Source organism: Pristis pectinata, chromosome 6 (genome assembly GCF_009764475.1).
Source record: "Pristis pectinata isolate sPriPec2 chromosome 6, sPriPec2.1.pri, whole genome shotgun sequence".
Lineage (NCBI taxonomy): Eukaryota > Metazoa > Chordata > Chondrichthyes > Rhinopristiformes > Pristidae > Pristis > Pristis pectinata.
Window position 1 is genome coordinate 40927013 of NC_067410.1, and position 144179 is coordinate 41071191.

Here is a 144179-nt window from a genome sequence, read left to right on the forward strand (position 1 = left end):
ACTAGTTTCATAATCTATCTTCCCTTTCTTTATTGCTTGCTTAGTGGTTCTCTGTTGCTTTTTAAAGTTTTCCCAATCTTCCAGTTTCCCACTAAACAGCCAGCAAAATCAAAGACCCCACCCACCTGGGTCATTCTCTCTTCTCTGCTCTCCCATCAGGCAGAAGATACAGGAGCCTGAAGGCATGTACCATCAGGCTCAAGGACAGCTTCTAGCCCATAGTGATAAGACTATTGAACAGTTCCCTTATATGATGTGATGGACTCTTGACCTCACAATCTACCTTGTTTGACCTTTGCCCCTTATTGTCTACCTGCAATGCACTTCCCTATAGCTGTGACACTTTACTCTGTTATTGTTTTTACCCTGTACTACCTCAATGCACTCTGTACTAACTCAATGTATCTGCACTGTGTAATGAATTGATCTGTACGAACAGTATGCAAGACAAGTTTTTCACTGTACCTCAGTACAAGTGACAATAATAAACCAATTCCAATACTCTTGGCGACATTGTATGCATGAGCTTTTAGCTTGATGCCTTCTTTTATTTCCTTAGTTATCCAAGACTGGCTCTCCCCACCCATACTGTCCTTGTTTTTGATTGGAATATACTTCTGTTGAGCACCATGAAAAATCTTGTTGAAAGACAACTGTCCCACCATACAGCCTGCATTCCCAGTCTACGCTAGCCAGTTCCTTCCTCGTCCCATTATAGACTCCCCTGTTTAGGGATAATATCATTAAACTGCACTCTCCATACATCTGTATAGTTTGATATTCCTTTGGGAAATTGTGGTAGATGGAAAGATACATTACACAATGGTAAGAACCTGAACAGAGATTACAGATCCAGGAATCTACAATGGAAACTAGAACTTCCTAAAAGCAAACCACCATTCCAGGAAGCAAATGCATCCAATCTTCTGATTAAATAACATTCATAACATTTGCTGAGACAAGTAAGAAAATAAATGGCAGAAGTCTGCTTCCAATTTGAAATGCTATTCAGCTTTACATTGTATTAAACATGGATATTTCATGGCAATAATGCATTATACAGATGCTCATAATTAGATGCTAATTATTTCTGATGCCGGAAGCCTGAAATAAAAATAGGAAATTCTGAAAGTAGAAGCTAACAAAAGGCCTGAAATGCTAATTTTGTTTTCCTTTCCATAGCAGTTCCACCACTAGTTGAGTATTTCCAACAGTTGCTGTTTGTATATGTAAGAACACAGCAAAACAGGAACAGAAGTAGGCCACCAGTCCCTTCAAGTCTGCCCCGCCCTTCAGTATGACCACGGCTGATCAATGCTGGCCTCAACTCCTTACGTGCCAATTCCCCATCATTCTTAATTCCTCAATCTTTCAAATATGTATCCACATCCATCTTAAATGCATCTAATGATCTGGCCTCCACCACCCTAGAGATTCACAAGCCTCTGGAACATAGAGCAGTATAGCACAGGAACAGGCCATTCAGCCCACCATGTCAGCGCTGATAATGCCAATTTTAAGTAAACCCATCTGCCTGCACATGGTCCATATCCCTCCATTCCCAGTCTGTTCATGTGCTTGTATAAATACTTCCTAATGTTACTATTGTATCTGCCTCCACCACCACCTCTGACAGCTTGTCCCAGGCACTTACCACTCTCTGCGTAAACAAAATCTTGCACTGTAAATCTTTGAACTTTTCCCCTCTCACCTTAAAGTTATGCCCTCTGGTATTTGACATTTCCACCCTGGGAAAAAGACTCTGATTGTGTATCCTATGTCTCCCATAATTTCATATACTTCTATCAGGTCATCCCTCAGCCTCGGACGCTTCAGAGACAACAATCCAAGTTTATCCAACCTCTCCTTATAGCTAGTACACTCTAATTCCAGGCAACATCCTGTTGAATCTCTTCTGCACCCTCTCCAAAGCCTCCACATCTTCCTGTAATGCAGCACACAATACTCGAAATGTGGTCTAACCAAAGTTTTATGCAGCTGCAACATAACTTCCCTTCTTTTATACTCAACACCCTGATTGATGAAGGAAAGTATGCTATATGCCTGCTTTACCACCCTATCTACTTGTTTTGCCACTTCCAGGGAAGAAAGAAATTTCTATGCACCTCAGTTTTAAGTAACCAACCCTTTATTTTGTAACTATGCCCCCTTTTTTCATGACTCTCCCACTAGTGACATCATCCCAAAATCTACCCTGTCAAGCCCCTTTAGGATCTTATATTTTTGAATAAGGTCACCCCTCATTCTTCCAAACTCCAAGGAATACAGACCCAAACTGACTAGCCTCTCTTGATGGGAGAACCCTTTTATCCGAAGTAGTAATCTGACCTGCTGAATTCCTCTAGCAACTTGTTCTTTTATTAGCCAGTGAATCTCCCTTGACCATAAGATATTGGAGCAGAATTAGGCCATTTGGCTTATCAACTCCACCTCCTACCTCCAATGCTACTATATCCTTTTTATTTTAAGAAAAGGGAAGACCACCAAAACAATCACAAGATCACAAGATCACAAGACAAGGTAGGCCATTTGGCCCAGAGTCTGCTCCAAAGAAAAGGGGAAAAAAAGAAAAAGAATGAGAAATGGGGGGGGGGAGGGAATGAAAAAAAAACTATTCTAACCCCCAATTTCCAGCCTTATCCCTAGATACCCTGACTAATTAGATATCTATCTGTCTCCAATGGCCTTAAACGCCTCCAATGATCTAGCCTCCACTGCTGTACGTGGCAAGGAATTCCATAAATTCACTACCCTTTGGCTAAAGAAATTTATCCTCATCTGTTTTAAACCTGTACCCTTTAATTCTAAGATTGTGCCCTCTGGTCCTAGACTCACCCACCAAGGGAAACAGCTTGGCCACATCTACACTGTGCATGCTTTCACGTGTTTCAGGTGTAGCCTCACCAACACCTTGCACAGCTGTAACAAAACCTTAGTTTTAAATTCCAACTGCTTTGCAAGAAAGACTATAATGCCTTTTACCTTGTTAACTACTTGTTGGACCTCAAGAAAGACTGGAGATGCTGGAATCTGGAGCAACACACAAAAATCGCTGGAGGAATTCAACATCTATAGAGTGAAATGAACAGTCAATGTTTTGGGCAGAGACCCTTCATCAGGACTGGAAAGAAAGATGGCAAAAGCCAGAATAAAAGGGTGGGGGGGGGGTGGGGAAAGAGGGGTGCATGAGCTGGCAGATGTTGGGTGAATTCAGGTGAGAGGGGGAAGATAGGTAGATTGGGGGGGGGGGAGGGTGATACTGGGAAAGACAGGTGGAAGAGGCAAAGTGTTGAACATGATGGAATCTGATAGGAGAGGTGATAGGACCATGGAATACAGGAAAGGAGGTGAGGAACCAGAGGGAGGAAGGTGTGAGCGATGGGCAGGTCGTGGTGAAGGGGAAAGAGGGTGTAATGGGTCCAGAGGGATAAGGGAAAAACAGGGGGGGGGGGGGTGGATGGAACAGAGGGGAGTGGTTACTGTAAGTTAGAGAAATCGATGTTGATGCTGTCAGGTTGGAGACCACCAAGATGGAATACGAGATGTTGTTCCTCTAATCTGCATCTAGTCTCAACTTGGCAGTAGAGAAGGCCATAGATAGACACATCAGTGTGGGAGTGGGAAGTAGAATTAAAATAGCAGGCCACAAAGCAAATAGTGCTATGATTAGTAACAGTTTAATATACTATTTAGTGGTATTAGGAGAGGTGACACAACCAGATATTGAGATATTTGAATGCTCTATTTTAAGACCTACATGGGAAATTTACAAATAATCAGCACATTAAAATAAAACAATGGCTTAATAAAACTCTGTATAGTTATTAGCAAATGTTATTCAATACAAACAAGATGCACCCTGAATGCAAAATAAAGAGGAATATGTACTCCAAGGATGAGCGAGAGGGTGAAAGACTGACTAGCCAAACATTATATCCAAATAAACCACCAAATTGATTATTAAATGCGTCTGCAAATCCTCATATACAAAAACTGTGCAGTACTCTGATTAGGTGAGACCATCACCATAACATAACATAACAGGTCTATCAACACTTTAGAATAATGTGAGTCAAGACCAATCCTTAGTGTTACAGTAATCAGGTGAGAGAAATGACTTGATAATCTTTGTTCTCCCTAATGAAAAAAAGAGATATGTCAGCTGTGATTTTATGGGAGTACAAAATAATTAACAAAGATGGAGAACAGAAAACTGGAACAATAGTTTCAGATACATTGAGACAGCAGAGACAGGCTTAGAGCAGCAAAGGGCCATTTTAAAACTACATTAGTTATCCTTCTTTCTGCAAAATATGATCATCAGCTACATTGCATGGCTGAATCCAGGGCATTGCTTCATTTGAGAGCTGAATGCTGTTAAGAGGAGAAATAAATTTGGAAGCATAATTTCTAATGGATTAAAATACGTACTTCTGAACTTCATGATGATAAACATTACGGATCAAGCATGATCTTATGAACAAGGGACTTTGCCTGGGGAGCCAAATGAACTGATCTTGCCTTTGTTTCTTGCTTGAGGAAATTTGTGGTCTACTCCTGGCCCCATATCTTGCCTGCAGAGCTGAAGAGTCTAATCTGCTCTCTGTTTCAAGCTCAGGGAGCTTCATGGCCTGATCCTGACTCTATTTCTTATGTTCAGAATATTATAAGAAAATTCAGCTCCAGAAAATAAACAGCCAATTGCGGACAAAGCACCACAGATGAAGCATTCATTTTCCATCAGGTGTTAATAAACTTGGCGATTCTTTTCTAATCTTAATTTTAAATCTCTATTAGCAAGACTATTTTATTGTATGAAACCTAACTATAACAAAGTATATTTTTACAGAAATTGGACACAGTGTTTGTAAACCCAAAGAGCACAATAATACTGGAGAAATAACAGCAGTTTCCATTTACCGAGTGCTTTTTACTTAGCATTACATAGCACTTCCTAGGTAACAACATTTTACATGAGGAGGTACGAGGACAAATGGCCAAAGATTGATTAAAGAGGTTTGTTTTGTGCACAGAAGGCAGATATCTTAAGGACAAGGGGAGATATCTTGGAGAGCTGAAAGGGTGGAGATAGAGGCATGAGAGATTTAAAAACAAGGAAAAGAATTTTTAAAAAATAAGGCCTTTCTCAGTCAAGAGCCATTACTTGTTAATAAGAAAAGTGGGGATGGATGTACAGGGCACGGTGCAAGCTAAGATACAGGTAGCCAGGTTCAAATGCTTTCCTGCACAATCCTGTTTCCCTTGGTCTTACTCACTTGAATATGCTGAATAATTAAATATTCTTAGTCCTCTGGGGTAGAAGACATCAAGGATTTGCATTGAAATTTCTCTTTATCACCCTCCTATAATCTTGAGACTATGGCTATAGTGTTACCAGCCAGGGTGAACATCTGTTCAGTCCAATCCCTTATGAATTTTCAATGTCTTAATAAGACCACCTCTCTTCTGAATTCTGGGAAATATAGGCCAAGTCTACTCATCCCAGGAGACAGTGAAGTGAACCACTGTTGCACTTTTACTTGGGCAAACATATCCTTCCAAAGTAAAGGAGACCAAAAGCAAGGTCTCTCATACTTAATTCCCCTTTGTAATAAAGGCCCACAGACTATTTTCTTTCCTGATTGATTTCTGTACCCATTTGTCAAGTTTGAGATATTTGTGCAAGAGCATCTAGATCCCTCAGAGTGCCAACATCATCTAGTCACTCACCATTTAAAAATGGATCTACATTTCCCACCAATGTGAATACTGGTATTGGTTTATTATTGTCACTTGTACTGAGATACAGTGAAAAACTTGTCTTGCAAACCGATCATACAGATCAATTCATCACAGTGCATTGAGATAGAACAGTGCATTGAAGTAGTACAGGGTAAAAACAATAACAGAATACAGTGTCACAGCTACAGGGAAGTGCATTGCAGGTAGACAATAAGGTGCAAGGTCAAACAAGGTAGATTGAGAGATCAAGAGTCCATCTTGTTGTATAAGGGAATCATTCAATAGTCTTATCACAGTGTCCTTGAGCCTGGTGGTACGTGCCCTCAGGCTCCTGTATCTTCTGCCCGATGGGAGAGGAAAGAAGAGAGAATAACCTGGGTGGGCGGGGTCTTTGATTCTGCTGGCTGCTTCACCACAGCAGCGAGAGGTATAGACAAAGTCCATGGAGGGGAAGCTCGTTTCCGTGACGCGTTGGCTCTCTGCAGTTTCTTGTGGTCCTGGGCAGAGCAGTTGCCGTACCAAGCCGTCATACATCCAGATAGGATGCTTTCTATGGTGCATCGGTAAAAGTTGGTGAGTGTCAAAGGGGTCATGCCAAATTTCTTTAGCCTCCTAAGGAAGTAGAGACACTGCTGAGCTTTCTTGGTCATTGCATCTACGTGGTTGGACCTGGACAGGCTATTGGTGATGTGCATTCCTAGGAATTTGAAGCTCTCAACCCTCTCGACCTCAGCAGCATTGATGTAGACCGGTGCATGTACACCACCCCCTTTCCTGAAGTCAATGACCAGCTCTTTTGTTTTGCTGACATTGAGGGAAGTGTTGTTGTCATGACACCATGTCACTAAACTCTCTCTCTTTCCTGTACTCCTACTCATCATTATTTGAGATACGGCCTACTACGGTGGTATCATCTGAAAGCTTGCAAGTGGAGTTAGAGCAGAACCTGGCCATGCAGTGATGAGTGTATAGGGAGTAGAGTAGAGGGCTGAGGACGCAGCCTTGTGGGGCACCAGTGTTGAGAATAATCGTGGTGGTGTTGCTGCCTATCCTCACTGATTGCGATTTGTTGGTCAAAGTCAAGGATCCAGTTGCAGAGGGAGGTGTTGAGTCCCAGGTCTCAGAGTTTGGAGATGAGTTTGCTTGGAATTATAGCATTGAAGTCGGAGCTGTAGTCAATAAACAATAGTCTAACGTAGGTGTCTTTACTGTCCAGATGCTCCAGAAATGAGTGTAGGGCCAGGGAGATGATGTCCAATGTAGACCTGTTTCAGCAGTAGGCGAATTGCAGTGTGTCAAGGTTGTCTGGGAGGCTGGAGTTGATGCGTGCCATGACCAGCCTCTCAAAGCACTTCATGATGGTGGATGTCAGAGCCACTGGTCGGTAGTCATTAAGGCATGTTACCTTGTTTTTCCTTAGGTACCAGGATGATAGTGGTCTTCTTAAACCAGGTGGGAACCTCAGATTGAAGCAGGGAGAGGTTAAATATGTCTGCAAATAACCCCTGCCAGCTGATCAGCACAAGATCTGAGCACACAGCCAGGGACACCATCCGGGCCAGATGCTTTCCTTGGGTTCACTCTCCGGAAGACTGATCTTACGTCCTCGACAGTGACCACAGGTTCAGTTGCATTGGAAGCTGTCAGGGTGGATGGTGACAATCCACTTCCCTTCTGTTCAAAATGCACAAAGAATGTGTTAAGCTCATCAGGAAGGGATGCGCTGTTGTTAACTATGCTGCCTGCCTTCATTTTGTAGCCTGTTATAGCACGTAAGCCCTGCCACAACTGACAGCTGGTCTGGGACTCTATTTTGAACTGATATTGTCTCTTGGTGTTCTCGATAGCTTTCTGCAAGTCATATCTCGATTTCTTGTAAAGGTCAGGGTCATCTGATTTGAATGCAGCAGTCCTGAACTTCAGGAAGGAGTGGATCACCTGGTTCATCCGTGGTTTCCAGTTTGGGAACACCCATATTGTCCTCTTTGGTACACAGTCCTCAACCTATCCTTTCATTCTTTGATAATACCACGGGATAATACTACGTAAAATGCCACGGGACTTTTTTTTTACAAAATTACATGCACTAAATAGGATGCATTGATCGGTGACAAAAGCAATACATTTTCTGAATTCTAAAATACTCCTAAAATTCAATTGTCAGCGATATAAATCTTAATCTAATATTCTTAACCATTATCAAGTATGAATTGTTGGATCACATTTTCATGGAGCTGACAAGATGTAAATTGCAAATTTCTTTAAATATCTACCATGATTTATTTCCTATCATGCACTTAACCAAGTTCTCAATTGTCTATATTCAATACAACTCCAAACTTATGTTTGTTTAATCTTTGTTTAGATTTCAGAACATCTAATAGATTTAAATAAATTACTTGATCTCATTAGGAATCTGGTTATAATCATCCTTTCCCAGAGGCCCTTTTAATATTAAGTTGTTAATTATCTGCTTACTTGCACAATGCCAGTTCTGAAGTAGTACGTTTCCATGTTGGTTCCTTGACATGAACGCCAAGGATAAGTAAGTTCACAAAATGCGAGCTATTGTAAATTTGCTCTGCCTAGTTGGAGAACTCAGGTCTTCGACTATGATATGACACATTAGTATTTTCCTGATTTATACTCCACCTGACATCACAGATACTGTTCGCAAGTCAAAATGTTTTTTTTTAGAAACACTGGTGCTTTCTGCCTATTTGTTTCCTGGTAGCACCGAAACTAATTCTACGAATAGTATTCTTCACCCCGCCCCCCCCCCCCCCCCCCCTCTCTACTGCCTTTGGCCAATCCTTTCTCAGGACAAAGTACTCCCAACCATTTCAACTTTGATTAATTCTTCTGGAAGTGTCTGGAATATACAGTTTCCATCTTTGACCATGCTGCAAATTCAAATCCATTTATCTCTACCTGTGCTATTAATCCATCCATTTTATTGTGAATATTTTGCACATTCTAATATTTCAACTTCTATCTTTCACTGACATCAATTTAATTAAGTGTGCTGAGCATATGATTAGATTTTATAGTTACTGTTATTTGACCACACTTAACTATAAGCCATTCACATTGCTGAAGAACAAAAATGACTATTTGGTGTTGGAAGAACACTTCAACAATTGAAGGATGAGCAATTAAACCACAACCCCTTCTAATCTTCTGGCTGGATACAAGAAGGGGAAAAAAGATTGGGAGTGGAGAAAGATGCCACAATCTCCCAGAAGAGCAGAAAAGCTCTCCCTAGTGTTCAAGCCAATATTTACCTGAAACAAAAATCATTGAAATCGGATCATCTAAGTTGTTATTACATTGAACTGAACTGAGCTGGATGCAGCTGGTGGTTACCAAGGGAACTGCCGGAAATTAACAGCTCTCAAGTAAGCAAGTTCTGAAATTGCATATAGTCCCTTGAGATTCCAGGATGTGCTGAGTGCCAGATTTTCCCCCCAAATTATACATTATTATATTTTTGAAAATTTACGAGTACAAAAAATTTGTCGCCATTCACAGTTCAAGACATACGATACTAATTGCTTCCAAGATTTAGATTACATCCTGCATTATGTGAATTTTTCTTCCACATAAATTCCCTGAGCAATAAGTCCAAGAGAGTTTCACACATATTCCTGCCCCTCAGTGTACAGTTCAAGGAGGGCCTTTTCCTGCACAGCCTTTGTGGAGGCTGTACCAAGCTTTCGTGCATCCCTCAGAATTCAGTCCTGGTCTTCAGAATGTGACAATCTGCTACATTCAGTTGTTGGTGACTCCATGCATTGAATGACCAGGATGTTTCAGGCAGATCAAAATGAGTATGTTGACCTTTCAGCAGCATTTGATGTTTGCCTCAGTGTGTCCTGGGAACATAATCTATAGCATACAGAGCCCTGCATTAAGTAAACTGTGGCAGATGAACCCTGATGGATGCACTATTCCTGCTGGGATTCTCCATCAAACACTCACAACTGTCCTGCTAATGTACCCTTCCAGCACACCCATTTGGGTGCACTGGAATTTTTAAGCATATATAATTTCAAACCCATTTTAGTGATCTTGGTTGTTCTGTCAATTGTCCTTGGAGTAAAGACCAGGTTGCTCCACTCTTTCAGAAAAATTTACCCCATTTAAAAAAAAAATAATTTGAAGAGCAGCACATCACTCAGGGGAACATTATAAGACCATATAACACCTACTTTAAGATTGCCATTTTGGACAGTCACTGTGTGATTGGCTACTTTCTCAGAAATGGATAGAGCAGGTTGGAGAAAAAAAGTTTCACAAATGGAACCACACTGCAAGAAGAAAGTCAAGGACAAGTGGAAAAAGGAGTATATGTAAAGCTGTCAAAAAGGCATATCAGTTGATATAAATGTGAATCACTCTAAATACGTTTGTAGATGAAAAAGCAGCAATTTGAGAGATCATAGATGTGCAATAATACAGTTCATTAAGACAATCTGCCTTAGACATGGCATTTTACCCACGTGTGGCATTTTACTCCAAGTGTGTGTGTGTGTGTGGCAAATTCCCAAACTCCAAGTCTAGGAATAGTTTTCAAAGTTCAGTTCAGCAAGTCATAAGGTAGAACGTGAGCAAAGGCTTTTGCAAAACCACCGTTGATGGGAGAGACTATGTAGAGAGAATGCAGAGAAAATTTACGAAATCCACATGTTCCACGATGGAACCCATACGACACCTCAATCACCGAAGATCTCCACTGCTTTGTTCCAAAGTATCTGCCACCCTGAAGGCATTTGCTACGCGGCCACCCACAGAAATACCTGTTTCCCAGTACAGGTTAACGACAAAGTGGACTCCACTTGATTGCTCCAAAAATCCATACATGGATTGTAGTGACAGACACAGCTATTGTTCTTCATCCATTGATACAGAGACCAGCAGTCAGTGTCTCTCTCTCTCTGACTCTCGGTGCAAATCAGCCAGCACGCTGGTATAGTCTTGCTGTCTTGGAGATTAACACCACACACACACACACACTATTACTCTACTATCCAGGTGGCTTAAAGGGACATTCACCAAATAGCAACCTGGCTCGTAACATACTTTACACATAGATGGAGATGCAAACTTTCCCAATTTATTATGAAACAATACACAGAGGTATACAAACATATACAAATTCGCTGACGAATCACAGGTGGTGATGAGTCAGAATACTGGAGCAAGATAGGACACCTGGTTGCATGGTGCTGCAAAACAACTTCACACTCAATGTCTTTAAAACTAAAGAGCTGATTGTCGAGTTCAGAAAGAGGAAGGAGGGTGAACGTGCGACAGTCGCTTTGGGGAAATCGCCGGTGGAGAGGGAGCAGCTTTAGATTCCTGGGCATTAACCTATCAGATGACCGGTCCTGGGCCCAGCACATAGATGCAATCAGAAGGAAGGCACACCAGTGTCTTTAATTTCTTATAAGATTAAGGAGTTTTGGCATGTCAGCGAACAATAACAAACTTCGACAGATGTACTGTTGAAAGTATCCTGACTGTTTGCATCATTGTCTAGTATGGCAATTTGAATGTGCAGGAATGCAAGAAGCTACAGAGAGTAGTGAACTCAACCCAATACATCACAGGCACATCCCTCCCCACCATCAATAATATCTACAGGAGGCACACCCCAAGGCGGCAACATCCCCACCATCTGGACCATGCCATCTTCTCACAGCTACCATCAGGCAGGAAGGACAGAAGCCTGAAGTCCCACACCACCAGGTTCAAGAACAGCTACTTCCCTTTAACCATTCGCTTCTTAGACCAACCTGCACAACCTTAATCACTCCCTCAGTTTTGCAACACTATGATCATTTTGCACTACAATGGACTTTGTTTTGTGTTCTTTCTTGCAAAAATTGTGTAAAATTTGTTTTTCTTATGAATGCCATTTATCTGATGCTATGTGCCTGTGATGCTGCTGCAAGTAAGTTTTTCATTGCACCTGTGCATACATGTACTTGTGCATATGACAATAAACTCGACTTTGACTATCTTTCCAAATTACAACTTGCTTTGAAGACCAAAATTTGCACAATCGTTATTAGAAAATGGTGGGAACAAACAGGCAGCAGGTCAGGAAGCAGCTGTGGAAGGAGAAACAGTTAAAGTTTCAGGCTGAAAACCCTTTGTTAGAACCAGAATCTTATTCTTCATACAAGAAAAAGATGCTGGGGATGGAATTATCTTTGGATTTTCGGTGAATCAATGCACACAACACCTTCAGAAAAATCTTTCACAGAAGACACATTTTTCCATCAATCTAAATATGTCAAAGCAACCGTTTGTCATTTAAAAATATTGAAACATTCAATTCCTTGTTGCAATGCACAATCTACTCTTTGATTAGATATACAAAAGTAGCAGATGAAAGTACCAGATTAGAAACCAAAGAAAATGATTTTAAATTTGCATTACAAGTTGTATAATTAAATCAAGTACCTAGGTAAATAAAATCCAATAACCATTTAAACTAATCAGGTTTCATAATATCCTTCAAAGGAACTTGTCACACCGATGTGGTCTGGCCAAATTGCAATTCCAGTCCATATCATAAAAATTAGCTCAATGAAGCCCACAAGCCATTCAAAATGTACAAAACATTCACTGAAAGCACTTTCTCAGAACTATGAGCACAATCTTGTCAGCAAAGCCCTTTGCCATAGGACAATTGTTTTCCTGGATTATGGGCCCAGTTAACCTTCCAAAGTCCTTTATTTACTACTTTTCCACTTCAGTGACAAATCAAGCAAAAACTAGCATTTTAAACAAGTTTGCCTCTTTTAGCACAATACCTTCATGGTGCCCAGCAATCAGGATCTATCACGGTGTGCAAAATAACTTCCGTTCAGTCCTTCTATTAACTGCTCAATTACATTCAGTGCTCAAGTAAATAGTAATTTTAACAAGACTCTTTTTCAGATACCACTTGCACCTTAACGTCACAAAGTACCCAGCATCCTGGCTCATCCGCAAGAAAGTGCAATTTCCACATTGGCCTAAGTCACCTCAGAACCCACAAAATTACAGTGCAAGCAAGTCATACTTGATCCCAAGGAACTGCCCGAGGAGAAGATAATCTTCAATAGTGAAAGCACAAGACATATTAATTGTTATCCCATTGATGAGGCAATGCTGTTCTTAAACTGGACTTCAGATAAATGAGATAAATCATTGCCATTGAATTGCATACAAATGCTCATTTTAATTTTTTTTTAGTATTTCTAATACTGACATTGATTATAATTCTTACAGCTTTTTTATCCTTCATTATTTGCTATATATCAAGATTACTTACTCTCCACCTCAATGTAAAACTCCCCATTTAATTAAATATTTCACTTTTTAATAAGGAATAATGAGTTCTCCCATCCAAGAACATACATTTAAATATAGTCTGTCTGTTCTTCAGTATCAATTCTTTTATAGTCAACAGCAGACACACTTGTGAATCTTAGTTGACGTTTTATTGAAATGCTCACATCAAGTTGACAAAATCCTTAGGAAGTGAAAAATCTGCATGACTAGTGAAATATAAAACTGTGTGTAACTATGCAAGGCTTTACTACAACCCTACTTTGGAGTATTGTGTCCAATTTTGGTTCCCATCTACAACATAATGATGCGAAGAGCAGCAAATAAAGATGACCCAATTTTAATGCTCTATAAGACCAAGGAATCAGGGCTATTTTCATGAGAGAATTAGATAGACTCTGAGGCAATTAACTGAGACTGCTAAAATGATGCGGATATGCGTATTATAAGGAGCTGGATTTGTTATAGAAATTAAATGTCAGTTGGAAGATATGATCAGAAGTATTAAAATATGTTGATAGATACCACTTCTCTTAGATTTTAAGTCCACAATGTACAAGATGCACATTGTTCTACTAGTTTAAAAGCAGTTTATAATACAGTGAAAGTATGATAAATATGAAATTCAAGAACCAATTTCCTCCCACATCCCAAAGATATGCAGGTTAGTAGGTTGAGTGGCCACTGTAAATTACCCCTAGTGCATTGGCACATTGTGGAATCTTGGAGGGTGGTGGTGGTGGTGGGGTAGGGGAGGAGGAAAGAGTTGGTGGGAATGTGGGGAAAAAAAATAAAGGACATGCTTGATATCCAACATGGACTAAGTGGGCCAAAGGATCGGCTTCTATGCAGTATGATGCTCTGACTTAAATTCCTCAATGCTATGCATAATGTATTCTATTTGATATCGATATAGAAGTTCACAGATTATATTATTGGAATGGAGATACTGAGAAAGTGCTGAAATTAAATCATAAGAATTTTAAACAAAATAGTTGCCATTTAAACCAAACTGGTTTGGTAATGTCCTTGAACTCAATTTACTGTCCAACTGGTTTGGCCAACATGCAACTACATTCAACACTTTAAATGACCAAGCAAACCATTCAGTTATGCACAAAGGCTCACTCAAAAAGGACCATAACTGCATTGGTTCAAACCTTTTTTTTTGGAACAGATTAGCAGATCATGCATTCCCTGCACAACTCTTGAAAATAAATGAAGCAGAATAAAGTCCTGAGGAAGAATATTCCCAGTTTCAGATATTAGTTTTCAAAACAGCTGCAAACAGGGGGAGGAGGGAGGAGGGAGGAGGGCTTCATATTTTCTTGATTTCCTAAGGCTTGAATTGTTTTTATTTATGTGCCTAAGAGTGGGTGGTGATGTGTTTCAATGACTACCATCAGGTAGCACTTACATACACCATAATAAAGTGCTTCAAGAGGCTGGTTATGGTGCAAATCAACTCCAGCCTCAGAAATGATCTAGATCTCCTTCCATTTGCCTATTGCCACAACAGTCCAACAGCGGATGTTATTTCACTGGCTCTCCCCTTCTGGACCATCTGGCCAACAGTAATGCATATGTCAGGCTGCTGTTCATCGACTATAGCCCAGCATTCAACACAACCATCCCCTCCAAAGTTATCACCAAGCTCCAAGACCTGAGTGTCTGGGCCTCCCTTTGCAACTTGTTCCTTGACATCTTCATCAGTAGACCTCGATCAGTATGGATTGGTAACAATATCTTCTCTTCACTGCCCATCAACATGGGTGCTCCTGAAGAATCCATGCTTAGCCCCCTGCTCTACTCTCTAATATCTTTACATCGACGACTGTGTAGCTCAGTACAGCTCCAATAACATTCGCAAATTTCCCTATGACACCACAGTTGTTGGTCGAATCACGAGTGGAGATGAGTGAGATGGAACATCTGGTTGAGTGGTACCAAAATAACAACCTCACACTCGATGTCAGAAAAACCAAGGAGCTAATCATTGACTTCAGAAAAGGGGAGTCAGGAAATCACAAGCCAGTTCTCATTGATAGGTCAGAGGAGGTGGTAAGCAGTTTGAGCATAAACATTTCAGAATACCTGTCCTGGGCCCAGCATATAGATGCAATCACGAAGAAGATACACCAAGCCTCTACTTTCTTAGAAGCTTAAGGAGATTTGGTGTGTCACTAAATACTCTAACAAAGTTTTACAAACACACTGTTGAAAGTACCCTGACTGGTTCTATTATGGTACATCAATTCCAGCACACAGGAATGCAAGAGGCTGAAGAGAATTGTGGGCACAGCCCTCCCCACCATTGAAAGCATCTATAGGAGGTACTCTCTCAAGAATGCGGCATTTATCATCAAGGATCCACACCATCCAGGTTATGCACTCTTCTTGCTGCTACCATTAGGCAGGAGGTAAAGCAACTTGAAGTTCCACACAGCCAGGTTCAGGAACAGCTACTTTCCTACAACCATCAGGTACTTGAACCAACCTGCACAACCTTAATTCCATCTCAGCAACAGAATACCACAAACCACTTCAACTATTATAGACTTGTCTCTGATTGTGATTTTCTTTTTCACTAATGTTTTGTTTTGCACAGTCCTGTATAATTTATGCTTTGTGTTGAATGAACTTGTGTGCCAGTGATGCTACAAGTTTTTCCATTGTACCTATACCCCATCATACTGATGCACATGACAATAAATTCAAATTGACTTGACAGACTCTCTATATTTTCCAAAAATGGTATATTTTTCTCCTTGTGTCTTTATGCATGTTGTGTGAATAAGCAGGTAGATATAGTCCATGGTTACACATTGACTGGATAGGACAGACACTATGGACCAGATAGCATCTTCTGCCCTCTTTCTCAAAAATATTATACAGAAAGTAGTCAAAATGAAGATGCTGACAAGGCCATTTGGTTTATAAAGGCAACTAATCTAAAAAAATTGATCCCAGTGCCCTGGATGCATTTAGTCCCAGCTTCTGATAGTCTCATTTATAAAACAAAAGAGAAATGGACATGTACAAAAAAAAAAGTTGAAGGCAAGTGAAACACACAGTCAGATATTTTTGTGAGCTTTACAGAATCGTTATTGTTAACCCTTGGTTGCAGTTTCTTTGCTGGAGCTCAGCCACAACCAGTTAAAATTAGATAGCAACATGTTAATGACCAATCTATGAGCAAAGAAAAGTTTCAAAATTCTGTTCTAAACAGGCTTCCCTACATAATCCAGGTGATAGCATGCCCATTATAAGATTACTGTTATTTTCGATCATATAGACAAACATTCACTATAAGCTGTAATCAACACTGCTGCTGTGAAATGAGCCTCAGCAGTCATAAGCCTCATTTCAGATTTCCAGAGTGTTTCAGAGTTTCAGAGTCCTTTCAGATGCTTGAATTTCCATTTCTTACAGGTGTAAGAAGTCTGCTGGCCCTCTCCCAGCCCCACAAATTCTCTCAGGATTTGTCTTCATTCACACTTCCCATGGCATTCCTACTGCATATTATATAGTAGCACAACACCAAGGTATTCACAAGTATTTGCTCTTTCCAAATTGTGAAAATTCCCATTACTTACCAACTTCACCCAGCATTAAATCTACTTATTATTCCTTATGTAAAAAAAACAGATCACAAGCAAAATCAAATGAAATTCTAATTCCTCTCATGGATTGCAACTTGCCAGCAACATTGAATCAAGTTAATTCGGTCCATTTAGGGTTTTTACAGCAATAAGCAAAAATTACAAAAACTAGTTTTTATTCTTTTGCAAAGTACTCTACATCCTTTCAACTTTATTTTAATCTAAGAATTTTGCAGCTTATCTTGAACAATGCTTCCTGAATTTATTAAATAATTTCTTCAATCCAATGTCCATGCAATTTCTTGGTGATTTTATTAAGGAGATTACCATATACACTTTGGTGCTTTGACAGGAAACTATAGAATTTATTGTGCACCCTTAACTCAATGATAATACAATTGATACTTTGTTTTCCAAATGCCAAATGGAACATCATTGATTTTATTACATTTCTTTGTTGAGTCCATTTGAACGTCATGACCAAGTGTTAGGAAGAATGCCCACCCTAGATCAACCTTTTGCTCAAAATAACAGAAAGAAATTCACCTGCAAGGAGAGGTGATGGGTAGAGTGTGGAACTGAGAGGGAAATCAATTTTCAATGGGTACCACCTCTTTTCAGGAAAACCCCTCTGAAGCTACAAAATGTACCAGTGCTTGCTGAAAAGATGTGGCAAATTCATGGGCCACCACAACCAACAAATCTGCACAAATCAATGAGAACAGAACAGATCAGTCGTCATTCCGGTCAAAGTTGTGAACATGCACATGTACGGAATAGAGCAGGTTCAGCCTCACCCCTTTCTTCTATATTCCAGCATTGGGGCAAAATAGCAAAAAGGACTGCAGAGGCACAAGCATCTTCATCATATTGTGAATAATAATCATAAATCTGTTTTTCAGGTATAACCACATCATAAAAAAATTGACTGTATGAATAGGCAGATTACCGAGATGCATCTTTTAAAATCATCAATCCAAAAATCTCTTAAGCTAAGCATTTATTGTACAGAATATTGTGAAAGAGGACAAAATACTATCAAAGTATAAACCATTTACAAATTGTACATACATTGGTCTTATTCATTATTTATCTACAAATACAGAACACAATCTGTTGAAGAGTGCATGAATTGTGCATGAAGGTAAAGTATAATGTAAATTTACATAGGGAAAACTAAAGTTGAATCTCCGCTTTGAAATCCAAATTTAGATTTGAAAACTTTTCTATTCCATGGATAGTAAGAGAGATGTTGCACAGATACCAAAAGAATATTAGTTTGTCAATCATAATAGTACATTCAGTATCATGAACTCATAACCAGAGGTATATTAAAGAGTCTTAAGAGTAAAAATGGATTGAATATTCCTACTCATACACAAAAACAAACACCAGATACCCACTGTACATTAAAATATCAGGTATTAATTCTACATTTTTAAACCACATGCTTTGAAAAAAGCTAGTTCTTGCAAGAAATGTGTGTCCATACAAGAAAGCATTTGTCAAATGCTGACAACCTCCCTTCCAGACACCACTCCCCAATTTGGACACAACATACAAATAGTCAATTTTTCTTGTCTGCTTACAAGGCATCAAAAAAAAATAGCAACAGCCATTCTGAAAAGTTTACAGATTTTCAGCTAGTGGGATGTGGCAGATTAATCGTACTTTGACAATCATTGTCAGGAGACCCACAGTATGCTGCATTCTACTGTTTAAACTCAACCATACGCCATCACGACTCACTGTATGAGAAGGCAGCATTCTACTGACGGTGCAGTCACTATCTTCGACTAATTTATCCCTTTTTTAATTCAAACAAAAAAGATTTGCAAATGAATGTACTAATCCCACAGAGATATCAGGAAGTTTGCCACTGCTTACATCCACTTTGTGCACTCATTGAATTAATGGAGCCAGTCTTTTCAGTGGAAATTATACCGATTTTTTTTAATAAACCGATGTTTAGAGAAGGAACCACATTCTCCATACTGAGTCAAATCTTTGACTTAGATGGGCTGTCACTTCCAATCATTCACAGAAGCAGAAGGAGTCTTATCACCAGCTGTGAAATCCACAGCTCAATTGCTGCATTGTATTGATTTTGTAATTTAATTATAAAAGGGGATCTATTTCAAAAAACTAAAATAGAGGTAGCATCTGAATGTGCTCGAAAGAAAACTTAGACGACAATACAACACTAGCACAGTTCTAGGATGCCATGGATTACCATATTTGGTGTATTTTCTCATCTTCGAACACGCATACACATCAATGAAGAATATTCAGCTTTTGATTTTCTTCTTTTAAGGTCACAAATTCCTTTATTAATTCTTCTCTGACCACCAAGTGCTTAAGTATAACTTCACCAATTGCGACCTAAAAATAAGAAAATGGTACTCTGCATTATTAAAATGGGTGCTCAATGATTCAGAGACTCCCCACTCACTTCAACGTTGTTGAGTTATCGTGACTGGTGGCATAAGTTGTCACAGTAGCTCACAGCACAAATGTCATTCCCAAAAATGGCCATTATTTTTAAATAATAGACCTGAAATGGCAGAAAAATAAATAGAAACTGGGAATTTTACATTAATGTCAGCCTTCTCTATGAGAGGTCATTATCAAGCTTCAATACAGTTCATGATCAGAAAATTTTCCAGAAGTTGGCAAATGGAATTTAATCCTGAAAAGTGCAATGCAATACATTTTGGGTATTCAAATAAGGGGTAGGTATATAAACAGTAAATGGGAGTGGAGGGGGGGTAAAGGAATGTTGATGAACAGGAGGGACCTTGCAAGTTCAATCCATAGTTCCTTGAAAGTAGAAACACAGCGAGTTAGGGTGAAGAAGGGATATGGCATGCTTGCCTCCATAGGTTGGGCATGGAATATAAACATTAGTACACTAGCAGGGAATAGCAAAATACTCTGTAGAACTGCAGTAGAGAGCAGAAGGATGGTCTTGTAGCAGAGAGATAAAAGGGGACTGCAGGGTTGGTACAATACAGGGGTAGCTGGAACTGGTTCAAACTGACCTAAGCCACAAGTTACAGGCTAAAGTGAATGATAGTAAACCGATGCCTGGTTACCAGCCTAGCAACTATCCCAAAAAACTCCAGAGCAGAAGCTTGCCATTGTACATAACAAGATAAAGACAGAACCACACACAGCTCATGTCGCAGAGTCGCTGAAGCTTGACACTGCAAAAGGCTTACCTCACCATGCATGCAAAGCACTTACAAGGTAGAGATAAAAGGTGGTAAAAGTAGATAAGAAATCGCATAAGAATAATGGTAACTTTGGATTGGGGAGCATTTGTTCCAAGACAATGACTCCCCTGTTGGCACCAGCTTGTAAAAAAGAGAAAGTTTGTTCTGAAGGTAAACTCCAGACTCTGAATTCTTTCCATCTACAGGACATCATGTTGCACCTTTACAAAACACCATTTAGACCACACTTGGAGTATTGTGTGCAGTTCTAGTCACCACACCATAGGAAGGATGTGCGAGAGGGAGAGAGAGAGTGAAGAGATTCACCAGAATGCTGTCTGGATTGAAGGGCTTTAGTTATGGAGAGACTGGATAGGCTGGGTTTGTTTTCCCTGGTGGTTGAGAGGTGACCTCAACAGAAGAGGCAAAAAATAAGGTAGATAGTCAAAATTCACCCCCCCCCCCCCCATGTTAAGGGTATCAAAAACAAGAGGGCCTAGGTTTAAGATTGAGGGGATTTTTTTTTAATTTTTTAAAAACAGTGTGGTTGATATCTGGAACTCAATGCTAGATGTAGTAATGGAGTCAGATACAATCACTATGTTTAAGAGACATTTAAATAGGCAAGGCATAGAAGGATATGACCCCACGTGAGCAAATGGGATTAGTGTAGATGAGCAAAATAGTCAGCATGGATGTGGTGGGCCAAAGGGCTCCATTTCAGTGCTGTACAACTCTATGACACCATTTCTAATGAACTTTATGCATCTTTAGATTCCTTTAATAGAAAATTTAGCAAATGCATCAGCAAGACTTGCAGCAGGTTGTTGGTGGCACTAATCTGTGAGTGGAAACTTATTTGACTCAACAGTGACAATCACACAGTCAGAGCATGGAAATAGGCCTTCTGGCCAATCAAGTCTGTGCTGACCGTCAAGCACTCATCTCCATGAATCCCATTTTTATTTTATTCCTTCCCTACATTCCCATCAATTTACCCCCCCCCCCCAAAAGACTCCGTGATTTGCCTACATGCTCAGGCCAATTTACAGCAGCCAATTAACCTCCCAACAGAAATGTCTTTGGAGAGTGGGAGGAAAGCAGAGCAGGCAGCAGAAAAACCAAGCAGTTACAGAGAACATGAAATCTTCACAGAAACAGCACCCAAGGTCAGGATTGAACTCAATTAACTAGAGCTGTGAAGCAGTAGCTCTACTGGTTACATCATTGTGCCAGAAGTGTGAAAATAAGTGGTGTGAAACACACAAACCTAAGTTTGAGAGTTCTTTTGCAATGAAATTATATCAGTGACAACCAAGAGCATCCAAACTTTTGTTTTTAAAAACATGACCAGATACATGTAGTATGCTATGTTGACATCAGTGAAATTGCTGTCTTGGTCCAACATTATGTCAGTCATTTACAATGTGATTATTCCCACATGCAATATCTTTGTTAAATCATATTCACAGGAAATAGCCGTGGTGAAACTGCAGAAACTGTTTGCATCCACATCAAATTCTCAGAATTCAAAAGTACATTATCCGGAGCTACCCTCAGTAGTACATAAAGGAACATATTGAGAAGCAAGCCATTTAGCCTCAAGCCTATTCAGCCATTCCATTAAATAAAAAGTTGATCTGGACATAAAAGTTTATTTACCCGTCTTTGTGTTCAACATCCCTTGATAATTCAAATAAAGCCACATGGTTTCAAAGATGTAAGGTGACCCTCAAAGAGCATTTTGTGGGACAAGTTCTAAAATTCCATTTTTGGACAAAATATTAACAAATCCCATCATTATCATATGTCCATTAGATTGCCCAAGATCCACTAAACTCACATTACTCCAAATTTAAACACTAACATAATTCTGATGAGGTTGCACTGTAGTCCTTACAAGGTTAATGGACCAGATTTTTATTTATGCAGTGATGGAATAATGTTCATCATTCACTTTGAGGACATGCATTGCCATATGTCCATCTGATTCAGTCTAGTGCCCCTTCATGGTATTTATGCAAGTACAATCTCTGATTAAAAAAAATAACAAGGATTATTCTAACAAGGTATGAAGAAAATCTGTGGAATGGACACCAGGAAGTGAAGACAATAAATGAAATTCAAAATCATAGATGAAGAAAATAAAAGTGAAATTGTAAATTGAAAAGAATCGAAGTTGCAAAAAGATTTTTTTTGCATTGTTTGTCCAGTTCTTTTATATCTCCGTTTCAATGTTAATTAATTCTGTAGGAAGTGAAACTCAACATTAAAATTCAGTTTGCAGGGCCAGCAGATTATTTCACTGTGACTTTAAGATCACACTATTAAAATATTAGTTCTGAATGTACCAGCTCTAGATTTTTTATTGCCTTTTGGGAGAAACAAGTGGGCAAATACCCACAAGTTTATGCCACATGCAAACACTGGGACAACAGTAAATAGAACCATAGAACAATACAGCACAATACAGGCCCTTCAGCCCACCATGTTGTGCCGACCTTCAAACCACACCCAAGACTATCTAACCCCTTCCTCCCACATATCCCTCTAAAATTCCTCCATATGCTTATCTAACAATCTCTTGAACTTGACCAACGTATCAGGTTGTCAGGATCCTGATCGAGTCCACAGGATTCTGTGTAGTACAAGGAGTACAAGGTCAGGACTGAACCCATGTCTCTGGCTCTGAGAGGCAGCATTTCTATTAGCTGCACTAATGTGATGCCCCTTTTTCCCTTTTATTTTTCAAAAAGCTGACTTAGCTGGGAATCTAAATCACTTCTCCCTTCCCAAATCTACTTAGTGATACATGCCTGATCAAGAAACAAAGTCACTAATGAATTCTTGCAATCAGGTTTATAAAGTTTTTTGACAACTAGGTACGATCTTTTGACTGAGAACCCAAATGGAACTGGTTGAAGCTAAAATCAAGCTTTTCCTCATACTAATATTGACATTTCACCAAAGTATTAATGCTCATAACTTCACCCTTATCCATTGGCACGGATTTTGCAGAATTCATCTTTGGTACAGAGCTTTGAACAACACTGGAGCTTTTGCATGAAAACACATTTAATGACAAAACCTTGATTTATAACTTTGCCAGATACTTTGAGGAACTTAGTTCCCTTCAAAGATATCCCTTAAAACATCCACTTACCAAGAAAAGGCTGCCAAGAGCTTTAGCAAACCTGGTTCTGCTGTAAACACAATCTCACTTCACGTGAAGCTGGACAATTCCAACCAGTCAATGAGGATAAACTGATCAGCCCTGAACAGTTGGCAAGCTGCCTGCAACACTTCCAAATTCACTGACCATTTTAAAATTGAAAGAATTACTATCACAAAAATTAAGATCATTCAGCAATAATCTGATAGAGACTAATTTTGACTGTGCAATGTATCCTTTACTCAGGTTTTGATGCAAAATTGCCCCAAGATACAATTCTATACATTGCATGCCTAATGAAAAGATATGAAAGCACCACGAGACAGGACTAAGCTCTGATGCATTATCCTTTTCCACTTATTCTATGGCTAAATCCAATGATTATGTAGCATGGTTATATGATCTGAATAGTGATAATGGAATGCAGCTAACGTTCCCCATCTGTGATATCAGACAAGAAATGCAAACCTGTAAAATAGGTCTCAATGTGTTGTCTGTTGTTAGGATACTACACCTATGCACACACACATACTGTACATACATAGGTATATAGACACACTATGCCTTGCTTTTGCTGCACATTAGGTTCACTGGATTGAATCCCTTCACCATATCAGACAAAGAAATACTGAACACGTTTCTGGGTATCCAACCAAGTAATGGTAGTAAATTATCACCACAATAGCATTTCAAAGAACAAGAATTGTAGACATACCTGTTGATTTTGAAACTCCTGGATCATGGTCAGCTGAAGTCCAACAACTTCTCTATGCTGCATCTCACTGATTACATGCAAGAAATAACCAGAGTGTGAACTTAATGGAAATTCTTAAATGGGTAACTGATCCAGGTTCTAATAGAGGATAAAAGTCACACATGATTAACTGTGGAAAACAACAACTCAGAATTTGCATTTCCAAAGTCTATTGGTTCTTTAGTCTTATACTTATTAGGCAAATAACAGGGATGTAGAGCTGTCAGCATACAAACTTTATTGAAGGCAGTGCTTAGAACTAACAGTATCTTGTACAAGGTGGTGGGAAAAGTCCCACCACTTGCAGTTACACTGTTTTCCCTTCAAGTAAATCAATAAATCCATACTACACAACTATTTACACAATTTAAGTTCACTCAGTCTTTGGATCTTCTAATCCACTCAGTTTCCTTTTCCTCTTTCCTGCTGTTCCTTTTCAATTCACAGGAGTCATCTCCTCTGACACTGCATTTCTGGATCATCTCCATGCCTTTCAACTCTGACTTGATGGTTTACAATTCACCTTGGCACTCTGAAGATCCTATGTCACATCAGGCAACATCAACCCAATACAGCACAGTCAGAGCTTTTGAACTACGTCCACATTACAAAGCAGTCCTCTCTTAACACATCCAAATCAATCTGCTTGATTCAGACTGTTCAGCAACTCTAAACAAAAATCTGGTAGATACCAATCCCTTCCCTAGATTTTGTGCTGACTCAACTTGCCCACCAGGATTCTCTATACCAGACTTGATGGATACTTCAACACCCTATGCTGCTCACTTAATTTGTGCATTTACCTGGAAAACTCCTGCAAACTGGTTCTCCCATGCTGTTCTAACAGATTGCAGACATTTCTTCTGAACTGCTAGAAGATTCACATTATTCTGAGAAAGTCAGATCACAGTCTAAGTGAGGCCTTCCATTTAATCTATTCATAACAGACTTATTGGCCCCAGATGTAATGTCCCGCCCCCCAGGACATAAATCTTATCCATTTTTCTGGTGAGCTTGTTATTTTGTTTTCTATTCTACAATCTCACTGCCACCCTGCTTCATTTGTTGACCTGCAGCAAAACAGATGTGTCCCCAGACTTCAGTTAGCATGACAAATCTGTGACTCCTGAAAATCACCCACAATATTCTCTTGATATCATGCAAGGTATATCCTTCATTAATATTGTCAATTCTTATTTCAAAGCTTTTCTGGAGATATCACATTCCCATCCAAGAACACACAGCTTGAGCACAGACCTTGACTTCAGAATTGTATCACCTTTTCTCAATCTTCTTAGCTCAAAACATTGGCACACCTCAGCCAAGTTGTCGGCTTGCCTCATCTCAGGAAGGTCTTGCATTTAACTATTTAACTCTCCTTTTACCCTATGCATTATGTCTCATCAGATGGTCTGCCAAGAAATCCCATTTGCAAAAATTCTTATGTATCATTATTTAAATCTTGTTCACCACACCTAACCTCTTGGAGAAGGGTTAGGTTGCGAGTTAGCGGGCAGTGGGAAAATTATCCCTCGTGTTCATTGATCTCGTTACTGGAGATTCATTCTCACTGTACCCTGCCACTTTGATTGGCTCACAGGTTCATGATCTTGATCTGGTTCCACTCGCCTTTATTGCGATCTGTGCCTTATTCCAGAATCCATATCTTAATAGGGTGGGAAATTGTGCTTCTGGAGGGTTTTGCCTAGTGGGAGTGTTGGTAAGGGTTAGTCGGGCTGTTGGCTTGGGTTAGTCGGGGTGTTGGCTAGGCTTGTGTAATATTAGGTTAAGGGGAAAGGGCTTAGGGAGGTGGTGGTGAATTTGGGACCCGGTTGTAAGTGTTTGGGGGGAACGTACGTGAGCGTATGTGGGATCGGGAGGGGTGCCCGTTAGCTGGTCTGTGTGAGGAAGCTGTCTGTGATCTGTATATCGGGATGCATGTCGTGAGTGTGTGTGTGGTCAGAAGGGGTGAGTGTTGCCTGGTCTGTGTTGGGGGACAAAAGTTGTCTTAGACCCTAACTTAAGTGTATCGGGAGGTGTGTGGGATGAGGGGGTGGTACATGTGAGCTGGTCTATTGGGGGTGGGTTCTGTCTGGGTCAGGGTGTGGGAGTGTATGTCAGGTGAGGGGGAAGATTTTTTTTTGGGATTGAGTCCCCAGTCAGAGTCAAATTCATCAGGAACATGTGACCCTAATCTTTTTAAGCCTAATTTACTAGGCCCGATTCTGAATTTTTTTTTAAAGTTTTTTTTTGTTTTAGTTATTTTTTTTACTGATTTTTTTTTAGACTTGGTTTAGACCGTTTGGGGAGTGGGTTTGTAATAAGTCAATCCATTTCTTCTCTTCTCTTTCTCTGGGAGGTTGACCAGTTCAGGTTCATTTCCAGGCCCAGGATCTCTAAAGACTGGATCCCGTGCTGCTGGAAATGCCTGCTTACAGGGTTAGGGTTAGGTTGAGAGTTAGCAGGCAGTGGGAAAAGGGTTAGGGTTAGGCCCATACCTGGAACACTCTTACCCTAGCCTATACCTTCTCTCACTTTCCTAGAGAGTTCTACGGTAGTCATTGAACTGTCAGTTTCCATTGCTCTTTTGTTGTTGCAGGATTTCCAGTACCTGCAAGCAAATCACACCTTAGTGCCTCTCAAAGCCATCTGCCCAGTACAGTACAAAGTGGAAGTGTCTCATATCTACACTGCCCAATGCAATGAACCTTTCAGTAAAAGACTCCTTCAATCCAAGGCATTTAATCCAATTTATCTAATTATAAATCCTTAATTTGTGCGCGCACTACACATGATTAACAAACCTGAACTCCTCCAGGGCATCTTTTAATATGTTTTCCAGTAACCGCACTATAACCAAAGGAGTTGTATGTTCTTCTTTCCCCTCTTCAAGTAAGGTAGAAGTATGACTCAGGGGTTTGGCTACAGTCCTGGAATTGGTTTCTTGTTCTGTAGCAAACAAAGAAAAAATAGATTTTGATTGATAGCCATCTGAGAATATCATCTGCATTGAGTGACATCAGGAACATTAGAGATCATGATTGACCAAACATGACTCATTTAGAAAACCACTTTATTCTATTTTACTGCCAAGCTGGTAAACAAGAAAACCATTAATTCTTTGAAAGATTAAAAAACTGCAGCTGCTGAAAATCTGGAAAAAAACAGAACAGGTTAGAAACATTCAACAGGTCAGGCAGCATCAGCAGAAAGAGAAACAATTAATGTTTCATGTCCAGGTCCCTTCATCAAAACTGGGGCTTATTTCTTTTTATAATTCCCAACAGAAACATTCATAAACCAGAAAATACAAAGCATGGTTCATAAGCTTTGATCCAACTTCTCTGGCTTCATGTCTGATCTAAAATAAAAAAATTAAATATTGAAAGCAAGTACTAACTTTGGCAGTGTACAATTTCATCAAGGCATGCCTGCAGTTTGAAGACATTCTGACTCACAGAAGGCATTTCACAACTGAGGAAAAAAAAACCACCCACTAACTGTACCATCACAGGAAAGTTACATTACAGTATAATATTAGCAGACATCTGGCAGTGTTGCTTCTAGATTGTCTAAGACTCAGTGTGCAGATCTCTTGTGTGATTAAAAGTACTTGCATTAGTGATTTGCTAAGTGACTATCTTCCTTTGTTCTGCATTCCTAGTTGGCCTTCCTTCAAATCAGAAATACTACACTAATTCACCATCAGTATTTTGTTCCCTTTCATAATAAAAAAATCCTTCAACACTATAAACATTATCAATGTCTGTGAATGATTTTTTTAATCAGGAGACCACAACTTCATATTACTAGATCACCACACATCTTCGTGGTTTGAGCTTAGTTGCGAGTAGAGAGAAAAATGTTATTGTGACTGAATTTGAGTGGTGTGCCATAAAGAGCAGCAAATATCATGGAAACATTGCGGTTCCCCAAACACAGATCACAAAAAAGGCAAAAGAAAAAAAGCAACAGGGAGCTATACAGAATTTTCATGTCACAAGAGGTTTTGATCTACAAAACAAAATGAGAGAAATCAGTACCATGCAAGACTGCTACAAGCTTTGGAAAACAGGAGAATTAAGTTTTATGTTTTCACTACTATCATTATTGTAACTTGTCTTTTTACTTTAGGTTGCAGTGACCCAAGATTTCTGATAAAAATACTCAAATTATATACATGCTATTTTTCACTAGGGCTCAAGTTGAGAAAACATTTTGACAACTAGAAAAATACATCATTAGGATATATCATTTGTTGCTTTCTGTGTGAGAAAAATCTGTGTCAATGGGCAAATTTAGCAACTTGCACATGATAATTATTTTGCTAATTATTCCAAAAAATATTTTGGGAAGACCAAAGCTATGTCTTCGGTATCCTTAAACCTCACTTCACAGCCTCCAACTCATTCCCTTTCTCTGCCAATGGCAACTTCGGTGTTATTTAACTCAAAAAGAAGCTTTGAGTAACTTCGACATCTTCACCTAGGCTTGTCTTTTTCCACTTCCATTACATATCACCCATGCCTCAACTGCTGCATTCCTCATCCACACCTTTGTCATCTCTAGATTCTACTGCTGGCCAGTCTCCTCCTTTCCACACTCCATAACCTTGAGTTCACCCAAAAGCTATTCACTACTGTGCTTAAAGACCTATACTAACTTAATTTTAAAACTAATTTCAAATCCCTCCATGGCCTTATTCCTATCCATATATCTATTCCCTTATCATTGGAGAAATCTGTACTCCTCCAATTCTGCCACATGAGCATCCCTGTAATTAATCACTCTATCACAGGTACATGCGCCTTCATCTGCCTTGTCCTTGAGCTCAGGAATTACCCAAAAATCTTTGTTTCATGAAATCTCTTTGACGAACCATGTTGTCATCTATTCCAATATCCTCATGATGCTAGAGGTCAGAATTTCATTGATAGTCCTCCTGTGTCCACCTGGAAACGTTCTGCAAAATTGCTCTGTATAAATACACACATAGGGCCCAAGTACTCATTGTATGCTCTATTAAGACTGTTAAACTACAAGATATAATACTGTCTGTACACATTTTCCTCAACTTGCCAACTTTACCAACATAACCAACTAATATAATCTGAAATAATATGAATTATTTGAATACATGTTTTCAAATGAATTTGCAGTTTTACAGGGTATTCCAACATCTTGATTGCAAATATATATAATAAAAGATTTTTGCTGTCTTTGCTAAGGACAGAATGCACCAACTGTACTCAACATTTACATCCCAGTGGGAGTTGCAGAGTAGACTGTTTTAATCTTCATCATTAAGTTGAATAGACATCTCAGATTTCAGGCAGACACTAATAAACAGTGGGATCCCAAAGTGGTTGCAAAATAAAAATCAGTCTTTTGGAAAAGTTAGAAGGACAATAACATTGACTGGAGTACACAAGTTCTGCTTTAAATGACTGTGTTGTATAAACCATCTCTTGACAGACGTGTCTTTGTTGTGATTTTGATTAACAGTTCAGCAGACAAAAGTAGTATTTGAAAGTATCTCAAAGATGAGTGCATGCAGGTTGCTGCAACATAGCAGGGTTCCAAAAGATAGTTTCTTTTTAAAAAAACACTTCCATTATTTGCACTCAATAATAATGATAAAAGCATGTTTTTAAAATCATAGGGAGCATTAGGTCTACTAATTTATCCTTGCTTATTTAACTTGCTAATTAAAAATGCATGTTATTATTTCACCTTGTCTAAATGCCTGACTAAATGGCTTATTATAATAATCTGTACACAGAAGGAAGGCTGAAGTATTCTGACACATGCACTAAAGGTTCTTTGTCATATCATTTGATTTTTACGTAAAGGAAAATTTTACACTGAAGAGCATCCTGGCCTGTGGAGGCTATTTTTTTCCCCCATTGATCCAAGTATTAAGAATATTGAATATTAACAAGAGTACTAAATATTCTTGTGTACACTTTCAACACAACAAACTAAATGACAGAACAGTTTTCTAAAAATGTAAATAATGTTGTCTTATATTCACCAAGTATATAACCCTTTGACAGATGAGTGATTTGCCACGCACAGCAGTGGAGGCCAGATCAGTGGGGGTATTCAAGGAGGAGATAGACAGATATCTAAATAGTCAGGGTATCAAGGGATATGGGGATAAGGCTGGCAAATGGGATTAGAATAGTTTTTTTTTTCTCTCTCTTTTTTTCCCACCCCATTTCTTTTTCCCTTTTCCTTGGAGCAGACTCGATGGGCCGAATGGCCTGCTTCTGCTCCCTTATCTTGTGATCTTGTGAATTAGAAGCTTCTGCCGTTCCTGTTGCATGCACATTGATTATGCTCCAGCATCAGTGCAGTCAAAGTAAAGCCAATTGCAGGTTAAAGCACAACCTACCAATCAATTCCTGTGCTGAAGTACAGTAGTGTAGATTCTGTGCTTGGTCAAATTTCTTTGCTGTTAAACAGGTAGCTTCACGGAACTGGAAGAGATATTATAAATTAGTTGAAAAGTACTTAAGTACCTCACCATCCCCTTAAGAAATACCAAGCTTGCCTCCAGGAAACCACAATAGGGAAAGATTTCTCTGGCTACCAAATCAATAATAATGAGCTACAAATTTAGGAATGGAAAAACATAGTACAAAAAAGGTAGAATTTAAGACAAGATGTTTCTTTCATTCCATAATTAAAATATGAAAGACAGTACTGCAAGTAACCATTGCAGTCAAATCAATTATAGCATTTAAGCACAAATAAAAGAGAAAACTATGAAATGAAATGAAGAGAGCAAATACATACAATTAGAGTTGAGAGTTCCGATGAGGAGATTGTAATTGATTAGGGATGATGGGTTAAATGGCCTAACTGTTCTGACATTTCTAATTCTTTTTGACAATTTCTGATGTATACCTTTTCCAGGATTTCCAGGGCTGCCCCCAGAACACGTCACACAAAAAAAAATGTATTTCACTGTGTGTTTCGATGTACATGTGACTAATAAAGAAGTCTTATTTTATTCTCAAAATTTTGAGATTTGGTCAATGCTAACAAGACCATGGCCTTTTTGTTAATACTCTACAAAAGGTGGTTGTGAGCTTTCCCCTTGAACCACACTGCCTTTGTGGTAATGATACTCCTAGGATGGTATTAGATAGCAAATTCCAGGAAATAGAGAGTGGACATTGAATATTGACACAGACTTACCCACTGAATTAAATGTGGCTGCAAGAACTAATTCAATGGCATATGCTCATCGGGGTCAACAAGGCCTCTCTTCATAAGAGTTTGGAAGAATGAGAAGGGATCTCACTGAAGCAAACAATTCTGACAAGACTTGACAGGCTGGATGCCAGGATAATGGAGAATGTTTCCACTGACTTTGGGGTGGGGAGGTGGGGTGGGGAGCAGGAAGGATACAGGAGCCAGTCACTGAATATATTTATATGACCAATAGATTAGGAGGCACAAAAAAAGGACCAAGACAATTGGGAGAAGTTAGGAATACAGTATTGAGACAGAGGATCAGCCATGATTATGTTGAATGGCAGAGCAAGTTTGATGGGCTGAATAACTAACTCCAGCTTCAATTCTTCTGTGTTTCTATCTCACATACTAAAACACTCCAGTGCACCTCATTATGGAAAGAGGTTATGGAAGCACAAACATACTTGGCTTGATGATGAACAGTCTTTTGCCCTTCAATGTGAATACAAGTCCTCCTAGATTGGTGTGGGGGAAGTGGGTTTGAATTCGTGGGACATTGGACCAGTATTGGGGAAAGAGGGAGTTGTTCTGATGGGATGGGTTCCACATCAACCATGATGGGACCAGGGTCCTGGTAAACTGCATGACTAGGGCTGCAGATAGGGCTGTAAACTAAATACTAGGGGGTAGGTTCAACAGATTGGAAAAGTATGGATAAAGTAAAAAGGAAGGAGATGGCAGGAGAGGTTAGTGACGTCTCCAGAATAAAGAACAAGACAAAGTTTAGAAAGGGATAAGAAACTTCAGACAACATGGAGACAAATTTGAGATAAAAGGGTGGTGAATACAGGACTGAAAAAAAATGTTACATTTGAATGCATGCAGTATACAAAATAAGGTAGATGAGCTCATAGCGCAGTTAGAAATTAGCAGATATGATATTGTGGGCATCACAGAACCATGGTTGAAAGAAGGTCACAGCTGGGAGCTAATCATCCAAGGATACACATCTTGTCGAAAAGAGAGGCAGGTGGGCAGAGGGGGTGCAGTGGCTCTGTTGGTAAAAAAAAATGAAATCAAATCCTTAGAAAGAAGTGACATGGGATCAGAAGATGCAAAATCCTTGTAGGTAGAGTTAAGAAATTGCAAGGCTAAAAAGACCCTGATGGGAGTTAGATACATGCCTCAGAATATTAGCTAGGAGGTGGGGTACAAATTACAAAAGGAGATAGAAAAGGCATGTAAAAAGGGCAATGTTATGGTGGTCATAGGGGATTTCAATATGCAGGTAGATTGGGAAAAAATTGGGTAGGTACTGGATTCCAAGAGAAGAAATTTGTAGTATGCCTACGAGATGGCTTTTTAGAGCAGCTCATGGTCAAGTCCAATAGGGAAAAGGCAATTCTGGATTTGGTGTTGTGCAATGAACCAGATTTGATTAGGGAGCTTAAGGTAAAGGAACCCTTAGGAGGCAGTGATCATAATACAATAGAATTCACTTTGCAGTTTGAGAGGGAGAAGCTAAAATCAAATATATCCATACTGCTGCTGAGTAAAGGTAACTACAGAGGCATAAGAAAGGAGCTGGCCAAAGTTGATTGGAAGGGGATCCTTGCAGGGATCACAGCAGAGCAGCAATGGCAGGAGTTTCTGGAAGTAATTCAGAAGACACAGGTTCAGTTCATCCCAAAGCAGCAGCAGCATTCTAAAAGGGAAGATGAGGAAACTGTGGATGATAAGGAAAGTCAGGGACAGTATAAAAGCAGAAGGAAGGGCCTACAATATGGCAAAAATTAGTGGGAAGCTAGAGGATTGAGAAGCTTTGAAAAACCAATGGAAGGCAACTAAAAAAGCAATAAGGGGAGAAAAGATGAAATATGAAGGTAAGCTAGTTAATAATATAAAAGAGGACACGAAAACCTTTTTCAGATATACAAAGAGTAAAAGAGGCAAGAGTGGACATTAGACCACTGGAAGATGACACTGGAGAGGTTGTAATGGGGAACAAAGAAATGGCGGACAAACTGAATATGTATTTTGCATCATTCTTCACTGTGGAAGACACCAGCAATGTGCCAGAAATTCGACAGTTGGGGGGGCAGAAGTGAGTGTAGTCACTATTACCAAGGACAAGGTGCTTGGGAAGCTGAAAGGCCTTAAGGTAGATAAGTCACCTGGACTGAATGAACCACACCCCAGGGTTCTGAAAGAGGTAGCTGAAGAGATTAAGGAGACATTAGTAGTGATCTTTCAAGAATCACTGGATTCAGGAATAGTTCCTGAGGACTGGAAGTGTCACTCACTCTTTAAGGGAGGGAGGCAAAAATACAGGAAATTATAGGCCAGTTAGCCTGACTTCAGTGGTTAAGATTTTAAGAGTCCATTATTAAGGATGAGGTTTCAGGGTACTTGAAAGCACTTGATAAAATCGGCTGAAGTCAGCATGGTTTCCTGAAGGGGAGATCTTGCCTGACAAATCTGTTGGAATTGTTTGAGGAAGTAACAGGCAGGATAGACAAAGGAGAGTCAGTGGATGTTGTTTACTTGGATTTTCAGAAAGCCTTTGACAAGATGCTGCACATGGGGCTGCTGAACAAGATGGAAGCCCACGGTATTACAGGAAAGGTATGAGCATGGATAGAAGATTGGCTGACTAGCAGATGAAAAGAATGGGAATAAAGGGGGCCTTTTCTGATTGGCTGCTGGTGACTAGTGGTGTTCCACAGGGGTCAGTGTTGGGTCCGCTGTCTTTCACATTATATGTTAATGATCTAGATGACTGAATTGATGGCTTTGTGGCCAAGTTTGCAGATGATATAAAGATAGGTGGAGGGCAGGTAGTGTTGAGGAAGCAGGGAGTCTGCAGAGGGACTTGAACAGGTTGGGAGAATGGGCAAAGAAGTGGCAGATAGAATACAGTGTAGGGAAGTGCAAGGTCATGCACTTTGTAGAAGGAATAAAAGGCATAGACTATTTTCTGAACAGGGATCGAATTCAGAAGTGCAAAGGGATTTGGGAGTCCTAGTGTAGCATTCTCTGAAGGTTAACTTGCAGGTCAAATCTGTTGTAAGGAAGGCAAATGCCACATCAGCGTTCATTTCAAGAAGACGAGAATATGAAAGCAAGGATGTAATGCGGAGGCTTTATAAGACATTGGTCAGATCACATTTGGAGTATTATGAGCAGTTCTGGGCCCCATATCTAAGGAAGGATGTGCTGGTATTGGAGACGGTCCAGAGGAGGTTTACTAGAATGATCCCAGGGGTGAAAGGGCTAATGTACAAGGACCATTTGATGGGTCTGGGCCTGTACTTGCTGGAGTTTAGAAGGATAAAGGGGGATCTCATTGAAACCTACTGAATATTGAACGGCCTGAATAGAGTGGACATGGAGAGGATGTTTTCAGTAGTGGGAGAGTCTAGGACCAGAAGGCACAGTCTCAGTATAAAAGGATGTCCCTTTAGAACAGAGATGAGGAGGAATCTCTTTAGCCAGAGGCTGGTGAAACTATAGAATTCATTGCCACAGATGGCTGTGGAGGCCAAGTCATTGGGTATATTTAAAGCGGAGGTTGTTAGGTTCTTGATTAGTATGGGCGTCAAAGGTTGTGGGGAGAAGGCAGGAGAATGGGGTTGAGAGGGAAAAATAAATCAGCCATGATCAAATGGTGGGGCAGACTCAATGGGCTGAATGGCCTAATTCTGCTCCTACAACTTATGGAGTTACAAGCTGGGCATTCGTGAGCTGGGGAGGACCTGTTTGGCTGTGACAGCAGCTTGCCTTTGTATTGCATCTTTCATCTTTAACAGTGTCTAGAGGTGCTATCAAACAAAATTTAACACAAGGAAAGATTGAGAAGATTGACCCAAACCTTGGTCAAATCAAAGATACCGGGTTTATAGACAGTGAGAATAAGAATGAAGTTTACAGAATCAGAAGGTCATCAGGACTAAAGGGTTTGATTGCCCTCTTTTGAAGAGCAATTTAGCTATTCCTTTCACTTACTTCTTAACCCCAGGACCTCTGCAATTCTTTTTCCTTCTGTATTTTGAATGAAACTGTTCAATTTATTTCCACCATCTCCTCTGGCATTACATTCCAAATCCTAGCCATTCAGAAAAATTTTGCTTATCACATCTAGTTCTTTCACTAGTCATTTTAAATCCACGATTGACTCTTTAACCTTTGAAAACCAATTTTTCCTCTCCATTTACTCTAATCTCTTCACTCTTTTAAAGTCCTCAATCAAACCTCATTGGCTTTGATAGTTCAAAGTTATAAACTTCTCCAATCTACCCACACAACTGTAATTCAGAACAATTCAAGTTTCCACCCCCCCCCCCCCCCACCCCGTATCCTTTCCATTGTCTTCATGCACTACCTTGGAAATGCATGCAAAATTCCGATCTTGGGCCAATTTATCATTGTATATGTTTCAGCACAACTTTCTAGCTTTTGTATTCTGTGACTCAATTTATCATGCCCAAGAATGAATATACTTCATTAACAGTTTTGTTAATCTGCCCTCCACACAAGATATTTACAGAAATATCTGCAAATGTCTTGTGTTCTGTGTTCTTATCTATGCAATAAATTTGTAACACTTAGGTTGTTTAGCTGTAAGGATATGTGAACCAAAACATCAACTCGAATTCTCTTCCCACAGGTGCAGCCTGACCTGAGTATTTTCCATTTTTATTTTAGATTTCCAGCATTAGCAGCTTTGTTTTATTTTTCAGCTTATATATGCTTTATTTCTCTCCTCCAATCTTCCCATTAAAATGCATCACCTCATTCATTTTTTTGTGTTGAATTTTTTTGCCATGTACTTAAGGGAGGAATTGAAATTTGGTTATTGTCAGTTGTAATGAGATACAGTGAAAAACTTGTCTTGCAATCTTTTCATACAGATCAATTCATTACAATAGAACAAGATAAAACAATACAGAATGCAGAATAAAATGTTACAGTTAGAGAAAGTGCAGTGCAGGTAGACAATAAGGTGAAAGGTCATAACAAGGTAGATTGTGAGGTCAAAACTCCATATTGTACTAGGGAACCGTTCAATAGTTTTATATCAGCAGGATAGAAGCTGTTCCTGAGACCAGTTATACGTGCTTTCAGGCTTTTGTATCTTCTGCCTGATGGGAGAGGCAAGAAGAGAGAATGTCCCAGGTGGGTGGGGTTTTTGATTATGCTGGCAGCTTTACCGAGGCAGCGAGAAGCATAGAGAGAGTCCTAGGAGGGAAGGCTGGTTTCCATGATGTGCTGAGCTGTGTCCACAACTCTGCAGTTTCTTGCAGTCCTGGGCAGAGCAATTACCATACCAAGTTGTGATGCATCTAGTTAGAATGCTTCCTATGGGGCATCAATAAAAAAGTTGGTGAGTATCAAGGGAGACATGCCACATTTCTTCAGCCTCCTGAGGAAGTAGAGGCACTGGTGAGCTTCTTGGCCATGGATTTATGTGGTCGGACTAGGACAAGCTATTAGTGATCTCCACTCCTAGGAACTTGAAGCTCTTAACCCTCTCAACCTCAGCACCATTGATGTCGCAGGTGCATGTGCAACGCCCCGCTTCCTGAAGTCAATGACCAGCTCTTTTGTTCTGCTGACATTGAGGGTAAGGTTATTATCATGACACTATGTCACTAAGCTCTCTATCTCCTTCCTATACACCAACTCATCGTTATTTGAGATAAGGCCTCCTACGGTGGTATCATCTGCAAACTTGCAGATGGTGTTAGAGCAGAATCTGACCATACAGTATGAGTGTATTGGGAGTAGAGTAGGGGGCTGTGGACATAGTCTTGTGAGGCACGGATGTCAAGAATAATCATGCCAGAGGTGTTGATGCCTATCCTTTCTGATTGCGGTCTGTTGGTCAGGAAATCAAGGATCCAGTTGCAGAGGGAAGTGCTGAGTCCCAGGTCTTGGAGTTTGGTGATGAGTTTGCTTAGAATAATAGTATCGAAGACAAAGCTGTGGTCAATAAACAATAGTCTAACGTAGGTGCCTTTATTGTCTAGATGCTCCAGAGATGAGCGTAGGGCCAGGAGACGGCCTGCATCGCAGACCTGTTTCAACAGTAGGCAAATTGCAGTTGGTTGAGGTTTCCTGAGAGGCTGGAGTTAATGCATGCCATGACCAGCCTCTAAAAGTACTTCATGATGGTGGAAGTCAGAGCCATTGGTCAGTAGTCATTAAGGCATGTTACCTTGTTTTTCCTTAGGTACCAGGATGATAGTGGTCTTCTTAAACCAGATGGGAACCTCAGATTGAAGCAGGGAGGGGTTAAATATGTCTGCAAAACCCCTGCCAGCTGATCTGCACAGGATCTGAGGACACAGCCAGGGACATCATTCAGTCCAGATGCTTTCCACAGGTTCACTCTTCAGAAGACTGATCTGATGTCCTCAACAGTAGCCATGGGTTCAGGTTCACTGGAGGCTGTCGGAGTGGATGGTGATATACCAAACTCCTTCCGTTCAAAACGTGCATAGAATGCGTTAAGCTCATCAGGAAGGGATGCGCTATTAGCTGTGCTGCCCAACTTCTGGATTTTTCAAATCCAGATCTTTAGGAACTGGCCAGCTGAAGGCATGGTCAGAAGATCATCTACTTGTTACTACACTACAGCAGAAAATACAAGTCCAAAACTGACCCTCACAGCAATACATAGGAGCATTTCCACTGAACTTGCGCAAAATTTTACCGAGTAAGATTCCTGGTCAATAGCCACCTCAAACATCAGCATTCCTTTCTCACCTCACATTGTGGTAAGAATTCATCCTTTGGAATGCAAAAATCACAACTTCAAAATTAGCGCCATGGCAGTTTTAAGTGTTCCAATTTGACATCACAGAAATGAACCTCACCAGCTCCAGTGTTTCAGTTGCAGGCCTCACAGCTAATGTTGAGTGATCTCCAAGCGTCATAATATTCGATTCACTTTCAGGAAGAGGAGAGCAGCTCAAGGCATGGCAGGCAGAGGTCCAGGAGAACTCATCGATGGTTGAAATATTAGTATAGCTCACATCTGAGCAGAAAAAGAGGCAAAACAAATTTATAAGCACAACTGCTGAAAGAAAAATATAAAAGTTCCGAAGCTGAGAGTTTTTTTTTAAAAAACACTTGGTTACCAATGGAAGTAAGTAATCTAGCATGTTAAAATATCCTACACAATGGAATAGTTCAACATTGATCAATGCATATGCATTTTGTTTTTCATAAGCTGAATATGTCTTTGACACTTTCAATCACAGGTGTGGCTGATATGTTTGTAAAAGTTGCAGTGAGCTAGCAACCTCAAGCTTATGGCCAATAAAAAAAACATACCAGATTCGTAAATAGCTTCTCACTCTCACTATTATGATTGCTGCTCACTCTCATGATCAATGCCTTCACTGAGAGATGATGGAACTCCCCAACTGAAAGTGAATGTAGCTGAAATGCCTGCAGGTAGACAATCTATCAAAGGGTTTCTGAAAGCTACAGATCAAATAAGATGGCAAGGAAAGAGCTGGTTACAAATACACGTTTAACCTTTTTGTTCATTAAAATCAGTCCCAAGAATCTCCAGCAAATCTTCCAAGATCAAAAGGTATAAACCTGAGCTGCAACAGCAACTGAAACATAACTGCAGATGCTAGAAATCTGAAACAAAAAGAAAACAAAAAAGGGGAAATGTCAGAAAGTGTCAATGGGTCAGGCAGCATCTGTGAAGAAAGAAACAGAGTTGACACTTTAGGTCAAGGACACTATCAGAATTTAAAGGGAGAAATAGTTCTGATGTGAGGTCAACCTCTAACCCTTACTAGCTTTTCTCCCCACAGATGCTGCCTGATCTGCTGATTATTTCAGGTCACCGTTGTGCTTTGCATCTCGCAGCCCAAGCACCTTTTGTTTCTTTTCAGCACTGAAAGCAATTAAGTTACGAGGACTTACATATACATTCCCTCTTCACACTCATTTACTCACATTTCCAGTTCTGATGAAGAGTTATGGACCTGGAATATTAACTCTTCTCTTCACAAATGCTGCCCAACCTGCTGTGGTTTTTTTTTCGCCCTCAGCATTTTCTGTTTATCTTTTGGGCTGCAACTGCTCTTGGTTCATTTGATATTTCATGATCATAATTCTCAGTCTGAAGATTTCTAAACTTTTACCATCACTGGTTTGAATCCAATCTTGAAGAAAAACTCAAATAATTCACCAGAACGGTTAGTGCAATTTTGGAATCTCCTCCAAATGCCACCAGTTTCATGAAAGTAACTAAGAATTCTGTGCCCTCACATTAAGCCCATGTTGATAGCCTTCCTTATTCACTCAAGTTTGAGAGCCACCCTCATTATCGCAGTACTTGATCTGTTCCCACAACAGTCCTCTGCTTGAAACTATGGTACCGTTAACATGCTTGTTTTAAAAGCTAAGATTCAAACTCCGTCTTGACTCATTCATTTTAAATAACAGAGAATGGCCAGTAAATAAAATGAAGTGCTTTTTACTGACTAAAAGAGCTTAGCAAGCCCAGAAAACGTTTCTATCATGCTCCAACAGAGAGAGAACTTCTGGCAAGTCCTAGATTAAGCAATGTAACAGAGAGCACTTGGTCACATACAACAGTTCTTAAAGTAGCACCAATTATTATCATATGTTACCTCCCTTTAATAATGAAGGGGTAGCAAGAAAAAAGTCACATCTAAAATAACCATCTACTCTTTTTGTGCCAGCACTGAAGCAGGCCTCTCAGCTCAGTGTCCATTCCAACCATCAAACACACATTTTACAATAATCCCATTCTACTGTCTGTATATTCCCCTTTGTCCTTTACTTTAGCATATTCTTGGACTGATGGACAATCCTTTTGGATCAAATCATAACTGCATGTGTTCTCACTTTGCAGGGTTAGTGATGCATCCTCCAGTATCTCCCCATCTACTTCAATTAAGAAAGCCTAGTGGCCTTCGAGATGGCACCTGTTCTGATATACAAGCCCTCCACAATAACACCATATGCCATATCTGGCATCAGTCTGATGTGGGCTTCATCCTCACTTTCTCCGATCCTTAGTGATATCTTTCACATCTCTAGTAGTAGTTATCCTACCTTCCCCTTTTTGCCTCCAGTTGTCCTTTGTTTTGGCCCTTCTGCTTCTTGCAATCTTTCTAATGTTGGGAGTAAAGTTCTGATTCATCCATTCACGGGCCCATGCATTAGACTGCTCGTTATCCCTCAGCATGGGTAAAGAGGAAAGGTAGGATGCTCAAATAAGTGATCCACTTGATCACATTGCCCTCTTCAGCAGTTCCCTGGCCACCTTCATCATGGTGCTTGCAGAAATGATTTTCCAATTCACATGATGCACACATTTCCTCTCAGATACAAGGCATTTCAGCCATTCATGTTGCCATCCACAATACTGCAAACTTGGCTGTATTTTCACAGTTCTACCTTTTGTCATGTGCTGTTTGCTGCTGGCCACCCAAAATCCATAGCCTAGCTTTGGACAGCTTTGCAGCTTTGTCTGCCTGCATGCACTTTTCTAGAATTAATAATGTCTCACATTATAACTATTGTTTCAGACTGGACTCCCAATTCTGCATATATTCTAATTATCGAGGCAAGAGCTCTTCAAATCTGCTAATCTATAGTTATCTGTTAACCACCCCAGTTCCAATAAGAAAAAAAATCAAAAGGATTTTCCTGTACCTGATTTTATTAACAGCAACTCTCATTTCTTGGCGACTTGTAATATGCCTGTAATACATTCTCGAAGGACCTCCTTTCTACATAGGATTTTACAATTCTCCCCCCCCTTAAGGTCAATTACTTTGGTCCAGTTGAGTTTATTTGCCACAACCATTTTATCATGGACTGTAGACTCTTCCCTCCACGCTTTATACAGGAGGCTCAGGCTTCTTTATTTGCTCCATTGTGCACTCTCTCAACTGAAATGACAGAGCTTAGTATCTCCAAGTGCATGTCCATATGTTGTCTCAACTAGGAGGAATCATGTTCAGCATTTCATGTTACACAAGTTCAGGCAATGAGCCTAAGTTTTACAGTTTTGTCAACCAGCACTTCTGACCATCACATCTCAGTATCTTTTCTTGTTCACACACTAAGATACCGAGGACACCCATTAATTTAAACTAACAGAAGGTTATTTTATTAAATAAAAGAACTTGCACTGCATCTTACTCCCTCGCAGGCATGCACCTTCTGGCATATCCTACACTAAAAAACATAACACAGCACCATCACAGGCTACAACTCTTAATAATGTTAATGACTAATATTACATGTTTCACAAACCAAGATAACTAATAAAGAAACCCCATGCAATTATCCAAGGCGTTTTTCTTTTGCAACAAGCCACAGTAAACACTAGCGTCATGAAACAACCATTTAAAATCACTTGTGTGTTAAGAAAGTTTAGACCAAAATGTGGCAAGTTGTGTCTTCTGTTATTCAGAATGACGCATCCAGCTGAAGGTAAACATTGTTGTCCCGACATCCACAATGGGGCCAGGTAAGCATTAGTACACCTGAGTGACCAACTCAACTGGCACTGCCAAAGTAAGAAAGAAACTAACACTGCAATACTAGTTATTCATGCTACTTACCTGATCTGATGGGTGAAAAGATTTCCCCAAAGCTGTTTGTTGCAAGAAACATCACTTTTCTATACTGCGAAGGTTTGCTTGCAGTGAAACTGCTAACCTGCAAAGAATCTGAAAAAGAAGAGCCAACAAGGGATTTATAACTTCATCCATCAATGCATTATAATAGAGATCAATACAAATTTAAGGGCCTTAACAGGAAACTAAATTAAGTTGGGAATAGAAAGTGACTGGAATAATTAAAACCAATGTCTCTAACAAGTTTAGATGCCCTTAGACCATGGAAAGGATTATAACAGAGAGGAAAGGAGGAAATCTTATGCTATCAATGACCAACTTTGGTGAAATAGTCTAGTGTCAATTCTCATGAACAATGTTTCATTCTGATTTGCTTTGTCTGCCTCGCTCATTGAATATTCATTCTGAACAAGCAAAGATAGTCCACCACCCTAGTGGGAATGATATCAGGAACATTAAAACTAGCATCCTCAAAATAGTTTCAAAACACTGCTTTTCAAAAGGGATTACCATGGTCTCTACCAGGATGATCTCAGTTGGCTGGAAGTCATTTGATCATGGTGTTGACAAGGCCAAACGGTTTCAAAGGATACAAAATAAAAGAGGCAAGCTTGGTTTATGAAGCCTCAACTTTATGAAGGGAATATGAAAGACCATAATTTTAGTAACTCTCAAATGCCAATAATGAGCACATCCAAGTAGATACACCAACAAATGGAATGAATATCATTTTCAGAGCAGTTTGCAGAATGTAAAAGTACCAAAGAAGACAATTAAGTATTAAACATTAGATCAGCCAGCTTCCTTGAAACTGCCTCTCAAACAGACTTAATATTGTTCAATGACTATTATTTTTGTTTTATACAGCTAAATACAATTGCAGTCTTAATCCAGCATCTCAAATATGTTTGAGAGCAAAATTTTGCTCCAGGTCCTTTCCCATCTCCAACCTCCCTCCACTGTTCCCCACTCCATCTCGCCAGCACAAGTCTATCATTACTGTGTTGAACTGATCATCATTAGAATTGCCACAAAGTTTGGAGCAAGGTACCTCATCAATCACTTGCAGAATGGCATCAAAAAGGTCGGATCGGTGGTAAAGAAAGCGAATGCTATGTTGGCATTCATTTCGAGAGGTATAGTGTATAAAAGTAAGGAAGTGTTGATGAGGCTTTACGGGGCACTAGTGAGGCCTCATTTGGAATATTGTGCGCTGTTTTGGGCCCCACATCTTAGGAAGGATGTGTTGACGTTGGAAAGGGTTCAGAGGAGATTTACGAGGATGATTCCAGGAATGAAAGGGCTTACGTATTAGGAGCGTTTGTCGGCTCTTGGACTGTACTCGCTGGAGTACAGAAGAATGAGAGGGGACCTCATAGCGACATTTAAAATATTGATAGGAAAGGACAGAGTAAATGTGGCTAGGCTGTTTCCCTTGGTGGGTGAGTCCAGGACCAGAGGGCACAATCTTAGAATTAGAGGGTACAGTTTCAAAACAGAGATGAGGAAAAATTTCTTTAGCCAGAGGGTGGTGAATTTGTGGAACTCCTTGCCACGTACAGCAGTGGAGGCCAGATCAGTGGGGGCGTTCAACGAAGAGATAGATAGATATCTAAATAGTCAGGATATCAAGGGATGTGGGGATAAGGCCGGTAATTGGGATTAGAATAGTTTTTTTTTCTCTTCTTCTTCTTCCTCCCCCATTCCCCATTTCTCATTTCTATTTCCCTTTCCTTGGAGCAGACTCGATGGGCCGAATGGCCTGCTTCTGCTCCCTTGTCCTGTGATCTTGTGATAAATGAAAAATAACAAATTAGGGTGACAGGAAAGAAACTGAGTGCAAAACAAAAAAAAACTTACATGAGTCTCTAGGGTCTGAAGTGACACTTTTGCTACTAACATCAGTTGCCACAGATACACTGTAGGCTTCTTCTTTCCTATTATTCCAAGCAGTGGGCCAAGCAGCCTGTTTCTTTTTTTTTGGGGGGGGGGGGTGGGGAAGGAAGAATAAACATTGTAATGTAAATGCTTTGAGAAATTTTAATGTTTAGCCTTATTTGGTGCAGAGCTCACACAGCTTAAAGAACAGTAAGAAAAATAACAAGGCTACTGCAGATGCAACCATGGCATTCTTTGCATTTCTGAAGTTGATTTAAACAATTAGCAATAACTAACATATTGTTTCTTGTTTTCAAGTGAAAACAATTGCAAACCAATCAAATCAGAAATACTGCAGATGTTGAAAATCTGAAAATATAATTTGCATGTATATTTAATACCTACTCCCAAGACTATCTGGAAAAAGGTCATCAACCTGAAAAAAATAATTCTGTTTCTCTTTACAGATGCTGCCAAGTTGTACATTTCCAGCATTTTTTGTTTTTATTGCAAACCTCATGGGTTTGAAGAGTCAAATAACATTGAACACTTTTTTTTGACAAGATGATATCTTTAAAATAAAGATCCTTTCTTTGCTTGAAGCAGAGTAACAGTCAATATTAGCCAAACACACTAATGGAATTTTTAGTGATTCAACAAACCACTGGTATGATTAAAAGTTAACAATTTTGATAACCAAATTGCCCACTTATGTTCCAACAAACTTGAAAAATTGATCTGTGAAAATCAATACGATTCAAAATTTATATTGCCAGACATGCATTTGGGAAGTCAAAAAGAGGCTGGCTTCTTTTGGAAGAGATATTGCACAGATAAAAAAAGTTGGATTATTATCTTCTACAAGTCACAATGGAAAAACATACTGTACTGGCAGACTCCTATTGAAGTGGCTACCATTAAAAAAAGCTAAACATGCAAGATACAATTACAATTGTGCTTTGTTCCAAATATAATCTTCAGGAATAAGACTGAAAATTTATATAGCAATCAAACTCAAATCACTTTACAGCCACTTAAGTGCATTTGATGTGCTGTAGAATCTGAAATAAAAGAAATTACAGCAGCACATTGCAAGAATTATCAATAAGTAACAATGGTCAGATAATCCATTTTAAATGTTGACTATGATATAAATGTTAAGTGATCTTGTGTATCAAAAAGTCAGATCTTTTCTTCTCTTTCATCACCCCATCTCCTACACTTCTCAGAACGAAATGTTGAACTTACAGCAACAAAGGCATAAAAGGAGACAATATGGGCATACTCATGGTATCCCTTACTGTGATGGGATACTGCCCAAGATTATATCCATTACCCATACCTCTCAGACTTAAGAGCTAGTGTCTCTTAATTTTGGCTGAATTGCTAGTTTCATAATTTGTGTAGAAATAATTTTCTATCTGAACACAAAGAATAATAAACAATTCCACCAGGTGGTTTGATATCAGGAACAGAAATGAATTCACATTCTATTTTCATCCTTTGAAGGATTAAACTGTGGTAATAACACAGCAGTGGCTTCCACTGTTCTGAATGGCAACTAAAGGCATTGGACTCAAGGGATTTTTTTTGTTGTAGTATCTTCAGATATAATGCAGCTCCTGTTGGCACATGAAGGAAAAATGCCAAGGCCAATTCTGAAGGTCACATAATCAATCTCAGTGCAAAGGGCCAGTTTTCACATTGAAAGATGAGCACATTATCCCCTTCCATCTTTATTTATGGTATTCAGTGAAAGATTGTGACAAATAAAAAAAAAATGTTCAGCCTTTTCAATGCAGGTCAAGAAGAAAAAGATGCATTTCAAAACAAGCAAATCTTTAAACCAATCGCTATCTTGGCTATCTTCAATCTGAAATGCTCACAAATCCCATGGAAGGTTAATTATACCAGAAGTATATATTTAAATAAAATCCTGTTTTATGTGTTAAGAGTTAAGCAATTGACCAGAGCACTTCACCATGGAAATATTTGCCCATCAATAGGATCTCAGCACTTAAAAAAAACTGAGATGCATCAAAACTGAAACACATCAGGAATGTTTTCAAGCTCATTACTTCCCATAAAGTGAACTTTTCATGCATGGCTTTTCCCCTTTCAAATCATGGGCACCCTGAGAATGGAATGTTTTGTCTTCGTTGAGTTTAGTTAGCACTGTAAATATCATCTGAAGTAATGGTTGAATGCAAGGAGACCCAGCTGCACTTTCCTGAACTCCATTACTCTGCCTGACAAACTGAAACAGTGGGCTTTTGCTTAAGATTTGTTTTCAGCAATTAACTTCTCCAGGACACTCCCAATTTAAGTACAGACTCAACACATTGTAGAAGTTCGCCCTCGTTTCCCATGGCTAGAACACAATAGATTTCAAAGGCCAACTGCAGACAGCTGGCAACATCAAGGTATCCATGACAGACATGCCCATTAGAAAGATCAGCACTGGAAAGGGGCAGATGTCATCAGTCTTTTTCCAAAAACTTATGAGATGTGGACACTGCTGGTGAAGTTAGTATTCATTGCCCCTCCCTAACTGCCCTCAACAAGGCTGTTTGAGCTTCCTTCTTAAATGTCTGTAGTCTGTTTTTAAGGTGCTCCCACAATGCTGCTTGCTAGGTTGTTCCAATATTTAGTTCCAGCATCAATGAAGGAATAATGACAAGGTTTTCAGGATAGGGGAAATATTCAGTCTGGAGGGGCAATTGAAGTTAATGGTGTTCCCATGAACCCACTGCTCTTGTCCTACTAAATGGTGGTGATAATTTTGCAAGGTGCTGTTGAAGAAATCCTGGTGTGTTGCTGGAGTACATTTTGTAAATGATGCACACTGCTGGAGGATATAAAAGTTTAGGCTGTTAGATAAGGTTCTGTTGTAACTGGATCATCAGCAGTTGCATACAATTGAACTTCAATTAGTTGTGGCCAGAAAATGAGGGGTGGAATAGCAAGATTTCCATGGTGCCCACTCTACTAACCCATGTTAATAAACTCATGGGATTACCATTCATGGCTGGGATTCCCCAACCCACCTACTCAAAAGATCCCACTTTTATAAAAATGATGACAGTCAAGATATAGGACCTACAGGTTATCAGTTTCAGGAAGCAAAGACAGAATGAGATGACTTTTATATACATCATGCATCAACAATTGGAATTGCCTCCTGGAAAGCCTCAAACCCAATCCTATGTTATAGCAATAGTACAACTGAACAAACTCCGTTGCTAATCTCCCTTGAACTACATACCTCAATGCAGTTTTTTCAGGCCACTCCATCTTTGCTTCTATTTTCAGAGTGAAGCTTGGAAAACACATGCAAATTTCTTGGCTTCTTCTCATCACCCATTATCATAGCAGCAACAGTCATCAAACCAGACTTGCATCATCCAAATGAATTTGCCAAGAGTATGCCAATTATGGTACAAAACAGCAACAATGCAAATACCTCTAAATAACTAAATGCTCTCTTCTATCCAGGCTGCATGCAAGATAGAAAGTTTAAAGTGCAAGTCATATCACCAGATGAGCATAGTGATGACGATGACAACTTCAACTAATGCAGAACCTCTAATCTAACAAACATCCAGGCACTTCACAGGAATACAAGCAAAATTTGAAAACAAGGATATGTTAGAATAGTTGATTAAAAGCTTGGTCAAAAAGCTTTAAGAGAATGATACAATGGAGAGGTTTAGGTGACAATGCTCTGGCTTGAGCATAGCTGCCAATCATGAATCAATTAAAAATTAGGATACACAAGAGACCTTATTTGAAGAAACACAGACATTTTGTTTTAAAACATAAAAGGAGTTTTGTCGGGCTAAAACAAATTGATGGAGAGAATTGAGACTGCATGGATATCTGAAAATAACGATTAGAGTTTATGGAATGGATTGGTTAACCAAGTGCCAGTATTGATCACCGAGGGTAATGGACAAACTGGATGGGAAAAGCTGCAACAATGGCAGCAGGGTACAGGATGTCCTCAAATTTGTTGTGGGTAGAACAAAGGCTATGGTTACCCCCCCCCCCCCCCCCCCAAGGTCAAGGAAGACTTGCTTCCACACAAATTCTGCATGTTCCAAGGCTGCTGAAGCATCTCCTGCAGGACCTAGAGACTCTGCTGAAAGTCAGGTAGATCCTCAGGAAAAAAAAAGGGGCAGGTATGTTAAGGATCTTTTATGTGCCTACTATGGTTTGTGGATGGCCTCTGCATCTTCCCATCACAAACACTGAAGCTATTTACCATCTTGCTGAATACTCCTTCTACATTTTAAGCGATCACAGCCAAAGAATTCCCATGGATCAGCAAGGATTTCTGCCCCCCCCCATCAAGTAGACTCAGAATATTCTCAAAGCATTTTCTCCTGTCCTGCAGGTAATCCCTTGCTGTGACAGAACTTAGTAAAGAGTGCCCATCATGGGAGTCTGGACCATTCAGCCCACCCAACACAGCTGGCAGAGTATAATCAGTGTCTCAGTCCTGGGAGCAGACTCTGATGTAGGTTCACCCATCCTAGTTATGGGCTTGAGGATTTTGTGGAGACAGCATTGATGATTCCCCCTCCAGCACTTTACTGTAGATAGTCAAAGTTGCCAAAGCATACAGCTGCCTGGTAGAGTACGAGGTTGACACCAGGTTTGAACTCTCGATCTTCCAGCACTCTTTTTTCCCCTGCCACCAAAGGCTGTGCTGCAGCACTGAAGGCTTTGGTCAATTTTGACATTGATATCCACCTTGGTTGAGAGATGGCTCCTGAGATATGCCAAGTTTTCATGATCTCATCATAGCTCATGATTCTCAGTGAGGGGGTTTTCTGTTGTGCAGTGGGGGCAGTTTGTTAGAGGAGCTGGTCTTTTAGATGTTTAGTGTGAGGAACATCCCCTCAAAATCTGTGTAGGAGTCAATGGTAACCTGGAGCTTGGCCTACAAATGTCCACATACACAGTCATCAGAGTATTGCAAATCATTCACCGATCTTAATTCTGGAGGGACCTGAAAGTTTCATGGTTGCCAGATCATCCTGAAGACTACCTGCACTCCGGCAGGGAGCTTGTTGGAAGTGCAACATTTCATTGTAGTTTGGGAAGGGGATTGGTGTGACGACAGCCTTGCTTGACTCCAGACTGCACTGGAATTGGGACTGTGGTAAAACCATTCATCAACACCACCCAAAGTCATTCCCCCCCACCTCAAGATTGTTGGAATCGTCAAGCCTTGAAGTAACAAAAATGTATAGGTGAGGATTTTAAAAAAAAAATCCATAAATGATTTAACTTGGGAACAGAAGAAATATTACAAAATCAGAAACGTTTTTTGTCGTAATTGTGCTGAACCAACAGTCACAAGTAATAAACTAAGTTTGGCCAGTAAAAGGAGAAAGTGAAGAGAGCTTCAATTATTCACAAAATACATCATGTCCCAGGGATCTGGGAACTTGTAAGAAGATGCAATATTTTCTTTCCCTGCAGTATAATCACCAAACCTTTCTCTTGGTCTCAAATTAGTAAGGCTGTTTAAATTTGGGAAGGAAGAATATTCAATGTGTACAAGGTGATTGGCAACAGGGAGTAGAGGGGGGAGGGGTTGGCAGTGATATTGATAAATCAAACAAGTTGACAGATCCCTGGGATATCTATTCATCAATAATATCACAATCTGACATTACTTGATCAAAACTCAAGTCAAACCTACTGGCAAAAATAAGCCAGGGTCAATTTATTTTGTAAAGTATAGACACTGAGGAAGATGTGATTTTAAATTGCTCAGGCCGTTTACTATTCACTGAAGTACAATGTAATAATGATGTTAAGACTCTTGACTGGCAGACATACAATAGTGAAAAACTAAACAACAGTAATTATTCCAACAATCAGCTTTGAAAGGTACATAAAAAGTCCAGCATCAGCACATCAATATCAGCTTATAAACAAGAATCCATAACTATAGGACCAATGATTGGATGAAAATCTGCAGCTAAGTCACAAAACAGCCTTAATCACAACTTCACTACAGTATCAGTATAAAGAAAAATTAAAAGAATAAATGTATGGCATCATATATGATTATACTATTCCTTTTGGAGGACCATTAGACCATGAGTGGAGATAATTATAATGAAACATGGGAGCTGCAGATGATAAATTTACAGCAGGCAATGAAATATTAATCCTATTATACTTATAGAAACCATGCGGCATAGTCCTCTTCCAGGCAAAGACCATATAATATATTAAAGAGGGGGGTGTGGCATGCAAAATGGTGTAATTTAAGCACTCAAGTAGAAACTAAGGAGCAGATAACAGAGAGCAAATCCAATTGGAACTGCTAACGAGATTAAAACATCTCTTAACAAGGACATTTTGATGGAACAAATAGGCTATGCCCATCTTTAATGCAGTTGTAGGTTTTAATCCCACCCACATCCTCCTTCCCTCTGGTCTTCTTACTGTGACAGTTCTACAGGCATATACATAAAGACAAGCATCTTATATCTATAATGCTTACAACTGTTCATGTTAGAACCTAGACGGCAAGTTTTATCAGCCATTAAATTGGTTAAATATAGCAAACAAGGGGAAACCTAATGATAACTGTTGAACTGGATTGAATACATTACTAAAATACAGAAATATTTAAGGTGCAACGTCAAGGGAGTCCACATATTCACTTATTATTGGATTATGGGAGGTAGGTGAGAAGTTAACAGACAAATGGTCTTACTTCATACTAAGCTTATCCTGACCAGAATTTGCACATTTTTCAATATTCTTTGTTCAATAGTGATCAAGTATTGGATTATCATCAACATATGCAAATGCACTTTCAAGGAAATTAGCACACTAATCTGCTAAATCACCAGAATTTGCAAATATGACAGAGCAAAATATTCAGGGCCATGCACCACAGGGCACAGTCTGTACTCTTATGCAGGGCCTGGCTCTCAAACTCCAGTAGTTCACAATATTTCTCCCCATTAATCCTTCATCTCAATCCCATGACCATTAACTCCTTCAGTGTCATGCTGAGGCATCCATTTAATTTGCATGCTTAGACTGCTGAACCCAATATTGTTCATTATGTGCCTATCGTTTAAAAGTCCCCTTAGATTGTAATCAGAGTAGAAAAGAACACACCTACATTTCCTTTTCTCTAAGGATACACAAACACACACACAGGTGGGGGTGGAAAATGCTTTAGATATTCTAAGGCATTGTGCAGACTATGAGCACGGTTAAATGATGTTCCACAGAGCCTCTGGATTGAACTGGTTCAACTTCACACAGATCCTTGGGGATAAATGGCATCTCTGCACCTTGGTTCACCATCAGCAGCTCAAATTGGATTGAATCTTCCTGAATCTTAGTTACAAAATAGTCTTTTTAAAATTGTGATCTTTGGTACACCTAAACATTAGTCACAATTAAATTTCATTGAAAGTTAAATAAAATTTAAGGATAAAAGAAAACAAATGGTTCAAAATGAAGTCAATTTTGATTAAAACAGTTTTTCTGCCTGAAAAGGCACTTTTGGCTCAACATGCTTGAGACCCAATTACTGACTCCCACTGACAGCAACATCTAGATCCATTCTTTAGAATCATAACTAAAACAAAAAAAAAATCACTTGACAGGCAGAATGATAGAATGATGATGATTGTTGAAAGCTTCAAACTCCTAGCTGCAAACATAAACTATGTGTCTTAGGCCAGCCATATAGATGTAAGAGAGCACATCAGTGCCCCAAATTCCTTAGGAGGATAATAAAATTTGGTATGTCCCCAATGAGAGTCACTAATTTTTTTTAAATATATGCACCGTAGAAAGCATCCTGTCCAAAAGCACCACAGTTTGGTATGGCAACTACTCTACCAAAGATCGCAAGAGATTGTAGGGAGTTATGTACACAGCCCAGTTGATCTTGAAAAGCAGGCTCAAGGATAGCTTCCATCCATCCATTCAAGGATAGCTTGAATGGCCCTCTTATACGAGAGATAAACTCAATCTCTGAATCTACCTTGCTTTGGCCCTTGCACTTTTCTATCTGCACTGCACTTTCTCTAATTATAACACTATTCATACAGAAGGAGGGGAAAAATGCAATAATCTGTCTGGATGGCATGCAAACCAAAGCTTTTCACTGTATTTCAGTACGTGACAATAATAAATCAATTACATAAAAGAAATTTTAAATAAACTTTCTCGTAAACCTTGCTGCAGATGTAGTTACTCAGTGGGTTAGAGTCAGCTGCACATGGAATAGTCCAAAATACTTTCCTGTCTACAATGGCACAGAAGGGGGCCAGTGCACTGGTAAAAGAAGTGTAATCACTGTTGCAGCATTGGAAACACAGCAACCAGTCTGCACTCAGCAATGTGGCAGTGACTCAAAAATCAACTTTGATGTTGAGAGATAAATATTGGCTAGGGTACAAGAAAAACCTCCCCAGTGCTTCTTTAAAATAATTCTAACCAGCACACCAAGAAATGCATGTTCCACTGAATCTATGGGAATCCGTTACTGTGTTTTGCACAGATCCTTTCCTGAAGTCAACTATCAGCTGCAGCTGTTCCAGTGTGGAAGAAAGAGGATCCTACAAGTCACATGTTTTAGGAGAGGGTAATTAAGGGAAGGCTGCTCAAAAATAGCCAACAAACCTGACCCAATTCAGGACCGAGGAAAAAAATGTCTTCTTGCCCGTTAGGTGTCCTTTCCTCTCGCACTAGCCAAGCAGAACTTAGATTGGAAACCATATACTGTTACAAATAGGAATTAAACTCCTCAAATCAAACCCTACAAAATATTCAAGAGGTACAAGGAGCAAACAATTTGCAGCTTTGAAAATTGAAGTGACACAACGATACAGGTTCTGAGGCTTTACAGGATGTGGCAACAGTGTACATTCACTACTTAACATTCATAACATGATGACGACAACTCTTTTACTGACAAAAAAAATGAAGCTACTCCTTTGGCAGATGAGAATTGCAATTGAAGATAAAGGATAGTAACCTGTAGCTTTCCCTTCATTGTCTGAAGTTTAATACACCGTACAGCACTCCTGTGTGCCTTTGAAGATTTTACAGGAAATTCCATGTTTCTGAAGTCGTATAGGCTGACCTTTCCTTGAGAAGATCCAATCATCAGTGTGGTCCCATCTGGCAGTAGCTCAACTGCAGTTAGTGGAGATTCTGCTCGAATGCTGTGCAATATTCTGTAAAAAATAATACAATTTAATGAAGGTTAAAAAAATGCTAGCAACAATACAAACACGGATTGCAATAAGTAGTGAACAATTTAGAAAGTGAAATAGTATGTAACAAGTTCACGAAAATCTTGATTTTGATACTTCAGAAGGGCAATTGATCTGTCAGGTTTCAAAGTTGGAACTTTCAGAACCCCAATGAAGATTCTCCACAGCTCTGCTCAGGAACATCATTTTGCTTATATGTCCACATTGAGGTAGGAGGGACTTTGAAAGGCAATGGGGCTGTGGGAAGAGGGGATACTTGCAAATCAAGCAAGTTGCCAGGTTCCTGGGACAACTATTTATCACAAGAGTAGGCCAGTGTTTGGAAAAAAAGTGGGAATGTTTAAAATTGTATGAATAACAAACATTTAGAAGGTTGGATTAAAAGACAAACAGGATAAAAGGGTACGAAATACATTTGAATGTCATTTATTATGGAATAACAGAAAACAAATGCACAAGAAACTTGATGCATTAATACAAGAGTCAAATAGATGCTGGTGCCAGTACATAAGAGGCCTTCAAGAGTACAATAAGGTTTTCAAAGTAACTATTTAAATGCAAGACCTCACAAAAGTGGATAATTACCAAAAGAAATGGAATTCATAAAACTAACCTATACACTATCACTGAAGCAGATAAAAAAAAAAGCTTAATTGCCAAATTGCTTAAGTGATCAAGGTTTGTAAGGTTAATACATTCTCACAGAACTGCAGCTGGACTCAAAGCATTGGCTGCTACAGCTATCACTCCCTACTGCCCATTGAGCTTCTCCCATGGAACCAAAACATTGATCCAATGGGGGTTAAATTACATTGGTGATTTACAGTTAGAGAGGAGCAATAGATCATGCGGCATGGAAACAGGTCCTTTGGCCGATCAAGTCCATGCTGACCATTAAGCACCCATTTTGCAATAATGCTACACTAAATTTCATTCTCTCTATATTCCCATCAACACCCCTCAGATTCTACCATTCACCTACACACTGACAGGAAATTACAGTAGCCAATTGTGCTACTCTTTAGGAAGTGCAAGGAAGTAGGGGAACTTAGGAGAAACCCATGCAGTAATGAGGACAGCCTGCAAATTCCACACAGATGTCAATCATTGAGGATTGGTCACATCATCTCCTCACTGACCATCAACACAGGTGCATGTCAAGGCTGTGCACTTGGTCCCCTATACACATGACTGTGTAATGAAGCACTGCCCCTATGCCATATATAAAGTCACCGACGACATCAATGTTCTTCAATCGATGAATCAGTGTAGAGGAGCAAGATGGGACACCTGGTCAGGGGTGGGGGGGCGGTTCTACGACTTCAATGTCAATAAAACTAAAGAACTGATCATTAGCTTCAGGAAAGGGAAGGAGGGCAACCATGTGCCAGTCTACATTGGTTGATCAGCAGTGGAGAGGGTCAGCAGCTTTAAATTCCTGGGTGTTAACGTGCCAGATGACCTGTCCTAGGCCCAGCACATAGATGCAATAAGGAAAGCACACCAGCATCTCTGCTTTCCTAGAAGGTTAGAGGTTCAGCATGTCACCAAACACTCAAACTTCTACAGTTGAAAGTATCCTGACTGATTGCATCATAGTCTGGTACAGCAACTTAAATGTGCAGGAACGCAAGCAGCTACAGAGAGTAGCAGACTCACCACAATACATCACGAGTACATCCCCCCCACCACTGAAAATATCCACACAAGGTATTGCCTCAAGAAGGCAACATCTATCAAAGATCTGCACCACCCGGGCCTAACCATCTTCTCACAGCTACCATCAGGCCTGAAATCTCATACCACCAGGTTCAAGAACAGCTACTTCCCTTCAACCATTTGATTCTTGAACCAACCTGCACAACCCTAATTACTACCTCACTATAGCAACACTTTGACCACTTTGCACTACAATGGACTTTTTTTTGTTCTAATTGTGTTCTTTCTTATACAACTTAGTTTAATTTTTGTTCTTCCCGTGAAAATGTCTCTCTAATGCTATTCTATGACATCTCTATTTATTCTCCTGTGAGAACCAGTGGCCTGGATTCAGGATTTAGTTTTCATTATGTCACTGTATTTCTGTAATATGCTTGATGTTGGAGATCACTACAACAATCTAGATGTTTGTTTCTTCAATATTAGTTGTACTTAGTTGGTCTTTGGGTTACAAAGATTAATATCAGCACCTCATTGTAATCTTCCTACAAAATGAAATGGCACAAACATAAAGAAAACATTCATGTTTTCATACAGCATGATGCCTGCTCATCTACTCTAAGGAAAAGCAAATTTGGGTTACTCACAGCAAATTTCCAAAATGGGGGAGATACCAGCTGACTGCAAGAGGCATTGTGTTCGAGGCTCAAACTGTATTGGACACTTATGGTTACTTCAAGAATCAGCAATACTCCACCCATCAACCCCACCCAAAATAAAGACAAGTACAAAGGCACTTGAATTTCCAAGCTACCTTGCTACCCAACAATGTTAAATTACTTTCTTGTGAATAACAAAGATGTATGCTATACTATAGACATAAGAGACAGCAGATACTGGACTCTGGAGCACAAACTGTTGGAGGAACTCAGTGGGTCAGGTAGCATCTGTGGAGGGAGATGGACAATCAATATTTCGGGTTGAGATTCTTCATCTGAATCAATCCATTTCCCTCCACAGATGCTGCCAGACCTGATGAGCTCCCCCAGTAGTTTGTTTTTCGCTATCTGCTACATTAGTGAGCACACTTTCTTCCCCATATTTAAGATTTGCTTGAAACAAAATAAAGGATTTGGAGCCCCTCAAACCAGGCAAGTGTGGCTCTGCTGTCTAAAAAGTAGCCATCATCAGACTCAGCTTATAAATTCAGAGGTTGACTTGAGGCAAATTTTGTCCTGCAGATATTTAATACAAGATTCAGAAAATCCAAAACTGCAGGAAAGTCAACAGTACAATGTTTATTTCATCTTTAGGGCAGCTTCTTCCTTGCAATTATGAATGGTTCAATGCAAAATTAGCTTAAAGAATTGAAAGCAGATTAAATATTGTAGACAGCATCCAGTAATATTAGTGTTACAGCAGCCAGAGCTGTTGTGTTTATTAGGTTTCATGCTAGTAAGACAATAAATATGTATCTATAAAAATAACTAGGGTCTAGCAATAGTGTTGGCAAAGTACAAATAAGCATAATAAATACAAAAAAACTTGATGATACAGCTTGCCACACATATTGGCGATGTTAATATTACTTCAGTTGAAGCAGAGATCTTGTGTTTGTTTGGTCCAGTTATAGATTTATTTACAGCCCATGAAATAATACTAGTTTCATGAAGTTCATTTAGCAAACCAATTCACAATGGAAGATTCGGGATAGGAGTCAGAGACAAGAAGCCTATTTTACTTTATGCAGAATCATGGAGTATGGAAACAGGCCCTTTAGCCCAACTCGTCCATGCCAACCAGGGTGCCTTCCTGAGCAAGTCCCAATTGCCTGCATTTGGCCCATCTCTCTCTAAACCATCCCTATCCATGTACCTGTCTAAATGTCTTCTTAGATGTTGTAATTGTATCTGCTTCTACCACTTCCTCTGGCAGTTAGTTCCATATACCCACCACTCTCGGTCTGAAGTTGCACCTCAGGTCCACTAATTCTTTCATCCATGCCCTCCAATTTTAAGATTCCCCTACCTTGGGAAAAAGACTGACTATTCACTTTATCTGTGCCCCTCATGATTTTACCTTTCTTCATAAGGTCATCCCTCAGACTCCTACATTCCAGGGAAAACAGTCCCAGCCTATCCAGTCTCTCCTCATAACTCAAGTCCTCCAGTCCTGGCAACATACTTGTGAATTGTTTCTGCATCCTCTCTAGCTTAATCACATTCTTTCTATAGTTAAAAAAAAGGTTAAAAATAAATAAATCACATGCAGATTCTAGTCCGAAGAACCATCAATACCAATAAAAGCTACCAGGATGCATTCCATTTCTGAACCCACACTGAACTTTTTACAACTATATTTGAGTCAAGTTGTAAATTAATCAGTCTTATTCCCTTTATAGCTTTTGAAAGCTGAGAATCTAGGAATGGTTTAAATGCAATACTGAGCTAAAAAGGAATACATTGGCTCAATCAACACAGAGCTTTCAAAAGATGACGCAACCCAAGTGTTCCTAATGAGACTGACCACACAGAAGTATTGATTATCAGAGATTCAGCCACTAACATGAAGTTCAGGCAAGGAGCTGCCAGAAGTAAAAAAGAAAATGAGACCTCAGAAGTGTATGTTTAAATGAAATTTTTAAAATATATCAAGCCAATGGTTCACTCAGGGCAAATGCAGATTTATTGCTGGAAGATTAAAACTTACAATTTGCAACGAGTATCGATGGCTGAAATTCGCTTATCCAGACCAACTGTAACAATTAAAGACTCGATCACTGGCGAGAAACACAGTGCTGTTGCAGGGGCTTTGTGGACACTCTTGAAGCTGTGCTGCAGTTGCAGAGAGTTCAGATCCCATAATACAACTGTGCCATCATTTCCAACACTTCCCAGAAGAGACTTTTGGAGGCTAGAAACCTGCAGATCCCGGAGAGGCTGAAATAAAGAATCAATTTTGCAAATGAATCCCATCTTCATTATTCAGACCAGATGCCAAGATTAACCTCAATTTATCAAGTCAATCTCATTCATGGTAACGATCTCAGCTCTTGGCGAGATTTCTTTTTCCTTCAGTCTTAGTTATCAAGTGACATGTACCTATCAACTTATCACTGAAAAAATGCATTATCCACAGAAATGCAAGAAATTAAGTCTGTTTTGCTGAGAGAGAATGCATGAGAGAGTCTATAATATTTTAGAGACAAGAGACTGCGGATGCTGGAATCTGGAGCAAAAAGAACAAACTGCTGGAGAAACTCACTGGGTCAGGCCGCATCCATAGAGGGAAATGGACGGTCGATGTTTTGGGTCAAGATTCTTCATCGGGCCTGAATGAAGAGTCTTGGACCAAAGTCTCAACTGTCCATTTCCCTCCACAGATGCTGCCTGGCCTGGAGTTCCTCCAGCAGTTTGGTTTTTGCTCCTTAATATTTTATCCATCTTTACAGCACACCACATCCACCTGGAATTTCTACAATAGTTTTTGATCTGCTGAAGCTGCTACTATGGAAATCCCTGAGAAATAACTTTTACTGCTAAACTCAAGACTGAGGGAACAAAAGGAAGCCGATGGAGTTTTCAAATGCATATACATAAATACATGACTGCATTTTAAATGTACTCCTTATACTACCTCAGTGCTCTGATGTGATGAATTGATCTGTATGGACAGCATGCAAAATAAAGTTTTTCCACTGTACCTCAATACCTGTGACAATAATAAACCAAGTTTACTAATTATCTAATTTACCCACAGCCTAGTTGGTAGTGTGCTTGACTCAGCACAAAGGTCACGGCTTCAAGTTCCTATTCAGAAGCTTGAGTGCAATAACCTCAGCCCATATTCCAGTGGATTGGAAGGGTACTGCACTGTTGGAGGTGATGTCTGTCAGATAAGATCGTAAACAGAGGGGCTGCCTGCTGTCTTAAGTGGATGCAAAGTATCCCACATCACTGTTTTGAAGAGTAATACAGTACAATTTCCTGGCCTGGCCAATCAACATCACAAAGAATTTTATTGGATCATCAATATGGCCATTAGTGAGCTACTAATGCACACACTAGCTGTTGCATTTATTGTGTTACAAATTCAGAAGTAATTTAGTAGTATTTGGTGCTTTGGGACATCCTGAAAGTGCTGTGAAAAGTCATACAAAAGCTACCTTTACTACTACTTCAATCTCTTTTCTAGGTAAACCAACTTCCCCCCTCCTTAAATACCTTTCACATTTTCACTGACTTTCTCATGACATGGACTAACAAGTAGACTGATAAGAAAATACAAGTTCCAACCCACAGATAATGGTTTGTCATCTGAACTTGTGGGCAATTTTTATTGTAATTACCATTACTATATTTTAGCACCTTTAAATATATATCTAGTTTTCTTGACTTTTTGCTCCACTGCTCTCCTGAAAGCAACAAATTCATACAAGCCACGACTCAACAATTCATCAGAAGCTCTTCACCATCTCATTCAAGCAGCTAATTTTCATTTAAGAGCTTGGACAGCAAGTGTCAGCTGACTGCTCAACCGATAGGGTGAAGTGGTGTTAAACCATGGCCAGAAATAGACTTGGCTATTGAATGCTCACAATCACAGACCAACACAATTTTCAGTGAGGATTATTGGCAAATATTGCACCCTCAGGTGAATTTCTTAACGTGAAGCACAGAAAGCTTGTGGAATATTGGGTTGTCACATCAGTGGCAATTGCTTATTGCCAATGAATAATATACATTGGAGGCACATCTGCACAAAAGCTGTTTCTAGGGATTGCTGTCTCAAAATGGAAAAAAAACAAAATGGGCATTTTCCTTCTTACCCTTCATGTTTGTTAATTAGAAATTATATCCATGTTCTTATTTTCCTTTTTGTTCTGAAGTTGGGCCTGCAAGTCCCCAGCATGTCATGCAGAACACAATTTTTATGAATATATATAATTTTAAAATGCCTCTAAAATAGATCTGTCATGTCTGTCAACAAAACTAAACTGCCCCCAGTCCAAGATAAGGTGAAAGTACACCATGACATGTGTTCAAGAACCCATTCCATGTCATCAGCAGCTCAATATTTGAATCTGAAGTTGGCTGCATTGGAGTCCACTGATGTGACAACCCAATATTCCACAAGCTTTCTGTGTTCCATGTTAAGAAATTCACCTGAGGGTGCAATATTTGCCTATAATCCTCACTGGAAATTGTGTTGGTCTGTGATCGTGCGCATTCAATAGCCAAGTCTATTTCTGGCCATGGTTTAACACCCCTTCACTATCGGTTGAGCAGTCACCTGACACTTGCTGTCCAAACTCTTAGATGAAAATTAGCTGCATTGTTTACTATAATTTGATATCAGGTACAGATCTATTAGTAACACATTTTCCATCTACATTATCTTCTAACTGCCTCATTGCCCCATTTGACCAGAGGACTCTAACAACTCATCCCCATGGCAACCCTGGCCTCCTCATATCATAGATATTAAATCTGTCCTAGCTATACTTCCCGCCACCTTCTCTGCAAATTAAACTCACTTTCCCACCTTCTCTTTCCCAGTTCGGACAAAGGGTCTTTGATCTGAAACATTAATTCTGTTTCTCTTTCCACAGATGATGCGCAACCTGCTGAGTCTTTCCAACATTTTCTGCTTATAATCACAGATCTAACTTGGTCCAACTCATCCAGAGCATACGAGGATTATAGCTTCCTTGATTAAAACATTCCTAACTTCATAACATTCGTATTACTTTAGGGAACTAACCATCTGCAGCAGAGTACAAGCTGTTTCGTTAAAGTATTAGCTGGTGCCATCAAAATAAACAAGATTCAAACCACATCCATTCCAAGTGTCAGAGCTCCTTCTTGTGGAGACTGTGTGCACTTTACCTGCTGACTTTGACAACAAAGCTTCATGGCAGCCTCATCTGTATGCATGCTGTGAAGAACAATCTCGCCACTCCGAGACCCTGAGAGAATCCATTGGTCATCACAATCATTGGTGAGACAAGTCACAATATCCTTGTGACCCTGAACAGAAAAAGAAATGAAGCATCCAGCAATTCTTTGACACCAAAACACCACTGCCCATGATTAGATTGCTCACATTAATTCTCAACACTAAAACTAATGCTTCTTGCCCATTTCATTATCTCTATTCACAACCCACACCCCAAAAGAGAACTCATTTACCAGTTATAAATAATAATTTGAGTGAAAATTGCAACCACTTTAATTAGACAGTTAGCAAATGTTGACATTGGTTATATGGAGGACGGAGAAGAAAGGCCAAATAAAAGCATACATGATTATGCTGCAAATGGTCAAGGCAAAAAAATTAAACAACCAGATTTTAACCACTTTCACCCAAGTTCAGATTCATAAACAACCCCCAATATTCAAAAACCTTTGGGTGGCTTTAAATATAGAAACAAAGTCCTTGAGAAAGACCCAACTTTAGATTCATCCACTACAGGCATTTTGACTCCCTTATTAACCAAAGCCCTCCCCAAAATTCCCAACAAGTTTTCGCATCCATACACCTTCTTGAAATGTGTTAGTTTTCTTTAAGACCTTCCAAATTCTCCCTCCTATGGCCTACAGTATCCACTGCATTATATTCAAGAGCCAAACATGCCTCCTTCATACCATACTTAAGGCACACAAAAATAACATTCAGTTTAAATTAAATTTTGTTTTAATAATTGTGTAGAAAATAATTAGGAATGACCTGGATGCAGCCACAAAAAACATGAAAGCCCAAGGACACTGCAATTAGTCGCAAGTGTGTGATGTATGATTCAAGTCATTTTGGAAAGGTGGAGCTGAGGTGACCAACGATGACAATTATCTTTTGCATACCAAGTTCATGGAAATGAATAAATATCAATTGTTTTTTTTATTTTCACAGCAAAGTTGGCATTTAGGCCAAGGCATCAGAAATGCCTATTCTTCCTGGAATATCCTAGGACTTTCTTAGCATCTCATTCAAAAGAGAACACTTATGAGCACCTGACTTCATCTCCGAATACATGCACAACATCATAGGGCTTCAAATTTCAAATTTGCAATCGAAGGGTGAAAACTGGTGACAGAACCAAGCTCACAACAATCCAAGTTTGGGAAGGGAATGAAAATAATGCAATCTACCATTTCTTTGTCACCATATTAAGTGCTCAAGGAAGTCCCAAGCAGGAAGAAAGATATCCTTGAATAAAATATCTATAGTTGTTTGTCAACTAACCCATTGCAATAACTTTACAAGGACAGTGAACTTCATTCTGCAATTAGAAATGTAGTAAGCCTCATTTCTTCAAAGCAAGAACAGACTGAGCAATTTCTAATGTACTAACTCAATATCAATATTGTCAGGAGTCTTTTCAGAATCTTTCAAAAAACCAAAATCACACTACAGGAGGTAGCAAAGCCAATTTTGAAGTAAACACATCATAGTATTAATTATAACACAGAACTTTTCTTCATTTGCAATACTGGGGCATAATGGAAAATGGGGAAGAGAAAGGCAAGTGGAGGTCTTGTTAAGATCAGATCAGCCACTGTCCTTTGTTGAATTGAAAAGTAGTCTGGAGAGAACCTGTCCTACTTCCTACTCCTATTTCATAAGCAAGAAAAGCCAACAATTATACTGATACTTAATCCACTGCATTCCACCATGAAAAGGATAATAAACTAACGTTCATTCCCAAATTGCATTCATGAATATACCAAGTTCCTCAGGCTACATACCTCGTAAGATTTCTGCAGTTTACTGGTCTTTAAGTCCCACATATTAACAGCACAATCTGTTCCTCCACTCAGAATCAAATTCGAAGTTGAGTTCAGCGAGACACATGTCTGTCCACTCTTCACAGAATAAAACAAACTTAACTGTCAGAGGCAATTGTTAACATCCATGTATCTAATTATCTGGATATTTAGTCTGGCATGACTGTTCAGATTCTTTTGGCAGACTTCCCCAATTAATCCAAATCCTTTGCCCTTCCTGTTTAGCCCTGTATTTCTGCTTCCACCCCTCACCCCCACCCTTGCCAAGGAGAAGAAATGCATCTACAAGACTGAGGAATCCACTAACAGAGTTAGCAATTGAGGTAGCTAACAGATCAACATTAAAAATAGAAAGGTGAGTGGAGGAAAAATGAAATAAAGCAAAATGGGTGGAGAAGCACTTGGGATTTTGATGATCACTCATATGGAGGTTAAACATAGACATGGCCTGAGTGAGGGAAATGGCTTGTGTCTTTGGTATAATTCAAGGTATTTCTCTCAAGGCTCGCAAAAGTCAGTGAACAATATTCTTCCTGGGTCAGCATTAAGCACGTCATGTCTACAGAACATGCTGAAGGTTTATGTGATAGAACGCAAGAAAATAACTCCAACTTCTTTAAACATATCACCTTGTTTCTAAGATGTCACCGCCTCTCTTGACATCCAAGGTTCTTTTGTAAGATGTGGGATGTCAGGGAACTTTTCAGTCTCCTTGATGACTACATCTGCAGGAAGTGCACCCAGCTGCAGCTCCTTACTGACCAGGTTAAGAAAACTGAGCTGGAGTTGGATGTACTCAGGACCATCCAGGAAGCTGAAAACCTCAGAGATGAGACTTTTACTAAGGTGATCACACCAAGGGAACAGGCTTCGGATAGATGGGAGACCACCAGGAGAAGCAAGGGGAGTAAGCAGTCAGTGCAGGGTTCCCCTGTGGCCATACCACTCAGCAACAAGTATATCCCTTTGGATACTGCTGGGGCAAGCAGATGACCTGTCAGGGCACAGCAGCAGCAGCCGCCAGGTCGGTGGCACTGTGGCCAGCTCTGCAGCTCAGCAGGGAAGGGTAAAGTCAGGCAGAGCAATAATGATAGGAGACTCAATGATTAGGGGAACAGACAGGAGATTCTGCTGCAGTGAAAGAGACACCAGGATGGTGTGTTGCCTCCCAGGTGCTAGGGTCAAGGATGTCTCAGAGCAGCTACACAATTTTCTCAAGGGGGAGGGTGAGCAGCCAGATGTCATGGTGCACATTGGCACCAATGACATAGGTAGAAAGGGGAAAAGAGGTCCTGCACAGTGAGTATAGGGAGTTAGGAAAGAGGCTGAAGAGCAGGACCTCCTAGTCAGGGCAGGAATAGGATGATAGAACAGATGAATGAGTGGCTGAGGAACTGGTGATATTGTCTAATACCAGAGGGCATGCACTTAAGGTGATGGACGGCAAGTTCAAAGCAGATGAGTGGGGCAAGTTTTATTTTTTAAAAAGCACAGTGTGGGTGTCTGGAATGCACTGCCTGGAGTGGTGACAGAGGCAAGTAAAATAAGGGCATTCAAGAAGCTCTTAGATAGGCACATGAATGTGAGGGAAATGGTAGGATATGGACATTGTGTAGGCAGAAGAGATTAGTTGGGTATTTTATTATTAATGTAATTGGTTTGGCCCAATGTTGTGGGCTGAAGGGCCTGTTCCTGTGATGTACTGTTCCATGTTCTATCAATAACTGAAATGCAAATTACTTTCACGTAGAGCCTCACAGTGTAGTTTTCCTTAAGTGAAGATTTGTTTGAAGTGTTTGGCCTACCAGTGAATTCCTTATTTGCCAATATCACCAAGAGAAACAAGAACTCCTTTGGAGATTAAGGCATTTAATGAACTTGGTCTTATTTTGGCAGGCATAGAAATATTTCTGATTCCTTTGAATCCTCATCAGAAAATTAGATGAGAAATGATATTAATGTCAAAAAAAAATGCCCAGCATCCAAATTAAGCAAAAAACATTAAAAGACACTTTGAAGGAAAGAATAACAATGTGCATGTAGAAGTATGGATTAGCAGGAGATTATGGATTTGTAGAACAGAGGTCATATCAAACAGCTTCTTGGGAAGCAGCATCTTAATGATGATGAATGATCCAGCAAGAAACCAGAATCTATTCAGCACATTTAGATTTAAGTAGACTTTTCATAAATGGAGAGGGGTTAGGTCCTAAAGTTTCAAGGTCAATAACTGCTCAGTGAAGAGTTAACAATTAAAAGGGGGTGCCTGGAAGGTGAGAATTTAAAATGTGTTTTAGAGAAGTTGTAAATTTTAAATCTCATGGGTGCAATGCAGATTACAGCAACCAAGTCTCCAATAGCTTAGAGTATGAAGTCCATCCTGGAGAATGCCAGAGTAACGGCAATGACTTGTTCACTGAGAAAACTGATTTAGTTCTCAGCAAGAGTAAGATTTTGCATTAAAAGGCATGCACAGAGGTATGCCTCAGCAATCAGATAAATGCAGAATTTGAAGTTCATCTATATTGAGAGAGCCTGATCACATGACCATGCAGGTGACAGAAACAGTGGCAAAGTAGAACTTAGAGCGAAAAAAAAGGTTTAGTCTTCCCAATGTTGAACTGTACAAGATTTCAACTGAAACAAATTTATACAAGAAGGTGACTGTGAAATGGAGAGATGTGTTGAAGAGAATGCTGGTTGTCTACATATCGAAACTAGGCACTTCCAGCCAACTTTCTGCCAAGGTGTAGAATGAAGATGAAAAGCTGGGCAAGCCCAACTCAGATCCTTGTGGGATTGATTGGGACAGTGAAATAAGGGCAGGAATAAATGCTTTTGCAAGAGATGTGCAGGATGGGCTTGAACAGACATGTGCTACGTGGATCAAGACAAAACAGAGCTAGGCAATGGAGAGGACAATGTGGTCAACCTATACTGAATGTTAGACATCAAGGACAAAAAAAATACAAGGTAAAATGCCAGTATCACATCTATATTGCAAATGAAAATAAAAGGATTTTGAACAGGGAGTGCCAGAAATGAAGAATAAGTTGAATTCAATTGCCCAAGACCAAAAATAAGTATGTGGGAGGCTGTTTGGAGAGATAGTTGATGGTCATTGCAAATTTAAGAGGCAACAGAGCAAAACCCAAATAAAAAAGAATGTGTTTTACAAAAAATTGAGGCAGGTCAGAGGATTTGTCAGTCTTAATCCCTCTCCCCCATTCAATGCATCCTATTGGTTCTTATAATACTAAGCACATAAAAAGGATAGATTGAAGCAAAACATGAATATCAATTCAAAGTTGTTGATATCTTCAGATAGTTGGCCTGGAAAAGTTAGTAACTCTTTGACTATTACAAGCTCAAAGTCACCCAAAATATATGTAAAAAGTGACATTTTAAAATAGTTTAAAATTGATTAAAATTGTTCATCCTTTCCCCACTATTCATCTGCATTTATATTTTTACATACAATATACTCCATTTCACTTAATCTTCCCACTTCCCTCCAAATTGACAAAGTAGCAAGCAAAAGTTACAATCTAAATGCAAACTTTACAAAGTCATAGTTACTTTAAACAATAATCAGAAGACCTGTTATGCAGCCACACATCTAATTAAAATGCAGACCCTTCTAACTGTAACAGAGTCATTGCCCAAAAAGGGAGTGTAAAAGACAAGTATTTTTACTTTTGTCCTATCCACAAATAGTGAAAAAATTGGCACATAAGTAATGGTCTATTAAAAGTGTAGTCACTGTACCTGTTCCGCAAGACTGCAAAGTTGTACTGGCTTGGTTTTGCAGGTGGACACACAAATTTTATCTCCTTCACTGGTAGCACTCACAAAAAACTGATGTCTTATTGGTTAGAGAATAATTGTCACTGTGACAACTCAATTCTAGCAGTGATCTACATTCCAAATAAAATCATACATGTCATATTTTGTTTGAAGTGGAAATAGGAAATCAAGCTGCTTTCCATTTGGCAGAATATATTGGTGTCATAATTTGCCTTTCTCCCAACAATTTTGCAAAGATTTCACACAAGAGAATTTTCCAATTAAAGTTGTTCCTTCAATGCATTGTTGAGAGGAGCAACGTGCCACAGTGCATCTCCAGAGGAACCATTCAGCACACTATGTTCTAACCTAAAAATCATTAGTGCTACTTTCAAGTTTATTTACAAACAAAGAGCATAACAAGTTTAAGTTAAGTGAAAATAGTAGCTTTTGACAATTTAAGAACACAGCCAGCGTGTGGCCTTAGATAAAAGCAGAAAATGCTGGAAACACTCTACAGGTCAGGCAGCCTCTCTGGAAAGAAACATCAGTAACATCTACGGTCAAAGTCCCTTCATTTTTGACCTGAAACATTAACTCTTTACACCAATGCTTCCTGAGATGTTGAATGCTTACAGCATTTTCTCTTTACATTTCAAATTTCCAGCAACTGCAGTATTTTTGACTTTCTCTCCATGGCCCTGACTGGTATATAGAGCGTAAACCAGAAAAGCATACAACCAAATATTATTTGGGTAATATAACCAAATAATACATTGGGTAATCTCATTTAATGCAAATCATAGTCAGTTTGCTTTTGAAATATATTGGGATTCAAACCACTTGGTACTAACAAAATGAAAATCTGGAGTCAGTGTGCAATGATGCTCTTGATAATTCACCCATTTGAACTACAAGTTGATCTAAAACTACAAATATTCCAACTATGGTAATTTGGTAACATGGTTTATTATTGTCACATGTACCAAGGTACAGTCAAAAACTTAACTTGCATAACATATGCAGATCATTCCATTACAACAGTGCATTGAGGTAGTACAAAAATTGGTGAAGGTCAAAGGGGACGTCAAATTTTTTTTAGCCTCCTGAGGAAGTTAGAGGTGCTGGTGAACTTTCTTGGCTGTGGCATCTACATGGTTGAACCAGGACAAGCTATTGGTGATATTCACTCCTAGGAACTTGAAGCTCTCAAGAAACTGAAACCACACTTTGAACCACACTAGTGAATAGGTGCTGAGAGTTCAGTGGATAGAAAAGGGCTCATCTCCTTCACTAAATGCACACATATAGCATCTTCACACTGTACTCCAGTTCTGAAATTCACTTCAATAAAACCAAATTTCCGAAGCAGAATTGCAACATGCTTGAACATTTAAGTGATTGAGGCTAATTCCTACCACTATTTATAAAAGCCCCTGTTCTGAATATTAACTCTGCCTGAACTACTTAGTATTTCCAGCAATTTTCTATTTTCATTTCAAATTTCCAGCAGCTAGAATCTTTGGGATTGTTTAATTATTTTTATGTTGGACATCAGTAATGCAATTCAATTGCACTCTACTTGATATATGGCATCCAGTTTTAACACTGATGTGTGGAAGCTTAGAGTAACTACATTCTCAGTTGCCTCCAGCTGAGATGGTTTGTGTAGACCAGACACCTCAAAGAATCAGACAGCTGCTCCACATCTGCAATGCATGACAGAACCTCTTCCAAATCTTGATCCTGCTAACTAAATTCCCTTATGTTCCCCAATCCATTGTTAATAATCTCATTGACAGATGCATTGAGGAGGGGGGAGTGGAGAGGCAGGGTGGAGGAGGTTGACTAAACATACCATTTGGGTAACACTCAATCCATTACCATAATTTGTCCCTTACTTCACACATTAACAGCAGTGACCAAATTAAAGTCTCTAGTATTTCACTCCAGCACAACTTATTCAGAGGTGCACAATCCTTAACCATACTGCTGGGCTCTCTTTTTGGACAGTTGCATCAATCAAAGCATTAAAATTTGACAGAAGCCTTAGAGCAATCAGAGCAGTGCTATCACCTTCCAGTCACAGTGAGAGAATCTATTTACTGCATCTTTGATTGAAACTTCCATTTTTCCAGGATTCTTTTCAATCTTTCACCAGCATTCATTCCATTGGGAAATAAAGCAAATTCATATCAATGATATTGGTGAGTACTATGAAAGTTGCTTTGTGGTCAAAATTAAACAAGGAGAAAAAGGATACAAGGATAGAATTTCTATGACACAGGAGGTCCCCATTTGGCCCACTGCATCTAATTCAGCTCCCAATAGAGCAATGCTTTTGTTCCCAATAAATTATTGCACTCTATAGAGAATAATTTGCCTGGCTAAGAGGATAATGTGCCTGCTTAATTCTTTCCAAAAGCCCTGATTGATGCTGTTTCCACCTTTCCTGTGGGCATTGAATTCCAGATCAATCACCTGGAGTAAAAAAAGTTTTGTTTTTCCTTGCATCCCTTTTGCTTAAAAATTTTAATCTGTGTCTATTGGCCCTTGAAGATCCAGTATCACAAATAGCTTCCTTCTATTGACTTAGGCAAACCTTATGATCTTTTATACCTCCATTAAACTTTATCCCAACATCCTTTGCTCAGGGAAGAATGACCCCAGCTTTTCCAGACACATCTTTCAGAGACTTCAGACAGTTCTTTGGTGGTGGTGGTGGGTGGGTGGGGGATTGGAATACTTCCAATTAAATCCATAATACATGAAAATTAGAGATTCTATCATTTCCGACTTATCTACCTCACAGCAAGCAAGCAAGCAATAAATATAACTGGCCCTGTTTCAGAATCAAGCACTCTTGACATTCCATACCATCCTAGTCATGATCATCCAACTGGTTTCATCCATCACCCTCCTGGTCAATTTAGTTCTCCATTATTTTTTCCTTCAGAAATTTATTGTTGTATAATAATGACTAAAGAACAATCTACTTCACATGATTGAAATTTATCACTCACTGCCTGTTATTCTTCACAAACAGCACAACATTGCAGTTCTTGGTCCCTGCACAGCTAAATGCATCAGTGAAGCACAATATTCTTTTGTGTAGAAGATAACACTAGTACCATCCCCTGGCAAGAGCAGTGTATTACAGCAACAAAATATGCCCAATACATTCATACTGGTGTGGACTCACGCACATTTCAAATGCATGTTTATAGCTCTGATTCAAAGAAAATAGTAAGAATTGCAGAGCTTTGGACTGCCGCAGAGTTCACAATTGAAGTTCACTTCACCGAGTTACCAAACACACACACAAAATAAAGCTGCAAATAGCAACATTACTCATAACATTACACTGTAGAAGAGAACGTAACAGAGAGGAACGAAGAATGGAGACTTTCCATTGGAGCAGAGGAGACTTATTGTAGAGTTAATAGCAGATTGAAAAATATGTAACTTTGATAAGCAGCAGAATTTTTGGCTCATCTTATGACCTTGAAATTCCATCACAATTGAATACTCAGAGTTGAAGGACTTCTAGATTTTTGATCCAAGGCTCGACACTGACACCAGAGGTCACTGTGTGTGTGCATTAGTGTCAAATGCATTCAACAAATGTCATAGCATCCAACGGAAAAGTTCTAATGTGCATTAGTCCACAAAAACTGAAGCAACATCCTCCCAAAGAACTATTAACTATCTTTACCTAGTCCAGGACGAATTATCAGAGTCATCATACAGTAGAGAGAATGACTATCCTAAACTGTTGCTGTTATGTAATTAACTTAAAAAGTTGATCAATAAATCATTATTTCTATCCAAACTACTTCAGGCCCAACTGAACTACATGAAAACATCTAGTTTGGCCCTATTTTCTCTGCACTTGACATAATTTCACCTTCCCTCACCCCCATCCCCCCAAGAAAAAAAATTGCACTGCAAGTCAGTTTAATTCTGCACTGGATAGAGTAACAAAATCAGTATGCAATGATGCATAACTTTTTGCTTGTAATACATTTCCTTCCTTCCTCCTCTCTGCAAAGCACCTCCCTTCTCCTATGGCTCCTCTAGGAATCCAGTTTAGTGGATCAACAGCCTCAATTGTCAACTTTCACGTGCAAATTTGAGTAGCAAGTGTCACTGCATTACTCATCTGTGAAGGGCACAACACAGCTTATTTATAGTGAAGTACTCAGTGGTTCTATTTGATCACAATGAATTTTTCAATGCCACTCCTAGATTCTCATTATATCTACTCCAAGGGAAAGTCTCACGTTATATTCAATTCAATTTTCCTGCAAATTTTTAATGCTAGTTCAAGAAAACTGCACCCACATAACTCATCTCAGGAAGAAATAGTCATCATTGAAACTTTCTGTTAATAGCACTGATTTGCATGCATTGATGCAGCCCTACTATTTCAGCTGGATCTGTTTTAATTCAAGGACAATAACAGAACTGTTTTAAAAAGGGTTTGTCATTTAACTTTCTTTAGCAAAATTGAAATTGGCCTCTTTACCAAATAGAAGTAGGGATATCCAAATACATGGGTGGATGGCACATGATACAATCACAATAGGCAATGAGGTGAAGCTGAAACTTTGAAAGTGGCCCCTCTGGTGGAAACTCTATTCTTGCTTTTAATCCAAATTTTCAACTGAATACTCTTTACTAACTGCAACTCCTGCATAAATCTGCAATTTGGCATTTTTGTGCATCTCATTTACTGTTAAGATATTCCACTACACCAATTCAGATTGCAGTATACCCTCAAACATTTCCTTAACTAAATGTTCAAAGAATGAAAATTTGTTTTTTTTAAATCCCGTTTGTCATGCAACTCTTTAAAAAAAATCCTAGAAATCTCAGTGAAAATTAGATTATGAAGACTGTTTATTCTTGTGCTGAAAGCAAATTTTAGTCTATTTTAACAGTCCACATGTTCACCTGTATCTTATTGGCATAAACATGTTGATACTTAAGTTGAAGGATATTATTGGAGCTCCAGCAGACAGAAGACACTTCATACTCAGATTCATGAGGATTGAAATAAGTCTCCGGAGAGAAGAGGAGCAAATTCCAGATCTGGATGCAATCGCCAGCTGACACCAATTTCAGTGTTTCCTCCATAATCCTATATGAATATTACAAATTCATTAAACAAGTCTTTAAACCCATCATATAGCAAACACTTCTGGAAGAAGCTTTCCACTTCCAGACCATGATGATCTAGGAATTATACTACTCTTGTTTCTATTACTTATGGAGTCTATTTCAACTGTGCAAATTTTAGGTGAACAAACAAATTAGTAGTCCACTCTGAATGCAATCCCAATTTTGTATTCTCATCTATCCATGGTAACCTTTCACCTCTAGGTTATCAAGTATCTATCTACCACTGCCTGAAAAATACTCAGTCTGCCTCCATTACCCTTTAAAGAAAACAGCTCCAAAGACTCACAACCCTCCAGAAAAAAAAGTGCACCATCTCAGTCTGAGATTGTTAGATAATTTTAGTTAAACAAAGCTACTAAGGGTTATGGAAGCACATTAAGTAAATGAGAGTGAGGCTACAAATGAACTACAAAGCAAATGACTAATGAAGAGAATTAAGCAGCTGACAGGTCTACTCCTGTTCCTATGTCCGTTTGCTTCTACAATACCTGAGTAAAGAGGTAATTATGGGTGTTGGCAAAGGGAGGGGGGGGGGTAGTAGTGGGAAATCAGCCAACACTCAAGGAAACTGAAAGGGATGCAGAATTGGATTCTATGCCATTTCATAAAAGGAAAAAAAAACAAAAGCACATTTTCAAATTCAGGACATTCAGGATTCTTCAACTGAAGAGTTCAAAAACCAACATACGTCCTCAGCAGTAAAAAACCCAAATATAACAAGTTTTTTTATATTTCAGGCTTCAGAAATTTTATAACTCCTTTTCCAAGCTGCATTTAATCAATGGAACATAAAACATTAATAAATTGACCCCAAATCCATCAAATAATACTATTCTGACTTTTAAGTCCTAGGAACAACAGACTCTGAACTATTAATTTCCCACAGGAAGTCTTAAAAGCCATCCAAAAGTCAACAGTACTTACAGAATAAAAACAGAAATGCTGGAAATACTCAGCAGGCCAAGCTGCAAGTATGAAGAGAGAAAGATTCAATTATCTTTCTTCAGAATTTGGAAAAATTAGATAAAGGAGGATCGTAAAGGCTGGTGCAGTGGAAGGCAGGGTGCAAGCAGTGTTTTCAGTACAAGGACGTGAGAGATGAAGTTCAGGAAAAGGAACAGACACACTTGAGAGCCCCATCAACTATGGGGAACCATGGATGAGGAAAAAGAAAAATATATCAAAAGCACTGGGATAGAGGTTAGCACTGTCAAGATATGAAGAAGCCAGAACTGGGAGAATGTAATGGAGTCTTCCCAGAAAGTGGATGGAAGGAAGTATAACCAAGGCAGCTATGAGAGTCAATGGGCTTGTAGTGATCGGGTGTTTTCCTCAAAAACTATTTTGTTCTTCTCTTATCTACTCAAACATATTTTTATCTTATTCACTTCCACCATCTTTTGACCAACAACACGAGTTGTTCAAACACTTCTGGTCTCAACCCCTTCACAGACTTTTCTTTTAGTTTTCCCTGCCCCTTCTTTCTTCCTCTTTGACTTGAATCTTATCTCCAACTTCTCCCAGTTCCAATGAAAGGTCATCAACTTGAAACATTAACCCTGTTCTCTCTCCACAGGTGTTGCCTGATTCAAATATTTTCAGCATTTCAGGTTTTCAGTTTAGATTTCCAACAGCTGCAGTATTTTCTTTTGGATACTTGCAATATCCATTTTTCACCAATTGGTTTTCATGATGTCATTCCTTGGACTCAAAGGATCATCTCCAAAATTGTGTTGTTACCTTGTCAGTTTCACTTTTAAGCAAACAGTTGGCCATATTTTGAATAGTTTCGACAGAATAAATTCATTATCAATATATAGATTGCTTCATTGTATTTAGTCCCAAGTTTTGCATCATCAGCTATGACAGTGAAGGAATACCTGAAAGCTCTTAAATTTTAAAGGCAAAGTTTATTCTTCCACTCTTAGTTGCTATTCTAACCAGGTCCTTTCCCACCATGTCGTTCGTTAATTGGACGTTAAAAGTCCACCCCCTTAACTTGCAACCATGTATTCCTTACTGGTGTGTCATTCCACTGGTTATAGCCAGCAGCCCAAACACCCACACGTTCTCTATAACCAAAAACGCTGATTCAAAAGAACGTTGTTCTTCATTCCCCCACAAATTAACCAACAACGTAAAACGTTTCAGGACAGATTTTAGAAATAACTCTCATCAAAGCAGGTCCACGGTTTCAAAATAAAAAAAACAAACTTGTACAAGTTATTAGCGTCAATAATCTGCGCACCAAGAGGTAATTTCCCAGTTCCTTTTCGAGTAGTACAGGAGAAACCTTAAAAACTGGAACAAATGAAACAAGACGGTATCCCAAAATGATGTGTAGAAATTTCCTACGCGGATTTGGAAGGACTGGAGACGCCACTGGGAGGGAAGCCACAGGCCACCGCTGTGCTGACGCAGTGATGAGACGGGGATTGACCACTCACCGAAGGAGACGACACAGCGCCCACAAACTATACGCCCTCCAATTACATTGAGACATCAAGGGTCATACCTTTGAGAAGAAACGATGAGGTAAGTTGATCAATGAAACGGGGCTGGCTCATTTAATTGGTCAATGAAAGAGGGAGATGTTTTCGTTTGACCCAACTTGGTGAAGTGGGCCAGTGGGAGAGTTGGGAACTGTGTAGGAACCTCCGAAGCACTCAGGCGTGGAGCACGATTTGGGAGGTGGTGGAATCATCGGTAATGAATCTTTTTTTCCCCACATCTTATTTCAACTCAACAGTATTGAGAACGGGAATTGTTTGATTGGGTGGGATAAATCGAGGTTACAGGTAACGTGACAAGTGTCTTTCGCGTCACCTTGCCCAGCCGTGGGGTCGGGGAAATACTTGAGAAGGTGGTGTAGGAGGTGTTTGAGGATCACAGATTTTCGGCGTTTAAGGGGGAATCACGCTAAGGAAGAAGTTGGAAGGTACTATTGTTGGGATCTGTCTTGGTCTTCCTTAACTGCTCTCTCCCAGTGGCCGAGGAACTCCTTCCTGAATTGCAGTGTGGATTCTGTCAATTTAAATTGATAAACTGGTTTATTATTGTCACATGTACCGAGGCACAGTGATAAAACTGTAGAGAAAGTGAAAGTGAAGCCATAACAAGGTAGTTTATGAGGTCAAAAGTCCAGTTTATAGTACTAGAGGACTGTTCAATACTCTTACGACAGTGGGATAGATGTCCTCGAGCCTGGTGATACGTGCTTTCAGGCTTTTGTATCTTCTGCCTGATGGGAATGGGGAGAAGAGAGAATGTTTGGGGTGGATAGAGTCTTTAATTATTTTGGTTACTTTACCAAGGCAGCAGGAAGTGTAGACACAGTTCATGGGGGGGGGGGGGGACCTGGTTTCTGTGATGTGCTGAGCTATGTTCACAACTCTGCAGTTTCTAGCAGTCTCAGGCAGAACAGTTACCATACCAAGCCATAATGCATCTGGATAGGCTGCTTTCTATGGTGCAATTATAGAAATAAGTGAGGGTCAAAGGGGACAAGCCAAATTTCTTTAGCCTCCTGAGGAAGTAGAGGCACTGGTGAGTTTTATTAGCCGTGGTGTCTACGTACTTGGACCAGGACAGGTAATGTTCACTCCAAGGAACTTGGTTGAGTGATGCCACAGAAGCAACCTCTCGCTCAGCATCAACAAAACTAAAGAGCTGATTGTTGACTTAAGGAAGGGGCAGGAGGGCAAACATGTGACAGTCTATGTTGTGGGATCGGCAGTGGAAAGAGTCAGCAGCTTTAAATTCCTGGGCGTTAACATGTCGGATGACCTGTCCTGGGTCTAGCACATAGGAAAACATGCCAGCATCCTTACTTTCTTAGGAGGTTAAGGAGATTTGGCTTGGCATTGAACACTGTAACAAACTTCTACAGATGTACTGTTGAAAGTATCCTGACTGGTTGCGTCATGGTCTGGTATGGCAATTCAAATGCACAGGAACATGAGAGGCTGCAGAGAGTAATGGACGCTGCCCAATACATCATGGGTATATCCCTCTCCACTGTTGGAAGTATCTACAGGATGTGCTGCCTCAAGAAGGCAACATCTATCATCAAAGATCTCCACCATCTGGGTCATGCCATCTTTTTGCAGCTACCATTGGGCAGGAGGTACAGAAGCCTGAAGTCCCACATCACCAGGTTCAAGAACAGCTACTTCCCTTCAACCATTCAGTTCTTGAACCACCCAGCAGAACCCTAATCACGAGAGTTTAGTGTCACGAACCAGCAACAAAAGAAACACACTGAGCATGATTCAGTGTTAAAAACTATTTTATTAATCACTACTTATGATAATACGTAAAATAAAAGTAAAAATGTTAGTATGTTAGAATTCAAAAATGTTAAACCTCGAACGTTAACCCCAAAACTAAACTCGTCGTGTGTGTGTGTGACAAAGTCCAAAACTCCCAGTTCCGGAATGGTTCTTAAAGTTCAGTTCCGCAAGCCATAAGGTGAAACATGAGCAAGGGCTTCTTCAACAACCACCGTTGTCTGAAGATAAGACGTAGACGTAGAGAAACATAGAGAGAGTAAATACGAAATCCAAATGTTCCACGATGGAACCCAAACGACACTTCAGTGTTTACTCGGTAGTGACTTCCTCACCCCGAAAAGCATCCGAACCGTGGTCGTCCACACATAAATACCTGTTTCCTTCTACAGGTCAGCAACAAAGTGAACTCCACCAGATTACTTCCAACTTCCATACATGGATTTCTATGGCAAACACAGTTATAGTTTCTCATCCATCGATAGAGAAAACAAGCAGGCTGGTGTCTCTCTCCCTTCTCTCTCTCTCTCTCTCCTTTCTTCTTCTTCTGACCTCTTCAACAACGTCATTACGTCCTTTATCTTCTATTGATGTAAGCACGCCCCACACACACATACACACACACACTCTATCTTAAAGGGACTTTCACTGAGTCCGTAACATTAGCAACACTATGACCACTTTGCACTAAAATGGACTTTGTTTTTCTGTCCTAATTGTGTTTTCTTGAAAAAATTGTGTATAATTTATGCTTGATTGAAGTTTTGCATGTGGATGCTGCTTATATGATGCTTTTTCATTGCACCTGTGTATACATGTACTTGTGCATATGACAATAAACTTGACTTTAACTTTGAAGTTCTCAATCCTCTCGACCTCATTGCCATTGATTTAAACAGGAGTGTGTGCACCACCCCACTTCCTGAAGTCAATGACCGGCTCTTTTGTTTTGCTGACAATGAGGGAAAGGTTGTTCTCATGACACCATGCCGCTAGGCTCTCTAATCTCCTTCCTGTATTCTAACTCACCATTATTTAAGATTCTGCCCACTATAGTGGTGTTACCTGCAAACCTGCAGATGGAGTTGGAGCAGAACCTAGCCACACAGTCATGAATGTATAGCAAGTAAAGTAGGGGGCTGAGGAGCAGCCTTGTGGGGCACCAGTGTTGAGGATAATCATGGCAAAGCTGTTGCTTCCTGTGCTTGCTGATTATGGCCTGTTGGTCAGGAAATCAAGGATACATTTGCAAAGGGAGGTGTTAAGTCCAGGTCCAGGAGTTTGGAGATGAGTTTGCTTGGAATTATAGTATTGAAGGTGGAACTATAGTCAATAAACAATAGTCTAACGCAGGTGTCTTTGCTGCCCAGATACTCCAGAGATGAGTGTAGGGCCAGGGAGATGGCATCCACAAAGTGAATAATCTTCTTTATACAGCAACATCCAGAGAAATGCAGGGAGCAGCATCCATCACTGGAGGAATGTAAGGAAATAGGAGCAGGAGTAGGCCAATTCAGCCCTTCAATATGATCATGGCTGATCTGCCCCAGGCATCATCACCCCAGTTCCCCATAGCTTTCAATTCCCCAATTTTTCAAAAAAATTACCCATCCCTTTAAATACCCCTGTCAGATCCAGTTATTTTCGAATCCACAGGTTCTTTCAGGAGTCCAGAAGTGAGTTGAAAACAACTTGGTGTTTCACAAAGTTTTATTGGAAAAGTTTAAAACAAAGAAACAGTCACAGAGCACATAGCACTGGCTTTGATGAGCCGAGACAAAAGGAACAAAAGATGAGGTCAGGCCAGAGGAGAGAAAGAGCAAGAAAAAAATTAACAAAAAGTGACACCTTTTATACCTGAGATAAGAGATACTCTTTAGCTAACAATAGTCCAATCAGGAAACCTATTAGATACTTGTGGCCAAACCAACCAATGAAAAAAAACACATTGACCTGATGGACGAACCAATAAGCTAGTAAGCGGCCATTCCTTGTGCAGCCACTTGAGGTGTATTAAACACTATACATGTTAAAAAGCTAATTTAAATAGTCGAATCCAACACCCCCAATGATCCAGTCTCCACAACCTCCAGAACTGAGAATTCCATAGATTCACTATCCTATGCCAGTAGGAGTTCCAATGCACCTTGATCTTAAATGACCACCCACTAATCTTGTAACTACATCCCCTTGATATCAAGCACTTTATTTTTTTTACTCTAACAAATATTATGCATGCTTTAATGTGCATGTTCTTGCACACATTACCCTATCTAAATAGTTAAGATCATAATAGCAGTTTATCTGCATAATTTATTCTGTATAATCTATAACCCAGTTCTTCTGTGTATCTCATGAGCCCTCTTAATCAGGTAATCAGCAAATCCAATATTACTACAACGAATCATTATGAAGTTTAGTTAACAACAGGGATCTGACAGCAGTTTTCAAAAGAGAGTTATTCATCAATATTTACCTATGAAACATTTTCCACTTACAAACGCACAAATTAGGAGCTGGAGTAGGCCACTCAGCCCCTCATTTCCTGCTGTACCTTTAATAAGATCATGGTTGTTCCATTTGTAACCACATTCCCGTCATTCATGGTAACTTTTCATCCTCCCCCCGCCCCCCACCGCAGCTTATTGCTTCTCACACATACTATGTCTCCCCATTTGATTCTTTTGCCATTTGCCTACATTGAGGGATAATTTATAGAACTCTATTAACCAATCAGCAAACTTTTCAGATGCAGAAAGAAACAGGAGCATTGGGGGAAACATGCAATCACTGGGAGATTGTGCAAAGTTGACATAAGTTCTCTGAAGCCAAGAGACCGCATCGCCAACTACTGCACCATTCTATTGCCCTCAATCTACCCACTCCTGCACTCTTATCGCTGGTGTTTCCCCAGGATTTCTCCTAAGCTGTGTTCCATTTCATATCTACCCCTTCAGCAATATCATCGAAAAAAACGTGGCATCACCCAGCACAAAGTCAATGCCATCTTTCTTTATCCCTCCACTCTAAAATCTTTGATGTTGCATTTGAACACAAGGTGAGCTTCAAGCTTCAGATCAATGCCATCACTGAGATCAACCTTCATAACACTGCCTGACTCTGTCTTCCCATATCTGAACTAGACTGGACTAGGTTCCTAGACTATTCCAATGAACTCTAGGCCAGCATACTTACTTTAGCTATTCATAAACTTGAGGTCATCAAGGCTCTGCTCACCATGTCCAATGCTTTGTTAACTTCACTGCCTCTTTGATAAGAAGCAATTTGTTATTATTCTCAGACTTGTTTCCAAATCTTTGCATAATCTCACCCATTCATATCTCTCCAGTGTTGCTTCAATCAAAGTCAAGTATTTGTCCAATGCACAAGTGCAATTTAAAAACTTACTTGCAGCAACATCACAGGCACATAGCATTAGAAACACAATATCCACAAGAAAAACATAAATAATACAAGAAAGAACATAATTAGAACAAAACAAAGTCCATTGTAGTGCAATATGGTGATCGTGTTACTATACTGAAGAAGTGATTAGGGTTGTGCAGATTGGTTCGAGAACCGAATAGTTGGAGGGAAGTAGCTGTTCTTGAACCTGGTGGTGTGGGACTTCAGGGTTCTGTACCTCCTGCCCGATGATAGTTGCAAGGAGATGGCATGGCGCAGATGGTGGGCATATTTGATGATAGATGTTGCCTTCTTGAGGCAGCGCCTCATGTAGATACTTTCGATGGTGGGGAGAGATGTCCATTATTCGAGATTTAATAGTTGTCCCACTCTGACACTATTTCTCTTTCCACCTTTGATGAGCTTCTTTAACCTATCTCTATTATGAAGTTTTGGCCATCTGCCCTCATAGCTACTTATGCAGCCTGGCATCAATTTTTGCAAGGTGGTTTATAAATTGATGATTTGTGGTGTTGTCCATGTGGCTCCTCACTACAGGTATCTGTAAGGAATAATTCTCAAAAATTTGTAATTTATTTACAAAAATAAATAGTGCTGATGCTGGAAATCTGAATCAAAAGTAGAAAATGGTTAAAAATTATGCAGCAAGTCAGGCAGCATCTTTGAAGAGAGAAATTGAATTCATGTTTCAGGTCAATAATCTTACATTAGGACCTCACCATTGTTATACATTTAAATATTTAGAGGGTGAAGAGGAGGGTTTATACTTGTTAAATGTTGATTTGAGGTACAAGGCACCCTGAGCATTTTACAAACTAGACTTAATTCAGAAGGGATAATTCCCAACTTCTTGGTATGGTGTAGATTACTTGGATTTTATCTTCTTTTAAAACTATAGAACAATACAGCACAATACAGGCCCTTCGGCCCACCATGTTGTGCTGACCTTTAAACCATGCCTAAGACTAACTACCCCTTCCTCCCACATATCCCCCTATTTTAAATTCCTCCATATGCTTGTCTAACAATCTCTTGAACTTGACCAACGTATCAGCCTCCACCACCACCCCAGGCAGCGCATTCCATGCACCAACCACTCTCTGGGTGAAAAACCTCCCTCTGACATCTCCCTTGAACTTCCCACCCATTACTTTAAAGCCATGCCCTCTTGTATTGAGCATTGGTGCCCTGGGAAAGAGCCACTGGCTGTCCACTCTATCTATTCCTCATAATATTTTGTATACCTCTATCATGTCTCCCCTCATCCTCCTTCTCTCCAATGAGTAAAGCCCTAGCTCCCTTAGTCTCTCCTCATAATCCATACTCTCCAATCCAGGCAGCATCCTGGTAAATCTCCTCTGCACCCTTTCCAATGCTTCCACATCCTTCCTATAATGAGGCGACCGGAATTGGACACAGTACTCCAAGTGTGGTCTAACCAGAGTTTTGTAGAGCTGCATCATTACCTCGCGGCTCTTAAACTCGATCCCACGACTTATAAAAGCTAACATCCCATAAGCTTTCTTAACTACCCTATCCACCTATGAGGTAACTTTCAGTGATCTGTGGATATGAACCCCCAGATCCCTCTGCTCCTCTACACTCCCCAGAATCCTGCCATTTACCTTGTATTCCGCCTTGAAGTTAGTCCTTCCAAAGTGTACTACCTCACACTTCTCTGGATTGAACTCCACCTGCCACTTGTCAGCCCAGCTCTGAATCCTGTCAATATCCCTCCGTAAGCTTCGACAGGCCTCCACACTATCCACAACACCACCGACCTTTGTGTCGTCTGCAAACTTGCTAACCCACCCTTCCACCCCCTCATCCAAGTCATTAATAAATATCACGAAAAGTAGAGGTCCCAGAACTGATCCTTGGGGGACACCACTATTCACAGCTCTCCAATCTGAATGCACTCCCTCCACCACAACCCTCTGCTTTCTACAGACAAGCCCATTCTGAATCCACACGACCAAGCCTCCCTGGATCCCTTGCCCTTTGACCTTCTGAAGAAGCCTACTATGTGGAACCTTGTCAAACGCCTTACTAAAATCCATGTAGACCACAGCTACTGCACTACCCTCATCAATCTTCCTGGTCACCTCCTCAAAGGACCCTATCAGGCTTGTGAGGCAAGATCTTCCCTTCACAAAGCCATGCTGGTTGTCCCTAATTAGTCCATGATTCTCTAAATGTTCATAGATCCTATCTCGTAGAATCCTTTCTAACAGCTTGCTCACCACAGACGTAAGGCTCACCGGTCTGTAATTCCCTGGACTATCCCTACTACCTTTTTTGAATAAGGGGACAACATTTGCCACCCTCCAATCCTCTGGTACCATCCCCGTTGACAACGAGGACTCAAAGGTCCTAGCCAACGATTCAGCAATCGCCTCCCTCACCTTACGAAGCAGCCTGGGGAATATTCCATCAGGCCCCGGGGACTTATCTGTCCTAATATTTTCTAACAGCTCCAACACATCCTCTCTCTTGATATCTACATGCTCTAGAACATTAACCTTACCAACACTGTCCTCAGCGTCATCAAGACCCCTCTCCTTGGTGGATACTGAAGAGAAGTATTCATTGAGAACCTCACCCACTTCCACAGCTTCCAGGAACATCTTCCCACCTTTGTCTCTAATCGGACCTACCTTTACTCTAGCCATCCTTCTGCTCTTCACGTACGAGAAAAAAGCCTTGGGATTCTCCTTAACCTTACTCGCCGAGGCCTTTTCATGTCCCCTTCTCGCTCTCCTCAGCCCTTTCTTAAGTTCCTTCCTTATTATTCTATATTCCTCACGAGCCCTGTCTGATCCTTGCTGCTTACACCTTATGTATGCTGCCTTCTTCTTCCTAACTAGTTGTTCCACCTCTCTCGTCACCCACGGTTCCTTCACCCTGCCATTCTTTCTCTGCCTCACCAGGACAAATTTATCCCTAATATCCTGCAAAAGATCCCTGAACAATGACCACATCTCCATAGTATATTTCCCTTCAAAAATGTCATCCCAATTTACACTCTCAAGTTCTAGCCTTATAACCTCATAATTTGCCTTTCCCCAATTAAATATCTTCCCATCCTCTTTGCTCCTATCCTTGTCCATGACAATGCTAAAGGTTATGGAGCAGTGATCGCTGTCCCCCAAATGCTCACCCACCAAGAGATCTGTCACCTGACCGGGTTCATTACCTAAAACTAGATCTAATATGGCATTCCCTCTAGTCGGTCTGTCAACATATTGTGACAGGAATCCGTCCTGGACACACTTAACAAACTCTGCCCCGTCTGAACCTTTGGCACTAAGCAGGTGCCAATCAATATTTGGGAAGTTGAAGTCGCCCATGATAACAACCCTGTTATTCTTGCATCTTTCCAAAATCTGCCTCCCAATCTGCTCCTCAGTATCCCTGCTGCTACTGGGGGGCCTATAGAATACTCCCAGTAGAGTAACTGTTCCTTTCTTGTTCCTAACTTCCACCCATACTGACTCTAGAGAGGATCTTTCTACATTATCCACCCTTTCTGCTGGTCTGCTCTGCCAATTAAAAGCTTGGTGACAATGCTGAAAATTACTGCCATGTGCTTTCAAATTTATATAATCCAAGGCTTTCTTTTGGTCCCACCTCAATCCCTCCAGGACCGGGCCTTACTTTAGGTTTTTAATCCTTGTAATCATTTTGCATAAATGTACCTTTAATATTTTTGTCATATTATTGATTTGACCCATAACTTCAAAAACTATGATGACTTTTCAGATGTTTATTATAAGACTGCCTTCAGACACTCTACCCCTTTGTGAACATTGGTCTAACAAATCAATGAAGGCAGATTAATGTTTCCAAATGAAAATTCGCAACTTTGCATTCAGTTTCCTCATTAACCCTGACGCTTCCTCTCTTTGTAAGCTTCTTCATCCCTGTAACCCTTCATGCTTTAACTCTGGATTTTGTCTATTCTGCACTGCTTTATGGTACTGTTGGCAATCATATTTTCAGTCAGCCAGCTCTCCTTCAGCATAACAGCATATCTTGCCTGCTGCATCACTAACCTGCTCAAGGCATCACCCTTATCACTCAGTTACCAGCTATCAAGAATTATATGCTTCACTTCACCCTCAACAATGTCACCCAATTTTACATTCGCAGCCACCAGTTCAAATGGCCACTGTGCTTAATTCGGAATATGGTATAGAAGAGCAACTCACACATGGTTAGACTCGAGGCCAGAGTGTGCTACATTCCGAGTTAGAGTAAGGATAACCCAGGGTGGGCCTCCATGGAAGGCTAGCTCATGCATCAGTTGTGTGGCATTTCACTGACCCCTTTGATAGGGTATCAAATTCTTGTTGCTTCCAAAGTCTGCCAAAAAACTATGAACAATATAAAGGCGTGAAAGTTGATCCGTGCTGTAATAAAGCAAACACAAACAGAACCAAGGAGCGTACGACAAGCTCTTTATTTTTCTTTCGCTAGTGAGAGTGAGGGATACAGGGAAAGAGTAAACAGTGTAACCCGAGCTCTGTACTGATCCCCACTCAAAGATTCACATGCCAGGGTCCCTCCTTTTATACTTAAAACAAAGAAGCCTACATGCTAAGTTTCACATATCAAGCCATCTATAATGATTTATTCTTTTGCTTCATTATAATGATTTGCTTTTTGCTTCATTATTCATTACTTCCTTATCTTTGAGCACTCTGTAACTCAGCAGCAGTTCATCATGCTACAGTTTGAAGTCACAGACAGCTCCAGGATCCAAGGCTAACCGCTTATCCCAAACAGCTAGCAAAGACAGGATACTCCCTAACTAACTACTTCTTTGATTTACACAAGGCCCCTGGACATCTCAACTATAGTCACGCCATGGTTAGGCCACAGCAGCTGACTAACATTAACCCTTACATTTCCAGTCATTAACCCCTACATTTCCAGTTACCTTTTACATTCCCTCCTTTTATCATTCCATGATAACCACTTATAGCGAAGTTAACATAAGAAAGGAATGTTGCACCTACATTAAGGATCAAGGTAGATACATAATAATGTAGATAAATATTGTCATGCCGTTCCCATCTAGCTACATGGTTTGAACTCTTTCCCTTCTGCACAAGTGTATTCATTACAAGGATGCCCAAAACAGATCCCAAAATACTTATAGATACTATAATTGTCCATTTTCGCCACTTATAAGTCTCATCAGAGGTCTTGCTTGTTCTCCTTCACATTATGCTGTCCATTCCCAGGGCCAATCCTCTTACAGTCAGAGTGATGTATCCACCGTGGTTGTCCTTCAACTTTTACCGCCATGGGTGTTGTCCTCCTCTTTTCTCTGAGTGTTACGTACCTGCGAATGTAGTCTCAAGAACTTTAGTTAGTTTTTGTACATGACTAATCATTCTCTCACTAAGGGCATGTAGGTCAAGACACAGTTCTATGTTTTTATCTGCTGCCCAGGGTGTACGCAGCGGTTTTCCAAATAATATCTATGCTGGAGTTAGTCCTGTGCTAGTGTACGGAGTAATCCTCATTTCAAAGAGGGCCAGGGGGAGTACCTTCAACCAATTCAGCCCTGTCTCCTCAGTTAATTTGGCCAACTTATTTTTCAATGTACCATTTGCTCTTTCCACAATTCCAGCTGCCTGTGGGTGATGAGCACAGTGGAATTGTTGTTTTATTCTAAGATGCTGGCATAATTCCTCATTTACCTGGGTAGTAAAATGTGGCCCATTGTCTGAACTAATAATGGTCGGAAGTCCAAACCGAGGTATTATCTCCTGCAATATAATTCCTACCGTTGCTTCTGCTGTACTGTTTACTGCTGGTATTGCCTCCATCTATCTACTAAAATGATCAATGATAACAAGACAGTACTTATAGCTATGCACTCTAGGCAATTCTATAAAATCAATCTGTATCACTCAAACGGGCCCGTAGGCATTTTTGGACACTTAACTCCTTTACCAGGATTATTCTTCTGGCAAATATTACATTCCTGTACCGGTTTTGGTGCCTCCTTTCTCAGATTAGAGTGCCACCATGTTTGTAGTGCCACTCCTACCATTCCCTCCTTACCCAAATGTGTCATTTCATGAATATAATTAAGTAACATAGGTAAAAATGCATCCGGTACACAAACTTGTCCAGCAGGGCTGGTCTGTAACCGTGTGTCAGGATCTCTGGTGCACCCCTGCTGTTTCCACAATTTAATTTGATTTGCAGGGGCATCCCCCTGAAGTTTCACTACACTCCCCATGTCGGGCAGCGCTGGTCCATTCAAGAGTTGTGTGTCTCCGTCCGCATAGACGGTGAGGGGACCATGGATAGCAGCATCCTTTGTGGCAGCATCTGCATAAGCATTTCCCAGGGAAATGGGGTCTTGGACTTTCGTGTGCGCATCACACTTGATTATTGCAAGGTGGGAAGGTTGGGACAAGGAAGCCAAAAGGTTAGAATACAAACAAAGCATTTTTAATAGGAGCACCCGAGGATGTCAGGAATTCACGATGTTGCCACAACGCACCAAGATCATGGGCAACTCCAAACGCATGTCGTGAGTCTGTGCGAATGTTAAGGGAAATATTCTTTCCTGTAATGCAGGCACGCGTCAGAGCAAAAAGTTCAGCTTGTTGTGTGGAGAGAGGATGATGGAAGGCTGCAGCCTCTATCACTGTATCGGTACCCTGTACGATAGAATAACCAGATCGTCGCCGGCCTTGGTCATCTACAAATGCTGAGCCATCTACAAACCAGGTTGTGGCTCCATTAACTGGGCAGTCTTTTAGGTCCTCACGAGCCGAGGTTAGGAAGTGATTTCTCTGCAAACAATCATGATCTGGCTCCGAAATTTCAGAGGGTGGTGCATCAGCTGAATTTATAGTTGTGCAATGCCTTCACATGCTTCCGGCTTTAAAGGGTACTGTGGTATGGACGGTAGTTGGACATTGGGCTTTACTGATATGTGTACCGGCACACAGGTGGTTTTTCCTGCCTCATAGAGCAGACGTCATCAGCAATCACCATCCTGTCCTGTGACCAGTGATGTTTCAATATGCCAAGGACTTGTTGAGCTGTCGCCCAGTACGTCAACACACCTTGAGGGAACTCCTGCTTAGTAGTCAAATTAGGATCAGCAAGATTCACCAAACATTGTGTCAAAACACTGAGCTCCTTAGCTGTATGTCCCTTATTAACAGTGAGTGTAACATGTGGACGGATTAATCCTGTTGGCTTCCACATCATATCTGGCACTTCTGCAATCAGGGCTGTTCCTTGCTGTCCCTCAACTTTCCCTGTCGAGTGTACATTAACCGTGTGTCCTTCACACGGCTCATAGAAGTGCTCCTTCTCCCAATCGTGACCAGTGGGATCATAGCACAGGGTGACATGAGGGTTGGGCAGGTCAGAAAAGAGTGGCGCCGGGGGAAGATCTACTGACCACCCTTGCGGAGGGCTGACTGCCACTAGGGCTCATGGCTGCACAGAGGGTGAACTCACATGGAGCCCACTACCAGTACACAATATTTCCACTCCAAGTCCTCTGAGCAAGTCCCTTCCAGCCAAATCGCAACCCAAATTTGATGTAATGGTGAAAGGTAACGTATGAGTAGCGTAATCATAAGTCGCTTGTAAGGGTGCTGTGGTCAGATAGTCTCATAGATTACCTTCCAGTCCAGACATTCGAACAGTATGAGTAGCTACAGGGAATCCATATTCCTCCCACAAGTTCCTGATCCAGGGTGGATAAGGTTGCCCCTTTATCGATCAAAAATGGAAGAGAGATACCCTGCACTTTCATCATCACAATGGGCTCTTCATCCACCTCTTGCTATTAACGGCAGAGCCCTTCCTGCGACCTCAGGTCACTGTCTAATGGGGTTGTTGGTGGTAAAGGGTGCCCCCCTTCTCTCGTACTGTACCTGCCATCTGTATTCTGCTGGCAATTAGTAGGACAGTCCCGTCGCCAGTGTCCCTCTTGACCACACATAAAGCAGACCTCCCTGGGTGGTGGTGGCAGTTCATTAAAAATATTCGACTGACCCTTTTGTATGTCTGATCTCCAGCATATGTCTGATATGCTGTAGTAAAACGTTCCCAAAATTCCTGGGCTGTCTCTTTAGAAGTAGGTTTACATTCCAGAACCTTACTCATATCAATGGGTCTTTTCAGACTCTCCAAGAGGGCCGTCAACATAATATTAACTTGTTGATTCAGATCATTATTATGCCGATTTAAATCTTCATATGTAACAATCTGGGCTCCTCCCTGACCCCCTCCAAGAGCTTGCATTGCCGCCTTCCATTTAGTACTCTCTTCAGGATTCACTATGGCATGGCAGAGGGAAAAGAGATCTTGGGGTTGTGTTCCATACATGGTCTGAGTAGATCGTATATAATTTACAAATCCAACTGGATCTTTGTTTCTATCTGGGGCGTGATGGGCTATTAATAACATCTCTTGGGGTTTCCATGGTGTTTAAACCTGCATAGTGTCTTCTTGGCCCTGAGCACCCGCTTAGGGATTGGGGAGTACTCGAACAGGGAGCATTCTAGCATCAGGGTTTTTCTCCCTACTTGCTCGGGGTTCTGTTTTCATACATTCAGCTATATACCCTCCTTCAGCTCCTTGAGCACCCTGGAGCAAATCCTGACGCCCTTCGTCTCGGACCGGAGGGGGGGGCCTGTGCCTGTGGCGGGGGTTGTGCCGGTTGAGGTACATATGGGGGTGGTCTTACCCACAAGGAATCTTCCAATTCCTCATCCTCCTCATTCTGCAAGAATAGGGTCGCCATGCCTGACAATGGGTCCCCGGGGTCATTATTGGTCTTATTACCTTTGGCCATTTTATTAATCAATTGGCACTGTGCCTGGACTTTGTTATCTTTGCGCTTCTTTTCTTGGTTGTCATACCATTCACACTCAGTTTTTAATACCTTCCAGTCTTTCGTTGCACCCTCCTTAGTACATAATGTTGCTCATTAACTATTCAAAACTTAACTTATTAGCACTCAATTCTCAAAAAAAATCTTACATAATATGAAAGACAAAAATAACCCAAAAACAACACTTATACATTAAAGTATCAATTTAAAAAACATAAATTTCTACCACAAACCGAAAAGCACTCTTGAAATTAAAGAGCGCACTTTACATGAAATTAGAGCCTTAAAAAAAGAAATTAAATATCTCCCTTGACGTCTTTTAAACAAATGACTTAATGTGCACCTTGTGCCGCTGATCGGCCACTCTTCATTACCTAATCTTTTAGTTAATGCTGCTGACAATTGTTGATACTGTTTCAGATGTTCTAGGTGCAAATAACACAGTTGTTGCACCGGGGTGCCCCCATCACTTTTATCTAAAGTTTGTCCCATTCTACTAAACGTCTGATGTCCAAATCACAATTTATCCTGGCCTCACTGCTACAGGTCGAAATTACAATTTATCCTAGACTATGTTTCCAAACGAACACTATTTCCAAATGAACTCTGCTTCCAAACGAACTCTGTTTCCAAACGAACTCTATAGTACCACTTTATTTCCAAGTGAACTTATCCCAAACAAACTTATTCCATACGAACTTATTTTTACTAAACTAAGTTACTTATTCCATTCGAACTCTAATTTTTACCAAACAAATACCAAACAAACTTTTTTTTATTCCATACAAACTCTAATTCCAAACGAACTTTAATTCCGGATGAACTTATAACATACGAACTTTAAGTACTTAAGTCTCTCCCCACCATGACAGAACTCTCCCCAGCAACACTGTACCCCAGTGTTACACATATTTCCAAACAAACTATTATTCTTCCATACGAATCATCTATGTTTCACCAAATGAATGTTTACTAACCTGTATGCTTCCTTCTTTTCTTTACTTGATTCTTACTCAGATCTCGGCAGGGAACCAGATCTACCTCAGACGAGGGACCACAGTGTTCCCAGAGGTCAATGTAGGAGTCAGACATGAGGGGTCTGAAGGTGCCATTAGTTCTTCCATTGACCTTCCGAACGTTGCCTGCTACTTACTCAGTCCGGAGGTATCCCAGCGAGATCCTGCCGACTACGCCAATGTGAAAGTTGATCCGTGCTGTAATAAAGCAAACACAAAGAGAACCAAGGAACGTACAACAAGCTCTTTATTTTTCTTTTGCTAATGGGAGTGAGGGATACAGAGAAAGAGTAAACAGTGTAACCTGAGCTCTATACTGATCCCCACTCAAAGATTCACATGCCAGGGTCCCTCCTTTTATACTTAAAACAAAGAAGCCTACATGCCAAGTTTCACATATCAAGCCATCTATAATGATTTATTCTTTTGCTTCATTATAATGATTTACTTTTTGCTTCATTAGCCATTACTTCCTTATCTTTGAGCACTCTGTAACTCAGCAGCAGTTCATCATGCTACAATCTGAAGTCACAGACAGCTCCAGGCTCCAAGGCTAACCGCTTATCCCAAACAGCCAGCAAAGACAGGATACCCCCTATCTAACTACTTCTTTGATTTACACCTGGACATCTCAAGTATAGTCACGCCATGGTTAGGCCACAGCAGCTGAATAACATTAACCTTTCCATTTCCAGTCATTAACCCCTATATTTCGGTTACTTTTTACATTTGGAAAGCAAGCTCAAGCACCAGTTGTGTGGCACTTTACTGACCCCTTTGATAGGCTATGAAATTCTCATTGCTTCCAAAGTCTGCCAAAAAACTATGAACAATATAAAGGGGCATTGAGGACTCAAGTGTAGACATGGCTCGTGGCTCAGAATGGAGCTTGGAGCCATTTCCAGCTGGCAATTCGTGACCAAGTCCATTTGCACATTTGTGGACCCAGCTGTGATGCAGCTTGCTGACATTACAATCACTCATGCAGCACAAGGGAAATAGCCTTCCAACATTTGAGTGCTGAGCACCTAGAGTCAGACTACTAAGAGCATGACTGTGACCTACTGTATGAGCTTGGTGTCAAGTCGATCCAACAATCTGTCCTTCAACAGAGAACAATGGCATTTGAGGCAACATTTTGGGGATTGGTAATGATTCCAGAGAATACAAAGTTCCTGACCTCTCTGGAAATGGGTATTTGTCCTCCTATCCCTGCTCTCTGCTCTTTCTTCTAGGAGTAGGCCACTCTGCCCAGCAAGCCTCTTTCAGCATTTAATAAGATCATGGCTGATCTGATTGTAACATCAACTCTGTGTATCCACCCACCCACGGTAACTCTTCACTTCCTTGTTTTCTATCACTAAAAATATTCAAAGGTTTTGCTTTGAATAGCCCTTTGAAAAAGAAAGTTCCAAAGACTCATGACCTCCTGAGAGAAAAAAAGTTCTATTTCATCTGTGCCTTAAATGGACAAGCATTTACAGGAAGTCCCTGGATTACGAATGAGTTCCGTTTTTGAGTCTGTTCGTTAGGTGAATTTGTATGTAAGTCGGAACAGTTACGTACAGTTCACATCTAGCGTCAATTAGTCCTAAATCACTACAAGCTTCAGTTACTTATTGCTATATATTAAGATCCAAATGGAATTTTGATTCCAGTTTCATTATAATTCCACACATAATGTGAAGCAATCTAAAATACAGCATAACTTGTTATCGCCGGGACATGTGAAGACTGTCATCAGTCTTATGTGCGTTTGGTGTCATTCATTACAGTACAGTACTGTGGAGGTACAGTTACCACAGAGTGAATTTTGTGTATTTTCCGACTGACGGACAAAATCAACTTAAGGACATCTGTAGAAACGGACCTGGGTCATTACCCGGGGACGACCTGTCGGGGGAGAGCGAGTGCTGGATAGATAGATAGATAGATAGATAGATAGATAGATAGATAGATAGATAGATAGATAGATAGATAGATAGATAGATAGATAGAGAGAGAGGGAGATAGAGAGAGAGGGAGATAGAGAGAGAGATAGAGATAAATAGCGAGATAGATATGGTGGGTGGGGGCAGTGGGAGAGGGGACTTGTGACCATTCATGGCATCCCTCATCATTCGGAACTCCTCAAACATCCCTGCCCCAAAATAGCGGTACAGACTGTAACACATGAAATCCACGATCCAGCCGTTCACCACCTCCATCACCTGGAAAAAGTCAACACTGACAGGCAAACCGTTCTGCGCCCAATTCCGCGCCTTCTTCCCACCATTTGTAAGTACGGGCATTCGTAAGTCGGGCGTTCGTAACCTGGGGACTTCCTGTATTTTTGAACAGAGACTCCTAATTCTACATTTTCCCACAAGAGAGGAAACATTCTTTCTGCATCGACCCTATCAAGTCTCCTCAAGATTATATGTCTTTCAATCAAGTCCCTCTCATTCTTTCCAAAAGCCAGTAGACACAAACCTAGTCTGTCCAAACTTTCTTTCAGAAAGCTAGGACTGGCTAATCTTTACCCATTGCATTTTAGAAGAATCAGAGGGAATTTGATTGAAACATATAAAATCCTGAGTGGTCTTGCATGTATATTTCAAGAGGAATGTCCATCTATGTCTCAGAGCATAAAAACAGGAAGTACCAGAAATACAATGCAGATCAGGCAGCATCTGTCAAGGATAGAACATAGAACACTACAGCACAGTACAGGCCCTTCAGCCCACAATGTTGTGCCAAACTCTTATCCTGTTCTAAGATCTATCTAACCCTTCCCTCCCACATAGCCCCCTATTTTTCTATCATTCATATGTCTGTCTAAGAGTCTCTTAAATGTCTGTAATGTATCTGCCCCCACAACCTCTGTCGGCAGTGCATTCCATGCACCCACCATTCTCTGTGTAAAAAAACCTGCCCCTGACATCGCCCTTATACCTTCCTCCAATCACCTTAAAATGATGTCCCCTTGTGTTAGCCATTGTCACCCTGGGAAAAATTCTCTGACTGTCCACTTGATCTATGCCTCTTATCATCTTGTACACCTCTATCAAGTCACCTTTCACCTCCTTCTCTCCAAAGAGAAAAGACCTAGCTCGCTCAACCTATCCTCATAAGACATGCTCTCCAATTTAGGCAACATCCTGGTAAATCTCCTCTGCATCCTCCATATCCACCTCCTTCCTATAATGAGGTGACCAGAACTGAACACAATACTCAAAGTGTGTTCTGACCGGAATTCTATACAGCTGCAACATCACCTCGCGGCTCTTGAATGCAATACCCCAACTAATAAAGGCCAACACTCCATACACCTTCTTAACAACCCTATCGACCTGTGTGGCAACCTTGAGGGATCTATGAACATGGACCCCAAGATCTCTCTGTTCCTCCACACTGTTAAGAGTCCTGCCATTAACCTTGTATTCTGCCTTCAAATTCAATCTCCCGAAGTGTATCACTTCACACTTTTCCGGGTTGAACTCCATCTGCCACTTCTCAGCCCAGCTCTGCATCCTATCAATATCCTGTGGTAAGCTACAGCAACCTTCTACACTATCCACAATACCACCAACCTTTGTATCATCAGCAAACTTACTAACTCACCCTTCCACATCCTCATCCAAGTCATTTATAAAAATCACAAAGAGCAGGTGTCCCAGAACAGATCCCTGCGGAACACCACTGGTTACTGACCTCCAGGCAGAATGCGCTCCATCTACTACTACCCTCTGCCTTCTATGGGCGAGCCAACTCTGAATCCACACAGCCAAGTTTCCCTGGATCCCATGCCTCCTGACTTTCTGAATAAGCCTTCCACGAGGAACCTTATCAAATGCCTTACTAAAATCCATGTACACCACATCCACTGCTCGACCTTCATCAATGTGCTTTGTCACATCCTCAAAGAATTCAATCAGGCTTGTGAGGCACGACCTGCCCCTCACAAAGCCATGCTGACTGTCCCCAATCAGCCTATGCTTCTCCAAATGCCCATAAATCCTGTCTCTAAGAATCTTCTCCAGTAATTTGCCCACCACTGAAGTAAGACTCATTGGTCTATAATTCCCAGGGTTATCTCTACTCCCTTTCTTAAACAAAGGAACAACATTTGCCACCCTCCAATCATCTGGTACTACTACTGTGGCCAGTGAGGACACAAAGATTGTCGCCAAAGGCGCAGCAATCTCTTCCCTAGCTTCTCGTAATAACCTTGGATATATCCTGGCCGGCCCCAGTGACTTATCTATCCTAATGTTTTTCAGTAGTTCCAGCACATCATCTTTCCTCACGTCAACATGCCTTAGCATATCAGTCTGTCATATGCCATCCTCACAAACGTCAAGGTCTCCCTCTCTGGTGAATACTGAAGTTAAGTATTCATTAAGGACCTCCCCTACCTCTTCCAACTCCAGGCACATTTTCTCTTTTATCGCTAATTGGTCCTACCCTCACTCTAGTCGTCCTCTTATTCTTCACATGCGTGTGGAATGCCTTGGGGTTTTCCTTGATCCTACTCGCCAAGGACTTTGCATGCCCCCTTCTAGCTCTCCTAAGTCCATTCTTAATGTCCCTCCTGGCTACCTTGTAACTCTCCAGAGCTCTGTCTGATCCATGCTTTCTAAACCTTAGGTAAGCTTCTTTCTTCCTCTTGACAAGATATTCTACGTCTCATGTCAACCACGGTTCCTTCACTCTACCATCCTTACCCCGCCTCAATGGGACAAACCTATCCAGAGCCCCATGCACGTATTCCTTAAACAACCTCCACATTTCCGCTGTGCACTTCCCCAAGAACATCTGTTCCCAATTTACGCTCCCAAGTTCCTGCCTAATAGCATCATAATTCCCTCTTAACCCAGTTACAGAGTTTCAGGTTATTACGATAGGTCATTGACCTGAAACATTGTTCTCTCTCCACAGATACTGCCTGACTTGCTGAGCAGTTCCTGAATTTTCTGTTTGCTTTAGATTTTCAGCATTTGCAAATTTTTGCTTTTTTTGTGCGTCAAAGCAATTGGCTTGTGCAAAAGATTTGGAGTGAGCACAAGATCCCTCATCATCTCCCACACAGCATCCTGCAGACTTCTGCAAATTGAACCAACTACAAAAAAACACTTGGAGAATCATAGCAGTAACTAATAGAAATCAACACGGAACTAACTTGTCAGTAGTTGATGATCTCTAGGTAGCACTGATAGGACTGCCAGTTGCTGAAAATTGTTTAACCAACACAAGTTGTCGGGAGCATTAAGTAACAAAGTGGGCAATGTTGGCATCAATGTGGTGTCATCGTTTGCCTTCTCTGCATACAGACACCAAACACTCACTGTGCACTGGTGCATTCCTTCACCAATTGTGAGATGTGGTATGACTGGAAATGTTGGATTCCCATTTTGGATCTCTAAGAAGGACAAAAAATGGGCATAACAAGGCCAGTTTTTCGTCATTTCTGTCCAGCGGCAAAGGGATGGTTGATGTTTCGGGTCAAGACATTGCATCAGGACTGAGAGTGCAGAGGGAAGATAGCCAGTATCCAGAAGTGAAAGGGAGGGGTGAGTCAGAGGCTGGTAGGTGATAGGTGGAAACATAAAACAAAACATAGACAGATGGAGTCAGGTGGGGGAAGCAAGGCAGAAGGATAGAGACAGAGTCTGGTAGGTTATACATGGAATCAGATAAGGGTGGGATGATGGGCAAGATGGAATCAGATGGGGGAGGATAACGAGGGGGGGGAGGTGAACAAAATGAGAGAGATCTTGGTAGGAACGGGAAAGGAAAACAGAGGGAGTGGGTTTCCTGAAAATGGCAATTTAAATGTTCACAGCATTGGGCTGTAGACTGCCCAAGTGGAAATGAGGAACTGTTCCTCCCATTTGTGTTTGGCTTTACCCTGCAGAAAGGTGGGGTGAAGGGGAAGTGCAGGGAAAGGGATGGTCGATGTTTCGGATCGAGGCACTGCATCACAACTGAGAGTGTCGAGAGAAGATGGCAGGTATATAGAAGTGAGAGGGAGGGGTTATATAGAGGTTGGTAGGTGATAGGTGGAACCAGATGAGGGGAGGGGGGCAGGGATGCAGATGGCGTCAGATGAGGGAGAGGAGGGGAAGGGTAGAGACAGAGGCTGGTAGGTGATAGGTGGAATCAGATAAGGAAGGGATGATGAGCAGATAGAACCAGGTGGGGGACGGGTTAAGAAAGGTGAACTAAGGGAGAAGAAACCCTGGTAGGTACGTATGTGGGTGATTGGCATTGGAACCAGATGGGAGAAGGTAACGAGTCTAGGTAACGAGACAGGGAGGGAGGGATGGAAAATGTGAACAAAGGGAGAGAGACCCTGGGTGGATTCGTGGGAGTGGGGAAGGAACACAGAGGACTGGTTTACCTGAAATTGGAAAACTCAATGCACATGGCATTGAGCTGTAGGCGACCCAAACCGAATATGAGTTTTCATTTGGCTTCACCATGGCAGTGAAAAAGGCCAAGGAAAGACAGTCACTATGGGAATGGTAAGAGGACTTTAAATAACATGAAACCAGAAGCTCGGGCTGGCCAATGCAGTCAGAGCGCAGATGTTCTGCAAAATGGTCTCCTAGTCTATGCTCAGTAGCAAAGCCCACATCACGAGCACCAGCTGCAATAGATCAGATTGGAGGAGGTGCACATGAATCTCTGCCTCACTTGGAAGGGCTGTTTAGGTCCCTGGATGGTGGTGAGGCAGGAGCTGCAGGGACATGTGTTGCACTTCCTACAGTTGCAAGAGAAAGTGCAAGAGAGGTGGGTGGGAAAGGATTTCTGACACTTTTCCAGCTTTTCTTGAATTCTTTGTCTACAAGTAAGAAGACAAACTATCTACCAATATCTACAAACTCTCACAGTGACTCTGACAACACCTCCTCCCAACCTGTCTGCTCAAAGGACCCCATGCCTTTCTTTCATTTTCTCAGTCTCCACTGCCCCTGTGCTCAAGGTGATGCTTTGCATTCTAGGAATTCTAAAATGTTCTCTTTCTTCCAGAAAAGTAGCCCCCCCCACTCTGTCCCCCCAACCATAGTTGATCGAGCCTTCGCATGCATTTCCTGCATTTCCCGCATGTCTGCTCCAACCTATCTCTCCCCAGACAGACAGCAATGGAGTTCCCTTGGTCCTAACTTTTCACCCCACTAACCTCGCACCATCCTTTGCCACTTCAGGTAGCTCCAGCAGGATCCCACCATCAGCCACATCTTCCCCTTCACCCCACCTTTCTGCTAGATGAGGCCAAACACAAAGTAGAAGAACAGTTCCTTATTTCTGCTTGGATACCCTACAGCCCAATAGCATGAATGTTAAATTTTCCAATTTCGGCTAACCCACTCCCTCTGTGTTCCTTTCCCATTCCCACCTGTCCACCTTTCTCCTGTTCACCTTTCCCATCCATTCCCCCCTCCCCCACCTTGTTATCTAGACTCGTTACCCTCCCCCACCTGCTTCCATCTGACCATCTATCACCTACCAGATTCTGTCTCTATCCTTCCCCCTCTTTTCCCCCACCTGACTCCATCTGCCTATTTTTTGTCTTATGTTTCAACATACAACCTACCAGCCTCTGTCTCACGCCTCCCTTTCACTTCTAGAAACTGGTTATCTTTCCGCTGCACTCTCAGTCCTGATGCAGGGTCACGATCCAAAACATTGACCATCCCTTTGCTTTTACATATGTTGCTTGACCTGCTGAGTTTATTTTTTGCTCCAGATTCCAGTATCTGCAGTGCTTGCGTCTCAGTGATGTCTTATTGCATCGCCACTGGGTGGCATTAGTGCATCATTTCTCTCCATGAGAATGTGGCTCATTTAGAAGATAATGAACATAGATGAAAGAATGTCCTGAATTTCAATAGTCTTTCATAACCTTCAAATGACCAAAAACACCTTACAGCCAATGAATTGTCTTCAATTCCATAATGTAGGAAATGTGCCAGCAAATTTGAGCAGTGTGCTCCCATGAAGAATGCTGTGTTAGTGACCAGGTAATCTGTATTTTTTAGTGATATTGATTGAGGAATAAATCTTAGCTAGGACATGAGGGTTAACTCCCCTTTGCAACAGTACCATGGATCATTGTCTATCCCGGAAAGCAGACAAGGATTCCATTTGATGTTCCATTTGGAAATTCCCATCTCAGTCAGTGGAGTGCTCGCTCAATTCTGCAGGAGAGACAGAGGTAAAAGTAAGCCTGTACGTGCTGATACAGCATACAGATAAGGAAGTAGCCAATGCAATCAGTACAAATGGATAAAATAGTAATGTTTGCAATATGAACATACCGATAAGAAAATATACTTTCAACCCTGACTGTGGAGGCAACCTTGATTCAACCCTGACTGTGGAGAACCTCACAATCCTTGCTCTGAGTGCTACCTCATCAGCTGCATGGGGTACACCAAAATCTTGCTCCTATACAGCATTTCAAGGGAGCAGAATTCATCCTGCTGGTGACCTTTATACCTGACCCATTTCAAAAGTTTATGTGCATTCTTTTCTGACGGGGGAAAGGAACAGGTGCTGGCTACCATCTAATCCCAGACCTCCATTCTCTAGGAGGGGCAGAAACACTAATTGCAAGGTCCGATCCTGGTTAACATCTCCATATATCCAATTCGACTTCTCTGACAACTGTCCTTCCAAAAAAAATTGGCTGGGTACATTATGCCATTACTAATTGTACATTACTAGGACACCTATGCTCAGTATAGCAAATTAAGATCGAAATGTATTCACTGTCCATAAATGCAGCATCCATTTGTGCACAGCGGTGTCCCATGAATAGCAGTGACCTGTAAATCAGGAGAGACAATCAGGGTAACCACCTGCTAAACAAATTGCATAATAATTGACCATAATCAAGTAAATGACAGCAATTAATCTTCATCCATCATTCTGAGAGAACCTGGGATAAATCAAGATATTTTTCATGAGTATCACTGTTGTTGATCTTGGAATGGAGATCTTGTGATGGTGGTTGTAATACTGACACAAAACGTTTTTGAGCATGTTATTAGTTTTCAATGATTAAATAATATTCATATTTTTGTTGTATGGGAGGCATGTCAGTTCTCATGTCACAGCTTTGGCATGGAATCTGACAAAAATGGGATAGATCTTAAACTGGGAGTGGAACCAGGAACAAAGCTGGAGATGGTATAGGACATAGATCTGGTAAATGGTGCAGAACACTGACTGAGCTGGGGGATGGAATGGGACACGGTCAGAGCAGAGAGATGGAAATGAACACAGGTAGAGCCTGGAAATGAAGGGGGACACAATTAGGACCTAGCGGTGAAAGGAGATGCAGTCAGAGTCAGGAGATGGAAGTGGACAGGGCCTGGCAATGGAGTGGGATATGTACAGAGCTAAGGCATGGGGGAAGGACCCAGGCAGATCAAGGAGAGAGAGCAGGACAAAGGCAATGCAATTCTATAAACGTATACTGAAAATGAAAAATGCAAAATAGGTTCATCAGAAAATGAAAAGATCAGCTAACTTTGAGACTCCAAAATAGCATATCTATTTTGTAAACTTTGGTTAATTCTTTATTCAGGTTTCCAGAATTTTATCCTCTGTGGGATTCTGCAGGTTCCTGTTCTCAGAAAGATGAAGCAATTGATTCTTCTCCCCTGTTCCTTTGGTAAGCTTCAATCTTGCAGAAACCATTTTTTTTCATTTACCTCAATAAATTATAGAAAGTCAGTAAAGCAAAAGGCATAAAGGAAATGCAAGACTTTCTATTGTCTGCTGCTGACATGCTGATTGAGCCTAATGGCCTCTTATTATCATTATTCTTGCAAATGATGTGTTAATTCCTATAATCAGCAAGGCCTCTCAGCAGCATGTTTAGGGATGTGGCAAGGGTTGGCAGTAGCATTGGGCTGCACCTCATTTTTGCTGCGTTGCTCCTGTAGTTTTCTTTAAGAATATTCAAGGAATGGAATAGAGAGCTGAAGACATTCAGATTTTTGTCACCACAACACGTGCTCTTGAAATGAAGTTTTAAAAAAAAAGCAAGTAGACCTTTCATTCTCTCTGTTTCTCTGGGCATGGCATACTGGGATATTGTCCCATGAGTGTTAGCTTTGCTCTAATATCTCACCCATATTTGAAAGAATGCAATAATGGATATTTTCATTAGTTATCAGGACAAAGATACAGTAAATGAGTATTTAAGTAATGTGGATTTGTTTATGCATGCTTGGGAGCATATGTACCTGAGACTATACGTACTCTGTGCATTTGTACACTCTGTATTTATATTGTACTTTTGCGTAGAATATGCAATCCCTGTTTATGTAGTGCCTTTAGGTTGTGTGTGTGTGTGTGTGTGTGTGTGTGTGTGTATATAAACTGAGCAGTGTATATACTGAGCAGTATGTGCTAATGCAATGCCTTTGCGCATATATTTGTGGATTTTGTATGCATGTGTATGTATTTTAATGAAAGAATTAGATGGTATATTTAATTTATCCTGGTGATTAGAAAGTGGAAGGAGTGATGTATATCAGGCATTGAAGTAGAGGTTATGTATTGTATTAGGAAAAGGATACAGAGTTTTTGTTTTGCAATCTAACACTGAGGAATCCAGATGAATATTTTACTAGTTTGGACCTAGAAATTAAGAGCATCTCTCCATTTATTTGAAAGGAAGGGAAAGGCTACAAAGGTAAGTTACAGTTCAGATATTTTTCTAAAACTTAAAAGTTTTTAGCTGTTTCTAAACATTTTTTGATGTTAGAAATATTCAGAGTTTGAAACTTTGACAGATAGTATGATGTTACTGAAAACTGCAAAGTCATTCAGGACCTCACCATGAGGAATTGACCCAGTTCTGGACTGTGAGTTCCCAATGGGGTAACTTTGCTGAGCTAATCAAAATATTTTATTGGCAACTTCTGGGATAGTTATCAGGGCTCAAGTTACTGTGATTATAACTGATTTTCAATTCTATTTACACCACTGGCAGTTCGTGTAACTTGTGGTTCTGACCACTTATTGTAAATGGATGGATCCTTCAAACTAATTCTGGAGAGCTCTATTCAATCCAGGGAAGTCCTTGTTTTCAGTATAACTTCTACCTGTAACTAATTATAGGAGATCCTCTACATGTGAAGTTAAAACAAAGGATTATTAAAGATTGTACTCGTGCATTTGTAGAATAGCTGGAAATAACGTAATGATTTAAATTCATTTCCAGTATACTCTACAGTTTAATGTGTCAGGATAGAATGTGTTTTGTAGCTTTTAATGCAAATGCTGGATATGTGATTTATGATAATTGTGAAATGAAATGGCCAAAGCAGCCTTGAGACAAGGAGTGAGATAACTCTACTGAGTAATGATGAACAAGTTGGTATCTGTTTTGTTTTAAAGAAAATAACTAGGTTTGGGGAGTGGGGGGTGAGAGAACTTGTTCACAGTAAAGCTTGTTGGCATCCAGAGTTTGCAATGCCTGTAAGAAGTGGCCTATAAAGGTCTTGAGTTTTACTTAATTTTGGACAGATCAATAAAAGTGGCCTTATCTATTTTCTTCTGTTAATTTTGTTTTTTTTCTCTGTGTCTATAGCCCAAAGATGTGTATCATGACTTAGTCAAAAGCAGTGAAAAACATTTGAAAGCTATATCTGGTGTTGGATTGGAATTGGCTTGCAAATTAGCAAGATATCATAATTCAGTGCACAAGTTTATTACTAATCTCTGTAAACAGCCTTTGATAATTGGAAGGACCCACTTTAATCTTTACTTGTACCATGTCAGTCAGACCACAATGGGCTGAACCAGCTGGACCTGGCCCAAGGCTGGGATGAAGTGAGTACAGCCTCTGCACCATGCCAGCCAAGGCCCAGTCATCACCCTACCAAAGGTTCGGAGGGCCAACAAGATCGGCTCTGCACATCCCTCCTGAGTAATTGCAGAGGCTCTGCTCCCAGAGAGGCCTGATATTTTCTTAGGAAAAGCTGGAGCAAAGCTTTTATGTCAAAGCCAAAAGTATTTTTTAACTGTATTTAAATATCTTGCCAGAAAGAGCAGTAAACCTGGGAAACATCTCAGAATTCAGCAAAAGGGGACCAAGAAGAGGATACTAAGGTCTGAAAAATCCACATCCACTGATGTTCCCATCATCTATTCTGTTAGATCTCAAAATGTAACTCCAACATATTTACCAAACATGGTTTTCCATTCGTACTTGCATGGAGGCTCTGTCTAATCTTATTATTATTTTCGAAATGCCTTACCACCACTTTGCTAGTAATTGATTCTAGCAGTTTCCCTCTAACAGATGTCAGGTTAACTGGTGTGTAGTTCTTTGATTTCTGTCTTCCTCCTTTATAAATATGAGGTTACACGTCCCATCTTCCAGTTTGTGGGAATCGTTCCAGAATTATGACAAGTTCATGCTCAATATCTGTTGCTACCTCTTTCAAAACCTTGGGATGCAAGAAATTGGATCCTGGGACTCTATCTGGGACTCAACACCTCCATCTGTAACTGGATCCTGAACTTTCCGACCAACAGATCGCAATCAGTGAGGATAGGCAGCAGCACCTCCAGCACGATTATTCTCAACGCTGGTGCCCCACAAGGCTGCGTCCTCAGCCCTGTACTCCCTATATACTCATGACTGTGTGGCCAGATTCTGCTCTAACTCCATCTACAAGTTTGCAAATGATACCACAATAGTAGGTCGTATCTCAAATAATGATGAGTTGGAGTACAGGCAGGAATGAGAGAGCTTAGTGACATGGTGTCATGACAACAATCTTTCCCTCAATGTCAACAAAACAAAAGAGCTGGTCATTGACTTCAGGAAAGGGGGCGGTGTACATGCACCTGTCTACATCAATGGTTCTGAGGTCGAGAGGGTTGACAGCTTCAAGTTCCTAGGAGTGAACATCACCAATAGCCTGTTCTGGTCCAACCACGTAGACACCATGGCCAAGAAAGCTCACCAACGCCTCTACTTCCTCAGGAAGTTAAAGAAATTTGGCATGTCCCCCTTGACACTCACCAATTTTTATCGATGCACCATAGAAAGCATCCTGTCTGGATGCATCACAGTTTGGTATGGCAACTGCTCTTCCCAGGACCACAAGAAACTGCAGAGAGTTGTGGACACAGCCTAGCGCGTCACAAAAACCAGCCTCCCCTCCCTGAACTCTGTCTATACCTCTCGTTGCCTTGGTGAAGCAGCTAGCATAATCAAAGACCCCAACCACCCGGATCATTCTGTCTTGTCCCCTCTCCCATCAGGCAGAAGATACAGGAGCCTGAGGACATGTACCACCAGGTTTAAGGACAGCTTCTGTCCCATGGTGATAAGACTATTGAACGGTTCCCTTAGATGATGAGATGGACTCTTGACCTCACAATCTACCTTGTTATGACCTTGCATCTTATTGTCTACCTGCAATGCACTTCCCTGTAGCTGTGACATTTTACTCTGTATTCTGTTATCGTTTTTACCTATACTACCTCAATGCACTCTGTACTAACTCAATGTATCTGCACTGTGTAACAAATTGATCTGTACGAACGGTATGCAAGACAAGTTTTTCACTGTACCTCGGTACAAGTGACAATAATATACCAATATTGTCTTTCTGTCCAATTAATTAGTAGCTTAGCAAGACTTCAGCTGACCCACATTATTTTGCCACATATTTCTGTATTGATCCTTATTAATTGTTCGGAATAGGATGGCTATAGTGTCCTGCTGATGTTAGTGAGTTTGTATTTGGAGGTCATTGTGAGGAAGAAAATCTATTACCTTCATATTCCCAATAGCTGTTGCTAACTCATTCTCCATGGTGTCCATATTACTATAAAACTTTGACATTGGAATTATACTTGCAGATAGATCTATTCATTGTAGTAGTGGTAGGGAACAGTATGGTCAGGGAGATAGAGTGTGCATTCCAAAGGCTGTGTTGCTCACTCAGTACCAGGATCAAAGATCATGTTAGAATTCTTCATTCATGCCTGATCAGGAGCATCTTCCTCCAGGTTGGCATTATTGCCATAGAATCATCACTTGTAGCACCAGAAAAGGAATCTTGACAGTTCAGAAGTATAAGGGGGACTTGCATGATCAGATGGCTTTCCTTGCAACTAGATTGTTTAGAAAGCTTTGAAATATTATAGATGGAATATTTTGAGTGTGTAAGATTGCATGGAGTAGATGTGTCATTTTTACATGTACATGCATATTATATAAAGGATACACCTAAAATTCTGTGTGGTCTTTTGAATAAATTAGTAACAAGTAGAGCAGACAAAACTTTAAAAGGAAGCAATTTTTGTGCTGTGCATGAGATGCATAATTCTATTGGCTAATCTTTCTTTGGCAAATTCTTTAAGCATAAAACATCTGTTCCTATGTCCTTGGGTAGTATGCATAGAAGATTGAGACTGGTTCCAACCTGCTACCAGAAAAATCCCTCCATTTAAAACCCAGCAAATTTCCACCCCGCAGCCACCCCAGCCAACCAACAACCTAGCGCGTTGCATCTCCTCAATCTTTTTAAATGAACAGTGAGGACTAGATTTGCCTCCTCCTGCAATGCAGTTGAACAGGACACACATTATAGCAAGCATCATTCTAATCTTGCTGCGCTTGCAAATTTGGGGTTTCAGTTCAGTTTTACCTTTGCATTGTCATACACAGAGAAAGCTTTGAATTATGCACACACAGTCAATTTTCTTCAGCTGCCTTTTTGCAGGAGCTCTTATTTTCCAAAGAATCATTGTACTGACTGTAAGTTTCGTGTGTTTATGTTGCTAAATATCACATGAATAGTTACAGATTCCTGCAAAATCTCTTGCTTCCATCCTCATGGAATCAGCAATTAATAAGTAGTGTCGGTGACCCAATTTTGCCAGCTGATGGAGGTCCCAGCTGCTGATTAATATGAACAATATTTTCTCAAGTGTTTTCCAAAATTTGCTTTATACATTTAATGGTCTTTGGATGAGGGAAACAATAGAAATTGACCTCGTGACATCACATGAAAAGATTTAAAGGGGCCCAAGCTCCATATTTTAAAATATAAAATGGTCTTAGTAAGTAGGACTTATTAGATTGAAGGCTATCCATAGTCTTTCTGCCATCTCTGTGGTGCAAAATATGTGCTACTGTCATGTATTATCCATATTTTATTGTTCTCCATTATTTATGAATGTCCAGGAAAGTTTCACTGTACTAACGGTTTGACCTTAAACACTGCATAAATGATAGAGATGGATTATTATCATGAGACAACAGAGTACAAGACTGTGAATACATCATAGGGAGACAGTAATATAGCAAGTGATTTGTTAGCATAAAAATAGAGCAATGACAATCTAGAAATGAGTTATGTAGTGTAACCTAATTTTAAGACAACAGTTGTTTTTTATGTATAGTAATCAAAGCAGCTGGAACATATTCAAGAAATTTGGATTGGATACTTAGGTTAAATCATAGGCTATAATCCAACTGATGGCTTCATATGGTTTCTGTACACTGTTGTAGTGACCATGAGTAAATTGTGGCTGGATTCTACACAGGATCAGAATACAGGGTACAGAATATGAAAAATAAAGCAGCTTCTATGTTTTCATCATTCACCTCTGTGAATTTTGTTTTGCATCAACTCAAAAACTCAGTTTATTCTAAAATTTAGTATACCTAAAATTCACTCGTTTAACATTTCATTTGGTGACTGAAGTTGCCACTTGATTTAAGCACATGCATCGAGTAGAATTGAATTTTCTTGTTCTTTTCAGCAAGGACCTGAATCAGCATGGTAATGTCCAAATATACTGCTGGCCATTGGGACCTTTATATGAGGCCAATTACTATTGTCCCCTTGGTCTAAAGACCATTAACTGTATTAAGCAAATATCAAGCAATGTAAGAAAATCTTGCTAAATCCAGCCTAATGAGTTATCACTGCACCAAAACTATCAGACTCATGAATAGACAGAAATCATTGGCTGTTGTGATCTTTACAGCCACAGGCAATAAAGATTCCAGCCTTACTCTGCTGATGGAGTTTTGTCTCTGGCGTCAGGGTTTTCACCTTCAAGATGGAGTCTGCTGAGAGATTGTTCCCCTCAAACTGCATGTAAGAGAAACAGTAACTAAACAGCCTTATTGGGTTGGGCCTCCTGTAGAGGATCACTGATCTCCATCTACTTTCTTCATTCTTTCCATTGTATACCGATAATGGAACTGGCAAGAGATACCCATGTCTGGAGGATCTACCGCAGCTTGAAGTTCACAGATACTCATTTCCTTCTGTAAACCCAGTCAATGTAGATTACCAGAATTGCCACAAGAATTGGAGGAAAAATAAGCCAGAACTTATTCCAACTACCCAATCAATACCCACAATCCCTTTAAATAATACAGGTGGTTGGGTGGGAGGGGGCGGATGCGAAACATTGTACCTTCTGCATAAGTTAAACATATGAACAAAAATGATCAGCCTTATGATTTGAATGGAACACTCTGCTGATCAATATTTCACTGCTTTGGTTATGTCGTTCAAAATACATTTCACATTTTTGCTCCAGAATTGTGGCATAGGAGATCATTCAGCCCATTGAGTTCATGCTGGCTCTATGTGGAGCATTCTGTTCAATTGTATTTCCCCACTCTTTCTGCGTAACTGTGCAAATAATCTTCTCATGAGCGCTGATCTAATTCTCTTTTTGAAGACTTGATGGACTCTGCTTCCACCAACCTGACTGCCATTGAGACTCTTCGCATTTTTTAAAAAATCCTCACGTTTCCCCCTTTGACTTTTGCTGTTTAGTTTAATTCTACATCCTTGGGTCCTGAAATCGCGTATTAATGGGAACAGCTTTTCTTTTTCTACGCTATTGTAATTTTGTCTGTGTCTACCAGATCTCCTTTCAAACTTCTTTAGTCCAAGAAAAGGGCCTGCTCCTCTGGTCTATCCTTGCAGATGAAATTCCTTCCTCTGGAACCATTCCCATAAATATCATTCCAGCCTACATTGTTTGGACATGTTTAGTCAATGCACAGGTCTTCAGCTTTGGCTTCTTCCAAAGCTATTTTAAATCCATTCACAAAGTATACTGTACATGCCATTTATACTTCTTTATTTCCCTTCTATATGCAGTTATTTACATTTTATCAGCTAAAAATATATAAATTGCTATAATTTGCTCATTTAAATAACATGGCCAAATCATTCATTGTAATATATGGATCTGCAATGTCCCACCCACTATTTGCTGAGTTTTTTTTTCATTTTTCTGGCCTTTGGATGTAGCTAGCAATGTTTATTGCCCATCCCCTGAGAACCTGGCAGTGAGCTGCCTTTCTAAACCATTGCAGTCCTTCTGAGGAAGGAAATCCTACTGTGCTGTTGGGTAGGGAGTTCCAGGCTTAAGATCCAGCACTGATGTAAGAATAGCAATATACTTCCATTTCAGGATGGTGTACAACTTGGAAGGGAACCTGCAGGTGATGATGGTCCCCTGCCCCCATCATTATCCTGTGCGATAGAGATCATAGGTTTGGGAGGTGCTGTTAGAGTACCTTGGCCAGTAATTGCAATGCAGTTACCACCCAGTGAAATCTGTACTGCACATCTCTCAGCTAACCCTTGGCAATCCTGCTGCACTCCTGCAGGAATTTGATCGTTCCTCCCTGTAGCAAATTCCATTCTCATTGGTGCACATGGGAGGTTACTTGATTGACCATCCCTCGTGCACTAATGGGCACATAACTCTATACCTACATTAAAAGATACTAGACTTTCAACCCTACAGCTAAGCCTGACATCTGAATTCCCTTTGTTATTGAGGAATGCAGGAATAAAAATATACCAAAGATAAGCAAGGCAAGAGTTCATTTTAATTGGTGGGGTCTAAAAACCTGAGGACTAAAACAACGCAAAGAAACTAAAACAACTGATACACTTAAACATATACCCTCAAGAGTTAATAGTGAAATATAAATCTTTGCAATTTGTTTTTTTAAGTAGAGCAGATTTTTAATACCCATGTCATCTGTTTTATTTAAATTTTTCAGATCTATTCATTATTCTGTAATATTCTGACACATTCTCATAGATTTTGGCACTGTAAGGAGTGATAAACTAAAGTGAAAATGCAGTGTCATTATAGTGTTAAAGATGATCTCTTGCTATTAATATGTTAGAATAACCAGGCATTGTACTAAACTGAAAATGTGTCAATGAAATAAAATCAACTATGCTAAATTCTACTGATTTTCAATTGGATAACACAGAAATTTTGTCCATGATTATGCCTTTGATTCCCAAATGCTAAAATCAATGACATATGATGAGATTTAAATTGAAGTGGCAAAATACTGTGGAAGGAAAGATGGACACTTATCTCAAAACAGACAGGCAGAAATAAAAACAAATTAACCTATTACTTTAGGCCATTTCTGTTTCTTCCAGGACCTAATTCAGTGTAATCTTACCAAGTTGTCTTGCCATCCATTTGGAAAGGGAATGCTGATGAAGATTTGTAAATAAATTACTGCACAGGACTTGCAACAAAAATGTAATTTGGCTGAAATATCTCTGACAGCATGAAGGTAATTGAAAATCTGCGTCATGACATGATGCACGTATTATAGAGTAGAAGATAATATTGCAGGAAATGTTATCACAATCAATGTTTGCTGCTCAATATTGGGGCTGATGATTTTCTGACTTGAGTATGGTATTCTGGTATGATATTCCGTTGACATTTAGATATTTAACTCCCTATAATTCTTCAGAGCTGAACGAGACAACAAAGAGCCAACAAAATCATTTTAAGATACAAGCTTCCTGTCAATAATGTAATGCAGTTCAGAAAGGCTATCTTTGTTGAATTGTGTTATATATTTGTTATTTAGATAAATTAATACATGCAGATGTATTACAATAAATAGGATTACATTTAATTACAATAAACTTATGCAGATTTTATTTAGCATTTCATATGGATTAATAAAGAATAGCTGACCATACTTGTGTAATCTCAACCACAAGTGAAAACATACTCACCAGTTATGATATTTATAACAGCTCTTGTAGCGTAGTTTCTTTCCCTACCCAACCCGCCCCATGTTCCAAATGAAGCCAAAGACCACGTTCCTTCCTGTGATCTCATTCAGCCTTGGGTCTCGTGCAACTCAATGGTCCATGTGTGGCAGAAAGACTCGGCAAATCTTGCTAGTAAAGACTGATAACTGATACAAAGGCTGGGGATCCTAGCTGCCAGAGGTGTGGCAAGGAACTCCTTTCACCAGCAAGAGACTGGCAAGTGGGAGGTCAGAAGGTCACTGGTTTAGTGACCAGTAAATGACTCAGCCACCTTCCAACCTGGAAAGATAAGTTGGTTGAGGGATCAAATGTCCTGGCTTGTGAGTTTATAATTTATGTGATACAGGCTTCACTGGTAAAGCTAGTACTTAATTCCCTCCGCTTGCTGTCCTGGACAATGCAGTAATGAGCCACCACCTTAAACTACAGCAAGTCATTGAAGTGGAAGGATTCCCACAGTGCTATGAGGTAAAGAGTTCAGAAACTGGGCAGCAATGAAGGGATGGTGACATTTTTCCAAGTTCAAATGGATTGTAACTTGTAGGTGAACTTGAAGATGGTGACTTTGCCATATGGCTACTTCCCATGTCCTTCTAAAGTATGGAGATATTGGTTTGGTATTTGTTTTTGAAGATGCCTTTCCAAGTTGCCACAGGGCATTTTGGTATTACTGACAGCCTGTTGTGGAGGAAGTGAATGTTCAGGCATATCTGTCAGGTGGCAGTTGACCAAGCTGCTTTCTCATGAATAGTGTTATGGTTCTTGACGATTGTTGGAGCTGCATTGTTCCAGACAAGCAGAGGCTTTTCCATCATGCTCCTGGTTCGTGTCTTGTAGATACCTGAAAGGCTTTGTAGAGTCAGGAGGTAAGTCACTATAGATAAGAACATAATCATTTTTAATTATGTTTTTTTCATTCATTTTTGGAAACTGAGCATCATAGGCCAGGCCAGCATTGCCCCTCCCAAGTTGCTCTTGAGAAGGTGTTAGTGAATTATCTTCTTGAACTGTCTGGTAAAGGTACTCCCACAATGCTGTGGGGGACAGAATTCCAGGATTCAGACCCACTGTCAGTGGAGTACAAACAATATGTTTCCAAGGCAGGATTTTGTGCAACTGGGGAACCTACACATGATGGTGCTCCCATGTGCCTGCTGCTCTTGCTCTTCTTGGTGGTAGGGGTTGCCAATTAGGGAGGTGCTGTTAGAGTAGCCCGGGCAAGTAACTGCACTACATTTTGCAGATGGTACACGCTGTAACCACTGTGCACAGGTGGGGAAGGGAAACAATTCTTAGGTTTGGTGTTGCACTCATCCAATGAAGTGGAGGATATTCCATCATGCTCCTGATGTGTGCCTCGTAGATGGTGGAAAGGCCTCGGCGTGACAGGAATTGAGTAACTGGCCACAGGTTACCTAGCCTCTTAACTGTCTTTATAGCTGGTATTTATGTGGCTGATCCAGTCGAGTTTCTGATCAGTGGTGACCCCCAGAATAGTGATGGTGCATTGATTATGCTGCTGAGTGTCATGAATAGATGGTTAGACTCTCTCTTGTTGGAGATGGCCATTGCCTGGTACTTTAGTGGTGTAAATGCTGATTGCCACATATTGGCCCATGCCTGAATGTTGCCTTGGTCTTTTTGTATCCAGGTATGGGCTGCTCCATTGTTTGAGGAGTTGCAAATGGAATTGAACATTGCACAACATTAAGTGAACAACCTTACTTCTAACTTTATCGTGGTGGAAGGGTCAATGATGAAGCAATTGAAAATGGTTGGGCCTGAGACACTGGCCCGAGAAACTCCTGCAGCAATGTCCTGGGTCTGAGATGATTGAATTCCATCAACATTTTTCTTTTTGTGAGCTATGACTCCAACCACTAGAGTATTTTACCTTTTAATGCCCGCTGACTTTAGTTGCCACATTTGGTCCTATGCTGCTTTGATGTCAAAAACAATTACACTCACGTCACATCTAGAATTCAGCTCTTTGATCCATATTTGGTTCAAGGATGTGATGAGTTCTTGAACTGAAATTTCCTGGTGAAACCCAAACTGAGTTTTGATGAATGGGTTATCAAGTGGCATTGCCAATGGCACCTTCTGTTGCTTTGCTGATTTTATTTTTTTGTTAACTTGCCCTCATTACATTTTCAACCTTCTCATTAATTTTTGGTCATCCTTCACTGTTTTTTCTTAAAATTTCAGTGTTCAAGCCAATCTGTCTCGGCAATTTTACTTTTTTTTATTGTAATACTAACTTTAACCTCCTTAATTAGCCATAGAACCTATTTCACAGTATTTTATTTTGTTTCCCAGTGGAACAAATATTCAGTAAAAATTTCTTTTAAACCATTGCTCTTATTTTTTTCCACACTTGTACCTCACTATGTAATTTTCCAATTTGCCTAAGCCACCTTGCTCATATCTTTGAAAGTGATGGTTTTGTATTTAAATATATCAACCTCTAATTCAGTGCAAAATTCTACTATATATGTCTTCTGAGGATAGGTTGAGTGAGCGAGAGCTTTTCTCTTTGGAGAGAAGGAGGATGAGAGGTGACTTGATGGAGGTGTACAAGATGATAAGAGGCATAGATCGAGTGGACGGACTTTTTCCCAGGGTGACAATGACTAACACGAGGGGACATAATTTTAAGGTGATTGGAGGAAGATATAAGGGGGATGTCAGGGGTAAGTTTTTTTTACACAGAGAGTGGTGGGTGTGTGGAAAGCACTGCCGGCAGAGGTTGTGGGAGCGGATATATTAGGGACATTTAAGAGACTCTTAGACATATGAATGATAGAGAAATGGGGGAGGGAAGGGTTAGATAGATCTTAGAGCAGGATAAAATGTCTGCACAACATTGTGGGCCGAAGGGCCTGTACTGTGCTGTAATGTTCTATGTTCTACTATGTCAGGATCACTCTTCCCTAGAGGATCCTTTTTTTATGAGGTTACTTATTAATCCCATTTAATTATACAAGCCATTCCAAAATAACCTGTTGCCAGGTTGCTTCCATGATGAATTCTTCTAGGAAGCTATCCTAGATGTATCCTCTGAACTCAATCTCCAGTCTACTTTTGTCACTTTAAGTTTCCCAGTCTACATGAAGATTAATGTTCCCAACAATAATTTTATTGCTATTGTTACTAGTTCCTCTCATTTCTTGATTAGTCCTCTTTCCAATGGTAAAGTTGCCGTTAAAAGGCCTGTAAAAACTGCTCCCATGTGTGTTTTTTGTTGCTTGTTATTTCTTACCTTTTTACCCAAGCTGATCCTACTTTTTGGTCTTGCGAGCCAAGATCACTCTTCACTTTAGAGTCTTGTGTTACCCTCCCTAACCTTTCCCATTGTGTCAGTCCTATCAAGTCATTAGATACACTGGACTAAATACTTCCCAACCAAGTTCTTTAAGCAACCATCCCTCTCTAATGGCTTTTAGATCAAACCCATTTATCTCCATTTATGCTCATAGGTTTTTTTATCTTGCTATAAATGCTTTGCCTATTCAGATAAAGCACTTCTAACTTTATCATTTCATTAACTGTTTTTCCCCAATTGGATAACTACTGGTGCTCAACTATCATTATACTAACTGCCCCTTCCTGCTGCCCTCTGCCTATCGATATCCACTGCACTGCTCCATGATCAAACTAAATGAGAAGAACAAGCAAGCAAAATAAAATCAAATTTCCGTCTGTTCCATAGTATTCCAGACCACCCCATTTGTTTTAAATTGCAGACACTGTTGTGACATAAGCCAGGAATGAACAAAAAGAATCACAGAAATGAATGACCTGATTTTCTATCTGTTAAATTTTCACATGATTTATCAGATATGACTTCTAATTCAGTTAATTAATCACCAAATTACTTACAGCTGTGTCATATGTCTCTTCCTGTTTAGTGAGGACAAAATAATATTGCATTTGTCTAAATGATGCTTTCTTTTTAGGAAGAGGCTTTAATACTTCATCTTCCTGAAGCAGCTAATACAAATAAGATTAAACAAAGATCTTTTTCTTAAATTTGGCAACAATAATTCATTCAAATTTAGTAGGTTCATGGGAAGTGAGAATGAGAATTATATGTGAATGTTGAAGTGAAATTACAAAAGGTTCTTTGGAAATATTCCATACAATGAAAATAATAAGTGGGTTATTTCCTCAATAAATTTGAGGCTTTATCACCTTTAATTTTCTTCTCTTAATCACTAAAAGAGAATACACAATGAAAGATAAGAGAACAGATGGCTAAAGTTTTGCCAGCTCTTAATGATTTTTTGGTTTGCACTGTTGGAAACCAACAGAAGAAAAAGATCTTGATCTTGGCCAGACTAGGATTGGTAAGGCGAAGGAGTGCAAGAGGCCTTGAGCAAATACAGGATCATTTTATAAATGGGGAACAAATCAAACTTTTAGTAATAATTGTTTCAGAAATATTCATTGTCTTGTGCCCCTATTTTCAGTCCTAAAATAATTGCTTAATTTCAATCACATATAGGTTTTTGGTAAATATATACAAAGATGTGCAGGTCTGTAGGTAGATTGGTTTGCACATGAGTTTGTATTTATTGAAATGGGAAATGTCTTTGCCTCTCTGCTTTTAACAGGGTCATCAGAATTTTTTTCTTTCAGGTTCTTTCTGATATTGGATGAGGTGGGTTAGAGAATGAGGTAATGATATTTACCACCGCCTACACTTCACCCCTGTTCCCATCCCTATCGAATGGGTATGGAAGTCCTCTTCCATACCCAATGAATATGAATGCAAGCGGGAACATGGTACACAGCCTCTCATCCTATTTTTTCCTTCTGCATCCCAGTCATCTCTGCTCTTTGAAATTCCAACTGGAATGTGGCCATATGTTTGAAGTGGTTACATCATTTTTTTGATACAAGAACAGGGCCCAACGTTATCCATTAACAACCTTCCGTTCCTTTCATTGCCAAAGCCAACACTCCGGAAGCATGTGTTAATTTCTCTTGCCACACTGTTAATCATTTCTCTCCCATTCCTTTCACGACCTTTTGTACGAGCTCCAGTGAGCTCTGTCACGATTGGGTGTTTCTGCTTGCTTAATTGAAAGTTATGAAAGCCGTTTTCATCGCCATCAATTCATTATCAGTAAGGCCATAGCCACAATATGTGAGGAACGGTCATTCATTTCCATCAATTGCCCACAGCAGTACCGTCAATTCAGCGAGAGATTTCGTTTTTACAAGATCAGTGGGTAAACATGCGAATGCCTTCAATTCCGCCCAAAATATTGCACTCGGTTGGCATCGGTCCTTCCTGCGCAGAAGCAACTACCAGTGGAAAGCAATCAGACTGAGACGGGAAGGTCAGCGCACGTGCTCAAGACTGTCACACTTCCCTCAGCTTCTCCAAAAGGTAGGATGTGACCCTCTGGATTGATTGGGAACAGAGGTTTTCACAGATACCTTACTCAGTTTTCTCTGTAAACATTCTGAGTGTTTTTGTGTAATCAGTTCATTCTATGTTAGGATGGGTAGTGGAGTAACTTCAGATGTTGGAGGCATAATAATGAGATAGAAACATGTCCTTGAATGTTTGAGGGAGAGGTGCACATATCATCATGACTGCACATTGTATTCGAGTTGCAAAATTCATCTCCAAATAGAATCAAATATCTGAGGCAACCACTATATGTATTATAATGCAAAGCAGCCACTATATATGTATTACAATGTATATTTGTGCACTTCACGCAACCAACCAAGGAGAAATTTCTGTGCACTGTGGACAGTGATATATCTGCTTCACTGATTGAATCAAGCTACTTGTGAGGTAGTCCATTTGTGTAATATTGATTGGTCTGGTTTCAAGCACGAGTTCAAAGTATGATCATTACACCAAGAGTCATTAAAGCTTCATGCAGCACTGGAGTTCCATTCTGTCTGTGGGAGTAGACTCTAAGCGAAGCAACAGGGAGTTCACTGAATTCAACCAAAGTGAGATGCAGCAGCTATAATAATTAAGCTACAACTAGAGTTGCCAACATTGTTTCCTGAGAGTAAGGGACAAGCTGCAGGTGGGACCTGCTTTGAGTGAAGATATCGGCTCTGACTTTGAGCAAATTCTTGTACAGAGCTGTGGCATTGGTGGTGGAATTTTCGACCCCACAAACAATGATTACCGATGAGTAAAACCCATGTTCAGATGGTTCTAGGGCACATAAAAAACCAATAAATAGTTCACTCCTACATCTACCAGAAATATTTCCTGATCCCTTTGGAGCATTTAGCAGCTCATGATCTTCTTGAATAATGATGAATAAATTCTTCCGAAGTCAAAATTTACAGAAGCTAGCAATTCACTGTTAATTAAATTGACATTGGATCTATTCCCCTTGTGTCTAACTATATGATGTTTGAGCAGGAGAAAATGTCTCCTTGGAAAACATATTGGATTCTGCTACACTGAATGCAAGGATACAATATGAAACAAGTTTCCCACGTTCTCTTTTCCACAACCTTTGAAAGATATGCATTCATTTTCTTTATTGATTGATTTGGAAATATCTTTTCTGGATGTATAGATCACATCTCAACAGATGCAGAATTCCCCGTGAAGCTGGGTTCACATATGTGATGTTCTGCATGTTGAGTACATGAGACCCATTCTAAAGACCTGAGAAACCAGCTTCTTACATAGACATGGTTTTCAGTTTCATCATTTGCATTGTCAGCAAAGGAATCAAACCATTTGTCAATGTATGTCTGCACAGAATTATAAAACTTAATGAAGTCCTGCTTCACTTTGGCTGTTGGTCATGGCATTAGCTTATCTATCAGTTAGTTAGCTTGAACCAAAACCTTGTTAGCTAATCTTCATGTTCATATCATGAATATGGAGCTTTGATTCATGAACTTTCATATTCATCAAAAACACAAGGTACATTACAGAAAAGCACACATAAGTTTCCACAACCCAGGTATACTCATCGCATTGCAAATATTTTCTTTAAAACCAGATAAAATTCCCCAAGTAACTTGATGTAATATATAGCTGCTAACCAGTTTCTCAGAAGCTGATTCACTGCCAGGTTAAGGGATAACCATCTTATACTCGCACTTCACATTAGCTCTTTCCACTCACCATAAACAAACTCCAGGAACATTTGAGTTTTTCTGTCCATGGTGCAAATGCAGCAAAATGTCTGTAAATTTTCAAAATAATTGTTTTATTGTCAACAGCCACTGGCATATCCACAAGTACAATGGGCAATATGTGTAGGAAATTGCACCTTCAGAATGGGACCATTTCTAGCACACAATAATTGATATGGTGCTTGCCAGAGTTCACATTTACATTGCTAAGCAGTCAGTAGTGTAATAAACCTTAGGCTGGTGTTCTCAAGATAGTTCATTAGAGTGCAATGAGTGCCTTTTGTAGATTCATTACCATCTTCCTATAAATCCAGAAGCTTGCATTGAACTCTGATCAATACAATGAAATATCGGGGACAAAGGGGAAACATCTTAGAGTTGCCCCTATTTGAGACATCAGTCTGCGTCAATGCCGATAGAAATAAATTCCGCAAACATTTCCTAACAGACCTAGGGGCCAAAACCATTAACTTTGCTTTGGTTCTTCCACTGTTCAAGTTGTTCCTAATATATAACAAAACATTTCGCTGTCAGGCATGCTTATCCAAACCATTTTAACTTCAGCTGTATTTAACTGTGATAAACTGTTGCCAGTTCACATGCTGCGACTTAGTCACCTTTTGGTTTCTGAAGAGACAATGGTTTTGCTAATATTAGTCACACTGTTGGCCAGCATGCTTTTCTTGTGTAGGTTGCTTGCTGTGTGTTGCCTTGGGCAGCTTTCCTTCCATGGCCCGGTATTGAACTCGCTAAGAGTCATGAGGATGTCATGACATCACCTTTGCCCGACAACATCCTTGGCCTTTGCTCTCCTGATCATATTGACTGTACATCTACTCACCTAGGCAGCCCTCTACTCCATCATCAGCTTTCTGGCGTATTCTGACAATTGAAGCTGCAAGTATGTCAGCTAGAGGGCACCAGATGACGAGGATGCACAAAAGGATTCAAGGCTTGAGGAACGTTCGATGAGAAATAGAGATGGAAAAAAGGAGGGAACTTTGTAGCTTCAGGCAATTACTTAGCTATTAAAACATTTACAATAATTTCAGGGATAGGGGAGTGAGCATGGTTGTTGTCATTTGTTTTCAGGAGTGGTTCTCCATGCAATTTCTGTTGCGCATCACAATTGCTGCTGAAAATGTGCCTCGATCTACACCTGTTGTCTGTAACATGGAAAATGTAGCTGAAGGCTTTTTATTTTCACTTAAAATAAATTTTGACTGTCAACTCACCTTTGTTGTGATTGAAGGTAAAAGTATTTTATTTTGATACAAAACTGCACAGGGGATTATCATCCTGATAAGAACATCCTTCCTCCATGTGTTGCTTTTTTCCATTCCATTCCCCTACTCCTGTTAAAATTAACGCAGAGACTAAGATACAGTGTAGAGTGGGTTATTCAAATTCTAAATTCTAAACATTTCACATAACCCCTTCTCATCCAATGGGTGAATTCAGTTTAAAATTAAGGCCTTTGTCACTCAACCAGTCAGTAAATCTATAACTTTATTCTGGAGGTCTTTGCCAGACAAATACTATAAACCAAATAGAACCTGGAAGTGGGAAGAAGAAATAAATGCTTCATATGGTGAGCTGGATGAGTATAATGGATTCAATGTTTCATTTTTCTTGGTTTGTTTCACCATTGTGTAAAAGGCAGGAAGCTAATTTTGTTGCAACCCAACTAACTAGAAGCAGAAATTCCACCAAGTAAATTGCTTGTCTCCAAAAAAAAATCAACTCATTAATGCAATAAAGGAAGTTGGAGCAGAGATAGTGGATTGGATAGAGCCACAGAAAGATACAGTACAGAAATTGGCCCTTCAGCCCACCAAGTCCACACCAACCATCAACCACCCATTTACTCTAATCCTGTACAAATCCATTTCTTATTCTCTCCACATTCCCATCAACTCCTCCCAGATTCCACCACTCACATGTGGGGTAATTTACAGTGGCCAGTTAACCTACCAATGTAAAATGGCTCCTGTTTGCTGATTCCCTACCTGCAATATCCACACTTACATGGTGCAGATCTTCAAGCAATGACATGGTCCACAAAGCTGGTTCCACCTACACTGATATACTCTTGTGCAGTGCAGGGCCCTTCAGTCATAAATGACATCACATGGAGGGGCCTGGGCAAGCACCAGCCATAGAAATTTTTCTTAGCTGTTTAAACCCACATGTAGGGAGGTTACACTTGAGATATATACTGTATATTATATAACACATACATTAGGGAAAAAGTATCTGGAGTACTGAGTGCCTTGTGGTCCCCTCATTTAAGGAAGGATGTTAATGCATTGGCGACACTTCACAGAAGATTTAAATGAAATAAGTGAGTTGCCTTATGAGGAAAAGTTGGACAGGCAAGGCTTTTATCTGCTTTGAGGGACTTGATTGAATTTTATGAGATCCTGATGGTCTTGACAGCATGGAGAAGATATTTCATCTTGTGAGAGAATCTAGAACAAGGGTCATTGTTTAAAAATAAGGGGTCACCCATTTAAGTCAGGAATTTGATCATTTTATTTCCAAAAGGTTGTGAATCTGTGGAACTCTGTTCCTCAAAGGGTGGTGGAAGCAAGGACTTTAAATACTTTTAAAGCAGTTAAGTAGATTCTTGACAACCAAGGGGGTTAAAGGTTATCAGGGTTAGCCTGACTACAGAACTAAAGTTACAGTTAGATCAGCTGTGATCTTATTGAATGACAGAGCAGGCTCAAAGGACTGAATATTCTACTGCCATTACTAAATGACTTCGAATTTTTGCAATGTCCAATATTCACGAATATTCAACTACTCTTAAAACTTAATCACATTTAAAATATGTTTAGAACTACATAATCATTTAACTATAAGACACATAACCAATCAATGTAAATTACTAAAACTTGTGTGTCTGCCTTGCAGTTGTTTCTCTCTTTTGAAATGAATAGTCAGTGAAGCTACATTTGACCTACCCTGGACCAGGCACATTCGACAGATCTCCAAGCATAATTACTGGGAAACTGCAGGAATTTGTAGCTCCAATGTTGCAAATGGGAAGTTGTCAGTGAGTATCCACCAGGAATTTTAGGACTTCTGCACACACGCATGCCTGGGCAAGAGTCCTGGGCTTCCTGATGGTTATGGATGTAAGTACTGTTTCATGGGAAAGTCCAAGCCAATGGGTCAGCTACTCCAGGAGGGTCCTATTGTTGGTAGCAACATGGATACCTAATTCAGTGAAGTGCAGGAGGCAGAGAGCCATGGTGGCTGACTACAGAGAAGTTACAAATGAATGACTTAGACTCGAGCATAGGAAGTACAATTTCAAAATCTGTAAATAATACATAGGTTGTCAAAGTGATAAATTGTGAGCATGATAGCAATAGGATGCAGGCCGGCGCAGTGCACAGGCTTTTGGCAAATGCAATTTAATATGGATATACGTGAGGAGAAAATAACACGCTCAGGCAAAAATGTCTAATTGGTTCTATTTAGAAGGAAGTTTAAATGTTATCCAGAGCTGAAGATATAATTTCACAAATCTTTGAAGATGGCCAGAGGGAACGATTTAGTCCGGGAAACAGTTTTAACATCATTAACAAAAGAATTAAAAAGAGGATTTTCCTTCTTGCACGGTATTACCAAGATTTAAAATGCATTGCCTGAAAGGATGTTGGAATCAGATTTTACACGAAGTTTCAAATGGTAATTGAGCATGTATTTAGAGGCCTAACTTAGGGGTAACAGAGATAAGTCAGAGCATGGGGCCAAACTGAAGAACTCTCCATGAACTTTGTCTTTGGCACAGTGAGATGATGGCTCTTTCTCCTTGCAACAAGGTGATAAGCTGCACTCAACAATTAAAGAAATAAAATTTCAAACCATGTAAATATTGCAGTTCCAGAGTCAGGCTGTATGCTTTTGAGGTTTTGCTTATCTAGTTGCTCATAAATGAAATGCTGCTGTATTTACATTTTTTTTATTGATTCCATTTGTTCTTTCTGGAGCTGATTTTACTGACCGCTGCAAACATAAGTATAGAAGTGTAACCAATCGCGGCGCGCTATGGAAGAGACGACGTGGAGGCAGAGAGAGCTGATCTCCAGAAACTTTACTTCAACCACCAAAGCGCGCCAAAACACTCTACCCACAAGCCCATGCCATTGCGCGGGCCCCGACCACATCAGAACGTTCCCGGAAGTACCGCCCCCAGGAGACAGTTCAAGATGCACTTCCGTGCATGCGCCCGCGACGCCCGATGGCGGTTCAAGTTCTGCGTGTGCGGGCCGCCACACCACCCCCCCTCCCCACAGAAACGTCCATTGGGGAAGTGGAGCCCCCAATCCGTGTGGCTTGCTGAGGTGGCCAGCTATGCTGGCAGGGTGTAGGTACCCTCACTGGCTGCTCAATGCCCAGGTGCGCCGATTTGAGGCGGTCCACCGTAAAAGTCTCTTCCCGGCCACCCACCTCCACAACACACGTAGATCCGTTGTGCCGGATCACTTTGAAGGGTCCTTCGTACGGTTGCTGTAGAGGTGACTTGCGCAGGCCCCTGCGAATAAAAACATACTCACAGTCCCGGAGGTCTTTAGGGGTGAAGGCCGGCGTGGGACCATGCCAGGAGGTCTGGACCAGTGCCAGGGTCCCTACCTGGTCCCGCAGCCTTGTCAGCACCTCTGCCGGAGTTTCTTCCGGACCGTGGGACCCCGGTACGAACTCGCCCGGGACTGTCAGGGGAGCGCCGTAGACTAACTCTGCCGAGGAGGTGCCCAGGTCTTCCTTGGGGGCTGTGCGGATGCCCAATAAAGCCCAGGGAAGCTCGTCTGTCCAGTTGGGGCCCTTGAGGCACGCCATCAAGGCCGACTTGAGATGCCGGTGGAACCGCTCGACCAAACCGTCGGACTGGGGATGGTACACTGTGGTGTGATGCAGCTGGGTGCCCAGGAGATGTGCCAGTGCTGTCCACAAACCAGATGTGAACTGCACTCCCCTGTCAGAGGCGATGTCCGTAGGGATGCCAAACCTGGCGACCCAGTTTGCAATGAGCGTCCTGGCGCAGGACTCAGTGGATGTGTCTGCCAGCGGTATGGCTTCCGGCCATCTGGTGAACCTGTCCACCATGGTAAAGATATACCTGGCACCCCGGGATACTGGCAGGGGGCCGACGATGTTCACGTGGATGTGTTGGAACCTCCTGTGTGTAGGCTAGAACTGCTGGAGGGGAGTCTTCACGTGCCACTGGACTTTGGGGGTCTGGCAGTGTTCGCAGGTCCTGGTCCAGTGTCTGACCTGCTTGTGCAAACCGTGCCAAACACATCTGTCTGCTACGAGCTTGATGGATGCCCGGATGGACGGATGGGCCAGGTCATGCAGCACGTTGAACACCCGGCGCCTCCATGCTGCTGGTACCATGGGCCGGGGTCTGCCGGTAGACACATCGCACGGGAGTCGAATCGCTGCCGGGCCGATGGGGACGTTCTCCAACTGGAGTCCTGAAACGGCAGTGCGGTGCTGGGATCTCAGTGTCCGACTGTTGTGCTTCCGCCAGTGCTGCGTAGTCGATGCCTGAGGACGATATGCCCACTGAGTGGAGGCAGGGGCGAGACAGTGTGTCGGCGACGACGTTGTTCTTCCCCGTGATGTGGCGGACGTCCGTGGTGAACTCTGAAATAGAGGACAGGTGCCTCTGCTGCTGAGCTGACCATGGATCCGATATCTTGGCCAGTGTGAAGGTGAGGGGTTTGTGGTCCGTATAGACGGCGAACTCCCTTCCCTTGAGGAAATACCGGAAATGCTGGACAGCCAGGTAGAGTGCTAGCAACTCTCTGTCAAAAGCGCTGTACTTCACCTCTGGTGGCCGTAGGTGCCGGCTGAAGAAAGCAAGTGGTCACCACTGGCCCTCGACGAGCTGCTCCAGGACTCCGCCAATAGTCATGTCAGAAGCGTACGCTGACTTCGGCCCCAGTGTCTACCAGGAAGCGCCGCCCAGAGTGTCGGTCCCAGAGGTAGAGGAGGCTGTCTCGGTGGCCAGCCGTCGTAGCCATCAGCGACGGCTGGCCCCAGCGTTTCCCGGGAAGGCACATGGCGGACAGCAGTGGCGCGTGCCTGAACCCCATCTTCGGTGAAAGAAACACCATTGTTCGGAAGCTTCGTCCTTCTCCCCTGTGGGTCTCGATGGCTTCGATTGCAGGGCCTGGGCTTTGGGCCACGTGGTCGTGGCCAGGCCGATGGAGGCTGCTCCACGCTGCTTGCTCTGCCAAAGGACGTCTGCTTTGGCCGCAACCCCCCCTTGGGTCACTGAAATCCTCACTCGCGAGGAGGAAGCGAATGTCCTCTGGCAGTTGCTCGAGGAACAACTGCTCAAACAAAAGGCATGGTTTATGGCCATCCATGAGCGCCAGCATATCGTTCATGAGCTCGGATTGCGTGCGGTCGCCCAGACCGTCCATGTGTAGGAGCCGCGCGGCTCGCTCGCGGGAGAGTCCGAAAGTACGGATCGGGAGCGCCTTATTCCTAGGGTACCTGTCCCCCGTTGGTGGCTGGTGTAGAAAGTCGATGATCAGGCCTGCCGTGTCCTGGTCGAGCGCGCTGACCACATAGTAGTACCTCGTGGCATCAGATGTAATGTCTCTGATGGCGAACTGGGCCTCAGCCTGCTCGAACCAAACATGGGGCTGAGTGGCCCAGAAAGTCAGAAGCTTCAGAGCAACCCGCACTGAGTTGCTCGAACTCATGCTGGGCACAGAGTCGTTGGTTCCAGATGCCGTCTGGAACATCGGGGTCACCAATATGTAGCCGATCGCAGCGCGCTATGGAAGAGACGACGTGGAGGCAGAGAGAGCTGATCTCCAGAAACTTTACTTCAACCACCAAAGTGCGCCAAAACACTCTACCCACAAGCCCCTGCCACTGCGCGGGCCCCGACCACATCAGAACGTTCCCGGAAGGTCCGCGCCCCGGGAGATAGTTCAAGACGCACATCCGCGCATGCACCTGCGGCGCCCGATGGCGGTTCGAGTTCCGCGTGTGCGGGCCGCCACGGGAGAACATTTAAAAAAAAACTTATAAAACCTACACAGATGATAAGTTGATGCATCCTTTGAAAGACTTCCTGTACCATTTCATTTATTTCCCACACATCTGCTCTCACCCCTCTCCCCAGTAGAGAACATGGAGTTCCCCGCTACTCACCTTCCACCGCAACAGCATTTGGATTCAACATATTATCCTTTGCAATATCCACCAGCTCCAGTGTGATCCCGCCACCAGTTACATCACCCCCTCTCCTCCCCTTTCTGCTTTTGGCAGTGATCGATCACTTCGTGACTCCCTGTTCCACTCTTCCAGACTAACCCACCGTTCCTCGTCCACAGCATATTCCCATGCAACCGGAGAAGATGCAACAACTGTCCATTCACTCCTTCCCTTCCCACTATCCAGGAACCCAATAGTAATTCCAGGTGAAGCACTGAGCACTCGCAGTTCTTCCAAACTAGTCTGGTGTTCACAATATGGCTTCCACTACACTGGAGAAAGAAAACACAGATGGGACGATCACTTTGCGGAGCATCTGGGCTCAGTCTGCAGGGATGATCTTGAGCTCCCTGTTGCCTGCCACTTTAATTCTCAATCCCATTCCTACCGACCTTCTCTTGTGGCAATGGTGAGGTCCAAAGGAAGTTCAAAGAACAACGTCTGATCTCTGTCTAGGCACTCTTCAAACTTCTAGAATGAACACTGAATTTTCCAGCTTCAGGTAAACTGTTCTCTCATCATTTCCCATTAACGTGCATCACCCTTTCTCACCCCACTTCTTTTAAATGCCTCACTCACAGTCAGTACTTGTGCTCCTTATCACGTGATCTGTCTTAAACTACCTCCATCTGGTTTTTTGTCTTACACCTCACTCTTTCCCCAGTTCTGTTTTGAATGTGAAAACAGGAGTTAAGCTATGCAAAGATGTGCAGTTGTCACTGGGGTCTGGTTGTCACGGAGAGGTGAATCAGCAACATCATAGTGTTCAGGAGCTATGAAATGGTGCTTGGGGGAGAAGAGTTTGGGATGGAGGGGAGAGCTGGAGAGTGTGGGAAGAGATGGAAAATCAGGAGATTGAGTCACAAGGGAAAGGGGAGAAGTGATGTTTCTTGGCAATATTTATGCTAATTTGTTGAGCCTGAAGGACTTAATCTAGTACTACCCAGACCAGAAGCAATGCTGTAAGGATTCTTATTTCATGGATGCTGACCTATTCATCGACACTAACCTATCGTATTTATCATAGTCTAGGAAACCCAGGTAAAATACTGTTTAAAAATTAGAGCATTAAAATGAAGGCACACGGCCTCTTTAAATGGTTTCAATGCTCCTTTGACACATATGCCCTCATCTTATCTGAATAAGATTTGGAAGGGGTTGGGCTCAAAACAGGTTGGGTTCCTGTTTCAGGATTGGAATATTCCAGATCTCCCACCTGAAGTGAACACACATCTTTTGGGGTGGAAGATGAATTAAGAGAAAGGGGAAAATAAGAATGATTAAACAGTTTTATTTTAATTTATTCTAGCTTCTGCCCTCTTTCTTTCCAGCACTGATGAAGGGTCTCAGCCCAAAACATCGACTGTTTATTTCCCTCCATAGATGCCACCTGACCTGCTGAGTTCCTCCAGCACTTTTTGTGTATTGCTCCAGATTCCAGCATCTGCAGAATTTCTTGTGTTTCTCATTATTTTAATTCAACAAGTTTATAAAACATCCAACAATATTTAGAATCTGAAGGAATGACAGTCCACACTTATAAAAGTTAATTCTCAGTGCCTTGGAGCCAATAGGCGAAATTTACAAAACTGTTACCTGTACCTGAATGAACATGCACAAACTTTTCTTGTGTGTTTAGTGGTTATCTGGTAAGGAAGCATCACAGCTTCATGCGACTTCATGTGTACAGAGGCCAAATTTCTCAGTGGGATATTAGCATAGTAAAACTCCTGGAAGAGCAGATCAACTTTCCAATTTTGGTGCCGAACTGTGCATTTGCTGGAAGTTGCCATCCAATTTTCTCCTTAATTTTCTCTTTGTTAGGGAAATGTACTATGGAGATGTGGTCAATGTTCAGGGATCTTTTGCAGGATATTAGGGATAAATTTGTCCTGGTGAGGCAGAGAAAGAATGGCAGGGTGAAGGAACCGTGGGTGACGAGAGAGGTGGAACAACTAGTTAGGAAGAAGAGGGCAGCATACATAAGGTGTAAGCAGCAAGGATCAGACAGGGCTCGTGAGGAATATAGAATAATAAGGAAGGAACTTAAGAAAGGGCTGAGGAGAGCAAGAAGGGGACATGAAAAGGCTTTGGTGAGTAGGGTTAAGGAGAATCCCAAGGTTTTTTTCTCGTACATGAAGAGCAGAAGGATGGCTAGGGTAAAGGTAGGACCGATTGAGGACAAAGGTGGGAGGATGTGCCTGGATGCTGTGGAAGTGGGTGAGGTTCTCAATGAGTACTTCTCTTCAGTATTCACCAAGGAGAGGGGTCTTGATGATGCTGAGGACAGTGTTGGTAAGGGTAATGTTCTAGAGTACGTAGATATCAAGAGAGAGAATGTGTTGGAGTTGTTAGAAAATATTAGGACAGATAAGTCCCCGGCGCCTGATGGAATATTCCCCAGGCTGCTTCGTGAGGTGAGGGAGGAGATTGCTGAACTGTTGGTTAGGATCTTTGAGTCCTCATTGTCCACGGCAATGGTACCGGAGGATTGGAGGGTGGCAAATGTTGTCCCCTTATTCAAAAAAGGTAGTAGGGATAGTCCAGGGAATTACAGACCAGTGAGCCTTACGTCTGTGGTGAGTAAGCTGTTAGAAAGGATTCTAAGAGATAAGATCTATGAGCATTTAGAGAATCATGGACTGATTAGGGACAGCCAGCATGGCTTTGTGAAGGGAAGATCGTGCCTCACAAGCCTGATAGAGTTCTTTGAGGAGGTGACCAGGAAGATTGATGAGGGTAGTGCAGTGGATGTCGTCCACATGGATTTTAGTAAGGTGTTTGATAAGGTTCCGCATGGTAGGCTTCTTCAGAAGGTCAGAGGCCAAAGGATCCCGGGAGGCTTGGCAGTGTGGATTCAGAATTGGCCTGCCTGTAGAAAGCAGAGGGTTGTGGTGTAGGGAGTCCATTCGGATTGGAGGGCTGTGACTAGTGGTGTCCCACAGGGATCGGTTCTGGGACCTCTACTTTTTGTGATATTTATTAATGACTTAAATGAGGGGTGGAAGGATGGGTTAGCAAGTTTGCAGATGACACAAGATCGGTGGTGTTTGTGGATAGTGTGGAGAGCTGTCGAAGCTTACAGAGGGATATTGATAGGATGCAGAGCTGGGCTGACAAGTGGCAGGTGGAGTTCAATCCCAAGAAGTGTGAGGTAGTACACTTTGGTAGGACAAACTCCAAGGCGGAGTACAAGGTAAATGGCAGGATTCTGGGCAGTGTAGAGGAGCAGAGGGATCTGGGGGTTCATATCCACAGATCACTGAAAGTTGCCTCACAGGTAGATAGGGTAGTTAAGAAAGCTTATGGGATGTTAGCTTTCATAAGTCATGGGATCGAGTTTAAGAGCCGCGAAGTAATGATGCAGCTTTAGAAAACACTGGTTAGGCCACTGGTTAGAGTACAGTGTCCAGTTCTGGTTGCCTCATTTATAGGAAGGATGTGGAGGCATTGGAAAGGGTGCAGAGGAGATTTACCAGGATGCTGCCTGGATTAGAGAGTATGGATTATGAGGAGAGACTAAAGGAGCTAGGGCTTTACTCATTGGAGAGAAGGAGGATGAGGGGAGACATGATAGAGGTATACAAAATATTATGAGGAATAGATAGAGTGGACAGCCAGCGCCTCTTTCCCAGGCACCAATGCTCAAAACAAGAGGACATGGCTTTAAGGTAATGGGTGGGAAGTTCAAGGGGAATGTCAGGGAGGTTTTTCACCCAGAGAGTGGTTGGTGCATGGAATGTGCTGCCTGGGGTGGTGGTGGAGGCTGATACGTTGGTCAAGTTCAAGAGATTGTCAGATAAGCATATGGAGGAATTTAGTTAGAGGGATATGTGGGAGGAAGGGGTTAGATAGTCTTAGGTGTGGTTTGAAGGGCAGCACAACATGGTGGGCTGAAGGGCCCTGTATTGTGCTGTATTGTTCTATGGTTCTAAAACTGCAGACTGTCTAACTCTAACCCAAAACATTATAACCAGCTTCTTTTCCCCATAGATGCTGCTTGACTAGCTAAATGCTTCCAACATTTCTTCTGTTTTTTTTCCATTATGGAGACATGATTCACACTGATTTATGGCTGGTCAAAGTAGAGTTTTGCACTTAGATATTGGAAAGAGAGCATTTAATTTTTAATAAGATGCTTTGAGTTAACCCTTGTGAATAACCAGCTCCAGTCAGTTCCATATACCTCTATATCTGCATCAGTATCATCCTATTCAAAAAAGACAGATTTATCCCTACCAGGTTTATTGTAGAATGCATGGATAAAATACACAATTAAAACTACTTAAGCATGATTAAAACTCCTCGGTAGGATCGGCTCCATTCCCAATTACTTCATAATGCACTTAAAGTGCAGTCTGTGCCTCATCATAGTCCAATGGTGCAAAATAATCCTGGAGACCTTTTAACAAAATGAACGCATATGGTATTGGAGTGAGTGAGGGAGGTGGGTATTTGGATTTATTCTTCAGAGAATTTGTTTTACTGATCATAAAGACCCGTATAAAATGCCTATGTTCATGTATGTCACTCTGGAGTGATCCTACACACTCAATACGCACCAAATTCTCCAGTGAGTTGAGGCACACATTTTGTATCAAAAGTAGGAGAGAATATTTTTCACGATGAAAAACACTATGATGCTGGAGGAGCTCAGCAGGCCAGGCAGCATCTGTAGAGAAAAGCAGGCGGTCAATGTTTCGGGTCAGGACCCTTCTTCAGGACTGAAGATAGGAAAAGGGGAAGCCCAATATATAAGAAGTAAAAGCAGAGCAGTGGTAGGTGGACAAAACAGGGGAGATGGGGTGGGCACAAGGTGGTGATAGGTAGATGCAGGTAAGAGATAGTGATAGGCAGGTGCGGGGAAGGAGGGAAGAGCAGGTCCACCAGGGGATGGGTCAAAGGTAAGGAGAGAAAAAAAGGGGGTAGAAAAAAGAGAGCGAGGCTAGGAAAGGGAAGAAGAGGCATGGTGGCAGGATTGTTGTTGGGGGAAGGGGTGTGGGGATTACTTAAAGAATCCAATGTTCATGCCGTTAGGCTGCCAGGTTCCAAGACGGAAAATGAGGTGCCGTTCCTCCAGTTTGTGCTTGGAGTTTTCCTGGCCGTGGAGGAGGCCGAGGACTGACGTATTTGTGGTAGTGTTCTGCGAAACAGTCACCTAGTCTACGTTTGATCTCACCGATGTAGAGGAGGCCACACTTGGAGCACCAAGTGCTCATTGGTGAGACCAAAGGCAGACTAGGTTTTGCAGAACACCTGCATTCTGTCTGTAACCAGGATCTGCATCTCCCCATTGCCAGTCACTTCAACTCCCCCTCCCACACTACCACAGATATGTCAGTCCACGGCCTCCTCCAATGTCAGGAGAATTCCAAGCGCAAACTGGAGGAACAGCACCTCACTTTCCATCTTGGAACCTTGCAGCCTAACGGCATGAACATTGAATTCTCCCACTTTAAGTAATCCCCACACCCCTTTTCCCCCCCCCAACCATGCCTTTTCTTTTCTTCCCTTTCCTAGCCTACCTCTTTTTTTTCTAACCCCCCCACCCTTTTTTTCTCTCCTTACCTTTGACCCATCTGCTGGTGGATCTGCTCTCCCCTCCTCCCCCGCACCTGCCTATCACTATCTCTTACCTGCATCTACCTATCACCACCTAGTGCCCACCCCACCTCCCTCTTTTGTCCACCTATCACTGCTCTGCTTTTCCCTCCTGTATATTGGGCTTCCCCTTTCCCTATCTTCAGTCCTGAAGAAGGGTCCTGACCTGAAACGTTGACCGCCTGCTTTTCTCCAAAGATGCTGTCTGGCCTGCTGAGTTCCTCCAGCATCATCGTGTTTTTCATCTAGATTCCAGCAGCTGCAGTCCTTTGTTTCTCTAATATGTTTCATGAGTTCTCTTGCAATTCCTTTGTTTATTTTCTCTGCTCCTGAGTCCTCAGTTCCACATTTACTCCTATGATTGATTACTTACTTCCTGTTATTTTCATTTTTGTTTACATTTCTGTTTGCTGCCCATTCTCTTTTGGAAAGATAATCAGCAGGGTGCAAAGTAATTCACAAGCCTAGTGGGTGAACATAATGCACACAGAGAGGAAGTATATGTAAAATGGAAGTAGAAAGCTAGTGAAAAGTTGTGGTTTAGCAGCAATTATGAGCATTGCTGGGTCCTGCTACCGTGGGTAGAACTTGTCAATGGCAAGAACATAATCTGGCATAAGGAAATGCTATTGCGAAGAACTGGTGTTACAGTCTCTGGAGGTTGTCCACTGCGTGATGTTTAATGTCTAACAATAATGAGGGCATGGTAAGATTTGACAGTGTAGGGAGGGAGCAAAGATTGACAGGACTTGAGAGTGACTTGGGTGAGTCCCTTGGGGAGCACTGGGGTGGCGTAAAAGAGCTGCAAAGGACAAAATTGCAAAATTCTGATGTCTGGGAACAGTGTTGGTAAGTGCCATTGCCTCTCATGACTGGAGGCATATCACAGATTTGTAGAATCATACAGCACGGAAACAGGCTCTTTGGCCCAACTGGTCTAGGTTGACCAAGATTCCCAACTGAGCAAGTCCCATTTGCCCATGTTTGGCCCATATCCCTCTAACCGTGCAATGAAGTTCATTTAGGCCATGGTATGACAAGTATCAATTTTATTATGATTTTAATTGCATGCTTTAATAAGATCTAGTTTGAAAGACAATGGAAAAATCACTGCTAATCAAATGTTGGAACTGAAATCAAAATTTGCTAACATGCTGCAACTTTCCTGCAAGTCCTACCTGTGACAGCCAGTGGTGGGGATTAGGAGGCAAAAGACAGGGGAAGGTAACACTGAAGAAGTTGGCAGCTTTTGGTAGCACTGGGGAAGAGAGTGGGCTGGGTGGAGAAATGATCAGGGATTGTCAAAACAGTGGAATTTGGAATTTCAAGGTGTAGGAACACATCAGGAAGAGGAATACCAGAACAGATGATCAAGACAGTGTGACCCCATTACAGAGCTTGCTATAGGACAAGGTGAATCCCCAGCAAAAACAGCGCAAGTGGAACAAACAGCCATATCTCATTGTTTTAACAACAATCTAAGTGATAACTTGTTGTACAGAAAACCATCAGAAGGCATATCACAGGAGAATTAGCAAATACTTATATCAACCTATGTGATATTAGGGTAAATATCTGTATAAGAGGCCAAAAGGGAGGAAAGCAGTAAAGAAGCAGAGAGTTTTAATGATACAATTGCAAAGCTTAGGAATCTGGATGTTGTTGACTTAACTGGCGTTGGTAGAACTATTAAAACTAGGGATATGGGAGAATTGATAAAGTGCTGATACATCGGTTTTCCTGGGGCTTCTCTCTCTCTTCCCCATGAAATTTGGAACTCTGCAGCTGTACAGAAAAAGTAATAGAGCACATGAAATGGGTAGTATTCTGAATGAAATGTGTTAATTGGAAAGCAAGAGTGGAAATTTGGAAAAGAACTTGATGATACGAGAGTCCTAGATCTTACAGTCTGCCTCCACTGCTTGGCCTAGTGAAAATGCTTGGTTTACATCTTCGTCCTACGGGTCTTCTGTGATTTCTGGCTATTCTCCATTGCAGTCAATAATCAGATTGCTATTCACACCATCCCTAGGACACGGCATTACTCACTGCTCCTCTTCACACTTCCCACTGAACAACTAAAGCTCACTGGTAATATTCTAGTCTGATTATGGGTCTTGCTGTACCTGTACAAGAATATCATTGATGGGGGTTGAATATGCGCCCCATGCATCTCCTTCCATGATTACCTCAGAATTAATTGCTACAGGATGAAATCAACATGCAGCTTACCTGGGAAATTTACACTGATTTGTTATTTTCTGGCAGAAGAGCATACCTTCAGCAGATTATTGAGAGATGTTAAGAAACAGTTAGTCGGAAAAACAGTGTCACCAGGCACACAGTGGCTGACATCATGTACTTGGGGAAAACTAGCAAAGTTGGAAAAACCTGCTAATATCGGTAGTCTTTTGTTTGGGCCTTATGAAAGAGGAAGTACACATAATTCTAATAGGGCTTGACAGGGTAGACGCAGGTATGATTGCTCCTCTGTGGAGTGTCTAGAACCCCCACAGTCACAGCCTCGCAAAAAGGGGTCAGTCATTCAGGATTGAGACGGGGGAAAAATATTCTTTACCTCGAACTGATGAATCTTTGGAATTCCCCACCCAAGAAGGCTGTGGATCCTCAGTTGTTGAATATATTCATGACAGAGAGAAATAAAGATTTTTTGGATACTAAATGATAGAAAGATATAGGGTTAGTACAAGAAAGTGGCATGGAGCTAAAATATCAGTCATGACCCAATTGAATAATAGCGCAAATGTGAGGAGCTGAGTGGACTCTTCCTCTTTTTATTTCCTATGTTCTTACAATGGTAGCTACCTGCCTTACCTGGCAACACACAACTTAGCAAGTGACTCCTGCAAGGTTGGTGACAGGTGCCTGAAAGATTGCTGTAAGCATTATAGCCATGGTAATGTAATGCTTTTGATAACAGTGCCTGCAGATCATCTAGAAATGTACCTCGGCCACTCTCTTTCTGCTGACACAAAGCCAGCACACGATATTTGCTTTTCTAGGTAATTCCGATCCCTACATGTAACCCACTGCTTTTGATCTGCCCGCTACAGCAGCCACTCATCCAGCTGAAATGTGGAACAGAATAGACCTTCATTTTTGGGTATTAAATCTTTTTCAGTTCCGAAAAGGCTGTGTTTAAAATCTACTTTCCTTTAAAACAGATCTCATATAAGTTCAGGGCTCATTTTTCATTTCCAGTCTGTTTAATGCTGTTTTCGCACTCTTTACGAAGCAGTTTTTGTAGGTGATTTTTTTCCCTACTTGATTTATTTAAACCCATTACTGGTGTGAATCGGATTCAGATGACTATAGTTTATTAATACACCCCAGCTGCTCGCTCCTATCTAATTAACACCAAGAGCAAAATAAATCCCACTGTCTCAGCAAGGAATCCATGCTTTCACAGGGAGGAAGGGAAATAGAATTGGTTAAATAAAGAAAGAAAAATCTGGTGAATATTGCCTCACACTCTATGAGATACAGCCTCTCTTGGCACCAATAATGACTGAGATTTTGTCCAGTTACCACCAACACTGAGCAAGAAGAGAGTTTTCACTATCCGGTATTCTATCACTAAGAACCTGATTAACTTTCTCCCTGATGTGCCTTCATTAATATTTATGAAAATTTCCTGGCACAAAAGTATCTTCCATATGGTGCCCAAGGTGGCAGGTGCTGAGGTGAGAGAGGGGAGACTGAGCAATCCAGAAGTACAGCAGCAGAAAGGGTCATGGCAACCATGTTTATTTTGCCCAGAATCACATGTTTCACTGCAATGTCTAAAATGAAGTGCTTTTGCAAGTCACCAAGTACACAATGTTAAAGATGATTTCATTGACATTAGTTCAACAGAGGGTGACCCAGTTTTATGAAAGCCTCACTAATGTGAAGACTTTAAATGGTTTCTGTTGAATTAAACTGCTATGTTGACCTTAAGAACTTGGTTACTGAGAACAGCAATGAAAGATCAAAAGTTTTCAGGAAATATCTTCAGGGATTTGTATGGAAAAGCCACTGCCCTTGCCAGATTATAATTACTTAGGAAAGAGCTTGCATCAGCAACTTCCCCTAGAAATAAGACAGAGAAATCTATAATGATTTCTATAATGGAAAAATAGGCACAAAGGTGTGACAACAGGAAGCATTCTTTTAAGATGTGCATACAGATGTAATATATCTGGATGGTGTCATTGATACAGACCTAATAGTAATTCACCATCAATTTTTCATTCAAGCGATGTGGGCTCTGCAGGTTGACCCAACATTTAATTGTCCATCCTTAGTTACCTGTGAGAAGGTGGTGGTGAGCTGTCTTCTTGAACCATTGCAGTACTAAATTGGTAGCAAGAAAATAATATTTAGGTTTACTAGCCTGCTGCACTGCAATCCTCATGAATAAACCAATAATATGTTTAAAACTGAAATATTGCAGAATGGTTGAAACAGAATAATCATAAATATATATATTTTATGTTGACTTTGCAAAACCAGCAAATTACAATTCTGAGAACAAATTATAAAAATGGATTATAAAAACTCATAAGATAGTTAGACTCTGTGAGGAAAAAGCCAGTGTTTTACTCTTACTCATGTGTAAATTATCAAAGGGTATGCTTCCATACTTTGCGCTCCCTTGGTTCATATAGGAATGAATATTAAAAGACTAGTTTGATCATTATGAGACACACCAGGCAATTAGTTTGTAATGGATCATTTTCATCTTAGCATTGTAACATTTTAACTAGTCTCCCCCACCAGTTCTCCCAATTCTGTTGGCATTCTCGTTTTGGAAGAACTGAACAGATAGGATCCAAAATTATTTTTTTTATTAATGCTCAATTCTATTCTAAACAAAACGTGTAAAGGTGTAAATAAACATGTACGTATGTATTCACAAACTAAAACACTTTAAAACAAGTTCTTTTTTCATACAATATTGACACAACTGATAGAATTGAAATTGTTATAAACCCAATGGCTGTACTGCATTCCTATACGTCATACAGTATCATCTTGTTAAATATTACATTTTCAGTTAGAATCTATTGCCTAAGGTACCACATCCTCTAATACTAACAGTCATTAGCAAAGCTGAATCTTAAACGAGTCCAACACTTTTTGTACAGAAACACATCACAAACAGTCCTTATATTAATCTCTTATTTGCATTAAATAATCAGAGGTATAAGGAAACACATCTGCCTATTGGGACAAAAGCATCTTGTAAAGATAAAACAGTAAGTGAGTAATAGACACACCTGTACAGTTCAAAAGTTGGTTTCACTGTGATAATCGTGGTTTAAGGCACAAGCCTGCAGGCTGGGAATTTCTACTGACATACCCATCAGGTTTCAAAAAAGGTGCACAATCCCATAATTTGGAAACAGAAACCAATCCCATCTTGCAAGCCAGGGAGGAGTAATGGTTTCAGAGCATGGAGCTCTGTATTGTTTTCATCACATAGCTAGTCACGCAAGGAGTTAGATGGCAAAGTGATGACGTCTCCATATAAATGCTGTCATCATGTTGTGTGCAGAGAAACTGTAGAAGAGAGGCTAGCAGGCAGTTTCCAATTGTGATAATGCCCTTTAAATGCACCCACCTTAATTAAATAGTGACAATTCTGAAAGTGCCAAGTCCCATGATAGCAATGTGCACATATATGTATTGGGAGCATTATTACACAGATCCAAAGGGTAAAAAAGTGGCTGGTGTGATAGCTGTTACTATTCAATCATGTGTGTTGTATTTATTACTAAATGTATTTAACCAAGAAATAATTGAAAACAACAAACCAATTGCTGCAAGAGGAGATGCCATGGTAGTTGAATTATGAGATGTGTTAGTACCTTATAATTTTATTCCAAACATAGTATCCTAAACTAAACAAAAAATATCTTACCCCTTCATCCAGATCCTGGTAGAGATCCAATTGCTCTGAGGTTTGAGCCACATGACTATCTCATATTATTTTGTATTTTGTTTAGGATTGCTACTGCGATAATCTAGATGTTTATTTCAGCAAATGCTACAAGGCCATTACAGATACAGAAGTATGGTTCTTAAATTATAATTGAGGATTGATAGCTTTTCTAAAAATCCAAACGAATAAACACATTTAAAATAAAACGGCGGAAAGCAAAGTTTCCTGCAAAGAGGAAAACAAAGTTGGATAGTTATGTTGCTGTAACATAATTCATATTGTGTGTTACAGTTAATTTGTATATTAACAAAGAAACAGTTCTTGTGGACATCACGCATGATTCAGATTCAATGTGCTGGCTGACCCGAGGCTCTATCACATTATATACCTGAAAATGACAAAACTGTTCACCCAACACTTTAATGATCTTTCATCTAACAAAACAGAAGTGACACTTGGAGGATAAGGATAGCACTCTGGTCCCAGAATGTTCCTTTACAGCACTTCTTTTGAGGAAAAGTCAACCAAAGATGAAGAGACTTCATTACTACAGAAAGTCATTCAAAGTACCTCTCATGAATGTCTTTTTAAAATATCTTTATCCAATTTTTTTTTAAAGTGTTTCAGCTATAAAACAAAACTGAGTCATAAATGATCTCACATCCCGTGATCTCAATTTAACTTGACCAAAGCTACCACCATTGATCCCTCTGAAAGATAGTTCATGGTGGAGTCCAGCAGTCAGAGGGTTTTCCGGCATAAATTAAAGATGTTTAGTAGGACAGGGAGCACCAGTAGCCTTATGTATTGAAAGCATGCCCACTGTGCCTAATCTTATCCTCATCTGATGCACTGCTAAGGTATAGGGACTCACTTTCCAATGGTCCAACACAGTAAAGAGTACATAAATGCAATCACTTGTAAGGAGTATTTTTTTCTTCAGTGTTTCCCCTTTTTTTTCTTGATGGGAGACTGGGAGCTAAAGATCCACAATTGTTGGCAGCTCTCCATTGTATGATTAAATTGGCTTTTCTTCATGTCTCGACCTCGAGTTGTTCAGCTACGGGACACATCATAACCAAGCCTGAATAAAGAACTTATTGACCATGATAATATAATTAAGGTTCTGGGCCAATATATTCCATAAGCTAATAGTAAAGTGAATTTTCTAGTAACATGAAGTCCATAAATTGGAAGAATGGGATACTATATCTAATAATGATACTCATTCTGAGACATTCTACAAAAATATTCCTAGTATTCATGAGAATTGTTAATAAATATGCTAATTGTTAATAATATCTGGGACTGGGTCCAACCAGACTACTTAGTCATTGATACTGATTATTTCTTTTGATTAGATTTCATCTCCAACGCTGCAGACTTTAGCTTTCAAAGATGCAATGGGAAATGTTGAATTCATTTCTCTGAAATACTTTCTCCAGGCCTGTACAATTTTATGGTTCCATTTATTCATTGTCAGTGGTTTCCGACACCTTCACCATTGAAGGAAAAACTCTTCTATCGATAATACTCATTGGACCAGGTAAACTAAAGGAAAATTATCTGAATAAAATTACTGTCACATCTCCAAAAGTTGTGATTTAAAGAAACACTCTGACACATTACAAGTCCTCAACCTTTCATTTCTGTGGCCCCATAAATATAGAGTCATAGAGTAATACATCATGGAAACAGACCCTTCGGCCCAACTGGTCCATGCTGACTGGGATGCCCCATCCGAACTAGTCCCCTTTGACAGTGTTTGGCCCATAACCTTAAACCTGTCCATCTGTCTCTTAAAAGTTGTTGTTGTACCTGCCTCATTGTAGTTGATTCCACATAGATACCACCCTTAGTGTTTTTAAAAAAGTTGCCCCTCAAGTTCCTCTTAAATCCTTCCCCTTTCACCTTAAACCAATGCCCTCTAGTTCTTGAGTTCCCAACTCCTGGAAAAAGACCGAGTGCATTCACCTTATCTATGCCCCTCATGATTTTATATGCCTCTATAAGATCACCTCTCAGTCTCCTCTGCTCTAAGGAATAAAGTCCTAGCCTGTCAAACCTCTCCATATAACTCATTCCCTCAAGTCCTGGCAGCCTCCTTGTGAATCTTTTCTGCACTCTTTCCAGTTTAATAACATCTTTCCTATAGCAAAGTAATCAAAACTGAACACAATACTCCAAGTGAGGCCTCACCAGCATCCTGTACAACTGCACCATGACCTCCCAACTCTTATACTTAGTGTCCTGACTTATGAAGGCCAGCAGGCCAAAAGCCTTCTTCACCACCCTGTCTATCTTTGACTCCACTTTCAGTGAACCATGTACATGTACTTCAAGGTCCCTCTGTTCTACAACACTCCCCAGGGCCCTACCGTTCACTGTGAAAGTTCACCTGGATTTGACTTTCCAAAATGTAACACCTCACACTTATCTGAATTAAACTTATTTGCCATTCCTTGGCCCACTTACTCAGCTGATGAAGATACCTCTGTAATTTTGGATAAACTTCTTCATTGTCTACTATACTACCTATTTTAGTATCATCTGCAAACTGACTAACAATGCCTTGTACATTCTTATCCAAATCATTGATATAGATGACAAACAACAGTGGGCCCAGCACCAACCCCTGAAGCACACCACTGGTCACGGGCCTCCAGTCTGAGAAACAACCTTCCACCATCACCCTCTGCTTTCTACCATCAAGCCAATTGTGTATCCAATTAGCCAGTTCTCCCTGGATTACAGAGCAGCCTACCATGTGGGATCTTAGCAAAGACCTCACTGAAGTCATGTGGTTTATACAACCCTGCCCTCATTGACTTTCTTGGTCACCTCCTCAAAAAAACTCAATCAAGTTCATTAGACATGATCTCCCATGCGCAAAGCCATGCTGACTACCCCTAATCAACCCGTCTTTCCAGATATATACATTATCCCTCAGAATTCTCTTCAGAATTCCAGAATGGTCTGGAACATTATTATGTGGTTGAGGCATTTCTCTCTCTGCTCAAAAATAAAGTTGTTAATGTTAGCAGTAAAATAGTGAGGAGAGATGACCTATTAAGTAACATATGCTGCTAGCTGATTGTATAATTACTGGGTCCATATGTTTACAGTACTCTCTAATGACAAATATTCCCCTTCACTTGCAGAATTAATGTAGCCCACAAATTAGCTATTGTATCAAACAAATTTATACCATTCATCATGATCACCTCGCGCTTCTTGTCTTGGGTTGTTATTACCAGCTGGCATTGAATCTGTGATATGGATTCACGGGTTGTTTGATTGGGGCCTGGGGCTGGTCAGATGTCAGTACCTTATAGCAGGCTGGGGCCTGAAGTTGAGGGGAGGTGGGGACTGAGGGGAGTTTGGGAGAAAGCAGAGGGTGATCAGGTATTGTGAACTGGAACAGATCAGGAGATCAGAAAGTTGGTGGTTTAAGCAAACTCAGAAGGTTGTGGGAAGGAATGGCTGGCTAGTAATTGGGCTGTTCAGGATGGGGAATCAGATCAGTGAGTAGAGTACTTGGACTAGTAGGGTGGTATTTGAAGAAAGATGTCATGGGACTTGTCTGAGTGGGTTCTAGCTTGGGGTTGTTGCTCCAAGGACAATGTGGTCTAATTTCCCTAGCATCTTAAAAGGAACATAGGGAATGACATTGATGAATGTCTGATGGAGAAATTGTGTCAGACACATATGGCTAAATCTCAGAAGTGCCCAGTTGAATTTACATTTTGATGCAAGTCAACCCAGAAATGATTATAATTGCATTCCATTCCAGAAAAGGTAATACATTTTCAGATGTATGATGCCGAAAACAGTGTCACAACATTCTTGGAGCAGACCCCAGTTTATTAAACTTGACCTTTATGGGTTGAATGGGTCATTTGTCGAGTTGTCAGTTTATTTACTTCGTCTCAATATATTTATCTCACTAAAACTTACAAAATACTTCAAAGGATTATTATGATGGAGGCAGGGTAAATGTTTCCCTTGGCTGTGGAGTTTGAATCATGGGTTATAGTTTCAGATTAAATGGTAGTCTTTTGTGAGGAGAAATTTCTTCACTCAAGAGGGTGGTGGAATTTTCTACCCTGTGTGGATGTGGAGCCTCAATCATTGAGTTCACACACAACAGGGATCGGTAGATTTCTAGATATCAAATGATATAAATGGATATGGAAGTAGTGCAGGAAAATGGAGCTAAGGTGGAAGGTCAGCCATGATCAAGAATGATGGAAGAGGTTTAGGTGGTTCACCCCTGCTTCTCAATCTTATCTTCTTACTTCTGTACCTGTATATCTAAAAACATCCTGTCTTGTGGTGTTGCAACCCAAGACAGTGGTATTAAAGAATTTGAACAGTATTATTGTATTATTTATAACCATTAATAGTAGGGCACTGCTACAATACAACAGCATCTACAGTAATTCTATTACAATGTTTGCTTTGCCTTTGCAACTTGTGTGGGTAATACAGGCTTCTCTTTTTTTCTTGCTAGGCTGCATAACCTACACTTTACATCCTGCCTATTTGTTGCACTCTCACAGTACATCCCCACAGTGGGTTCAGAAAACAAAATGATCACCCTAATTTGCACACAAGATCCAGCAAAGCAGAATGAAATAACCACCCAGGTAAGCTGTCTGAGGAACATTGCAAGATTTCCTCTTTGACTGGTATCACATGAAATTTAACAGTTACCTGCGAGGAAAGATAGTTTTCAATATCAATAAGCCCATCTCTCAGTGAAGCACTGCCTCACAACTGAACAGAAATGCTAGTTTGTATGAAGATTGAACCCATTACCTTTTGTCAGAGATGATCGTACTACCAAGGGTATAGTATGGTGGTACTGCAAAGGACAACAAGAATAACTGAGAGGCAGAGGAAAAGAGTAACTTGTGTGGACCAATTACTAAGAATGAGTCAAATACAACAAAATAGACAATGAACAGTAACACAGGGTAATCTATAATAATGGTAAATCAGAAATTATCGATAATTGTGGGAGAAAGTGGAACCTGACTAAAGGAAGGAATTGAGACTGGAGGAAACCAATGGGACTGTGTGTGCTCAGTAAGAATAAAGGGAAATGAAAATGCGTGGAATAGTTCATATGGAAATGGGATTTAAAATATTTTTAGCATGCTGAAACATAGCTGTGCCTGTGCCAAATCAGGTCCCTATCAAAACCCTGTAAAATTGGTCAAAATGCATGTGAAGCAGCACCTGGGTGGTTTACACCCAGAAACGAGTGCTTAAAAAGTGGCTAGTTTGATTCTGGGAAAGATCTCCCCCAATGTTAAGTTTCTGAAACTTTGTAAAGGTATACTCCCCATGACAGCCAGACATTAGCACTGCACACTTTGGTGGCCATGGAGAAGACAGAGGTTGCAGGGGAGAACAACTTAGCTGCCACGTTCTCTCAAAAGGGATTTGGGTGTTCTTGGTTAACAAGGTGCATGTGCTCTAGGGAAGACTGGGGCATGAGACTCACCCGACCCAACGTAAGAAGAGTCTGAGGGGAGTAGACTCCTCCAGGAGTGAGAATCTTCATACTGAACTGTTTGTACCTCAGAGCAGAGATTCTCACAGGAAACATTCCTTTATGTAGACATTCAGAGATGTAGTAGCAAGGCTTTTAAACAATTGGAGCAAGGATGCATTCATTCATGTGTTACAATCAATGGAGGTAGACCTATAAAGCAAGCACGAGGGATTTTCATGCATCATCTGGACTCCCCAGTCTGATTATTGGTGTACCATGTCTGATGTGTGGAGGAAGCTTGCAGTGGGCTCTATGATTTTGCAGCCTCTTTAGCAGAAGGGTTTATCGGAGATGACCCTTCCAGTTCATACCAATATTTCTTCCCTCTATCCTGCTGGGAGATGCGAGTGTGGATGCTGAGGAGAGACAACCCCACAAACCAAACACCAGTAGATGCTTCCTGCTTTTCTTCAGGTTTGGGCTTATGGTCCTCAGGCTCTGGGTCATCATGCTGCACATTCTCTGGCACTGGTTGCTACCTTTGTTTTGCAAGATTGTGAAGTATATGACAAAGTCTCTGCATCTGACCACGGTGTTTTGCAGGGTATTCTTAGACTGACGCAGGCAATGAAAACTTGAGGAGATCAGTGGGATTTTCACCACAATCCTGGTACTTCCAGGGCTCCCATTGTACCTGCACTCAGTTACTGTAGCTAAAGAGTGCACTAGCATGAGCCCCTAATCCATACCCCCAGGCAGGATTGGCTCCTGGCAATTCAGTCTCCCTGAGGATAAAGGAGTCGTGTGCTTTCTGGAAACGTGGTGATCATCATAAAGAAATTGTTTTCACAATCCACAACCATCTGAACATTGAAGGAGTGGAAATCTTTAATGTGGGTAAAAAGGAATGGTTCCTCGTGAGAGGCCCAAGGGGCACCTGAGTGGATTCAATGACTGCCCACACTCATTTATGTAAACGGTGCTTCCAAATCCCAGTGCCCAAAATGCCAATGACCCTCACTGAAATTCAAGTCAATGAAATCATTCCTTCAGGAGCAGCCCACCTGAGTGGCCTCTCTGATGCTGCAGTGAGCAGCAAATTGGGAGATGTTGCAGTGATCTGCTGCAACTGCTTGGAAGGTTCTGGTAGGAATGTAGTTGGGATTAACATGATCTTGACCTCCATGAAGAGAGAAGACCAGGCCAAAGGTTTTCCTAAAGAATATCATATTACCTCAGCCTTGGAAAACCTGAGCCTGTGAATACATTGTTCAGCAGAGAAGTCTAAGTATGATGTGCTATCTCTGAAGACTATGTGGGGATAGACATGCTCACAGATAGACATGTCTTTGCTTCCTGCTTCATGGTCTCTGACCATAAGCAGCCAGCCACAGCCCTAACAATGTCCCTAGTAACAGAGTGCTGCCAAAGGTCTCATCCCTGAGGCATTTATGAAATGAGTATCTCACCTGCTAAATGATGGAGAAAACTCTCCTCATCAGTTGCAGCCCAATCTGTGGAAAGGTGTTTGACCATCTTGCAAGTTTACTGATGTCAGCAGAAAATCCCTCTAAATAGTGAGAAAAGCAATAAACCTAACCAATGTTCTGTTAGGTCTACTGATACTGTTCAATGACAGTCACAGTATGGAGCTTTCAGTTCCAGCTTATGTCAGCATTGGCAATATGCAAATAGTGACATTGTTTGGTGTGCACCTGATGCCAGGAAAAGGTCAGGAGCTGTTGAGTGGACCGTGCTGGACCAATTTCACAAGTGACACAATTTCACCGAGATATATTTACTCCAGGTAAGGTAAAATGATTACATGATTTGTTCCTAAAAACAACCACTACATAATCCAATTTCTAGGCAAAAATGTTTAAAGGTAAAATGAACTGGCAGTTAACAAAGATTCTGTCAATGAAGCAGAAAAATAGAAAGAGGAAAATGTTAATGTTAATACTCCATAAAATAAAATGGCCATGGGAGCTCAATTGGTGTGTACCGGTCACAGCTGTAATTATCATTTCAATTTCCCTAACGTAGTCTCTGCTTTTTGCTAGAGGAAATTTGTATGCGTGAGGAAGTTCATTGAAATACCTGAAGAATCTTGCCTTAAACACTAGCAAAGGTACTCCCCCACTCCCCAAGGGGGATGGTAGTATCAAATTTGGTCCTACCTAACGAAAGTGAATTAATAAAGCAAGTTGAAGAGGCTGCGTGGGGACTAGTAATCTCAGAGTAGTTAACTTTAATGTTAAATTGAGGTCAATGTGGATAATAAAACTTAAGCGGCACGATAGTAGAACAGTGTTCATAAGAATTAAATGCTCAAAGTAAGGAATAAATGAGAAAGAAGAATTTCCATTCATTGATTTGATTGTTATCTGTACACCCGTGATTTTCTTGTAAGCAGCTTGCTCTGTGCAAGGCAGGCTATCTGTGTGGAGTCTAGAATAATTTTGCCATAAGTAAGATGTATCCATCTACACTTAATATAGAAAGTAGACAGATGTATAAGTTGATTAATATTGAGCCAGAATTCATGGTCAGCACTGGGCTGCCTACATTTTCTGCTGATTTCCCAATAAACTGTGAAACTCAATGATCCAGACAATGTTAATTTATGGAAGGAGATGGCTGAATCCCTCCTGATAAGACCCTGCAAGGCAAGAAATCTTTCCTCCAAGGTTATAATGGTATCATATGGTTAAGGTGTGGGGAGAGTGGCAAAATCAACCACACACAAAAAACACCAAATATTTTGACAATTATTTAAACCTCACCACTGAAGAAGCTGTCATGTCACTAAAGCACTCTTATGGTTTCAGACATTCAAAAACATTCAGAAACGTTAATCTCTGATGCTTTAAGATACTGAGTTTGAAAAATATAAGGTAACTAATACCTAACAAAGCCCTTTGCAAACGTTCACCTGCATTGAAATTAATGGCAAAATCCTCTCTGCACATGGTGCAAAATGTTATTGTGGGTTTCCACTAAGTTCTGGGGATCACTGCAGTTTCTTATTCCCAAGTTAGACTCCAAGAGAGCATTGAGATGAATTTTAGGGAACAGCCAGCCACAACTTCATTGCTGCAGCATTGTTATCTGCATACATAAAAAGACCAAAGTTCCTGGCAGTTATGCATGAAAATGTCACCTGTTTCATTAACACTTGCCAGCAAAAACTTACAGTTTAGTACATAACAACAGACTAAATCATGCCACTGCTTCCAAAAGGTACAAGTAGTATGCAGCCCCTTGGAGGAAAGTAAGACGGTGTGTGTAATCAGGTCCACTGTAGGTCCAGGAAAAACCAAGTGACATAAGCCAATGTATCTGTCACTGGAATCTGCATGGAATCCAATTGCAGGGCCCAAAATTGAAAGGGGTTTCATCACCTGGTATTTGCTTTCTACTGTAATTAAATATTTCTAGTTATGTGTGTGTTTAACCACTTCCATTTCTGTCAATTTTTTTTCAGATTTTTAACATAGGGCAGATCTCTGTTGCCCTGCATTTTGCCTGTCCCTGGACCACTTTGCTTATTCCAGTGTGGCCACTGGTGCGGTTTTCCAGTGGGAGTTGGCTCCCAGCACCTGAGGGTGGCTGAGTACAGCATTGGGCCTGTCTTGGCACAGGCTGCAAACTTACAATGGCTTTGACAGACGGTGAGACTCCAGACTCACTGGCTGTCAGATCAGACTGTCTCACTTTGTCTACTTATGAATATCTTTGAAGTTCATTGCCAGTACCTATTAAAAATAGTTTCTATATTTCTTGCACATTCTTGCACAAACATTTATTAAAAACATTGAAACTAACATCAATACGTAATAATAGAAAAAAGCACTTACCCATAACCTGGCAGCCGAGTTCACCCATTCAATTAAATGGGAATTGCTTTGTTTGACGAGTCTACCCTGGTAGCCACAACTGGCAGCCACAGAGTGATAGATGCTGCTGCTGACTTAGGCCAATGTCTGTGCAAGAAACTGTGACTACTGCGGGACTACCTGCTTATGTCCTAGCATCAGTGCTGGTGTAGGGGGAAAAGGCCTGCCTCAATTTTTAAAAAATTATTTACAACAAAATTGAAAACCTACCAAAAGTTTCATGCTGAATTTAATAGGAATTGCAGCCTTGCCACCTGACTCAGGCTGTCAGGGTACACCAACCGAGTCCTAGTCACCGTTGCAATGTAGTTACAGCTGGCTCCACGACTCCCAAGAGTGGAGAGTCAACTTGGTCATCCTTCCACATCTGCCCCTTTTAAGTGTGGCTGGGTGGGATAATAGGCAGCAGACCCAGTCTGTCTTAATTCAGCCCATATTTTTATAATTAAATGAATGGGAAATTGAACATGTACATTGCTGATCTCACATAATAGGAGAAGTAGACCATCTCGCCCTAAAGCCTACCTCGTCATTCAATGTGATCATGGTTAGTCTGCCCCATGCCTCAACTCTTCTTGTGTGCCAATTCCCCATAACCTTCCCCACAATCTTTCAAAGATTTACTCCCCAGTGATCAAGCTTCCACCTCCCTCTAGGATAGAGAATTCCAGAGATTCATCACCCTATGTAAGAAGAAATTTCCACGCACATCAGTTTTAACTTACCACCTCTTTACTCATAGGAATTTGACTAAGAATTCCATTCAGGATGTGTAAACTAAAATCATTAAAAAATCCAGCAAAATATTGTTTAAAGAATTTGGGAAGTGAATATTGTTCTCAAATGAATCGATTGTGA

At 40.8% G+C, this 144179-nt stretch overlaps 1 protein-coding gene across 1 annotated transcript; it reads right to left on the reverse strand.

The window, feature by feature from the left end:
* Positions 1-26635: 26635 nt before the first annotated feature.
* On the reverse strand, positions 26636-66134 carry LOC127571356 (protein NEDD1-like). Its single transcript, XM_052017652.1, has 10 exons — positions 66061-66134; positions 62254-62370; positions 60397-60537; positions 57218-57447; positions 52609-52810; positions 43560-43671; positions 41685-41792; positions 37935-38095; positions 30248-30332; positions 26636-26799 (listed from the first exon to the last, which is right to left on the reverse strand). The coding sequence occupies exons 2-10, from the start codon at positions 62293-62295 to the stop codon at positions 26636-26638; spliced, it is 1245 nt and encodes a 414-aa protein (XP_051873612.1). The 5' UTR covers positions 62296-62370; positions 66061-66134.
* Between the last annotated feature and the right edge of the window lie 78045 nt (positions 66135-144179).

Excerpts from the sequence above, each read along its gene's own strand:
- LOC127571356 (XM_052017652.1), bottom strand. The coding sequence starts at position 62,295 with ATGTGGGACTTAAAGACCAGTAAACTGCAGAAATCTTACGAG. Across the intron at positions 60,538-62,253 it reads AACTGCAGAAATCTTACGAG|GGTCACAAGGATATTGTGAC; the intron begins GTATGTAGCCTG and ends TTTTCTGTTCAG. Across the intron at positions 30,333-37,934 it reads CAACTGAAACACTGGAGCTG|TTCCGTGAAGCTACCTGTTT; the intron begins GTGAGGTTCATT and ends TATCTCTTCCAG.